This window comes from Brachyistius frenatus, unplaced genomic scaffold (genome assembly GCF_029030835.1).
Source record: "Brachyistius frenatus isolate BFR_SWC_R1_liver_20210118 unplaced genomic scaffold, ASM2903083v1 Contig_238, whole genome shotgun sequence".
In the NCBI taxonomy this organism is placed as follows: Eukaryota; Metazoa; Chordata; class Actinopteri; family Embiotocidae; genus Brachyistius; species Brachyistius frenatus.
Window position 1 is genome coordinate 35,746 of NW_027210837.1, and position 114,815 is coordinate 150,560.

Sequence of the window (114,815 nt, forward strand, 5' to 3'; positions counted from 1 at the left end):
GTTGGAGCATGTTCACGTTGAGGTAACAGTACCCTGTGTGGTCCAAGTCAGGTGGCTTATTTGTAGAGCGTCAAGGTCTGTGTAGGGTGAGGTTGGGACCGATGGATGGGTCAACTGAACACTGGACTTAAACACAGGAGACAGCTGTTTGTTTCTGGGTTCTTTGTTGTCATTTTGCATCTCTGTTTTCTTTTTTCATGTTTTTGTGGTCATTTCAAGTCTCGTGCCAATCATGTCAAATAATCTGACGAATGGCAGATCAGTGAAGACGAATACCGGACCGGCTTGAAAGGCGACGACACAAATCGCTTCGTGCTGACGACCTGTTGAACCAAACTTACTGCACACAGTTTCATGAGGAACTTCTTCGCCTGCCTCTGTGATCTCACGCAATAACAATGTGAGGATGCAAAGACGATGGCTTTCAAAACCCTGCGTCGTCCTCACATGGCGAGGCGGCCCAGGTTGTTAATGACAGCAGCCGAGGGGGAAGAGCTCTGACTAACCTGCCTTAAAAAGGAAAACTATCCCCTCCAGAGAGACAGAGGGACAATCTGTGCCTGCAGGCCCTCCCAGAGCAGGAGAAAGCCCACATTCACGAACAATATGTGCCATTAATAATGACATCATTAGGACATGTGACACTGAAATGGGTTCAAAGGGAGGTTTTCTTACACAGCATAAACACGGTCAACTCTTGAGTCACGTCAAACTGAACAAAAAAAACAAAAATCACAAACACCAACTGAAATCAGGAACTGCTAAAGAACGCATTATTTCTTCTTATTTAACCAGTTAAAAACAGTTGAGATGAAATCTCTTTCTTAATGGTGACCTCGCCAAGAAGGCAGCAAAGTGCACGTCAGTTAGTTTGAAACCTGTTTTGACAAATGTGATAAAAGCGAAGGAAAGGTTAGAGTCCTGATACTGTCCTCGTCCCTTTGAATCATAATAATTACATTCCCATATGATGCCGACATGTTCAACACATCCACTGCTCCTTCTTCTATTGATAGAATCTGAATTCTAACGTGAGTCTGTGTGTTTTCATCCCTCTGGGCTTCCTCAAGAGCAGGAGAGACGGTGTGAGCTGACAGCTGATATAAACACCTCTTCATCGGTTTCTCCACTCTGTCGTCCTCCCCCCCCCCCCGCACCCCCGCTGCATCCTCCCTCCCTCCACCTCCCTCTGTGTTCAGGACTATATAAGGCTGCTTCCCAGAGGTGACACAGTGATAAATGGCTGCATTGGGGGGAGATGGAGAAGAGGCTCAAATAGAAAATTATGGAGAGTTGCCTCAGTTATTGTGCTTAATTAAACATTTCTCATCATTGGTATTACAAAAATCTCAACATGGTAAAATGATCTGTTAACATTGCAAACAGTCCAAATAAGGTGCATATGGGCCTTTAGTTGAAGCTCTTCTCAATGACAGAATAATTTCTGGTTTAAAACACATCTCTCTGGATACTACTGCTTTTATGATACAAAAGTAATTCAATCCTGCCTCTAACAAGATGCTAAAACTGCAGCACTACACCTTTGCAAAAACACACGTGTGAAATATTGTGGGTTTTCTTTTTTCTTTTCTTGATGTACAGATTTATATGCTTCTTTTCCTGCTGCTGTCACCTAGTGATGGTGAGATGAAGCCTCATGAGGCATCAACCACTTCAGCCAACTGGTTCCAGAAAAGGTTCATTACTCGAAGCTTCATGTGAACACGAACCACCTGCTGGCCAAGTGTAGAATGACAGGCAGCTGGATCTGAACCACGTGATGCATTGAATGTTTGTGTCTGTTGTGGCTGTTGGGAATGACTATGAATTACTAAAATGTATGACCAAATAATTTCTGTACATAAATTATCACATATGTGCATAATAAAATAGTTTTTGAATGTATTCTGTGTGTGTACATTTTCCCAAAATGGTCGTATCATGTGATACGGCAGGTTGTGTAATCATGTTTTTCTGTCACTTTAGGAACATGTCATGGGCTTAAGCAGGCAGAGGACAGTGGAAGTGCTTGTGTAACTTGGACAATGATGTACAGGACAGGGGACATTTTATTCATTTTTATTCAGAAATAACAGTTTCTCAACAGTTTTTGGTTTTGTGGATGTCCACATGTCAGAAGTAAAGCTAACAGCAGCCACCTTTTCCACTTCAGCCTTCTCCTTCTCCTGAGCTGACTCCTACTTGGCCTCCACCATGGCCTTCAGAGCCTCAAGGAAAAAATACATAGTGCTGAACTGTGAGACACAATAAAGTACTCATTTGTTTCATGCATGCACCCATACATACCTGCCCTGTAGGGAGGACATAATTAGGATCCAGTTTGGACACAAATGCCCTGAATCCAACATCATCCACAATACTGAAGGGCTGAGTGTCCTTCACTATCATGGAGACGAGGGCTTCATCCAGCTCTGGTTTTCTGGTGGCTGGTTCAAAGAGAATAAACACAGTGTCTGTTATCTGTCTTTATTTACACAATAAACAAAAGTGAACAGGGATAAATTGTGATGGTGCATTTGTAATATTGTAATGACTTACCTTGGCTGGGTGAAGCTCCAGTTTCCTCCTTATTCTCATGCAAGGCCCGGTAACGACTCAGCATGGATCAGCTGTTGTTATTGTACCCCAACTCCTGGGAGGACGTCATCGTTTTTGGCTCCTCCCCTAAATGAAGCAAGCCTCGACACGCGCTTCGAGGCGTCGGCACATCTCGTGACTGTCACCTGATCTGTCCCTGTCTGTCTTTCCTGTCTCTGTGCGCTGGAGTTCAGACTTTGAAAGTCCAATTAATGCAGGTAAGCGCCATAAAATCGTCACTGTGGCCGGGTGGTGTGGAGGCGTCGCTCCCTCACAGAGGAGCCGCGAAGAAGAAAAGCTCGGCTCGTCCTAGTCCAAATTAACTAGCGAAGGTTGGCTAACTGTCAGTGCTTCCTCTATCGGACAAGACCGGATTCTTACGTGACAGTTTCGTGTTTACAGTCAGATTGAACACCAAAGTATTTATTGTAATATAATTACTTTTATTCTTTAGCTGGTGTGTTATTTGGTTTTTTTTAAGATCAGCGAAAACTGGAGTTTGTCAAGTACTGTCCGAAGTTGGAACTCGCCGCCGCTGGCGTTGCTGTCTCTTTCCTTGTGACGAGCTGCGCGCTTTATTTTTACACGTTTTGCTTTTCTTTTCTGCAGACTTTGATCATGAAGAGCTCCAAGGAAGCGGTGCAGTCAGCAGCCAAAGACTTCCTTCAGTTCGTGAACAGAGGAGTGTCTCCATATCACGGTAATTCAACAAACTGGGGCTTTATGCTTTAGATTAAAGTCTTCCACATCCGCCCTCATCATTGTTTTACATGTTATGCACCCTGGTGTATTTTTGTAAAGACATGTTTGGTGTCAACAGCATGGGAACATCTTTATCTTGTGGGATCAACCATCCTAAATCTAAAGTTACAAATAAAAACACATTTTTGAAATTTGTAAAAAAATAAATTGCCTTGTCATTTTATTTAACAATAAGTTTCTGTAGGATTTTAGATTAGACATGAAATGATCTCGCTCTGTAATCAGGAGATTCGGATGCTCAGCATTAACAAGATGCCAAATTGAGACAATTTAACAGCTGACTTTGAGCTTGAGATAAGATTAAGATGGAACAGATATTTATTTCATAATAGTTTACCTTTGCACTCTGACCTCTGACCTCCCCTAAAGCCTGCTTTGAACAAATAAAGATCATAAAAGTAATTACAAAAAAAACTTTGTAATCTGCTTATCTGTTACAAACTGCTATATACAACAATATATATATATATATATATATATATATGTATATTTCTTCTACTTCACAACAGAAGCTTTACAGCTAAAACAAAAGCAGCCTCTAAAATAAGACAACAAATATTGTCAGAGCTAAAAAATAGTTCCCCATGACTTTCCTGCCCTGCAGTGGTTGAAGAATGCAGGCGGCTTCTGCTGGAGGCCGGATTCATGGAGCTGAAGGAGGCGGACCAGTGGGACATCAAGCCAGCCAGCAAGGTGAGTCAGGTTAATGGTCCTCTGCAGGAGTCCAGGGGAGGAAAGAGGGGAAACGGGGTTCGTGACATTTTTGGATGTGTGGAGCTGACAGCTGGCTACTTTAAGACCCTCTTCAGGCATGTTGTAAAACAGAGAAGTAAAACTATAAATTGACTTCCTCTCTGCTCTCTGCAGTACTTCGTGACCAGGAACTTCTCCAGTCTCATCGCCTTCGCAGTGGGCGGACTCTACCTGCCGGGAAATGGCTTCTCCATGATCGGAGCCCACACAGACAGCCCCTGCCTCAGGGTGAGTGCCTGCCCAATTCCAGCTGTCAATCACAGCCTGCCGTTTGCTCTTTTGCATCCTTAATAAGCAGTCAGACCACGACAGATGTGAACTCCCCTACAGCCAGACGACAATAGAAGTGCACCGAGATGAGCTGAAATGTGAGGAGGCAGAGTAAAGCTACACGGGTGCCAAGAGTCACATGTTTTTTATGCCGAAGCAAACGCAGAGTCTGCTTTAAAACAACCGTGGTGCAAAATAAAAGAGAGAATATACGTTTGTGTGTACGTCACATTTAAGGGGAGTTAAATCAGGACATGTAGCTGCTTTTGTGAGAGATTATTGTGTGTTTGTGCTCTCAGGTGAAGCCGAGGTCTAAGAGGACGAAGCAGGGCTGTCTGCAGGTCGGGGTGGAGTGCTACGGCGGAGGAATCTGGAACACCTGGTTCGACCGTGACCTAACCATCGCCGGCCGTGTTATGGTCAAGGTACCTGGAGGATTATTAGTACCGTCAGGGCTTGTTCCCATAATTCTGTCCGGTTGCCGTTTGGCTGAGTCTTGAGGAAATGAAGGAAAGTGAATGTGATGTCCTCTTCCTGCAGAGTGGTGGCAAGCTGGTCAACCGGCTGCTGCACGTCTCCAGGCCTCTGCTCAGGATCCCTCACCTGGCCATCCACCTGCAGCGGGACATCAACGACTCCTTCGGCCCCAACAAGGAGAACCACATGTCCGTTTTATACCCGACATGTTCTGATGCAGGTGATGAGAGTTAAAACACAACAATTTTATCGTTTGTCTGTTTCTGTCCCAGTGTGCCCATCATCGCCACCGTCGTCCAGGAGGAGCTGGAGACGGGTTCTGCGTCCTCGGGAGACGCCTCCGATGCTGCCAACACGGTAAAACCCACAGTCACACACACGAGTGACGGTGTCTGGTGCTTTCTCGTCTTCTCTTCATGATGCTTTGCTTTGAGTTTGAAAGATGTTGTGTTGCACTACGTTCCCTCCTCAGGCGGAGAAACACCACCCGGCGCTGGTGAAGGTGCTGTGTTCGGAGCTGGGCGTCGAGCCGGAAGCTCTGCTGGACTTTGAGCTGTGTCTGGCTGATACTCAGCCTGCGGTGAGTCGACAAATACACCGCCGACTTCCTGTCACTTGTAAAAATCCATTTGAACCCCGTCTTCCTCTCGAACAAGGCTGAAGTCTAACAGCTGGACATTTACAGGTCAAACAAACTGGACTTAAACGCAGCTGAATTCCTAATTATTATAATGTGAAGTTTCATTTTAGAAACATTTTGATCTGTCGGAAACGAAAGATAAAATATAAAGCACCTTAATCTACCTGCATTATCAGTGATTAGATTTAGATTCATAAGGAATCCCAGGACTACAGTCAGATGTTTTCCTGACTCCTGTGTTCATATTTCTTCTTTTAGACGTTTCAACAATCCCCCAGTGGAAGAAAACAAAAAGAACTCGACATGTTTTATATTTCTCACCGTTATCTTCTCCTCCTCTCTCTGCAGGCTTTAGGAGGTGTGTACGAGGAGTTCATTTACTCTGGCCGTCTGGACAACCTGCACAGCTGCTACTGCGCCCTGCAGGTTAGACTTAACGCCAACACTTCTGAACATCACTCTTCATCACACATCACTTTCATCGCAGGAAGAATTTCATCGTTACTCCCGCAACACTGAGGTTCTGACGAGTAAAGGAATTGATGATTTTTCTTCCTCCTCTCCAGTCGTTCCTTAATGTCCTTGTCTTTTGTTTCATTCTGTCCGTCCACCTTCCGTGTGAACTTCAGAAAGTTGGACTCTTTTGTCTCAAGCTGCTGTCAGAAAGTGATTTCTACATTTTCAGTTTATTTACAGACACGTACTTCCCTTTTGAAGGCCTCATTTCTCCCTTTCTGTCGCTCTCGCTCAGGCACTGATAGAGTCCTGCTCTGGAGAATCTCTGGCCAAAGAACCCAACGTCCGCATGATCACTCTGTATGACAATGAAGAGGTGAGTGTTGATGACAGCAAGAAGCTGCCAGAGAAGAAAACAAGACAGTTTGGGATGTCTTAAATCAGCACACAACTATTTTCTTTATGTACTTGAAAATAAAATTATAAAATAAAAAAAACTAGTTACTCATTAATCATTCATGTATTCATTGCTACTTTTCCGTGTTATATCATTGTAAACTGAATATTTGTAGGTTTTGTTAGTTGGACTGAAGACTTGTGAGGCTCAAGTTTAAATCTGTTGTGATATTTATGATATGAGCTGTGTGTATTTTAATGTGCGATGAGTGTCAGCGCCTGTGTGTGGTGTCTCCTGTAGGTGGGATCAGAGAGCGCTCAGGGTGCTCAGTCCAACCTGACGGAGCTCATCCTCAGCCGCCTCGCCGCCTCCTCCTCCAACCTCACCGCCTTCCAGCAGGCGGTGCCGCTCTCCTTCATGATCAGCGCCGACATGGCTCACGCCGTGCACCCGAACTACCAGTCAGTGTCAACAACACATGGAACAAACAGGAACTGCAAGTTATTGTTTCATGTAATGATGAAGCAAAAACATCGTTTTTATTCACATAACATTTGTCTGATGTGTGAAGGAAAGTTTGAATTGTTGTGTCGTGAGCAGAGAAAGTCCAAACATGAGGAAAGCACAACATCTTTAACAATCAAATCTTCAGACCCTCGTTGTCTACATCAGAAATCACTGGAAATAAATATATATATATTCACAAATCAGAATAAATACTAATCTAAGCTAAACAACCTTTCCAGGATTTGATCCTCGAGGTTCCTGCTTTATTTGTCGAGTCATTTCACTGCAAATTATCGCTCATAAATCATCATAGTTTCTGCAGCACAAAAGAAAATGAAACTCTCGTCCCATTTTACTGAAATCACACTGCTCACAGTCACTTCTGCTCCTGAATATTATCGACTTAATAAGTCTCAGAATCCCAGCTCTCAGACGAGCAGATAAAGGTCTGACTTTTTAAACGCTGTCGCCCCTCAGTCGGAGCCTTCAAAGAAAGTTTGAAATAAGACCTCAAAAAAATAACTGACATTTAATTTTTCTAATGTGACAGTTCAAATATTTAGTCTTTATATTCAGAAATTTGCACTAAAATGTTATCCATAAAACACAAAAATCACCCCTCACACAAAGTGATGGAGCTTCTGAGAGCTTCAAAGATTGAAAAAATACATAAATGTACATAACATGGTGAGAGGATGCAGCCCGTCTCCTCGTTTAAATGTCTGTCTTTATATTCAATTTAAAGTTGGTTTATAATTTCTTCTCAGGGAGAAGCATGAAGAGAACCACCGACCAGCTTTCCACAAGGTGGAGATTTAAACCACTCACCTGTAGTATAACAACACACCGCACGTCTTCTGAGTGTGAATGTTTTTATTGTAACTTTTCCTTCAGGGCCCGGTGATCAAGTTCAACAGCAACCAGCGCTACGCCACCACGGCCGTCACCGCCTCCGTCGTTAGAGAGGTCGCCGGCCAGGTCGGCGTGCCGCTGCAGGTACAGTGTGTGATGCTGTTTGCACACTGAGGCGCAGCAGCTTTTTTCATTTCTCTTTGTGTCTCGAGTCACTCGACAGCGAGTGCAGATCTCCTGGCAACAAGCCGGGCCGATCCAAGACGACACGCAGATGAAAAGGAAAGAATCCACGTGTGAAATAAAGACGCAGTGACTGAAACAAGAATCGGTTATCAGCAGCAATTAGAAACAGTGAGATGGACACACATCATGGAGTATGAATCACCAGCTCCCATATCACCGGAGAACCAATTTATTTTACATGAGATGATCTGGAATGTAAGAAGGGAGATAAGAAGGTAGCGACGGGGGAACGGTTGCCTCGAGTGTTAAGCTCAGTGGTGGTTTAATAACAGCAGAGACACCGGAGGAGCTTCAGCAGCAAGTTCAACATTATATCTGAGCTGTCATACCTTGTTAAATGTTCAGTGTGAGTTAGTGTTCAGCAGATTTACGGCTGGACGTCAAGGTCAGACAGTCTTTGGTCCCTCGTCACTCTAAAAAAGACATTTTTTATTTTTCTTTAGAAGATGCAGAACCTTCAATACAACCTGACTTCAATGAATGAGTAAACTAAAATATCATTTTTACTTGTAGGTGAGCTTTCTGCGAGTTTAAAAAAAATATTTAAATGTTATCGTTATCCTGCAGATACCCTGAATCATATCTTCATTTCGAGGACTGCAGGTTCTTCTGCTGGTGTGTTCAGCAGCTTGTGTGATAAACTGTTTTGTCTGTTGTGTGAAAATTAGTTTTTATTTTACTTCAAAGTCTTAACTTGCAATGGGAAGATTTTCTTTTCTGTTTCTTCAACAAAATGAGAAAGATCTGCTTTACAATGTCAGATATCATCATAAATTATATTTTGAATCCTATAATCAATTCATACTTTTAATACCTATGTTTAATCATGACACTTATTATTATATTTTGTGGCATATTGAATCCCTCATTACATTATTTTTAAGACGGAGAAACACTCCAGTGTCCCTCAGGAAATCACAGTTCACTGTTTGCAGTTCCTCTTAATGGCCACTGGAGGGCCCACTGACTGACTGTTGCACAGTGAATGAGTGACCGGGTGAAATAACGTACTGCAGTTACCTGCGAGGGTGTTTTTGATCTTTTGATTCGTTGCTGTCCTCCTGCAGGATGTGATGGTCCGTAACGACAGCCCCTGTGGAACCACCATCGGACCCATCCTGGCCGCCCGTCTCGGCATCCCCGTGGTGGACATCGGAGCTCCGCAGCTCTCCATGCACTCCATCAGGGAGATGTGCTGCACCTCCAGTGTCCTGCAGAGCACCACCCTCTTTAAGGTAACACCTGTGAGCAAAACAAACACGCCTAGTTCTGAACTGTGCCATAAAATAGGAACAAAAGTAACTTCAGAGAGCAGACGGTGTTTGATGACCGTTTCTGACAGTCTCAACAAAACGCAGCATGCAGACTGGCAGCAGCCACGGTGTTTGTAGTCCTTGATATCTTTTGGTGACTGTTTTATGTCTCTGTTAGTTTTCCCTCTTGCTGGTCATTTTGAATCTATTTTGAGTCGGTACACATAAAGCTTTTGGCGCTCAGCCCCTGGAAAGCCTGGATAGTAATTCTTTCATGTGTGAATAACCGATATTTGCACCGCTAATCAGATGTTGTTTTTGAAACATCCAGCTGTCGTGTGAATATCAAAAGAAAAACATTTCTCATCCATATTTGTTCATCACGTGTTTTCAGCAGATCTACATTTTTTTTTCCACATATCTTTTACTTGACTTTGTTTAAGTGTTTTTAACCACTTCCTGTCTGCTTCCTCCTGCAGGGTTTCTTTGAGTTGTTCCCCACTGTGAGGAGCACGCTGGTCATCGACTAGAGCCAGAAGAATCACAACTGATGGAAAAACAGATGATACACGTCATTTTCAACACAACACAGCATTATTTTTAAACATCTGACACATCGAAATGCTGCGTTGTTTGGGATAAAAATGACAATTGGTGTTTAAACTCGTGATTTTTTTTACTGTGGATGATGCTATTCGCTATTCACATCAACATGCTTTGATTATTCCAATTAAGGAAAGACGTATTATACAAGTACTCATTTTCATTCTCATGAAATTGTTTACAAAATAATAAAATAAGTTTTCAAAGTTTTTGTGTTGCCTCCCTCTGTTGTTGAGTAAATCCACAGATACTGGTGGATGTGGAAGGTTTCTTTCTGAAGGAGAGGCTGCAGTAATTTAATTTCACCTCCTCAGTTTTAATAAAACGCCACGAGGAGTCAGATGTGCTGCTCTGCCAAGTGTCCTGACAGTGTTTTGGCAGGATGAGACGGGTTTCTGAGCCACATCGCGATGCAGTGAGGGAAGGAACTCTTCCACACTGCTTTTAGTTTCACCTCCTGATTTATCTCAAAATAGTAGACGATCCTCTCATGGTGAAATAATGGAGCTCGATGTTATCATGAAATAAATGTCCTGAAATGAAAAATGTATGAGCAAATCACCTTATAATTTAGCACAATAACCCTACAATAAATACATTCATGTGAGGGTCATAAGTGTTGAGACTGTCAGAGGAGTTGACAATAATGTAAAGTCAGTGTGGGCTTTTTGTTTGTCAAATGTTGACATGATTTCAGCACTTTTAATTTTAATATTATTGGTGCAAATGGATTACTGAGCCAGATACACACAAGGGCTGCATGTCAGTCACACATTAAAATATTTCATAATAGTAGGACCACTTTAACATATGCTTTCTTTGTTCTTATTAATATAGGCTACCTTTAATACAAGGCATGGACCTGTTAAGTGTAAACATCTTGAAAATAAACTAAAGGGCGCTGTTTGACTTATGTGGTGACCTTTGGAGGGTCTTGGACCCTATGTTGGCAACCACTGGAATAAACTAAGTCTCTGTATATGAAGTTGTTCAGCTGGACATCAAACAGCTGTTTACAGTTTAATATTTCACATGTAATAATAATATATCGGTTACATTGAGTTATTTCTCTGCAGACTTTTGATCCTTTGACTTTTCTGATCATTCTTCTGTATTTATAGAGTTCTGAGCTTTACCCGTAATGGAGTATGTATGCATTGAAGTATTTTCTTCTTTTGGCTGACCACTGACGCTTCTCGTGTGAATTCTTTATTTCTTGCTGTAGTTCTTGCAGTGCAGCGCCTCCAGTGGCCTGGGATCTCCAACCAGCCTTCCTCCCTCTCACTTCTTCTCCAGCAGCAGCGGCAGCGGCAGCGTCTCCTCAGACATGGAGAGCTGGTAGAAGTGCAGCACCACCGGCGGCTCTAACCCTCCTCGGTCCGGTGGGTGTTGGATGTACCATGAGGTCTCCGCGGTTCTGGGCAGCTCTGTGCCTCCTCCTCACCGCCTCCTGCCGGCTGTGCATGGCCGCCCGACACGGTGAGTCTCAGTCAGATCTGATCAGGCGCTTTCATGGAGAGGGACGCACTTTCCTTTGACTGGACTGGCTGCGTCCAGGCGGCAAGGCGCGGCGCGGCGCGGCGCGGCGCGTATATCACGACTTCACCGACGACAAGTCCCGGTTGTGGTGTTCCTACAGTAACTGGGAGACTTGGCAGCGAGTTTAGAGGGACCTTCCAGACTTTTATGGTCCTGCTTTATCTTCTTTAAGACATTTCTACACGATGTCACAACATTTACTATTTTCCGTGATATTTTAGTTTTATTTACTGCAGGATGGGTGTAAGTTGCTCATTTCCCCCTCATATTTCGTACAATGAAGTTGTTTGTTGAAGCTAAAAAATAATAGAAAAAATAGTTTTAATGTAATATTCCCGTTTTAATATGATAAGTGAGTTGCTGTGACATCCCTGCAAATGATCCATTTAGCTTTTTGTGCAGCAAATGAAGGGAAGTAATGAATCAAACCTGCCAGATTTCACCTTATGTTCTCTATACAGTTTTTTCTTCTTTTATTTATTTATTTTTTTGCATTTCCTGTTCGGCTCCGTTTATTCTGTGGTCTGTTCTCACCGGTGCCAAATTGCGTCACTGACGGCTCGGATGTGTCTGAGCGCCCGAATGAATCATTTTGTTGTTGATTCTGCAACGACAACAACAAACATCAGCAGGAGAGGGAGAGGGGGAGCCCGCTGAGATGTGCAGTCAGATGGAGAGAGATGGTCTGTTTGTTTTGGTTGAGTGTTAATCTGTGCCTCTATGGAGCCAATATGATCATCAAGCAGAAAGCAGAAGCAGCTGTGAGGACATGTATCCTTGTAGAAATCTGTAGGGCTTTGATACAAACACAGCAAAATATTAATTAATTAATAGGAACATGATAAATATTCCAGGGGAGGTAAATGTACCATAAAAGTACCGTATAAATGCCGGTAAAAACTGCACCTACATAAGAATATCAAATATAAAAAGTATAGAATATTAAAGGATTACTGAAACTGCTTCAAACAGTCTATCTGAAGATCAAACAAGTCAGTTCACTTTCCTTATTGCAGTAAAAAGACAGAAAACCATCAGAGCAGGTTATTTATTTTACCAAAGAGTCTACATTACTGAGCAACAGGTGTCCATTTTTTGTTGGGAAGTCAATGAAATGACCACAAATAGCAAAACAACAACAACAAATAAATCCAAAATGACTAATAAAAGCTAGAGACAAAATGAAAAACAATATTACTACAAAAAGCTGCTAAATGACAACAAAATTATACAAGCCAACAGCAAAGAAACTCTAAATGAGAAGATGCAGAAACCTGAAGAAAAACACCTGCACAAAAGGAGTTTCAGTATTTCCACCAGCAGTTGTGAGACCAATACTGCTGGTACAAACTAAACTGTACATAAAATCCCTGTAGGAATATGAAAGCGGTATTAAAGCACATCATACTCACTGTTATGACTCATATCTGTCTTCTCAGCTCCGTCTGTTGGCAATAATTACAATGGCTTCCTGTCGTCTTGTGGCACCGCAACCCTACTGTGTTTCAGCACCGCAGACAGAGTTTCAGCACCACAGACAGAGTTTCAGTATCACAGACAGAGTTTCAGCACCACAGACAGAGTTTCAGTATCACAGACACAGTTTCAGCACCACAGACAGAGTTTCAGTATCACAGACACAGTTTCAGCACCACAGACAGAGTTTCAGGACCACAGATAGAGTTTCAGTATCACAGACACAGTTTCAGCACCACAGATACAGTTTCAGCACCACAGACACAGTTTCAGCACCACAGATAGAGTTTCAGTATCACAGACACAGTTTCAGCACCACAGATAGAGTTTCAGTATCACAGACACAGTTTCAGCACCACAGATAGAGTTTCAGTATCACAGACACAGTTTCAGCACCACAGATACAGTTTCAGCACCACAGACACAGTTTCAGCACCACAGATACAGTTTCAGCACCACAGACAGAGTTTCAGCACCACAGACAGAGTTTCAGGACCACAGACAGAGTTTCAGGACCACAGACAGAGTTTCAGGACCACGGACAGCAAACCGCCGATCCCACCATTCTCCAGCTTGTTCTTAGAGAAATTATGATATAAAAGAAAAACATGATTCAGTTAGATTAGTTACAGATTTCTGCAGGGAACAACAATATCAACAGCTGTGGTGTTATTTTAATGCTGTGATCATTCAAAATATACTGTTGAGTTTAGGGATGACATTTATGGCATTTATTTTTATTTTTATTTTAGTTAGATTTACACCGCTCAATATTTCAATGTGTAAATGGCATTTAATATTCTTTACATTTTTGTCTTACTTTAAACTTTTTTTTTTTTTTTTTTTTTACATATTTCTGCGTAAAATTACATGGACAAAAAGACAATGCTTGGTTGTTATAAGGACTCATAAATGACTTTGTGGAACAGTGCATTGTATGGAAGACAGAGACTGAGATCAGGGCAGGTCAGAAAAAATAGAAAGACCAGGCTTGAATATTACAGTTCTGGTATGGAAGATATGGTAAAAATGTAATGTAAAAAAAATGTAAAATTGTAATTTAACAACCCTGTTTTCAGTTCGCCTCTTATTGTCAACCCCATGAAAAGAATAAAACCAACAGTGTGATAGTGCAGCTCTAAGTATTTCCTGTCTGTGGCTCTCTGGTTCCTACTGAATACTTAAATCTTTACCTCAGAAATATACAATTGGATGTTTTTAGCTGCAATATTTCCAAAAATTAGGAAAAGATTTTAATCAAACAAACCGGGGGAAGTGCATTTCTTGGGGACTACTTTCTACAGCGGATTAATTCAGTGTCTAAGTGAGTAATTGGAGCAGTAGGAAAGTGTTTGGAGGAGTAAGATCTGTCCGGCTTTGATACACACTTGTTTGGAGACATTCTTCATTGTTGGTTATCATGAGATTTTATTTAGAATATCAGCAGATTGAACTCCAATCAGAGCAATTAGTGTGAGCCGGTCTGAAGGTAAAAGTTCAAAGGTTAACTGAGCTGAGGAGGGGTTATATCTTGGCTGCCTTTACTGCCACTCAGCAGCACCATGCAAGTTTTATTCTGCTACGTCCAGGCTGACTCATTCCACCCTAGATTTCCCCTGTCAGCCTGCAGACCAGAGGACGAGCTCCCTCTCAGCCACAAATGCCAGAAGCACCATTATGAAAACGACACTGAACTCAGGCTGGCAGGCAGTTAATGGACAATAAAAGCAAAGTACACAGACACTGATGATGGTGATGATTAAAGGCTTGGGATCAGTTGTTCCAGTCTTTTCCATTGAGGACACCCTCGGCAAATATCAGATTGTTTTATTTCTATTATGAATTATTGACAGTGACGTACAAAACTACGGGCCACTTCCATGAAAAGCTCGAGGAGAAAGCGTAGATTATTTTGGTGATTGATTTATTGGTCTTTTCATCCAGCCTGGATGAGTGACTCATAGTTGAAGTTATTCTCTGGTTTCTCAGCTGTGAGGATTTCTTGCTTTTTTCTTATTAAAAACTGAATTTTTGTTTTACTGTTTTCTGACATTTCATACCATGTTTCTTTTTCATGCACATAAGCATAAACTGTAGTAAGAGGCTCATATGATAATAAATTAACTGCTCGGGATGAGAATTTTTCCCAGGGCATCTATCAGTCTGCTCATTACAGACTTAATTACACTGAAATTCTTCTAATTAGTCGTTAAGGTTGTGTATCAGAGGAGTTGATGGAGTGACAGTGATGGACGAGTTTAACAGCACTGAGATCTTCTAGAAACAGAGAGTTGAACAGAGATGAGGGAGGCAGGGACGAGTGGGCGGAGGAGAGAGAACAGAGCAGAGATTAGTCATCATGTGGAGTTTGGTCGGTCGGAGGGGGCGACGGACGGATGGAGGGATGGATGGATGGAGGGATGGATGGAGGGATGGATGGAGGGATGGATGGAGGGATGGATGGATGGATGGATGGATGGATGGATGGATGGATGGATGGATGGATGGATGGATGGATGGATGGATGGATGGATGGATGGAGGGAGGGAGGGAGGGAGGGAGGGAGGGAGGGAGGGAGGGAGGGAGGGAGGGAGGGATGGATGGATGGAGGGAGGGAGGGAGGGATGGAGGGAGGGAGGGAGGGAGGGAGGGAGGGAGGGAGGGAGGGAGGGATGTCATGTCCGTCATGTGGTCCATACTCAGTCTGACTTATTATAGATTGAAGGGGAAACAAAAGAACCACCAGTGAAGATGGCTTCAGGCATCAAGGGGGAGGCTGTAGTGGAGAAGGTGTTAACATCATCCAAAACTGACATTTACCTGAAGGATTTTCTTATCACATTATTTAAACTACTTTAATCTTTTCTTCTTTTATTGAAATTTGTCCTGCTGTGATAGGAGGCAGTGTAGGTAGTGATGTCATTCTATTCAGAATAATATAAATCCTTAATGAACATCCAACTCAAACATGCATAAGTAAACAGAATGAGCAGCTTTACATCTGCTGCTGTTTACTGCCTCGCAACCGATTAGGTCCTGAGAAAAGGTCAACTGTAACACACACATGCACACGTTTCCACCTGAAGACTCTTAGCAACACAATAGTGATGTCCACCGTAGCTGCCTGTCCTCCGGGTTTCCCCAACTCATTTCTGCCTTTACGTGAGGCCTATAATTACAGGAAAATAGAGTTTTTCTGTGGTGCAAAAGCAGACATTTTCTTCTGAAGTCAATATGAATGTTTGATTTCTATACCCTTTTCAAAGAGTTCAAGTTTAAAAAGTAGTGACCCATAAAGACTTCTGTATGTCCACACTGACGACCACCACCAGACTTAAAGTAAGAAACGGCTTTATTTAATCTGATCACAGTTTCACTTTTTTTTTTTAAGTTCATTTTTGCTGGTTTTATTTTGCAGGTTGTTTGTTTGAGAAGAAACTCTGTCCCAGAGATCAGCTTTGCAGCGATGGTGAGTATCACATTTAAATTCACTGCATGACACCCTGTTTTATGACATCGCACTAAAAAGATGAGACCTGTTTTTACAATCCTCACTTCAGTGTAAATGTTAATAAAATGGCTCCTATCAGGGCAGAAGGGGGAGTCTGACACCTTGTTGCATGCACATGTTGGATTAATGACACACTGAGTAATAATTAGTATGCCATGACCATATTAAACTGTTCTGATTGGCCGGAGGGCGTTCATGACTTCCACTAAGGCACTCAGCTCTGATGTAGCTCCTTCATTAACATTTTATTGCATCCACAGAGCTGAGAGGTGCTGTTTCTCTCGGATACAGATTGAACTAATTGAATGAGTAAAGTAACAGATGATTTCGACAGCTGTAGAGAAACAGACTGTGAGGTGCTGCTGTGCTTTCCGTTGAATGCTAATAAGGAACAAGGCGTGAAGTCCGTACAGCACTGTAGGACTGTCATTCGTTTTGCATCTCTTTGGTCGTTCAGCGTGGACAGAGTTAAGTTTAAGTTGGAGCTGAAACATCCCAGATATTGTCATCTGTGAGGCTGACGTCGACCCTCTCCTCCCCAGTATGAAGCTTGTATTTACGGTACCCTAAATGCAACATGATAAGAATAATACATTGACTGATAGTGATCAATCCCAGCAGGCTCCTGTTGTAGCAGCATGCTTCAGGAAGCTTTGACGTATCTTCTGTCCATCAGCCTGTCAGGGACTGATCAGCCATCACAGCATTAACGATAATCCCTCAGGGGGTTTCCTGCCTCCTTCCTGATCTTCAAACATGATGAGGATGTCATTGCAAGAGTGTACATGCGCTAGCCTGCACCTGTGTCTCAGGCTGTTAGAGACAGCTGCATTATTGATGGCAGTATGTTTCTGAGTCCACTCTGAGGATGTCTTGTTCCTTGTTTCTCGATGTGGGAACATTTAGGGAACATGAGAGGTCCTCAGATGAAGCTTTAGAGAATGTATTGAGGAGGAGGATGTGCTTAAATTTAAAAGTGAGTGAGTGAAAACTCATTCCAGTCTGCATTAAAAAAAAACATGTTGTGTCTTGAAACATCTGAAATCTGTGTTAAAGCAAAATACATACATTCCTAACTGCACTGAGAAAACGATCCTTTCTGTGCCCTTCAACAGACTGCATTGAAAAACAGCCCATTTTGTTCTGCAGACGTCACTACTACATTTCAGCTTGTGTTTATTCCAACACGTCACCGAAGTGACGTGTGTGAGCGAAATGCTAAAATGTGTGGGTGAAAGATGACGTGTTTGTGTATGAGATGAGAGAAGAAGGCGATCGGGTGAAGAGAGGAATGTGTACAGAGAGAGGGAGGAAGATGGAAGAGAGATGGAGTGAAAGAAACAAAGGAGAGCGAGAGTGCAACGTAAACAAGGTCTCCCTCCGTCAGCTGCTCTCGGCCAATCACAGTCTGTCCTGGTCGTCTCTATGACAACAGTGACATCACTTGCCTGACGACCGTGTGTCTCCCTCGTGTGTGTGTGTGTGTGTGTGTGTGTGTGTGTGTGTGTGTGTGTGTGTGTGTGTGTGTGTGTGTGTGTGTGTGTGTGTGTGTGTGTGTGTGTGTGTGTGTGTGTGTGTGTGTGTGTTTGATGATTGGATGGAGGGAGACAGAGGTGATGACTCACCACGGCCCACGCACAAGTGTACCACAACGTGTGTGTGTGTGTGTGTGTGTGTGTGTGTGTGTGTGTGTGTGTGTGTGTGTGTGTGTGTGTGTGTGTGTGTGTGTGTGTGTGTGTGTGTGTGTGTGTGTGTGTGTGTGTGTGTGTGTGTGTGTGTGTGGGTGTGTGTGTGTGTGTGTGTTTTTGTGCACATGTATAAATCTTTTCTGAGTGTATATTGATTATGTGCATGTGTGTGTATGTGCAGGGTGTGTTTCTAGTGTATTTGCATGCATCAGATTACACAGAGTGTGTCTGATCGTGGGTTGTGTACATGTGTGTGGATTGTGTGTCCGTGTTCTTGCACGTTCTGGTTGCAGATTTTGTGCGTTTTACTTTCTCAACACGACAAAACGTTTGTGATGCTGTTCTGATTGTGACTCTGAAACAAAAAGAGATTTCGATCTCAAAAGTACGGTGGCCCTGAGAGCTCAACACGCTGCAGCTGCAGAAAACACTCACAGACAGTTTGTCAGTAAATATCTGATTTCTTGTTTTCTGTCTAACAGCCAATCAATCCAGTTTATTTTTAGGATCTGCTTCTTGTTATTTATGAATTTCATCATAGAACAAAAGTGTCGAGCGACGAGCACGTTGAAAAATTGAACAACTTTACTCTGCATTTATGCTGATTTTAGTTTGATTAGAATCTGATTGATGCACATGTGTGAGTCAGTGTTGTGTGTCTCTGTCTGTGCAGACGGTTTGTTCGGACAATGCCAGGCTCCTCACCAGGAGCCCGTCCAGTACCAGGTGTCTGTACCCGTCCTGCACAAACTGCAGGAAGTCCTCAAAGACCTGACGGTGCAGGGTGAGTCTCAGTCTCTGAACGCAACAGGAGAATGAATCTTTAAATACTGTTTACTAGTGTTAGAATGAAGGTGATGATATTTCTGTCTGTGGCTGCACAGGTCTGACCTGGAGGGACGACGTGACCCAAGCGATCATCGGCCGAGAGTTGAGTCACGTTCCCGCCATCGGGCCCCGCTCCAAACTTTCTGAGAAGTCGCCAAAACAGTAAGAAAAGAAACTGCCTCATCATCATTTAAAAAAAAGATGATTTTGAGATGAATGAACTGTTTTATGTCCCAGGTCCTCCAGGCTGTTGGGGCCCGGTCCACCGAGGGTTCAGGGTCCTCAGGATCCAGCTGAACCCGGGATGATGCAGCAGTATGTGGACTACATGGTCCTCGACCCCTCCCGGTCCTCGGTGCACATGCAGACGCCCCTGCTGGACCCGTACACCTACCGCCAGGTAGGAGAAGAAAAAACACAAACACTTTAAACTAATTCTGAAACACTGCAGGAAAATGTGATCCTCAAATGGGTTATAAAACTTCTTTACACGTTCAAGATGTTTTTAATTAACTTTACAGGCATATTTAACTATTCATTTTAATGAATGGTACTCACAAAGAATGCATCGGCAGAACAGACAGATATTTGTCAGAGCTACAAAGACTGTGAATAACACCGCTCTAAAGGGATGAAGACGGCTTTTATTATTAGAGTTGTGTGTTTTTCTGTTGTTGCAGCAGCAGTATGGCTACCAGGAGGAAGAGGAACGCTCCCTCAACTCCCTGGATGATAATCCAGCCTTCCCGCTCCATCCCTCCCCCCGTCGCTCCAGAACTCGAGGAAACCCTCTGGACCGAGACCGGCAGCTCCTCCAGGACCTGGTGTCCTTTTACTTCACCTCTCCTTCCTCCTCTTCCTCATCCTCCTCTTCCTCACCTGTGCAGTCTCTGTCCCGCCACAGAGGGGCAATAGCAGAAGCTGCAGGCCTCCCCTCTTCGCTGTCCTCCTCGTCCTCCTCTTCCTCCTTCTTCCCGGAGCTGGACTTCCCGCTGGACTACGGCGAGGACTACATTTCCCAGGTCGCCCAGATGAGCAAGCAGCAGGAGCCGCAGCAGGAACAGACGGAGAAGAAGGCACAGACGGAGTACGACGCCCTGTCAGGACTGGACGGTGAGAGAAGATATCACCTTCACCTCTTATGTATATACCTTTATGGCCAGTTTTTGTCTCTGATCGTTTTACATCTTTCTGGGGTCATTGTGTGTCTCTGTTAGTGTTTTTTATTCATTTTTATTTGTGAGGTAATTTTTGTCAGTTCGTGGTGTTTCTGCATCTTTTCGTTGTCACTTCTGAGATCTCTTCATTTGTTGTGTTTTTGTGGACATTTTGCCTCTCTGTGGTTATTTGTTCTCTTATTGTTGAAATCGATCATTTTATCTTCAAACTGAGGCTCTTTATCTGGTTGGGTTATTCAGTAATCTCTCCCTGCAGGACAACATTTCACACTTCAGAAACTTAGTGGAGGAAACAAAATAAAAAGACTCTGCTGTAGCTGCAGACATCCACCAGTTGATCTCCTCTGTGCTGTGTTCTCAGAGCGCTCTCTGCAGAGACTGGCTCTGCTGCTCGATCACTACGGCCTCGACATGAAGGATTTGTCCCCTGAGCAGAAGGACAATCTGCCGGCCGCTCTGAAGCAGCTGCAGCTGGAGAGCTCGTACGGCCTGAAACAAGCCAAAGGTCGGTCTCCTCTCTTCACCGACAAACCTCATCTGGGCATCAGTCCTTCTGTGCTGCTGTCGTTCTCTGATTGCAAAATACGTAGCTGTTGTTGCCGTGGTATCAGGAACTTAAAATGGTTTACAGAGATTCATTTGGGCTTTTGAACACGTCGACACTGAGTTAGCTTTCAACCAGATGCATTTCAATTTTAGGTAACAAACGACAAACCTGTCTGCATGCCTCGAAAGGGTTAAAAAAAAAAAGGACACACAATATAAATATGATTTGTGTTGCATCATTAAAGACTATATTCTGCTTTTGTTTACTATCCAGATAAATACGGGAACAATGCTGGCACAGGGAAGAAGGTGAGTCTGCTTCTTTTGTTTAAAGTACAAGGACCTCAAATTCAAACCTGAGTGCAGTCAAGTAAATGAATGTGTCTATTTGTCTCTATCCATCAGGTCACAGAGGGTTCAATGGCCTATAAAACGGTCGTCCAGGAGGCGCCAACCTCCACCATCAAGTCCACGAAACCCGAAGGAGCCCAGAAGGAGATGACTCCGACTGCGGCAGCCGACCAGGACAAACCGGGGAAGAAGGAGCCGGCCGGCCAGAAGGAGGAGTTTGGCTACGTCGTCACCAACCAGAGGTACAGCAGGTTTTTTTTCCTGCCTGTTCAGGCAATCAGGATGACTGAAGGTGTGAGGGGATGGACGTGGCGTCACGTGACCCGATGTTTCATGCTGTGTATGTGGAGGTGGAAGGAGGCCTGACTGATGTGGAAGCAGCAGAAAAGCGGCACAGAAAATACTGTCCACGTTGATTATCATCACAAAATTTAAAAATTTAAAATATGTAATTAATAAAAAAAAAATACTCAGAGTCGAAGATAATGACTTCTTTCAGCTCATCTCCACCTCTGCTGTGTGAGCGCCTGAGTCTGTGTACATGTGAGTTCATGTGTGTGCATGTGTGACTGTGCGTGTGTGTGTTTTGTCACCGCAGCCCCCTCAGTCTGAACGACGGGGTGCGACTGCTGGAGCTGCTGTCAGAGAGGATCGGCCTCTCCACCAGCTCCTTCATCAACATCAGGTAGGACCGAGGAGTCAGGCGGTCATGAACCATCACAAAAACAGAGAGAAAAAGCTGAAGAAATCCCCGGCCGGCTCGCCTGATGCCTCTGGATCTTCCTCCTCTGAGCTCATTTGCTGGATCGCTGACTTTTATTTCATGGGATTAACCTGAACCTTCGCCTAAAGCTGTTCTTGGAAGGCCAAATGAGACGTAAAACGTGGTGAAGCCGAGGAGAGTGGATCTCTGATTCTCTGCATGTGGAAGTGATTCACTGAACTGTTTCTGCTCATCCTTCTTCCTGCTTACCTTCCAGCGACCCCTGACTTTTGTCCTTTAACCAAAAACATGCAAAAATCTCCTTATCAGGTCTTTTTTTTGTTTTTTTATCTCTGATTCCCTGGTTGGACCCACTTTCACTCATAAAAGTCCACGTTAAATAATCATAAAGATGAACTGCTAATTCTAATTCATACACATGTATTAAAAATAATTTAAGATGGGGTTTAATCTATTTGACAAAACAGTTGAAACATCAGAATATTTCTTTGACAGATATTATTTACACTTTATTTGATATTTTTGATTTTTGATTTTATACACTTTATTAATCCCCGAGGGGAAATTTCATGAAATTTATGAGAAAATAAACACAGTTACAGAAAAAATGACATGAAATAAGAAGATTTTTGCAGATTGTGTTTGAGAATGGAGAATGAAGACCGTCCTGATGGTTCCTCGTTTTACAAATGCTTCGAAATAAAGCATTTGTCAGAGAGTTCAGTGTTATTAACAACAGTGATGAGATGATTCACAGATTACTGTAATGTTATACTGCAGAATGTATTTTATTTCTCACCTTTAGCTCCTCCTCTGCTGTTTTCTCCTCCTCAGTGTGGTCGGACCTGCGATCACCTTCAGGATCAGACCCAACTCCAAGAACCTGACGGCCGGAGACGTAGCAGACAAAGCTGGTACGTCCAACTAAAGAAGTTCTTTTCATTTATCATTCTGGAAACCCTCCAGACTAACTGAAGCAAGCTGAGGGACCTCCGTCTAAAATGGGATTTGATTGGTTGAAATGTTTCACAGTGGCAGAGAAGAACTTCCTGGATGCTGAGACCGGCCTAAAGGTGCTCCAGAGCGGCGTTGGACAGGTGAGTGAGGAGCTTTCACACCTGAGTCCAGACTGACCAACCGCAGATGAACAAGAATCATCAACCATTCATTTCAATCATCAAACCATCTTTTAATTTTGATGATTTCATGCACGATTCTTTCTGCTAGATTTCTTAATTTACCTCCTTAACAAAAACAGTTATATCAATTGCAAACAAAACAAACTGCAAAATCTTTGATACTTAACATATTTTATTGATATATATATATATATATATATATATAAAAAGAGTTCTTCATACACTCAGAAAAGTTGAGTTGTAAACAAAAATAATTTATTTAAACGGCATTAAATCAGGTAACAAAAATCTCTTATTTTAACCTTTATTTTGAAATTCAGCGCCGGAAGGGTAGTTTGTTTAAGTGAATTCCAGCTTGACACTTGTTTTTCGGCTGTGAGTCCGTCGTGAGTGCAGCTGGACGTTAGAAGAGCTGCTCAGCGTCGTGCGTGGTGAGTGAAAACGTTCAATTTGCCAGAAGAGATGTTCTTAATAAGATTTTACACTATTTCGTTCATTAGAGGCGTTAAATTTGTTTAAAAAAAAATAAAATTCTCGTTTCTTTCTTTAATTAAAAAAAAAAGTACAATATCTTTACCAGACGTTCTCAAAAGGTTAGTTTGTCGAGACTTTTTGTGTTTAAAGTTCTTTTGATCATTTATAGGACACAACGGAAAGACTTTACATTCAATAGTCAAACGATTTGTACTGAATTAATTTGATGTCTTATGGTATTTGTATCCTATTAGCAAAAAAAAGAGCAATGTTTTTACTCAGTTTATAACATTTATTCATAACATTTATTCATGTTTTTGGTTCAGACAGTTATTTTATTCATCAGTTATTTGATCAATTATTCACCTTTCTTATCGATCGATCAAATATTCCTACAATATGAAACTAGTATAAGTACACTACATATTAAGATGATAGTGACATTTTTGTAACTAATATGTTTTTTAGGTGATATCTTCCTGATTGTTACATTTTCATCATACCTACAGGTTTGTTTTATGAGTGATAAATCATCTGTCTTGGAGGTGCTTGTACAAAAAACACAGGACAACTTGACTTGAAGATTAGTTGTGATAAATCTTGATCTATAAATGCAGTAGATCCTGTTCTGTCCTCAGACCACGTGCAGCCTGGTCATCCATTCACACACTAAACCCTGTGGGGCCCCTTTATAATAGCAGGTGAGGCACGCCCCCCCCCCCCCCCCCAACCCAACCCCACCAACTCAGCTCAAACTCTAATGTCTATCAGATACCAACACAGAGAGGAGACAGAGCCTCACATTCCTGAAGCCCACAGAGAGGAAGGAGGAGGTCTGAAAGGTCAGGAGACAATTCAGCCGAGGAGGAGGAGGAGGAGGAGGGATGATGAAAAGGAAAGGAGAAAGTGGTGGTTGACGAGAAGAAGAGAGGAGGGAAGAAAAGGCAGGACATAAAATGGAAGAAGAAAACAGAGCGATCACTTTATTAGGACCAGCAGAGAGGCTCTGAGTCGGGCCTCCCTCTGCTGTCTGCTCCTCTGAGGTTCTGCTCCATGCTGATTCAGCACATCATTTCTGCAGATGTACTTAGTTTCTAAAACTCACTCATTCACTTTTCCTCATTCTGATTTTTTAATCCACATGTTTTCAGTTCCTCACTGCAGCTGCTCCATAAATTCTCCCCTTTAACTGAGATACAGAGATTTTTTTCAACAGAAGACTGAAATGAATTTGTTTCTCCTTTTTTCTGCCCACTTGTCCCAGAGGAACGATGGGAAGTCATTGCCCCTGGCAACCAGAGTCCAGCCCAGCTCCCGCTGGGTGTTTGCGACGCTGGTGTCCATGGCCTGCATCGGCGGCATCCTGGTGGCGACCATGACCATCGCCTGCCTGCGTCACCACGCTCACCGGCTGGCGGCGAAGAAGCTGGGCCTGGAGGCGGGCACCTTCAGCCACCAGGAGTACCAGGTGAGGGGGGAGGGGGGGGTCTTTATACCTTCAAATATAAAGCAAAACCATGATTGAGAGAAGATTAGATCAGATTATACAGCAGTGATTGTGTGGTGTACGAAAAAAATCTGCTATGAGTCTACAAACAGCAGTGTAACAACACCATGCGTGCATAACTGGCTCACCAGGACCTGTGTCGCCAACACATGGCCTCCAAGGGCGCCTTCGGACGCCTGGAAGCTGCTGCCCTCGGCGCCGTGGGAGGAGCGAGCGGCGGAGGAGGAAGGGGAGGAGGAGGTGCTGGAGTCGGGGGAGGAGCGGCGGGAGGCGGAGGTGCCGACTCGAGGGTGAGCAGCGTGTCGTCCCAGTTCAGCGACGGAGCCCAGCCCAGTCCGAGCTCCCACAGCAGCACCCCGTCCTGGTGTGAGGAGCCAGCACAGGCCAACATGGACATCTCCACCGGGCACATGATCCTGGTCAGTACCTGTGAGGAAGCTGTCATGTGGCTCCGCTAGTGGGAGCAAACGTTGGGGTGGGACCCCTCAAAACTTCGAAAGATGCTTCGTAGGATGGAAAGCAGAAATCTGCATCAACATATTGTTTCACTTTATCTGTACTTTTGAAATAATGGATAATTTTGCGCAGTAGAGCAATTAATGTTGTCTAATGAGCTTCACTTCTAAAAAAGGCTTACATGGAGGACCACCTGAAGAACAAGGACCGTCTGATGAAGGAGTGGGAGGCCCTGTGTTCCTACCAGGCTGAGCCCAGTGTCGTCTCCGTGGCTCAGAGCGACGCCAACGTCAAGAAGAACCGCTGCCCGGACTCAGTGCCCTGTGAGTCCCAGCAGCCGCCTCACTCCCAGTGCAGCTCATCACAGTTAAAAGCTCAACTTCATGTGGAGACAATTTTGCATAATATATCAAATTATGTCAAAACAGATCCGTTAACAACAGAACTGAGGAACGTTCTTTAAACGTGTCACTCTACGAATTTAAGGGGAAAAGGGGAATTCAAAGGGTTAAATGTCACTGTTGTCCACAGATGACCACTCGAGGGTGAAGCTGAGAGCGGAGATCAACCCTTCACGCTCGGACTACATCAACGCCAGCACCATAGTAAGTCTTCAAGTGGTCACCATAGCAACAACGGTAAACGGAGCAAACCCGATCTGTGGTAGGACAACGAACGCTTATTAGTTCATGATCATTCAGAGATCAATAACGGTCTGAAACTAACTCAATTTGTCAAAATAAAAGTCTCAAAGGAATGCAGGATCTTTCCCATACGGCTTGTTTCCATGGTGATGGAGCTACATACACATAGATATTCATGCACACACACACACCTCTGTGTGACCTCTGACCCCTCTCACCCATTCTCCACCTCCCTGCAGATTGAGCACGACCCGCGGATGCCGGCCTACATCGCCACCCAGGGCCCGCTGTCACACACCATCTCTGACTTCTGGCAGGTCAGCGTGAGGCTGCTGGAGCTCTCTGCTTCTTCACTGGAGGAACGCCGGAAGCTTTAAGGTTCATCTGTGCTTGTTGTCGTCCTGCAGATGGTGTGGGAGAACGGCTGCACCGTGATCGTGATGATGACGGCTCTGGTGGAGGACGGGGAGAAACAGTGTGACCGCTACTGGCCTGATGAAGGCTCCTCCCTCTACCACATCTATGAGGTGTGTGTGTGTGTGTGTGTGTGTGTGTGTGTGTGTGTGTGTGTGTGTGTGTGTGTGTGTGTGTGTGTGTGTGTGTGTGGCCGGTGTGATCAGCTGGTCTGATCAGTCTTTCCCGTGCCTTCGTCCAGGTGAACTTGGTGTCGGAGCACATCTGGTGTAACGACTTCCTGGTGCGCAGCTTCTACCTGAAGAACGTGCAGACTCAGGAGACCCGGACTCTCACTCAGTTCCACTTCCTCAGCTGGCCGGCTCAGGGCATCCCCACCTCCACACGCCCCCTGCTGGACTTCCGCAGGTACTACTGCTGCTAATATTTACTTCCTTTGAAACACAAATCTGTCAACCTCAACTCCTGTTTAAAGCCGAAAGGGACCGAATCAAGCACAAACAGTGAAGTAAACTGTCATTCTGGCCGTGCTTTTATACTTTCAAACAGGTCAATCAAAGCAGTCACAGACTGTCTGTTCTGTGCAGCACCAACAGACATATCACCAGAAAAAGAAACAGTATAGTTCCCCTCCATTCTTCAGTCTTTCCATCATCACTTCCCTCCCCCCTGCTCTTCTGTCCCTCCTCTCCTCCCACCCTGTGCGATGGAGGTCAGCGGGGCCTTTGGTTTAAATTTGAACATGTCTGTCTATGTCATTCTTGTGGTTTGCAGCTAGTAGTCTGGGTCCAGTTGCATAGTCACAAAAATGATCATGGACTGATGTGGCTGCAGCAGGAGGTCCATCGCCGAAACACCCCTTTTATTCCCCTATTCATCCATCCATCCATCCATCCATCCATCCATCCATCTATCTATCTGTCATTCAATCTGTCTGTCTGTCTGTCTGTCTGTCTGAAGATTGTGTAGCCCAAGACCTCCTAAATGAGTAAATAAATATACGAGCAGTGATCACGACAGTGTGAAAGTGAGGTGGTGTGTTTTCTTACTTTTCTAACGTGTCATGTTTTGTTTCTCGTATCTCTCTCTCCTCAGGAAGGTGAATAAGTGCTACCGAGGACGATCCTGCCCCATCATCGTGCACTGCAGGTAGTAACACTTTTGGTTCAAGAACTGAATGCATTTTTTTTTTATATTAGTTATCATTCAAGGAAGAAAATGTTCCAGTTAATGATATTTTTTAATCTAATAGTAATGTGCAGCTAAAAATGAAGAGCAAGCTGTTTAGATAAAACATTCAAGTGATGGATACGCAAAAATGTAACTTCCACTTTGTAGCAGTACCGCAGGCGCCCACATGGTGGCAGACATTGCAATATTTCAGCAGTCAGCTTCCTCTGTTTTGAAACACAATACCACATAGATTTAATCATTCAGTTTGTGAGTCCAGTGTTTTGTTTTTTTAACCATTGTTTTTCATTTAGTCATTTATCATTTTAATTTATTGAACTTTGTCTTGTGTTTCCGTAGCGACGGCACAGGCCGGACTGGGACTTACATCTTGATTGACATGGTTCTGAATCGCATGGCTAAAGGTGAGGTATATGGTTGTGTATTAGTTCCTGTGGATTTGTGTTTTCTAATAATGCCATACATAAAGTATTAGAAAATAAATCATATATCTGTTAATGTGATGCAGGTGTAATCAGTCTGATTTCCCGCAGGTGTGAAAGAGATTGACATCGCTGCGACACTGGAGCACGTCCGAGACCAGAGGCTTGGGATGGTCCGCACGAAGGTGGGGCTCTCCAACTCGCTAACTTTAGTAATTCATTCTTCCAACATTTTCCAAGAAGTTTGCCATAACTTGAGACTTCAGTAAAATGTTTCCAACTCATAACGCCACGTTTCCTGCAATTAACCAACGTGCTCTCCAGTTTCTGATGACCAGTTAGATGCTTACAGCTCAGAAAGTTCAGTTCCTTAAATTAGGCCAATAAGGAAGAAAAGTAACAGTACATTTTTAAAAACTTAACTTTACCATTTTTAAAAATTATTATATAATGTTACAAGGAAAGAAATGTAACAATTAGCATTAATAGATAATAATTTCTGACATGGACAATATCTTTTTTTTTACAGGACCAGTTCGAGTTTGCGCTGACCGCAGTCGCTGAGGAGGTGAACGCCATACTCAAAGCTCTGCCGCAGTGAAACCAGTACGATCGAAACCAGCCTCCCGTCTGACGGACCGCCCCCGCCCCCCTCGACTCACACTCAAACTCACATCTTGCCTTTCCTATTGTATGTTGTATGTAATGAAGATGATGAAGAATGATGTCGTACTTCTTTCTACACGTCGGCGTGCGCCTCGAAACCCACGGTGATGTCATATTAAAAAACAAAAGTAAGGTTAGGAGGGATTCACGCAGGCATGTATCTGATTTAGAAATATTTGTAGCACAGTTATGATGTGTTCAGGGACCTTTAGAGGAAAAAAAATGGTTGTCTTAAATCATGAAATTAAACCAGGAACATGATACTATGATAGTCTGTGCTTTCAGCTATAACTCTATTTAAAAATATGAGAACATATTCATGCCTTTCCTGAACGATCTGACTGCATGTCAGTGCTCCACAAACTATTTAAACATCACATATTCCTCTACCTGTGGAAATTCAGCCTGAAGTTCTGCTCCAATTGAAACCAGACTATAGCAGAAACGTTCATTTTTCCTCGTCCTATGTGGTTGAAGTTTGTTGAAATTGTGCTGCTGTTTGGTCACCACGTTTGGCTTTAGACTCACTGAAGAAGCAAAATTTCAAATAGATTTGAAAGCATCAAAAGGCTCCAGACGTGTTGAAACGACGTGTGATGGATGACATTAAATTTCCACATCCTGCTGCATCCTCCTCCTCTCCTCACATGACCACCGCCTCCAGAAAGTCCTTCTCTCTGTGCCATTCAGATCATTTTATGTCTCTGGATATATTGTTGTTTACCTCGCGCAAGACAGAAAAAAAAAAAAAAAAAAGAAGTGCTATTAATGCTATTCTCTGAAAAAAATAAAAGCTATTTTGTATCTGTGAGACCTTAAATAAATCTTTTCGTGTTTAAGTGCTGCAACCACTCCCCGTGACCTCTGACTTTCTGTACTGATCCTTCACTACCGACATAAATGCACGGGTTGTTTTAGTTCAGTTTTTTCACCTTTTTATCGCAGCAATAGTGAACTAGAGTTACATCCATGCAGGATGGCACACACTGCTCATTTGAACATACTAACTGATTTCACTGTTTATACTTTACATTTCCCTGTGAAAAAGTGTAAAAAAAAAGACTCAGTGAGGCTTCATCTCAAACATGAAACATAGCCATAACAGGCATGCTTCAGTCTATGTGAATCTCAAGACATAAACTCTTATAAGCTCATCACTACATTTCACATTTTTAGTTCCACAGCTTGATTTCCCTTCATGTGGACATCAATCAGATTAATTCATTTTACAGTTGTAGTGTAAAAGTAGTGTTTAATGCACGTGAAGGCTGTCATCAAAACAACAACCCACAAGAAACTAATTGAACCGATGTGAGAATTTTTTTATTTGAACCTGTAATTTAACAAAACACAGGATACTCTGCGACACAGAACCGAATTACGATTGTATTTTTTTATTACAAGCGGAACCTTTGAAATGCGCTGTTGTTTGACGTCGGTGTCGGAATCCTGAACTCAACAGCAACCGGCGGCGGAGGGGCAGCTTCTCTTTGAACAAACGTTGGTACTTTTCAAGTACTTCGTCACTCATATTTCCTGTTGTCATGCTTCTACATGTGTTACGAGCTGTTAGAGCAAAGGCTGAGCGACATTCAACCATGTTTACAACAGCACAAAGGGAAACTCGAGCGAGCCGTGTTGCTATACCAGCTGGAAGCTAGCTGAAGATCGGTCATTTCAAACTAAAAGTTGTCATATTTGAATAAATGTGGTTGTTGTGCTAAACAGAAGGTCGCCGAATTAACTAATAGCCCCAAAAGATACCAATAGAGCTTAAATGTAAATAATGTCTTTGTTATATTTCACGAGAAACGAGGGAACTTGAAAAGTTGGAGGTTTTTAAGCGAAGCTTGGCGAGTTATTCCTGGTGCTACTTCGACAGTTCGTCTCAGTTGGTGCACAAATAAGGTTAAGTTCAAATTAACAGCTTGTGCAGGTCTTCTTTAGGCATTTCTCCCCCCGATAGGTGTTGATAGTACAGACTAGATGGTTCCGGAATTAAAGGATGACTTCCGCCGGTGTTGAAATGGTTTAAAATAACTCGGTGTCTGGTACCAATTCATGCAGAGAAGCACGAAATGAAATGTGGAGATTTGTGAATGGACTTTGGTGTCAGCCGACATCCTCCCCCTCTGACCGCTGCCAGCTGCGTCCAGCTCCGCATGTCGGTATATTGTCGTCATAAAGTTACTGATTTGGTATTTTTGTGATCTCCACATCGCCATGAGTCAACCTCTGTAACGTGAACTGTGTTTCTTTCCCCGAAAACAGGAGCTGCCGTTGCGGTCTCCTTCCTGCAAGCCGGTGATTATGCGGCCCCGACTCGGCGTCTGTAAAACGGGCTTTCACAGATCTCAGCAGCAGGACTTTGGGGGCGCATTCCTCGGAGGTGAGTGATACAAAACCAGGTTTGATCAAAAAGAAAATGACCCCCTGTATTTGTGGCCTGGGTGCTCTTTGGCATCCGCTTCCAGAAACAGCAGCTTCTGCCTGCTTTGAGCCACAAAGAAGGGCTGTTAAATGAGTCGAAATATCAGTGGGATTCTGAACTGTGATTAAATACAGTGCTTTTATTGTAGAAAAAAACGTCTGGGATTTAGCTCAGATAATCAAGTAATTTCCAATATTATGTTGCAGGGACGTATGTATATATTTATTATTACTTTTTAATGTATTTATGTCATTTAAAACCTCTTTTAAAGTTGTTTTGAAAGGAAATGTGCCATACACAACTGTTGAGTCATTTAAAGGTACTTTCCGAGAGTATTTTTGAACGTGGCCAAATGTCACAACAATTCTGAGGGAATATTGCATTTAGTGGCAGATTTTCTTTTAGAAGTCTTTATGACATGCGTGTAGCCTGATGTATTATCATCTTTTTACATGAGCGAGTGCAAAGACAAAGATTTTAGACAGAGAAAGTCTCCTCCTGACAGAAGCAGGCTCATTGCCCACTCACAATTTATTTTACAACCTAAAAAATAACTCAGCACTGAGAGCCTCCTCACTGACCTCTCCTCTTCCTCCTTTAAGTGTTTTTTTGTCCCGTCTGCCGTGATGGAGGCCGGCGGAGCTCCTGCTGAGGACGTCCTCCTTCAGCGCCCCTGGCTTCCTGTGAGCATCAGCGGCTGCCAGCTCCTCGCCAAGAGCTGGTTTGGTGAAACAGCGTACCGCGTCCTGCTGACTGACATGCACTGTGTGTGGGAGGAGAGGATGGACGCAGCAGCCATCCACAGCCGGGCGCAGGTACCGTCAGCTGATGGCGGTTACTGTGCTGCTGTGCAGCCTTTATTCAAGTCAAATCAAACTGTCCTTACCAGTCAGTTCAGTGGGATTTCCCTCCATGTTGTCAATAACTGTTCCCCCACCAGGAGCTGAACAGGCGCCTGCGCGCCCCGGTCAAAGCTTTCTTCTCCCACCTGCGTGAGGTGGCGCAGCCCTGCCTGTCGGGATGCGGCGGCCGAGCTCATAATGAGGCGCAGACCTCTCTGACACGACAGGACGATGGCAACATCAGCATGAGGCTGAAGAGTGAACTGGCGGGGCTGCCCTTCTACTGGGAGTTTCACTGCACCCCCGCCCCCGTCGCTTTGGTACGCTCCACGTTTCAGACGTGAACTTTTTTAGTCGGCGAATGGATGAGGCGTTTGTAGTCCTAAATGTGATCGCCCTGACAGTATTGTGTGCTTTTCAGGTGTGTGTCCAGCTGGTGCGCCCCCTGCTGGCGATGAGCCGCCTGCTGCAGCGGCAGGTGGAGGAGCTGGGAGGTCTGCTGGTCAGGAAGGACGCAGAGATCCAGGACTACAGAGAGAACGGAGCCACACTCAGCAGAGGTACACAACCAGGAGCACACACTATATGACAGGATGTTGTATGACACCACGTGACATCACATCACACAACATGACACAACTCAGTGTGAAGACCTCAAAGTCTGACCAGTTTCCATGTGCATGTAAAAACATCAACAGAAATGTTACGAGAAAAATGTTCGCTGTGAGAATACCAGAAATAAATTGTTGTCATCCCTTCAACGAACCCGTGAGTCCTCAGACCGATCACAAGCCTCAATTCACACGTTCTCTGTCTGAACCCAGAGCGCCTGCAGACGGACGCTTTTGAGGAACAAACTTACAGCGAGGACTTCATGACAAAGGTAAGAGGTCAGCGACACACACACACACACACACACACACACACACACACACACACACACACACACACACACACACCACTGTCGCTGCTGCCAGCTGTTTGGGCCTCCTACTGCCATCATCTCCGTTCCTCATGGTTAACGGGTTGTGGTGATCTCGGAGGGACCAGCGCTGTTTCACACGCCGCCGTGATGCAATTCAGAGTTGCTGCTGTCAGCCAATCGGGGTGAGGCAAGGGGCGGAGTTTATTCAGTGTCCTGTAAGTGTGTGTGTGTGTTTACAGAGTTCACATGTGGAATTTCTCATGTCCCATTGTGATGACCTCTGACTCCTTCTGATTGTGTGTGTGATTCCAGGCATTTCAGATGCACCCGTTGAATGTTTCGATGTTTCTGCTCCCTCCCTCTTTATTTTTACATGTTTATTTCATCAGCAGATGGTTTTCCTGTAGTTTTCCTTCAGTAAAGCTTATAGCTGTTGTTGTTCTGATTGCCACAAAAGGGAGAAATGATCTTTTCACTCCAACATCAAACATCAGCTGAACACCACTGTGTTCCCAAAAATGTGAACTGTGCTTTCATGTGATGCTCCTGACGTCGTGGAGCCTTTAGAGATGGTGGCGAAACGCATCGTGTGGTCATTTTCAGGGGGAGCGCTGCCTGTTTGTTGATGTGGTTTGTCTGAAAGGACAAACCAGGAAAGTATGAAATTTTTTAGGTGTTGGAAAAGCTCGGGTTCAGGTACGAGCAGCCATGGAAAGTTACATCAGGGTCACAGTGGGCGCTCTGTTTTCTGATTACGTCGTAGGAAGGGGAAGCGGACAGTTTGAGACCACAGAAGAAGAAGGAGAAGAAGTAGAAGAAGAGAAATCCTGCAGTGGATCAGTCTTCTCTCTCGTGGCAAATTCCACCGGGTTGCGAAGAGGCCGCCCTCAGACCAAAGTCCAAACTGAAATAAAACGTGTCTGAGAAAAATGTCACCAGGATGCGTCAAACGGAGAATTACACACTGGATGCACCGCTGTGTGTGTGTGTGTGTGTGTGTGTGTGTGTGTGTGTGTGTGTGTGTGTGTGTGTGTGTGTGTGTGTGTGTGTGTGTGTGTGTGTGTGTGTGTGTGTGTGTGTGTGTGTGTGTGTGTGTGTGTGTGTGTGTGTGTGTGTGTGTGTGTGTGTGTGTGTGTGTGTGTGTGTGTGTGTGTGTGTGTGTGTGAATCAGAGAGGCGTTTAGCGTGTGTGTGCAGTATTTATCTATCAGGGTAGGGCCCCTTCATGCCTGTGTGTGTGTGAGTGTGTGTGTGTGAGTGTGAGTGAGTTTGCTGTCTGTGCACCCACTGACTTGTGTTTGTGTGTCTGTCTGTGTCCATGACAACGATCAGGACAGGCCATCGTGCTCTGAGCTTGTGTATGATTTATGAACATATCTGCTCTGAATGTGCACCTGATTTGAGTTCAAATGCTTCCAGCTGATTGAGTGTCTCATGTTGCCTGCTGGTTAAAGTGTTGTTTGAGTTCAGGCCTGGAGATGCTTTAGATCTCTACGGTACCCAGAAAAGTCCTAAAAAGTCCTGCATTTCTGCTACAACGGTATGTTTCACATGAGTCTATGCGTCCCCTGTTCTTGTAAAAACACCCAGCTTCAGTTTCAGCTTCTCTTTTTCTTCCTTGAACTTGAACTTTGAAATTTACGCAGTTATTTACGTGCCGAGTGCCAACAGAGAGCAGAGAAGACAAATATCTTCAAAAATCTTCCACCTCATCACCCGCTCTTTCACAATTTCCACGTGTGTGTGTGTGTGTGTGTGTGTGTGTGTGTGTGTGTGTGTGTGTGTGTGTGTGTGTGTGTGTGTGTGTGTGCGCGCGCTTGTGCCATTTGTGGCCTCTGTTTCCCACACCAAGGGGAGTGCTGGGCAGAGGGACAGTGAAAGAGAGACGATGATGACAGGAGCAGCAGCTTTTATTTTCTACTGCAGCTTTCCATGCAAAGCCCCTCCCCAGCAGTCACCACACAAACACCCCACCCAGCTCAGGTCAACATTTACATGGGTGGAATTAGTCTGCACTTCCCACTGATAGACACACACACACACACACACACACACACACACACACACACACACACACACACACACACACACACACACACACACACACACACACACACACTGGAGCTGTAGGATGAAAGAAAAATGCTCAAATCCTTTTTGGATCACATCAGCTTCCCTTTCGGGCCTACATTTGGAGAGAGTGTGTGTGTGTGTGTGTGTGTACTTGTACATCTATCTTTGTGAGGACCAATTTGAGTTTTAGACCTCGGAAGTGAGGACATTTGTAGAAAGTGGGGACACTGGTTTTACCACAGCATTAAAACTACCCGTCTCATCTTGCGTACGTCGCAATCCTGCCGCCAAAACATCTGAGCCATCGAGGCCTGGACTCCACAGAGCTCCGAAGGTGTCCTGTGGTATCGGGCACCGGGACGTCTGCGGCACATCAAGCCCTGGATGCTGCGAGTTCTGATGCTCATGTCCCCATTGTGGGACCGTTGACAGTGGACAGTGGTCAGCTCTGAGCGGTCTGCAGCCACACGCTTGCTGTCCTTCCTTGGACGACTCATAGTAACCGCTGCACACCGGGAACATCCCACCAGACCTGCTGTGGTGGAGCTGCTCCGTCCCGGTCGTCACAGTTTGGCCCATTTTTTCCTGCTTCCAACACATCAGCTTCAAGAACTGACTGTTCACTCGCTGCCGAATGTGTCTGCCCTTTTACAGGAGTCGTTATAATGAGGTAATCCGTGTTATTCACTTCACCTGTCAGTGGTTTTAATGTTGAGGCTGAACGGTATGTTCTGGATGTGTTTGTGCTCCCTTTGAGGAAGACATTAGCTTGAAGCTGGGGTTGCTTGAAGGAGTCTGTGTCCTGAGGGTCCTCACAAAGATAGTCCAGACATGTGTGTGAGTGTGGTGGCAGCTGCTCCTGTCCTGGCAGAGGGGGAGTGTGTGCAGACTGTGACGCATGCTTTTGGTTTTCAGAGTTGAGCGTTGGTGTGTGTGCGTGTCACAGAGGTGGTTGTTTTAATCTTCATTTTTATGTGCATGAGTGTGTGTGTGTGTGTGTGTGTGTGTGTGTGTGTGTGTGTGTGTGTGTGTGTGTGTGTGTGTGTGTGTGTGTGTGTGTCGTGGTGACGCATGCCCTGCAGTTTTCTGCGCAGCGCTCGCAGCAGCAGCAGCAGCGTCACGGTTGTCAGCCCTGGACTGTCACCGTTTGGGAACGTCGCCCGCTTCCTGTTTCATGAGACAGCGGCTTCACAGCTCCACGGCAACCGCGCTGCAGTATAACAACATCTGACAATTAGTGGCCACTTGTGACCAAAGCACCTCATGAGCTGCACACAATCACAGAACTGGGCCAAAATGTTGCAGCTTCCAAAGTGGGCTCCAGATTTCCTCCTTTTCTTTCTGAACCTGAAGGTTTTTTCTGTTTGAGTGAACCTCAATCTGCTTAAAAACAATAGGAGCTGCTTTCTCTTTACAGTGTGATGTGCAGTTTTCCATCCCCAGTAAAAGCGCTGTAATGATTATGTGCTGAAATGGGTGAAGAAATTACCCTTAAATGCTACGTAGCTCTCCACGAGAAGCTCTGCGCCGGCACCACAGGAGGAGTCAAATCCTAATATCTGTGTGCTTCCACCAGAGGCTCTAAGTTAAGAGCAGGGCAGGAAATGTTTGCATCCGCCGACCACAGCAGCTGATGGACTCCAAAAATACATCCTGCGACGCTGAGAGAAAGAGGAGAAGCGGCAGATATTGATCAGCTTGAGATGAGATTTCTCAAAATCTGTTTTCGTACCAGTTTAAGATAACACCTCAGCTTCAGCGCCGTCAGCCTTCGTCCACAGAGGAGAAGCTGCATGAAACACTGCGTTTTCCATCGATGTAGAAAAACACACCAGCTGATCGAACACAGACTCGTGTTTGCATCTCTTCAGGTTCTTCCTGTGGAGGGAGACGAGCACTTTCAGGGATTATGTAATGTCACTTGTGAAGCCGTTTTAGAGCTTGGAAAAGAAAAGAAGGGGATGACTGAGGGAAGAGGAGGAAGGTGAGGAAGGTGAGGAAGGTTCTTCTCTCCCTCCCTCCCTCCTCAGTAAATCATTGACCGCTGTGCTGATAAACAGCAGCGAGCAGCTCTTTATCTCATGTACCTGAGGAATTCAGGGCCTGCGTGGTAAGTAGGCGAGGCTGGACTGAGTGAGGGGCGCACACATCAACAGGGAAGTGAGGAAGAACGTTGAGCTTCCTGGTCACAGTATTCAGCTGCTGGTCATCACATAAGAAAGAAGTTTGTCAATATTTAAAAAAAAACTAAATCCTGTCGGACAAAGTTGGTGTTCAAACTGGAGAGTAAACTCCTCATCAGTCTGCTGTGCTGAATCGTGAGTCGTGCACCTTCGGCCTGGTGTCGGCGAGGAAGCCTTCAGCTTTCTCCGGTGTTTGTTGTTGCTGTCTGCAGCTGTGAGAATGAGTGAACTCCTTGTCGTGTTGGGACTGTAGAGTTTAATGACATATATATCATAGATATCAGTGCGTGGCTGGTTTTGGGACATGCAGACCTGCAGCGTGTTGGGCCCGAGGTCTGGACTTCTTCCTCAGGTGTGTCCCAAACTTCAGATGCAACAGATGGGAAGAAGAATCCCATGTTTAACACTTAATGTGCAAATAACATTTTCAATTTCAGTGTCTTTAAAGATATTTTTAGATGGAGTAGAGACAGAAAAATAGCCTAAAAGAGATATCTCCTTCTCTTATTTTACAGACTTGTCTCAAATAATCATGATTTGCTGCCACAGTTTCTCTGCTGTTTGTAAAGAGTAAAAACAGCCAAACAAAACCACCTCCATCCAGGAGCCCCTCCTCCTCCTGTGCCCTCTGTCAGTTGCACACAGTTTCCACAGGGTTGTCCCTGGTATGGGTCTGTAATTAGGCCCTCTGTGGCCTGGCTGCTCCCCCTCTTCAGCTGCTGGCCTCTGGGCCGAGTCCCAACCTGGACCGGCCGAGCGCAGCGTCCCGCAAAGACATCACGAGCCTGTGAGCAGCAACACAAAACACGGCGGCGGCAGCGCTTGTCGACACGTGAACACGCCGGGCGCAGTTCACAAGATCCGCCTCCTGCAGTGCTGCACTTTATTTGAGACACTTAACACTTCCTGTTACAGCGAGCGTGCGGTGAACCAAACTGTGGACGGCTCCTCATCTGATGGAAGCTGGACCGTCAGAATCAGGAGTTTACAGAGAACAAAGCTGAGGGATGCTGCGTTCACGAGACCAGTACCAACACTGATGTTTGAGTGTTTTGGTTGTCGTGCAGATTAAACACGGTGTGAAGTTTCAGGGGTTCTCCGAGTGGATCTTGATGTCTGGACAGAACCAGGTGTGAAGGTTTCTCCCTGTTTCCCGTCTTTGTGCTTCCCCCTGAATGTTCGACTGTCATGAACAGCAGTTTTCTGACATCAGATTAATCTTTAAAGATGAGCATACGTCACAGTTGCACAGATAACTTTATTATCAGAGCCGTCTGCAGTTTTCCTTCTTTACATCAGAAGTGTCTTGACGAGCTTTAATTATCAGCAAGTCAAGATCCACCAAAGTTTTCTTTACCAAGTTTAAAGCATCTTTCCTGAGAGGTTCCCTGGATTGACACATGCTGGCCGCTGCACTTTCAACCAGTCAGTGGAGCTCGACCGTCATCAGCCACGTTTAACATTCAGATGGTGCTGCACTCACACGTCAAAAACACAACATGAAGCCTGTAAAAAAGATTTCTGTGCCGCAGTTTCTATTTCTTTTCTGAGATTTACCCAAAAAAGTCCAGTCGATGTATTGTTCAGGCTCTCGTAAACATTCGGCCGGTTGTCTAAAGTTTACAGCAGCTCTTTTCTCGATGGACAGAAGCCGTCCTGTGTTTTGCCTCGCGGTGACTTCATGAGTCACTTTAGCCTAAACTGAGATATTATTGTGACTCTTAACGGGACATCAGGCTCCGCGTGAACCTTCGGCTCACATTAGCAGCTCTCTGCGTGTCATCGTCGGCCTGAAGGGAGATGTGACGGCAGCGAGGGCACAGAGGTGAAAGGTAAATGAAGCGAAGGTGTGGATGATGTCAGAGCAGAGAGGATGCTGGGATTTATTTTCAGCCCTTATCCACTAAACCAGGTGGTGAGGACTTGGCCTCCCTCTGTTTGTTTTGTTTCGTACATCCGTGTGTCTTCCTACGTCACTCAGTGTTGTCTGCTCGTGTTAAATCACCGTCGTGACTGCAGGTGTGGGTCAGTAATCTGCTGCTGCTTTGAATTTCAAACGGTTTGGTCGTACGTTATGTTGCAGAAAGACACATTTGGTGTCCGCCAATCAGCTGCAATCTCTCGGACTCAGCCGACTGTGGAGTCGATCGTTGCTTCAACAGATGGACAGCTGAGAGCATCCGGAGGTTATAGTTGGAGCTTTTCGTTGTTTATTGCAGCTGATTATAAATCCATGTTATCGCTCCACATCTTGTCTCGGCCTCGTCCTTTCCCTGTTTGAACCGTTTGTTCCCTGAGCGGTTCCATCCTCCAGTTTTTTTCCAATGATGTGACCTTGAGTCCTCGGGGGTTCAAATGTAAGCCGGGCATCGCTCTGGGAGTCGGGACGGGAAGCTGAGGTCACGATGAGAGCAACAAGGTTGAGAGGAATGAGGGAGAGTAAACATGAGGTCAGCAACAGAGGCGAGGACGAGGGAGAGAGAGTGTGAGACTCTCCGGCACCAGACCCCCGCTCAAAAAACAACAGCAGCAGCTCGTCTAAAATCAGAGCTGTTTACCTGCTAATAATAGAGGAAGTACCAACACGCTGCCAGCTCTCCCTCCGTCCTCTCGTCACCTTCCCCACACATGATGCTTTACTGTGGGGAAGGGGGCGGGGCCTGGAGGCGTGGTTGCCAGGTGAGTGTTCTCGGTCCGGGTTGTTGGTGGACTTTGCTCCGTTACAAAAGCAGGAGGAACTTTCCAGAGCATTACTGAGCTCGACACAACGAGAGAGAGGTTATTGACCTGCTGTAATCACCTTTTTATTCCTCGTCTGGTGTTTCCTTTCAGGTCACCGGCAGCCGATAACAATCCTCTCCACACTGTTCTCGCACCCTGCGGCCACTTTTCTACCGTTCCTAAAATAGTATTCTCATCCTGCATAACTTCATCCACTTTCCACGGCCCCGGTGGGCTTCCATACGGAGGAGAGGGGGCTTCAAACTATCAAACAGACAGTTGATGTCAGCGCTTCAGGGCCGCCGGATCCAACAAATTGAGCTCAACATTTCAGATCAAATAATCTAAAGTGTGCTGGTTGGCAGCCGGGGGAGGTGGTGTGGGAGGGGGGTAGAGGAGGGGAGGGGGGGAGTGAATAAAAAGAGAGAATAAGGTCGGCTTTCTGCTGCTTTCTCTCCCCTCAGCACATTGGTTTCTCTGTGCCCAAAGCAGAACGAAGCCTCACCAGAGCATACATTTATTTTTACGATATTTAAACAAACAAATAACAAAAATAAATCAATGCGAAACCTCGAAACCTGACCAAAGTGTGTTTAGGAGCCCCTCTGCCCTGACAGCGAGCAGGAGACCACCAATTTCTCCCGGTCAATATTTGAGGAGCTAATTTGGAGAGTTTGTCCTCTCCATTGGGGAAAAAAAGAGGGATTTAGTGAATAGCTGGTGTTTTTCTACGCGTCGGCCGTGTGTTCGCATAATGTCGCAGGAGTTTACCCGCAGCCTTATCTGTCAGCCGGTCGGTTGACAGAGCTGCTGTGTGTCTTTCAGTTGTTCCTGCTCGCCGCTCGACCTGCGGTCAGCTGTGCCAATAATGCAGCTTTGATTTTGAGGCTTATCGCAGCCCCGGCACACCCTGCATCACACCTCGGACATGTGACTCCCACAGCGGGGCCATAAAACAAACAGAACCGAATGCACCGAGCTGCGCCTCGCAGGAACTGGAACTCAGCATTATTTTTAATGGATGTGCAGGCTTTAAAGAGTCGAACTCATGCAGGGAGGGAAATCACACCTGAAACATGCCGACTGGTCACGAGGTCTGAAAAGACAAAAAAGAAAAGTGAAATAAAAATGAATTAAAGTTCATTGTTTTGTGTTACCAGCCTCCTGAGTCCTCTGTACCGCTGCTTCTCTTCGCCTCAGGTTCTTCCTCTGCTGCGCTCTGAACAGCAGGACGCTTCGGGCTTCGACGCCGACCTCCAGCAGCTGTACGCCGCCATCGTCGCTCACGGAAATGCACGAAAACGCAAACTGTCAGTGGAGCGCTCCGTCGAGGAGCCCGCCGCCACAGAGGGAGCCGTCCCCTCCTCTCCAGGTGAGTTTGATCTTAGTTCCAGGACGCCCTCCCATTGTGCTATTTATAGAGGCAAACACTTTATATTTAGGATTCTGACCTACACATATGGGCCTGTGACTCATCATTACTTTGAATAATATGTCTATAAAATGTCCCATCACAGTCTGACCAACAGGTCCAAACCCCAAAACACTCAGTTTACAGTGATGTAAAGGATGGAAGGGCAACAAATTGTCCTCCTGAAGAGACGAGGACCAGAGAACGTGCTGAGAAATGACCTCAAGGGTTAATGACTTACCAAATTTATTGCGGATGACCTTCAAGTGAGACGTATAAAATAATAAAATCAAATATGACAGATACAGGATGCAAACGTTTCACAGTTGAAGGGACATGTGGGACAAATACACAGCAGCTATGTTTGTCTTTTAGAAACTGTCCACTGAAAATGTTGAGCCTGATTTGTTCTTGAAATGGAGGTGACTTCCTCTGCTGTCTCTTGTCTCTTCTCGTCAAACACATTCGATTAAAGGCACCAGCAGCTGGCGAACATCAAATAAGACGGAAGAAAGGTCTTTGTTTGTAACGTCAGACGTCGAGCAGACGCACAAACTCTGTTAGAAAGAAGATTGTACAATGAATGTCTGCTGAACCAAAAAACAAGAACGTTGCATTGAATCAGCTCGTCGGTGCGTTCTGGGTCTTTTCACTCCATCTTCTGATTGCTGATGTGAAGACGTTGGTTGGAGCTCGACTGTAGAACAACCAAAGATTCCACAGAATGTAAGTTTACAGAAGATTTTCCTGAGTGTTTGATCGTATTTGTGCTCGTCCTTCAGGTGGCGGGTCTATCAGCAGTGAACCGGCAGACAAGGACAGAAACCAGAGCCACGACGGGCAGGTGGACACACCTGGAGCCAAGATGGCCGACACACCCACAGGACAACAGGTACGTCGGGGAGAAGACGGGAGGAACCGAAGAACGCTCTCACATATCCACCTTTCGTGACTGAATCACTTTGTTCATGTTCGAATGAAATATTTGGAGTGATTTCTAAAATTCAGCAGTAACAGTGACAGAGAGTTTTTACATAAAGCAGAAGATTAACACAGATTTTTATTATTACCGTCATAAAATTATACCAACACTTAAATATAACAAATACTGAGACATTATGTCACTCAGTTTTTTTTAAGAGAAGATAAAAGAGAATGTTTAAAAACAAGAAATCAGAAATTGAAATTCTTATTTGAAAATCTTTTAAAAAAAATCAATCTTCCTCGTCTCCTCCTTTTTGTCTTCCTCAGTCTCTACCCGTCAGGTCTGACCCTTCAAAGCAACGCTCCTCCAAACCAAAGAAGAAGAAAGTGGGCCTGTTCAGATGAGCCCGAGCTGCAGGAGGCCCAAACAGTTCACAGTTTCTCCATCTGCCTTTTAAACCACTTCTTTTATTTTAAACTTTTACTCTGAAGAAGGACATTTTACAATTTTAATTAGTGTTGAGATTTTAGGTTAAACACACAATGAAATAAGTGTATGAACTATTTTTTAATAATTTTGTGATCTACAGCATCAGGCTTCATTTAGTTTCACTGACAGTAAGTCAATTAAAGAAACCAGACATTTCATTTCAATGATTGTTTTTGTTCATTATTTCCAAAACAACTTTTTTAAATGGTCACATTAGAGGAAGAAAGAGTAAATTGAACATCCTCTCTGAGGCTGAAGGAAAGCGATGACTTGTGGCTATTTAAACAGTAGTTGGGACTTCTGTCAAAAATGCTATTGTGGGGAAAATATATTTTTCTCTTTGTATGAAAGCTTCCTGTTTATTTACTGGAAGCAAAAAAAAAAATCCTGTGTTTTTGTCGGGAGATGCTTTTTGAAGTCGTCTGTTTCTTCCCGGGTCAGACAGACGGAGCATAATGGGTCGACGGCGGTCGATAGAGGGACCGCTCTCCTTTTTCAGAGCTCGGTGAGATGTTGACTCAAGGTGTTGCAGCATCTCGGGAATGCTATTGAAGTTTTAGTTGAGAAGTCACTGTTTGCCTGCATGGCTCCAAAGTGTTTGAAGTGTTTCTGTGTGACAAACATTACTGAGAAGTGGCTTTATTATAACCAGGACTGCAGCGTGTATTTTATTAGAGATCTACTGTAAGTGCTCCTGAAAAGTTCATTTGTAATAAGAGGGGAATGTTTTGTTTTTGAAGAAGAGGACATGATATTTTGGGGTTTTGAGGTCGTCTATTTCATATTAGCTGATCAGTCCTAAATTCTTGCTGCACAGTCGGAATTCATTTCGCCCAATCAGAGCTCAGCATCTTTCACAACTTCAGACAACAGACAGATGTTTCTGTATGTTATCAGGGTTTTTGTCCGTATCTGAGCTTGTTGTTATAAGTAATCAATCATTTTAACCATCATTTTTCAAGCCAAAAAAACACCCTTTCATGCCTGCATGTTCTCAGATGTGTGATTTTGCTCCTTGTAAACTCCGAATGCAAAACAAGAGCTTTGATGGCGTCACCTCGTTCTCTGGGATTTTGTGATGGGCAGGTTGTCTGATCAAACCAAACAATTCATCACAGAACCGACTGATCATTTGAGCAGCTCAGTTTCTGTACCTGCGTTTCCACCGGAGGAACCGGGGTCCAGATCAAGTTCCTAGTTGTTTTATCCTTCAAGTCCTTGCACGGGGGTCGTACTTTCTGAAGGACATTTTTCAGTGGGGCTTGAACTGCCATTTTTGGATCATTTGCTGCCAAAAACGACGGAGTTCAGGTCCCACTGAGCGTTTATGGAAGACATCCATCGGGAATACGAGACGAAGATCCACAAGGAAAAGGTCCAACTTTAAAATTTCATTCACACAAACGTGAAAATCAACTGATGTTTTGATACTTCAGACTGATTTGCTTCATCTTTAGAGGGCTTCATGCCAAACTGGAGGAACCTGAACTGAAGGAAGCTTTCCTCCCTCTGAAAGCTCCCGGATGTTAGTCAAACAACATGGATGTCTAATGTCAGCCGAAGGCGACTGCTGTAGGTAAAGAGACCCAAATTGAACCTTTCCTCACCTGGTGTGCGGGCAGCATTTAAACCCCATGAAGAGTACAGGCAGGATCAAAGAAGTGCCCACTGCAGCAGATTTTAAAAGTGTGTCACCTGTCTGATGATGGTGATGTCATGTCCTAACTGCTTTTCTTTGAGAGTGTGTTTAGAAATCAGGATCCTGGGCCCCTTAACTCGGGTTTTTGAGGGTTTTGCATGTGGTCCCTAAATGAGCTAGACTGATGCAGGGAGAAAACATAAAGCAGCACATTCTGGTCAGAGGTTTGTTCGCAGGCTGTTATGTCACTGTACTGAGTTCACATCTCAGAAAGGAGGGGTCAGAAGGTTTTGCAGGTCTCACTGCGCGCACCTGCGTCTTGACTTGAGGACATGGGTCCAAAGGACAATAAGAGCACGTGCGACCCGGCAGTGTCCTGGCTCGATGTTTGTCTGTATTCTTGGTTGAAGCTCCGGCTGACAATAAACAGATGAAGGCGGCTACGGGGCCTGTGCCACCCCGATGGGAGGAGAGGACGGAGCAGAGGGCAGGTCCAGCAGGGCGCGGTCTTCTTCTTCTCCCGCGGCACCTCATCTGTACTGTAGTAGGATCTCTTCCATTTCCATTTCTGCCAACAGCCCTGCGCCACAGGGACGCATTGAGAGCAAACCCGAGAGGCAGAAACCGCTGCGGGGACACCCTTTGACCGCCGTGCCCAACAGGCGCAGCCAGCCTACGCACCGCGCGCCTCCGTGTCTGTCTGTAGCCCGTTTCTCACAACTTCAACACAGAAGGACAGCTTTGAACCTGCCTGCCAAGATAAACTCCCCTCGCCTATTTATGCCCCTGCCTCCGCGTGCACTCGGGACAGAAGTGTGTCAGCTGCGCAGAGGACAGGTTCACGTCTCTCCAGCGGCGCACTGGCCACTTTTACGCGCTGGGAATGGCGACTTTTGGGGACTCTGGGATGAGTCCTGTATCGTTATCGCCACTCTAAGATTATAAAGGTGAACCCACGCGGGGGAAGACACTTCGAAAGAAATACAGCGGTGACATTTTGGCCTCCCGCCGGGGGGTGACACACCGGCTCGGGGCGGAATGCTGCTCCCGACGCTGGTGACGTGCCTCGCCGGGTGCGCCTTCCTTCTCTCGCCGGTCAGCGAGGGCTGCGGACCGGGTAGAGGCTATGGCAAGAGGCGGTCACCTCGGAAGCTGGCGCCGCTCGCCTACAAGCAGTTCAGTCCCAACGTGGCTGAGAAAACATTAGGGGCCAGCGGGAGATACGAAGGGAAAATAACCCGGAACTCTGAGCGCTTCAAGGAGCTCACCCCGAACTACAACCCCGATATCATCTTCAAGGATGAGGAGAACACAGGTGCAGACCGCATGATGACACAGGTAACCCTCCCGTCTGCAGAGTGCTCCTGGCCGGGTTCTGTCAGGACTTGGGTCCAGTTCTAGTGGAGGTATTCCGCTTTACTTGGTGCACTTTGCCCGGTCTTTAAGCGCGTGGAAGCTGTTATCTTTTCCTCATTTTTTGTTGACTCAAGGTTCCTCACTGCAAAAAAAACAACAACTTTCTGATAGCCTCATTTTTTTTTTAAGACTACAAATATGAGTGCTATTTAAATAAGCTGTTTCAGATGGCCAGATTTAAATCACAGCAGCAACATCAGAAGATGATTTTCCTTTTTTTCTAAATGAAACAGGTTTAGCACTTGTCCTTAAAAGAAATTGGTTTTAAGGTGGATTCTTTTTTTTCTTGCAGTTTGGCTCTTTGGGAAACACTGATTACAAAATCTGTCTGTGTGCACAACTCATTCTGCAGTCAATTCTGAACACCCCACGGCTTGTTGACACGGTGGAGTCTGAATTGTGAAGGTGAACAGTTTGAGTCAGAGTCCTCCTCTTCTGCTTCACATGAAGTTTCAGAGGTTCACTGTGGGCAGCTCATGCGTAAAAGAGGGCAACCCCGTCTAAAAATGTACGGAAAAGTGGTCGCTCTTAATTAAAACACTATGTCCTCTGTTTTACATCATGTTTTTTGGTGGAAAAACAGCCAAATGTCGTATTTGGTTAGAGCCCGGGTCAAGCGTGTACTGATGTTTACCGTTTTCGTTTTTAGCCCGACTGGCCAGAGTTAACAGTCGCCTTTTGGACTGTCAAAAGATTTTACGACACCGTCATTGATGTGGCCCCGGGTGGAATTTATTTGACTCCCAATTTCCCCAGGAATAAAGTATTTATATCTGGCTCTTGTGACCGCGGGCTTCCTCCCGAGCGGCAGCGTTTATGTCCACAGACCCACGTGGGGAATGAAAGCGCGCACTCCAGTCTGGAGCTGTCACCGAGCTGCGCGCACTGCAAGAAATATCCAGCGGAGAGAATCACTGCAGCGGAGATGCAGTGATAAAGTCATGGGTCAAATCTGCACGTGTGGATGAGTCCCTTCAATTTTTTTTGGTGGTGCAAGTAAACCGGATTTAGAAGCTTAATTTGAGTTTTATATTCCAAATTCAATAGACATGGTTGGATTGTTCTCTCGTGCTGTGGCCAATTTGACCAGGAAATGAGTCCAAATCGCAATAAACGTAAAATTCGACAACTTGAGGCTTGTAATGAATTAAATAGTTCAGATAAGTCTTAAGGCGAAACGACGTCTCACATTTTTTGCAGCGCGCACCCCGAGCCTCTGCGCGTCAACGGCGCTGACCTGCACACAATTTATGGGCTCCAAGCCGCAGGAGACAGCCTCCTGTTTGTCTTTTACTATTCCGTGTTACTTTTTGTTTGTTTTCGCAGCGCACATGTGCAAAAATAGCCCACTTCACTTGTGCTAAAGCCTTAATTATACGGATTTTTTTCGCCTCTTTAGGTTTTATTCGCTTTTCCTGGGCGCTTGTGCTGCATATACAGACGCGACTGTTCAGGGGCAAAGCCACGCTGCAAAAAGTGGCACCTTTCACCTTTAATGCTCTTTCAGTGCATGGGTTTATTTGTATATATGCAGAGAAAAGCAGACGTGCCACATTACTTTACTCTTGCACAATATATCTTCATTAATTTGGGGGATTTCTGGGACACGTCACGCGTAAAATTTGCTCCTGAAAAGGCAGATTATTTCACTTTCAGCAAACCATAAGGATATCATGAAGATAGTCTAATTGCATTGAGATCAAGTGAAGAGACCGCTGTTTTTTGCAGATTTTGAAAACAGTCTTTTAGACGCCACAAGAGACACAACGACTTGTTCAGAAGGACACTTTTTGCAGCGCAAAGGTGTGCATATAGGCGCATGTTGTCAGCCTGTGCGTCCAATGTTTGTGCAGCCAGCGGTTTAGTGCTAAAACCGCTCCTACAGAAACCCCCGTCGATCTGTATACCTTGAAAGGAAAACCAACAAAAATCTATCGTCTGATTTATGAAGTCCAGCTCGTTGCTCTGACCGCACAGAGAAAACATAAGACGTTAAAATCCACACTGAACACCGTGAAAAGGCATCTGTGGCCACCGAGCCACGAGCTATTCTTATCACAGCCAACATGGAAAAAGACATTTATAGGGTTTAATCCCAGTTTGCAGTCGTAATAGGCCGAGATTCATGAAACGCTGCATCACTGAGAAAAGCTTTCAGAGGCTGCAGGGACGTGACAAGACGGCCTGCACTCACGCAGAGTTGATTTAATAAGACTGGAGTCACCGGATTCTGATCTCTTTCATTACATCTGCCACTCAGACGGAATAAAAGCAACAAAACCTCAATTCAGCTTCAATCCAAATCAGAAACGCTTCAGAGTTTACCTTCATCTGGAGGCTGAAACCTATTAAACTCTTTTAATGAACAATTTACACACTGCACTCCAAAGTACATCGTACCTGCACGTTTTACCAAGACATTGTGTTTAATTGTCGAAACAACCAAAACGCATAAATGAAATCGTGTTTTACAAATCTTAAAGTTTTCCCCACGTTTGTCAAATTCAAACTGTCAGCAGACTTTTTCGACAGCCCCACTTCAATCAACTTCTTTCTACTTTTATTAAGTGCACCTCGTGTACAAATTTCAGTATTTATCAAGCTGAAATTTGTTAAACTCGTGGACAAAATAAGTTAATAATTCAGTCATATTTTAATAGGATCACTATGAAACAAAACTATTTAAACATTCATGTTTTCTGAAAATGATTATTTCATCTCTTATATTTTCCTAAAATCAGAGTTTTAAAAGAAGTCGGTCCTATTTGCACCTCTTTTAAAATGACTTCTCCTCACATGTTCTGTGAATGTCAGACCGGGTGTGTCTGAGAGGTCACCTGAGATGTTACGGTGTTGCTCTGACAATGCAGCCGGAGTCCTGATGAGATAAATGGGAGGATTATTAGCGTGAGCTGGAGCAGGAGGGAGTTGATCCAGTCCTTCAATGGGCCCTCTCACCTTCTGTTTGCTCACCCTGACCAGACTCCAGGTTTAGAGGGACGCTGAGGACCTCTTGTTCCTGCAGCGGCCACCCCCGTCACCCCCACCCACCCGCTCTCCCCTCCATCCATCCCTAACATAGCCTCCCGGCTCCCTTCACTCACCACAGAGAGCAAACAGCCTGAGCCGGGACAGCAGGGGTGCATTTTGGGAAGGCTGGAGCCACAGACAAGGAGGGTGGGGGTGTGTGGGGAGTGGGGGGCGGAGGGGTGGTGTGGGTCCGGTGGAGTCCACGGATGCAGGTAGAATGGGTCTTTGTTAGGTGTCCCGACTTTTCTGATTAATTCCAACCTGCAGGAGCAGAGGTCCGGGGTCACATACTTTTGGTCATGTTGTGTACGTTTACATGGTTCTGTGTTAGTTTCTAGATCTGTGCAGACAGATTTGTGCGTGCAGGATCATATTTATGCAGACAAAAATAAGAATTAGTGTGCTGCGTTCCTTCTGCTGCAGCGCTGCAAAGACAAGCTCAACTCTCTGGCCATCTCGGTGATGAACCTCTGGCCCGGGGTCCGGCTGCGGGTCACCGAGGGCTGGGACGAGGACGGCCACCACTCGGAGGAGTCGCTGCACTACGAGGGCCGGGCGGTGGACATCACCACCTCGGACCGGGACAGGAACAAGTACGCCATGCTGGCGCGGCTGGCGGTGGAGGCCGGATTCGACTGGGTCTACTACGAGTCCAAAGCCCACATCCACTGCAGCGTCAAGTCAGGTGAGCAGCCGCGGGACCGCGCTGGGAGAAAGCTTCTTCCAAATCACAAGCAGAACGTGTTCCAGGGCGCATGAAGATGAGCTGGTGAGAGGTGTTTACAGCTGCTCCGCCTCCATCACAGACTTCTGTTTCACGTCACTGAAGCCTTTCCACTTTAAATTCAAACTAAAGAAACCGTACAGGAGGACAGAAAGCTGCAGGCTTTTGTTTTCGAATCGAACTGACGACAATCTGAATGGAAGCTTTACAGCCTCGAACATTTCAGCTTTTCAGGTGCCTCGTCCATGTTCCCGCCTCGTGGCTCAGCCTCAGGATCACGTTTACATTCCTCAAAGTACGGCATCACAAAGGTCATAATGGTGTCAAAACTCACGAGTCGTAGTTTCAAAAACTGTCAAAGATGAAACCGATATGTCGCTGACACGTTGAGCTTTGTTTTGTAGAAATAGACACAAAACTTGAAAAGCTCAACAGAAAGCGGTTTCCTGTTGAAGGCAGACAAACGGACAGAAACTCAACAGCAGCTGCTTTCCTTTGCTTTCCTTTCTAACTCTCTCTGTCTCTGATCACTAACCCTCATCTTGCTTGCCTCTGAAGTAACCGGGCACTCGTCAGCTCTGAAATCCTCCTTCTTCCTCTTCTCCCTCGTCATCCTCTCCCCTCGTGTTCCCTCAGAGCAGACGTCACATCTAAAGGTCAGCTTCTGTGAGCTGTTGGTGGCTTTCTTGCTTTCTTCACACCGAACCTTCAACAGACACATCTGGATGATTTCAGAGGATTCAGGTTCATCAAATCAGGCCGTAGGCTAACAGTTCTTAGCATGTGTTTTAAATGAGCGACTTCTCTTATTCACAACCACAAATTCAGAGATGAGCTGTGGAAAACTTGGTCAGACTGGATAGAAGTAATCCTGAAGTGGTTCCTCCTGAAGAGTTGTTGCTGGATGACTCTCGGCTCGTCTTGTTAAAGAACTTCACCTGTGTTCACACCGGAGGAGAAGGTCCACCTTAAAATCTTGTTAAAGTCGTCTCTGTTTTGTTTCGTGGCTTTTTGAAACACCAGCTGACTAAATCAGCTGATCTCCACCGGGCTTTAGACCGTTGGAAAGTTCCTGAAAAAGTTCCACCTCCAAACCGGGTCAGGATGAGACGTACAGATTCTCATCACGGTTCAACATACTCAACAGTTCATGGGGTGTGTGGATTGAGAAAATGTGCAGTTAGCATGAAAAGTAACACAGACGTGTGATCCAGAAGTGGACGCACACATGTGCTGAATGTTGCAGCCTCTTGTTAAAATGCATCAGAATCAAACAGCCGCTTCAACATCAGCTGACACATTTACACTGAGTGGTAACGGACATTTTCCTTTTCTTTCTCCCTTCTCCTGCGTCATCTCTCTTTTCCCTTCCTCCTCCTCCTCCTCCTCCTCCTCCTCTCTTCTTCCCTCCCAGATCGGGTTGCGAGGGCCCAGTCCTTGACTTGATCAGAAGGGCAACCAATCAAGTTGGTATTTTTCTTTTTCATGTTTTTGATTTCTCCTTTTTTTTTCTACTGTTTTCCCTCAAAATTTCCTCAAAAATGACGTTGTTAGGAAGTAAAAGCAGCCAGCTGAGGAAACGTTTCCCAACAAATCCCTGAAACGGGGGACAGCTGGACTTTAGTCAGAAAGAGGAGATAACCACTAGGGGGCAGCACAGCACGGGGACGGCGAGATGAAGGACTGGACCGGCAAAAAGGGGGAGATCCTGTATGAGGAGGAAACACTGGGATTAATGGTGCGTTTCACCTCCGACCAACACATTTCATCCAGGAAGACAGTTAGGAAGGTCATCGGGGAAATACAAATATTTCTATTTCTTTTATTCAAAAACTGAAACTAGTTCTGGCAGGTTTTGTTTGGTAATGAAGAGCTGTGTCGATATGATGAAGTGGGATGAGGATGATTTACAGTAGACACTTTCAGAGGATTCCTTTTTATTTATTTAAAGTTTTATCACCATATAAAGAGGCAGACGTGTTCCTGTTATCCAGCGGATCCCCACCTGGATGCTGGGAGTATTTATTTATTTCAGCCATTTATCCATTACTTTCAGCTTTTTCAGCCTGTCATCCCTTACGTTGAACTTTTAGTAGGATGTGTATTTAGTGTAAGTCAAAATAACTATGTAGTAATTCAAAAATATCATAAATTAGCTCATAAATGTGACTTTATTTAAAATTATTTGATTATAAGGCAAAATTATTACTTTCAAAGTCATTGTAATGGTATAAAAAGTCATGCAAATAAAATAACATGACAATGATTTAAAAAAAAAAAGATAGAAACTGCAATATAAGAACAAGAATAAGAAATTAATTTGACTCATTAAACCAGAATTGTGAGATTTCAAGTCAACATTTGAACTTTCATACAAAACTGAACACCAACAGTTTATTTGACATATTTGAGCTCTTTTGTTGTCATATGATAAAGTATTATCTTATTTATTTATTTTTCAAAGGAAAAAAAAAAGTATTGTTCCCCTTAATAAGTTTTCGTTGAGTGTCTGATGAAACAAGATGATGATCAGCAGCATGAAACTCCTAAAATCACAACAAACGGTGAATTCACGTTCCCAGAAACCCTCGAGACCCGTCGACATACTTCTAAACGTGGAGTCATGCGACGTTTGTCCGATGATTAACCCGCTGGCTCCTTTTCCTGCTCTGCTCCTTCCTCCTTCAGGTGACTTATCTTATCACCTGGCCTTGGCTTTCCTGCCCTCCCCAAATATTTATCCCCAGATAGACTTGAGACTGTCCTCAAGTGTCACTTTCAAGTCCTTGGACTCATTGTCACGAACACAGTCATGCCTGAACACGCGTGTAGAAACACACACACACATTCAGTCAGGGCTGCAAACAGCAGCTTTTATCTGGCAGCTCGGTTATTCTTCTTTTATGTCCAGCCGAGGAAAGAAAGAAGTCAATATTTAGCTAAAAGGAGCTGGAAAGATTTACTGTTGGCTCTTTAGTTTGGGAGCTCATTTCTGCCAAGAAAACCAGATGAAATGTTAAGAATGAGAAATAAAACAATATAAAAGATGAAACTTTTTTTCAAAAATGATGAAGTATTTAGTGAAAATTGTGCCATTTAACTAAAAACAGGAGATTTTACTTTTTCTTTTTATTGCGTGTGATAGAACAGCATCGTACCTCATCATTAAAGTCTTACGGTCATCATTTTTGACTTGGTGTCCCGCAGCTGTAACTTTTCTATCGTTCCTAAGTTATTGTTCCTCCATATCTGAAGACTCTTCTTTACCCTCCTGTCTCTCTCTCTGTCTGTCTTCAGACCACTCTGTGGCGGCGAAGTCTGGAGGTTGTTTCCCCGGCGAGGCCTTGGTCTGGTTGGAGAGCGGCGGTCTGAAGTCTATCAGTGACCTGCGACCCGGTGAGCGAGTCCTGACCTCGTCGGGCAGCGACGGCCGCGGGGAGCTGCTGTACAGCGAAGTCCTGACCTTCCTGGACCGGGACCCCGGGACCCGCAGGCTCTTCTACACCCTGCAGACAGAAGCCGGGGCGCAGCTCTCGCTCACCGCCGCCCACCTCATATTTGTGTCTGAGGGGAACTGCTCAGAGGGGGCGATGCCTGCCCGCGGCGCCCTCAGGACTGTGTACGCCAGCGACGCCCAGCCGGGACAGTGTGTGCTGGTGTCGGAGGGTAAAGCGGGACAGAGCCACAGAGAGGGCCGTCTGTCCCGGATCAACCGGGTCAGCCTGAGGGAGGGGAGGGGGGCGTTCGCGCCGCTGACCCAGCAGGGGACGCTGGTGGTGGACGGCGTGGTGGCGTCCTGCTACGCAGTGGTGGACCAGCACTCTCTGGCTCACTGGGCCTTCGCCCCACTGAGGCGGATGCACATCTGGACCGGGGCCACTGGGGGCCACAGTGACGGGATCCACTGGTACTCACAGCTTTTACACTGGCTGGGGAGGAAGCTGCTGGACTCAGGACGCCTCCACCCGCTGGGGGTAGCTCAGGACGGCAGGTGAGGAAGGAAAAAGCTCAAAATGAACAAAAATGAACCTGAACCCCAAACCCAAGCTGGAGAGCTGAACAGGACTGTGATGAACTTCCTGCCCAGACACAGAGGCCTGATGGGAGTTTTTCAGCAGGAAGAACAAACTGTGAAGTGACACAGTTGAACGACGACCAAAAAAAACGTGCGCACACAGATGTTTTTATGACTTTTGGTGACATTTGTGTCCTTAAAACACTATGAAGCAATAATCCCTTAAAATACCTTTAATTCAGTCTGAAAACACCTTAATTTAGTCTTTAAGGTTAATGACTTTTCTTTAAGTTTACACACTAATTATCAATTTAAGTGTTTTTAAGGCCGATATCATGGTCTTAATGGATTATAAGATATAAAGGGGTTTGAATACTTTTTCTTAATGTGTTAAAGGGGATTTAAGAGATAAAAATGCTCCAAAATTGAACAGGTAACATGGAAGGTTTCATTTTTAATATATACTGTAAATTAAGGGGCGTTTTAGTTGCCTTTAAAATCTCTTACAATCCATTTTTGTATCTCTTAATTTCCCTTAGTCTGACGTAACCCTTTTAAATACCTGAATACTGAGGGAGAATCCTTTTAAATTTAATTTATTAAATTGATAATTGATGAATTTGTCTGACATTAAAACGCACATTAAACTTACTGTTTTTTGAAAACCCTTCGAACCGTGCAGGTGATTCCAACATACCATCATATATTACATTCCATTCAGAGTACATCATTAAATACTTCGTTTTAAGGTCTAATTTAAGGGATTTAGTTTCATAGTAAAGGCCGCAGGGATGTTGTGCTCTTTTTCTTCCAAAAAATGTATGTAACTTTAATACAGAGACTTTAGCATAAATGATAGAGTGTATTTAAGTATCGTTTGTTTACAGAAAAATCCAATAATGTTTATGAAGCTATTGTTATGGGTGAAGAGATATTAAAAAGATTTATTTTTGAAATTAAAAGGAGCTGTGTCGCTGCTTTATATTTTTAAACGTGGATTAGCCCGCTGTACGAGGCGATAGGTCAGCAGGCCGCACCAGGAAAAAAAAATCCCAGGAAGAAACGTGATGACTAAAACAACTACAAAGACAAAAGTGAAATTGAATAAAATCAGCTTTACAAAGAGAAGCAACGTCGCACAAAACACCTGAGAGATTCACAGTCGGAGACTCAAAACAGCTACAAATGACTCGTTTTGTGCGTCTTTCAGTTTGAGGGGTCTTGTTCCTTCATACAAGAATCAGGGGGCCTGTTAGATGTGTGGATGCCCAGGGCCCCGTTGCTTCTTCATCCGTCCAAGCTTCCTGTGAAGGTGTGGCCGATTTACCTGACGTGAACGGGCCTTTACTGACACCTGCAGGTGACTTCTGCTCCATGGCTGTCCGCGTATTCCTGCGGCTCATGACTGCGTCTCTCGGGGAGTTTCAGGACTGATTTGGGTCTCACATCTGACAGGAAGCTGCTCTGTGCTCAGAAATAGGGCCGTGAGCAACGGCAGCAGCAACACACCAGTTGCATGTATGCAACAGTTGTGTGCTAATAATAACAACCTGCTGCGCCTTTAAGAGAATGGCCGAGAAGGAAACCTAATATCTCTCCATATCGAGCTCAAGTCTCATCAATTAACAGTAAGAGCCGAGAACGGGCCGATATCTGAATCTGTCCCTCTGCTCTGTTCTCCACACTCCACCTGTTTTCTGTTGGGTTTTCTTTTGTCTCACACTAACCGGATTCAATTCCGCATTGCACCTTTAAGGAACTGTCACCAGGATTAGAGTTACGCACAGCGAGCCAAATCGAGGGCTTTTACGCACCGTCGGTATCCAGAGGAGGCTTTCCTTCAGCGACACTTCTCCCTCTGCCTCTCCTCTCCTTCTTCTTCGCTGGTTCTCACACCGCCAGGGAGCGACATGGCCGAGATGGGGAAAGGGGTCACCGCCGGGAAACTGGCCATCAACGTCCAGAAGAGACTCACCAGGGCGCAGGAGAAGGTAAGAGAGTTTAACTTTTCATTCAGCCGAGCAACAGAGGCTCGCATGGCCGCGGGACACAGTGTCCTGCTGTGAAACTGGATCCCCTAACTTTGTACCTTCAAATACCTGCAGGTCGCCCATGAAAGCTGCTGTGACTGAGGCAGGTAACAGCAGTCAGCGGACTGTACAACAGGGAGTCTAATGGGGCTTCTAGGCACCTTATCTAAAAGGGGCTGTTGAATTTAAGGGTGTTTACAGCTTTAAAATCGTGCAGGTAACTCGTGAAATCGCCTGGAGTTAAAGGTTAAGAGTTCCACTGTCACTAAACCAGGCTTCACCCTGCAATGCTGTTGCTGTAATTGGATTGGGATGAGTTAATTGATTAATTGCAGCGTGCATTTCAATTGGTTTTCTGCAGGATTTACGGGTGAATCTCAGAGCATGAAAGCCACTCATGACTTCTACAGTAAAAATGAGTTAAATGAGGTTTTAAGGGGTTTAAGGCCAAATTCAGGGCTGCCTATTGTGAGTTTGGGGGTATTCTCTTGATCCTGTCAAACTCCTCAAAATGCATATTGAGGCACGTGTCAATTAATGAATCATTCATCCGTTATCTACACCTGCTTTATCCTGAACAGGGTCACAGGGCGAGGGGGAGGGGCCTATCCCAGCTCACTTTGGGTGAAGGCAGGGTTCACCTGGACAGGTGGCCAGTGCATCACAGGGCCACATAGAGACAGACAGAAACAAAGACCATTCACACCTAAAGGACATTTGTAGAACCACCAATTAACTTCAGGTGCATGTTTTTGGATGGTGGGAGGAAGCCGGAGAACCCTGAGAGAACCCAGGCAGGCACAGGGAGAACATGCGAACTCCACACAGGAAGGCCCGGATTCAAACCCAGAACCTTTTCGCAGTGAGGCGACAATGCTAACCACTGTGCCATAAAATTTGTCAAACAAAATTGTTTTTAATCACACAGCTTTTCTAATTAATACCTTTTCAAATCTTTTACCAAACATATTTAAATACATTAGTTTTTTTTTTTTTTTTACATCTATTAAGATTAAATATTGTTACTTTTCGACTTTTGTTCCTTAATCCATCCAAATGCTGAATTTCAAATTCATATCATTCATTTAAAAACGTCATCTTAATTTGTAACATCTACTGATTTAGCTGAAGTGAAAGCAGGTTAATGATCATGAACTCTTTTCATAGTTTGAGTGAATGTTTATGCTTTCAGAAGAATTCAAGAAACCACACAGGGGAGTTGCAGAAGCCAGAAAATAGCTGTAAACGTGTCCAAATGAAACCTGATCAACAGTCTGTGTGCAGCTCTGAGTTATTATTGTCTGTCCTAATCACTCCTGTTTAAGCCTGCTGAGGTTTTACACTCTAATCACTTCAGTACCGCACCAGTCTGCCGCACCAGGACCGCAGTCAGTCAGAAAGATTTCACATTTAAAACACTTGTGAATTATTCAGAAGGGGGCCGTCGTGTTTTACATAGCATGGTTATTATAGCTTAGCATAACAACAGGAAACAGCTAATCTGGCTCTTCCTAAAGTTCAACATGACCTGGAGTCTGCAGGAATGCCAGCAGCTCTGTGAATCTTCTCTGTGTCTTCATGTGGAACCTTCTTCATGAACAGTGGACAAAAATGACTTTAAGAACCAAATTAAACAAGAACCATGTATGATATGGAAGAGCCCATAAACAAGGACAGAATCTACTACAGAGCTCATGCAAAGTTCGTCCAGAGAGGAGCGTCCACTCAATGAGCTCTTATACTTCACATCTAGTGTTTATTAAGGTGCATTCTGATCATTTCAGGCTGAATGTGACAGTTTTTAGACAAAAAAAAAACAACAAAAAAACGGCATACAAACCAGAGTGTTTTATAATACTTTGAAAATCGTAGAGTTTGGCTGGTGGATTGTCAAAAATGCCCAAATTTTAGCAGTAAACTACAAGAATATTTCCAAGAAAGGCGTCGTTATAAGGGGAGTAGAGACTGGACAAATATTTTATAAAGTGGTGATAGAAATTGGGTCGCACTGTATTTGCTGTCCGACCTGAGAAAATGAAACAAATCCGTTTATAAATAAATAAATAAAGTGATATCTGATGTGTGGCAGCTGAAAGTTGACGATGTAAATTAAGAGTATTTTTAGTCTTAGGAAATGTCAATTTATAGACCATTTATCACTTTTTTCTTAAGACCTTGATATATAACAACACTTTCTCTCCTTTCCTTTATAATTACTGCCAAATTGCACAGGTCTTGTAACTATCCCTGTAATTTACAGCTTAATAGCAGCTAATTTTGGAAGATTATTGATCATTAATTGGGTCATCAAAATGTTTTGGGTTGTTTGTCAGAATTTAGAGTTATGACATCATTATTTCTAAACATTAAAAGACACTGAAATGTATCTCAAAGCTTTGAAATCCAGGATGAGAACTCAAGGTTTCTCTTCTTTCATGGATGTTTATCTTGAAAATTAAGTCAAGCAGCAGAATGCAGAGATGCAAGTCAGAGTGTAAGCAGTCGGTGTAACGAGCTTTCAGGCGAGCCCTCGAGCTGGAGAGTAAAGAGGAAGGTCAGAGTATCATCTTCCCTCCGAAGGCCGGCGGAGGTGGAGGAGGAGGGGTGGTGAGTCGGCTTCAGCTGTCTGTCTGCTGGCACGCTGCCCTCCACCCCTCACCTCATCCAGCTCCACACTCAGTCCGACGTTGGTCCGGTCCACTGAGTAACCACAAGTTTCTCTACAACAATGACCAGTTCTGAAGTGTAAGGACGTGTTGGTCCTATAGGGGGCGTTTAATGTTGTTTTATTATGAGGACATGTTGGTCCTATAGGGGCGTTTAATGTTGTTTTATTATGAGGACGTGTTGGTCCTATAGGGGGCGTTTAATGTTGTTTTATTATGAGGACATGTTGGTCCTATAGGGGCGTTTAATGTTGTTTTATTATGAGGACATGTTGGTCCTATAGGGGGCGTTTCATGTTGTTTTGTTATGAGGACGTGTTGGTCCTATAGAGGGCGTTTAATGTTGTTTTATTATGAGGACATGTTGGTCCTATAGGGGCGTTTAATGTTGTTTTATTATGAGGACGTGTTTGTACTTTAGGGGGCGTTTAATGTTGTTTTATTATGAGGACATGTTGGTCCTATAGGGGCGTTTAATGTTGTTTTATTATGAGGACGTGTTGGTCCTATAGGGGCGTTTAATGTTGGTTTGTTATGAGGACGTGTTGGTCCTATAGGGGGCGTTTAATGTTGTTTTATTATGAGGACGTGTTTGTACTTTAGGGGGCGTTTAATGTTGTTTTATTATGAGCAGGTGTTGGTCCTATAGGGGGCGTTTCATGTTGTTTTGTTATGAGGACGTGTTGGTCCTATAGAGGGCGTTTAATGTTGTTTTATTATGAGGACGTGTTGGTCCTATAGGGGGCGTTTAATGTTGTTTTATTATGAGGACGTGTTGGTCCTATAGGGGGCGTTTAATGTTGTTTTATTATGAGGACGTGTTGGTCCTATAGGGGGCGTTTAATGTTGTTTTATTATGAGGACGTGTTGGTCCTTTAGGGGGCGTTTAATGTTGTTTTATTATGAGGACGTGTTGGTCCTATAGGGGGCGTTTAATGTTGTTTTATTATGAGGACGTGTTGGTCCTATAGGGGCGTTTAATGTTGTTTTGTTATGAGGACGTGTTGGTCCTATAGGGGGCGTTTAATGTTGTTTTATTATGAGGACGTGTTGGTCCTATAGGGGGCGTTTAATGTTGTTTTATTATGAGGAAGTGTTGGTCCTATAGGGGGCGTTTAATGTTGTTTTATTATGAGGACGTGTTGGTCCTATAGGGGGCGTTTAATGTTGTTTTATTATGAGCAGGTGTTGGTCCTATAGGGGGCGTTTAATGTTGTTTTATTATGAGGACGTGTTGGTCCTATAGGGGGCGTTTAATGTTGTTTTATTATGAGGACGTGTTGGTCCTATAGGGGGCGTTTAATGTTGTTTTATTATGAGGAAGTGTTGGTCCTATAGGGGGCGTTTAATGTTGTTTTATTATGAGCAGGTGTTGGTCCTATAGGGGCGTTTAATGTTGTTTTATTATGAGGACGTGTTGGTCCTATAGGGGGCGTTTAATGTTGTTTTATTATGAGGACGTGTTGGTCCTATAGGGGGCGTTTAATGTTGTTTTATTATGAGGACATGTTGGTCCTATAGGGGGCGTTTAATCTTGTTTTATTATGAGGACGTGCTGCTGTTATTACACCTGTGTTTAACTCTATTATCATTAATACTCTACAGTATATTTAAACACATAACTGCTTAAAACTACATTATTGTCCATTAATAATCTTTTTACTCCTCATAAATGCTAAACAAGAGGCTCAAAGTAACGTATTGCTAAGAAATGTAATAAAACACATGGACAACATCAAGTAAACATTTTTTTTTTTTAAAAGGTCAAAGTTGAAGTAATTAGGTGTTTTGATATAATGGTATAAACCAGATTGAATACTGAGTCTCCTGTTACAATTAATTCACAAAAATAAAACCAGTAAAATTAGTAATTTTGAGTCCAAACTTATCAAACCCTGCTGGAACACCTGTCCCTCCCTCCCAGGACTCCCAGCATGCCTCACTGTTGTGGGTGGGGCACAAGGGAGGGTGCATCTATATTTAGACCTCCCAGACCTTCTCATCATCTCTTTTAATACCCCACAACCTGCCTGTGTGTGAGCTGCTGGTGTATTTTTGGGGGTTGAAACTGAACACCCACGGGTGGTGGACGGCTACAACACTCGTTTGTACTTCCATCTTTGTGGGGACGTGATGCTTTCTAACCTGAACCCAAAAACAAAGCCCTCGAGCAGCAGGTTGTCCTCAAAAGGTCCAGAACTCACTCAGGTCCTCACAAAGACAGACGAGCCAACTATTGTCTCATTAGACCCGACTTAACAGTCTTTACCACCTCTTTTCAAAGACGTCACCTGAACGCACCGTGACACATTTGAGTGACGAGTCCACAGACTGACAGACACTGAGAGCTGTAACAGATACAGCAGTTGTGTCATCCAAAAATAACTCTGGACTCAATTAAATTCTCTAAATTCTTCATTTCGCTGCCTGAATAATGATCTTTATTTACAACGCAGCACATTTACAAAGTGAAAGAAACCTCTTTGTACTAAATGTCTTCCAGATGAAACAGGTGTTTCTCTGAGGTGTGAATTTGATGCATTTCCTTGGATGTGCTGCAGCAGTGGGGAAGTCCCCTCCGTCGTGCTGACGGTGGGTTGTGTATCCGTCACAGGATTAGGACGGCAGGTGGTGGAGGCGATGATGGTGGTGAAGGCGCGTCTGTGTGCTCACAGCCAGTCATCTGATCAGATTAGCTGCTGACCTTCTTCGAAAAACAATAAAAGAAACCACACGGTGAAAATACTACAAGTCCTGCATTTAAAACCTCACTTATGTAAAAACTGTCATCAAACAATATATCGTAAGATTTACCTCTGAGATTTAGTGAAGCACAAATATGAAGTTGCATAAAATGGAAATAATTAGATTTGTGTGGCAGTCTTTTAGCTCCTATCTGGGTGTTTTCTATGCTTTCAGATATGCTGCACTTGTATTATATTCTTCTGTAAATTGATTGTGGTTGTGCAACAGTGTGGAGTCTTAAAAAGACTTCATGCGTGAGTCATCATCAGGTCACACAGGCTTTGAACTTTGACCTCCTCTGCTGTAGTGAGGGAGGAGCTGTATTGAACAGGCCTGACTTCTAAAGGTGTCTCAAATAAAACACCTTGCAGACTGTGTCATGCATTCCTGAGCTCCTCACCAGCTTTAACCATCTCATGCATGGACGCATGATGAGACGTGGATTTATCTTCCCGTTGGGTCTCTTCTTCGTCACCTGGTTATTTTGACTCCTTGCTGCTGTTTCGTCTCTATTTTCAGTGGGTTTAGATGTAGACTTACACACACACACACAGCTGGTGTTGGAGGAGACATGGCTTTGACAGGCGGCCTGAAAATAGACAGATGCATGCCTCCAGTTATAGTGAACAAAGTAGCAGGACTGATACGAGACAGAGCGACGGACGGATGGATGATGGACGTCTCTCGTCTTCTCTGCAGGTCCTGCAGAAGCTCGGCAAAGCAGACGAGACCCGAGACGCTGCCTTCGAGGAGATGGTGGCCAACTTCAACAAGCAGATGGTCAGGATTCATCTTTCTGATCTTTTATTGACGCAATGAATTCAAGAGATCAGATATAAGATGGATTCAACTTTAAGTCTCATCTTAAGTAGTAAATGTCATGTTTTAGTTTGGCCCTTGAATGTTTGAATAAAGCCTTGTTGCCGTGTTCCTCACCTTCCTCGCTCGCTGTGTTTGCTGTTTCAGGGAGAAGGCACCAAACTGCAGAAAGACTTGAAAACCTACCTGGTAGCGGTGAAGAGTACGTGTGTCTGATTGGATTCGAGGCAGCAGGCTGTGATTTAACACTGTGTCCATTAACAGCTGATCTGGTGGAATTAGTTAGGGTCATAGGATCATGGCTGTTGCTGCAGACAGTGATATCTTATTGTCTTGTGCTGCATACATCAGGGATTTTACTGACCTACAAGTAAAACTTGCTCACTGTGGTCAATTGATGTTCCTGTTTGTGTCTTAGCGATGCACGATGCGTCGCGGCGGCTGCAGGACTGTCTGGCTGAGATGTACGAACCCGAATGGTTTGGCAAAGAGGAAATGGACGCGATGGCTGAGGTGAGACAGGAAGTGGTTTATTGAAGTAAAAGTATCAGTAACTGCTTCAGCCACAGCTGTTCTCTATATCTATAAATATCTACACAGAAAATATCTTCCACAGCTTACGTGAACAGATGTAAATGATTACTTTTACATCCTGAATTCAGCACTATTCATGCATGATGCAGGCACTCCTTTCACATCACACATTACCGTGTGTGAAAAATCTTTGTGGCTCATTCTCCACTGTGTCTTCCCTTCTTTTCTACCTGCTAACACACTTTGTTTTTCCTGAACTGCATGCTTCTCTCCTTCCACCCTGAAGGAGATGATAGAGAAGGAGTTGGACAATAACTTGGAGGTAAAATGCAGAAAGCTTCCAGAGTTTCCCACAAAACTGATGCAGTACAAAAGAACAGAAGTTGTTTTTACTTTTAGCAGAAAAGTCAAATACAAACTTCAGATTTACTGTTCAATAACGAAGACACAAAGAATGTAAAAAAACCTCCTATGAAAGCTTCCATCTGCTGCTGGTCTGTACAGCTGTTATTCCTGTGTGGGACACACTGGTGCTGCTCTGCAGACTCTTTAACTGTAGAACTGTCAGTAGACAAAGAAATCAGGACGTTTTCACTCTGCCAGACTGGACTGAGACAACAGGAGCATCACTTTATTTAAACAGGAAAACCTCGTGCACTTGCAGATCCGAGAAGGGCGCAGACGGACAGATGATCTTTTAGTCTTCATATCTTTTCTATGCACTGAAGAGTACACACAAATACATCCAACATCGCCACCAAGAAACAAACACAGCCATAAATAAACCAAAAAAAAGATCATTTATTGTCACAGGTGATGCTAAAGAGAAGCCGATCTTTCAGATTGTAACTTTAAAGCATTTTTAAAAAAGGAAACATTCATGTAGAAATTAAAAGAATAGAAACAGGAAATCGAAATGTTAAGAACAGACACGTGAACACGGGAGAGGAGGTCAGGATGGCTGAAGAAATGAGCTAAATGAAAAGGGCAGACGTCGCGTGGAAGCAGCCTGGCAGCGTGGAAACAGTGATTTTAGCGGTATGAATGAGTTCAGATGTGAGTGTTATGATGACGTGAATGTGCTGCGTGTTTCAGGACTCGGACACGCTGTGGTTGGACTACCACCAGAGCGTCACGGACAAATCGCTGCTCTCCATGGAGACCTACCTGGCTCAGTTTCCTGACATCAAGGTGTGTTTCTGTGTTTCAGAATGAAGGATGTTCAGCATCCAGAGCTGAAATTATCAGTAGATTTCATATTTATTCAAATGACAAAAAATGTATTGGCAAGATTTTGGATAAATGATTTATTCTGCAAGCAGCTTCTCAGATATGAATATTTGTTATGTTCCTTCTTTTTTTACTTAAAAATAAAGAACCTCAACTTAACTTTAATGTCCATCCATCATATGTACAAGACAGAGAGATTGAAATAGTTTCTCACAGTCCCACGGTGTGCAAAATACAAAGATAGAAAAGATGATGTCTGCTTCAGCATCAAGGATTAACAATGAGACTCTTTCTGCCATTTGCTACCTAAAAATATTGATTCATTACCAGCAAAAATAACTGAAAGTTTTTTCTTTCATTTGAAACTTGTGTTTTAAAAACTGCTGTATAAATAAATCTGTATTCATACATTACACTTTAATAAGAGTGTTGCCGTCCTGCAGGCTCGTATCGCGAAGCGCGACAGGAAGATGGTGGACTTCGACAGCGCCCGGCATCACTTCGGCTCCTTACAGAAAGGCAAGAAGAAGGATGAGGCCAAGATCGCCAAGGTAACCACGTGTGTGTGCGTACGTGTGTGTCGTCAGCTTGTGTGTTTGAGCGTGCTCAGATTAGAGTTTAAAGGAATAGTTCAGAGTTTTTGACTTCAGGTGGTGTCAGGACATGAATATTCCAGTTTATACTTCTGCACGTGGAACTACATATGTAGTTAGAATATTTAAATATCTTACAGCAAGAGAGACTCATCTGCCTGCTCTACATTAATTAAGATTTTATGGAGCTCCATATAAAATCTCTTCTGTTTTCATTTCCTTTCATGTGTTTTAAAAAGCTGCAGTTTGAAGCCGTCAGTGTTTCTCACTGCTGATATTTTCTGGTTTGAATTTAAACTGTTTCCTGACAGAGATTATCATGAATTTCCAGAATGGTTTTAGTAAAATAAAACCTCTCAGTAGAACTGTGTCTGTTTGCTGTTCAGACATTCATACCACCTCAACTCAACCAATCAAAACAGTTTAATTTGCAGCTAATTATTCTTCATTAAAACTGTTTTCTCTCACTCACCAAATGCTAATTAACATGTTTGCATTTTTCTTGAATTGTTGTTGTTTGCTTTTTGTCTTTTCTGTCTTTCTCCGCTCCTTTCCACCCTCTCCTCCACCTCTTCCTCTCCATCTTCCTCCTCCCTCTTCCTCTCCCTCTTCGTCTTCCTCTCTTGCATGGTGTGTGCGGTTAGCAAGCAGCCCTGTTGGAGATGGCGGCTCCCAGCTGGGCTCAGGGTTTGATATCAGCTCACCAGGTGGCTCAGACTAACCTCTGCTTCAACCAGGTGAAACTCTGGTTGATCACTGACTCCCCCTTCCGACCAGGTCCTCCTCGGCCTCTCACGTGATCAGCACTGTGAGGTGGACCGTTACCGGAAGCACCGATGCAGCTTATTAAGTTCATTTTTGTACCATTTGGCTAAAAAATGTAGAATTATCCAAAAGACTTGTGTGTTGCAGTTCCTTTAGTTTCATCTAAACCTTTAAAGAGAAAGATCTATCAGTATTATTCAGTTAGCCTTGGTGAAGGTAGCAGGCTATAATATTTTTTTACTGGCTAATATGTTGGATAACATCCTATGTGAAGGTTATACATGTCATCATGTGTTTGTAGGAAGTGGGGACTTTTATAGTGAAGACCGAGGAAGTGCTTTATTATTTTCCTGGCTCTGATTGATGAGTCATCTTCATCGGTTGCTTATTGAAACCTCACTTCTCACTCGGGAGTCTTTCCAAACCGCTCACACTGCTGATCACGTCTGCAGAGCCTCGTTATAATTTGAACCCGATCTAAACTATTGTTTCCCTCCTTCTTGTGTCGCACATGATTTAGTCTCATCATGATGTTCCTGCAGCTCCTGTATGAAACCCTGTATGTTTGTCTGCATGCTCGTGTGCTCATGGACAGCTGTTGGACATTTTGTGGTACAGACACAGATATATTCAGTGTGTGTGTGTGTGTGTGTGTGTGTGTGTGTGTGTGTGTGTGTGTGTGTGTGTGTGTGTGTGTGTAGGCTGAGGAGGAGCTGGGCCGAGCTCAGAAGATCTTTGAGGAGCTGAACGTGGAGTTACAGGACGAGCTTCCAGTTCTGTGGGACAAGTGAGGAACTTCTTCTTCGTCACCATCTTTTCTGAAGACTCAGCTCAAATCTTTAAAAACTTGTGTGTGTGTGTGTGTGTGTGTGTGTGTGTGTGTGTGTGTGTGTGTGTGTGTGTGTGTGTGTGTGTGTGTGTGTGTGTGTGTGTGTGTGTGTGTGTGTGTGTGTGTGTGTGTGTGTGTGTGTGTGTGTAGTCGTGTTGGCGTCTATGTTAACACATTCCAGAGCCTGGCAGGTCAGCAGGAGAAGTTCCACAGAGAAATGGGGAAGGCGAGTCAAACTGATCACTTGTATTGATCCCATTCATGGCCGCATCGATCGGTCTGTATACAGTTATATATTCAGTCTACGGTCTGTCATCTAAACTCGCTCTGTGCGTCTCCACAGCTCAGCCAAGACCTGAACGACATCATGACCAAACTGGAGGAGCAGCGGGACATCAAGTGAGTTCATTCAGACACTTTGGATTAAAAAATGTGTCCACACATAGAAGGAGTGAGAATAACGTTCCTCATGACGCCTCCTGCTGCAGAAAAGGTGCTACTGCAGTGACAAAGACAAGCGACGGTGCAAAGAGGTAAAACCGGCAGCACTTTAAACCTGCATCAGGTGCTGATGAGTGGCCATGTTTGTCACCAGACATAATGCTTCCTGTTCTTCACTGCACGTGTGTTTGCTTGGTTTTGGCTGAAGGTGAATTTTACGTACAGGAAATGACGTGAGCCTGCTGCTCTGTGACCAATCACAGCTCTCCGTTCCAGCTCCCCATCAGACGATCGTTTATCTTCCCTGAACTCTGGAACAGTTTCTAAATTTTCCTCCATTGATATTTTTAGGACAGGTCTAAAGACGCATCTGTCTTCTTTAGCCTTCTAATGAAGACACAACTCATCACTCTTTAATTTGTTTTTATTTGTTTCAATCAAATAATCCCATAAATTAGATCCTTTAAAGAAGCATTGATTGTTTTTGTAGACTTTATCAAAAAGGAAAGTTCGAAGCTGCACGTTAACCTCCGGACTGACCAACTGACTGATTTGTGTCTCAGGACTAAACGTTTAAATCATGTGCTTAAGAGCAGCTCTGCAGGTCTGGAGTTAAACCTGTGACACTTCCTGTCTACTTCCTGGTTGGTTGTTGATACCTGAAAATAACTAACGTCTGTGGATCTGTTCAAGTGCACGTCTATTTTGCGTTGTGACGTTGGTGACCCATTTCACCTGTTAACACTCGAGACGTTTGTTTGAAGCTCGTTGTCGCCCTCTCATGGACAGTTGTGATTTGCACATGGGATGACTTGGAGTCTGTATTTCTCTTTAATTTCTTGATTTTTGTTTTTAATGTCCTTCCTCTTTTCTCCTTGTCTTCCTCGTTTTGCTCTCCCATCTCAGTGAGGAAGCCAACCACAGCGAATCTGCCAGCTCAGCACCAAAGGTAACAAAGCACATCAACACAATGATCTCCATTAAAAACATGAAACACTTCAGTTTGACCTGCACAGAATACTTCAAATGATCTCAAATGTGAATCCTGTCATGCAGGTAAATGATTGTGAAGTGAAAGAATTTTGTGGTGAACCTTTGTACTTTCACAACACATCCACACTTCATTATGAGTCACTTGTAGGAAACAGCTGCTTGTGGCAGCTGCTGTAAAAACTATAAATATTCCAAATACTTGTGGGATTTCAAAAAGTTTCTGAAGCATCTAGAGCTCCAGAGTTTGAGAGAGGACGTTAAACTCCCTGTATACTAACATGCATCCGTGTCCCCCGCTCTTCTTGCATGCGTGCACATGTGTGCTGTGTGGTTGTGATTTAACCCCTGCTGGTGGTGCAGAAGCCCGGTCCTCCTCCCGGCCGGCCTCCGCCCAGACTGACGCCGTCCCCGGACCCGAGGCAGCAGCAAAGCAGCGAGCTGGAGGACGAGGCCTCGGTGGCCGACACGAACGCAGACTCCCCCACCACAACGCCACAGGTCAGGCTGACTACCTCGACATCCTGGCTGCTCAGGAAAAGATCCCCAGATAATAAACCCTCCTACCCTGATCATATGTATGTATGTGTGGATGTGTGTGTGTGTGAAGCAGTGTGAGCCCGGGTCAGGGCTGAACCTGCTGGACTGGGATGTGGAGGTATTACAGCCCATTCCATTTCCAGCTCCCAAGGTGGGTGTGCTTTGAAAAGGTCAAAGGTTGCTGGAGTTCTGTCAGAGGCTTAAAGACTGTGTTTACATGCAGTTAAATAAACCAGTCATTTCATTTTAGCCAGTTAAACACACAGTGGCTCTGTTCTGAGGGGCTGCAGCTCCAACCAAAGACACATAAATAGTCCACAAAAGTGTCACTCGTGTTCTGTTTTCATTTACAATTAAAAAGTTTTTAAATGTGACTGTTTTAAGCCAAGAAAAAAAAGAAAAAAGAATGTGTGTTTGGTCAAAAAGATGAAAGCCAGTTTTATGTGTCATTCACAGAGTGAAAGTCACATCTCTGACTGCATGTAAACACAGTGAGTGTGTGTGACAGCAGGAAATCAGCCTCTCACTGAACGTGTGCTCACTCTGTCTCCCTCTGCATGTGAATGCTTGATATTAACAGGCTGATCAGACTGACTGCTGATGGTGATTGATCAACTGTGCCTTCATTATTTTAAATGCATTTACCTGCCTCTCCTTTTGGTCTCTGTTTTAAATTTAAAATTGATAAACTCTGTCTCTCCAGCTTCATCCTACAAATATAAAATAAATGAATCCGCAAATAAGATGAATAAACACCTGAATAACTGATTAGTGCATCAACAACTTCAATCATCCTTTAAATTCCTGTGTTTTTAAAGACTGACTGAACTTTGGATTTTAAAAACACACTTCATGTTCACGTTTGTTGGTTGAATATTATGACAAAGATGTTTTTCCAACCTCACTAGTTGTGTTGTTTCTCACTGCTGCACACAAGGCGCCATCATGGGACTCATGGGTAAGCATGGGGTCATCTTTAGAAAACCACATCTCCTCTGCTCTCTCTTCATGGACTGAAATAAACTCTCCAATTCGTCCTTTTATCCATCAAACCTCCTTCCTTTGGCCTCTTAAATCCCTTCGTCACCTTCCATTATCCACCCTCCACAACCCAAATGCTCCTCCGGCATCTCCTTTACGTTCTTCATCCTCCTCTCATCCGCCCACCTACTCTTCCTCCTGCTTCCAAACCGACCGCGATGCTCCACTGCCCCTGACCTTGTAGCAAGAACAGACGGCCACGGAGCAGGTACCCCAGCAGGAGGATGACCCGGAGGAGGCCCAGGGTGGCTGGGATTCAAACGACAGCAACACCCAGAGCTACACTCAGCCCAGCTGGGACGGCACGGAGACAGCTGAGGGTCAGGAGAGCTCGGACGACGACGGAGGCTCCGCAGCGCAGCCGTACACCGAGCCCAGCTGGGACGACGGCGGTGGCGCTGCGGGACAGGGCGGCTGGGGGGAGGATGAAGGCGGCCAGGTAGAATGGGACCTCAGTGGGATCTTCGATAGTCCAGGATCCCTCAAGTCACAACAAGACCATCTTTCCTGATCTTCTCTTCTTGTTTCCCCACATCAAGCCCTTCTTTCATTGTCATTAATCATTCCTTCGACTGTGAATGACACACCTGAACTTTTCTGCCTGTGTTTTGGTCCAGAGTGAAGTGACCAACGGCTCCGATGGTGAACTCCCTCCAGGATTCATCTACAAGGTGAGTGGACCTCATGTTTCTCCTCCACACCAGTTCTGAGTCACGTCATGCACTTCCTCAGGAGAGGGGTTTATACACAGAGCAGATATGGATGAAATCGTTTACCTTGGCTGTGCTTTGACTCCAGGTAAATGCGGTACACGACTATGCTGCCACCGACGGCGACGAGCTGGAACTGAAGACCGGAGACGTTGTGCTGGTTTTGGCCTTTGACAACCCGGACGAGCAGGTCAGCTGACCTTGGTCCACTCTGAATGTGCACAGTATAAACAGGATGTGTAAAACTGCAAAGAAGAATTGTGCTGACGTAACGTGCAATGCTAGATGTTAGACGAGTTCAGAGATGTGCAGTATAAGATGATAGATTTCACGGGCAGTCTCTGTCAGTGGTACGTGTTTTTACCTTCAATTTAGCAACCAGTCATCACTGATTCATGCTTAGTAGACACAAATAGTAGTAACAGTTCTAATAAATAATCTTCTTTACTTATTGGTCACGCTTGTATCTTGAATGCAGTTGACTCTTTTTGCTGTGAAACTGAGTTTTCGTTCTGTGTGTCTGCAGGACGACGGCTGGCTCCTGGGCGTGCAGGAGTCTCAGTGGGCGCAGAAGAAAGATATTTCAGCCAAAGGTGTTTTCCCTGAGAACTTCACTCAGAAGGTTTGAGGTTTACACAACATGAGATTCTGCTCCAAACCCGTCTCATATCTTACCTGAGACAGACATATTATCATTAAAGGTCGACCCACACACCCAAATTTATGATTAGGATCCAAAAAGTGCACTGACATACAAAGATATCTCATATATATGCTGCACAATGATTTGTCTGTGCAGGTGAGAACAGTGGCTGATAGTATGTTATGATAAAGAATGAGGTTATACCCTGACTTCCAACGCTGTGGTAAATGATCTCCATTCATTTCAAATATTTCATCAATCTGTGCACCCAAAATGAAACTTATCTCGATGTTTTTGTTTTTATTTATTCCTGAAATTGCTTACATTTCTGCTGAACTCAAAGAAAACACAGACCGTATGTTAGTAATATTGAAACAGGATAAATAAGTCATGGATGAACTGTATGAATGTCAAAATGATTTATGTTTTTGAGAACCTTCACAGTTCCTTGCATGAAACATTTCATTGTATCGTCATTTACTTTGTAACATAAACTCTGTGACACTCGGTGAGGTCGCTCTGGGAAATATGAATGAGAAATGCAGGTGTCCTTGAACAGAGCCCTGGAGAACGCCACAAAGGCTTTGCCTTGCATTATCTAAATCTGTTAGAGTTTCTTTGATTTGTAGGATTTTCAAAGGGAACAGTAGTTTTTCATTTATATTATTGGCCATTTTGAGGACATGACTTGATGTGTGGCTTACATTTTCTAATGAACATATGGTTTTATTTTGATTATTTTCATCTTTTCATTCATGGATGAAATGCTAAACATCACCATCAAACTCAGCTGCTGATTTCTCTCCTTCATCTTTTTACTCACCGACATTTATGACACATTTTGAAACACTTTTCATATGAGTTTGATTCTGTGCTGACTGGACCTTCAGTCTGCTGCTGCATAAAGGACAACACATTTTCTTTCGTGTTTTTTCCAGTAGAAATCAGGTTTTGGCTGCAGACTTTGAGTCCATGAGTGCAGCTAAATGGGAGACTGAGGGTAAAGCATTTTAAATGTTTGGTTCAAACAGATGCACCTGTCATTATGTTAAATCCATGCAAGAGACATTTCTATACTGTGCAATAGATGAAGAAGGAATCAGTCCATGTGTTAACGAATGCACCGTCTCATGGATCAAATCATTAAAGATGAATGAAACATGTTTCCTGTCATTGTGTCATATTTTTTACTTTTTACTTTATCCTGAGCCTGATGAGTTTTTCAGAAGACTTTTTCTTTGAGGTTATAAAACAGTAGGGAGGCAGACACCCTCTCAATTTTTCAGAGTGAAACACCCGCAGCCAGTTTCAGAGTGAAATACAACATGTATTTTTTTTTTTACTCACCTACTTCTCCTGATCTTTGTTCATTTATGAATTTATGTGAGATGATATGTCTGCACACTGCCTGTCCACAGGCATTGTTGCCACTGGCATTTTGAGCTTTATAACAACAGCAGCAGCATGACCTTCCATGTTTCTGTGACAACAGGACATCCAACCATGTGGAAACACAACAGAGCAGCCCGGCCCGGGCCTCATGGACGGGGAAGGGGGTGAAGGTGGAGTGCTTACTCTTCTCCAACTGAATCAAACAGCAGTGAGGTTTTCAACTTCAGACATCCAGTGGTTTTAGTTCACTTTTGCACACGATGAAAATCACAAAGCAGAATCTCGACACAAAAAATGGCATCGGACTAACCACGAGTTACGCATTATTTCCATTTTAAGAGCAGACTGGATGTTTTTTTTACCATATGAAAATAAATTAAAACCAATGGTTTCACATTCAATAGTGCTCAGCAAAAATGGGAAATATGCACGACTTTTTTTTAAATGAAACCCAATGGCCAAACACAGGCAACATTTCCCATAACTACTGTAATTTACAGAATAGTATTGAGCTGCATAAAACATAATCCCTTATATGTACCAGCAGGGAAGGATTTAAATGTTTAGGTACCTTTTCATTATTTAAAATATCTGCTCCCATGACAGAACAGACCTGCTCCTACTCACAGTTTCTCTGTGTGCTTTTCTGTCATCATACTGATAGTGAAGCACATCATTCCTAGAAGGTTTTGCTATTTTAAATATTTTGTGCACTCACAGTATTCTCTATATATTAAAATGAACTGCTCATCTTCCTGACAGTTTATTTTACTGCTGCACCCATAAACCTAACTTCTAAAAACAGGGTTGTTGTTTTTTTTAAATGATTCTGGGTGCAAATATTTTGGGAATTCACTGACTTTTCTTGACTGACTCACTCGTGGATCTCCATGGAGATCTCAGGCCACCTCAGAGCCTTGAGTTCATTCATCTCAGTGTGCTTCACAAACATGAAAACAATGCACTATTTGCTTTGTCACTTGGGCTCGGGGTTATATATTATCTCTGCAGGGCCAGGGGTTATTGATGTGTGGCGGGGCATGTCAGCACAGTGTATTGGATTTTCCCCTCTGTTAAACACAGTTAACCCATATTTATTAACAACAGAGCTTGTTACTATGGAGATTGAAGGCAGTATAAGAAACACAGAAATCTTCACACTCACACCAACAGCTGGTTTCCCCTGCAGATCCTTAACATCAGCAGCAGGAATTCATAATCATGGTAAGTTTCTGCAGTTTCATTCCTTTCTACCTCTTGATTCTTTCTCTCATACTAACTGTAATGTGCAATTTCAAAGTTGGTGTTGCATATTTAATCCTAAAAGTCAATTCAAGAGCTGACCAATTTATTTGTTGTGCTTCTCCAGAGGGAATGCCTCTCAATTCACGTTGGCCAGGCAGGCGTCCAGATGGGCAATGCATGCTGGGAGCTCTACTGCCTGGAGCACGGCATCCAGCCGGACGGTCAGATGCCCAGCGACAAGACCATCGGAGGTGGAGACGACTCCTTCAACACCTTCTTCAGCGAGACTGGAGCTGGAAAACATGTTCCCAGAGCCGTCTTTGTGGACCTGGAGCCGACCGTCATCGGTAAGATCATGTTTTCTTGGCTCCGGACACATTTAGTGCTTTTCAACACTGAATTAGATTTGTAAATGTTTGATTGAACTGTCAATGTTTTCCAATTACAGATGAAGTCCGTACAGGAACCTACCGCCAGCTCTTCCATCCTGAGCAGCTGATCACCGGAAAGGAAGACGCAGCCAACAACTACGCCCGCGGTCACTACACCATCGGCAAGGAGATCATCGACCTGGTTCTTGACAGGATTCGTAAACTGGTGAGTTTGTATCTGCGATACCGTCCTCACTTCAGCTCAGAGCGTAATCAGTTTCAGAGGAAAGATTCTTTTTCTTCCTGCAGGCTGACCAGTGCACAGGGCTGCAGGGCTTCCTCATCTTCCACTCCTTTGGAGGAGGAACCGGCTCTGGCTTCACCTCTCTGCTGATGGAGCGTCTCTCCGTCGACTACGGCAAGAAGTCCAAGCTGGAGTTTGCGGTTTATCCTGCTCCTCAGGTGTCCACAGCTGTGGTGGAGCCCTACAACTCCATCCTGACCACCCACACCACCCTGGAGCACTCTGACTGCGCCTTCATGGTGGACAACGAAGCCATCTACGACATCTGCCGCAGGAACCTGGACATCGAACGCCCCAGCTACACCAACCTCAATAGGCTGATCGGACAGATCGTCTCCTCCATCACCGCCTCTCTGCGCTTCGACGGAGCCTTGAACGTGGACCTGACGGAGTTCCAGACCAACCTGGTGCCCTACCCTCGTATCCACTTCCCTCTGGTCACTTACGCCCCAGTTATCTCAGCAGAGAAGGCCTATCACGAGCAGCTATCGGTGGCAGAGATCACCAACGCCTGCTTTGAGCCGGCCAATCAGATGGTGAAATGTGACCCTCGTCACGGCAAGTACATGGCCTGCTGCCTCTTGTACCGTGGTGACGTGGTGCCCAAAGAAGTCAACTCTGCCATCGCCACCATCAAAACCAAGCGTACCATCCAGTTTGTGGACTGGTGCCCTACAGGCTTCAAGGTGGGCATCAACTACCAGCCTCCCACTGTGGTTCCTGGAGGAGACCTGGCCAAGGTGCAGAGGGCCGTGTGCATGTTGAGCAACACCACCGCCATCGCCGAGGCCTGGGCCCGACTGGACCACAAGTTTGACCTGATGTACGCCAAGAGGGCCTTCGTCCACTGGTACGTCGGGGAGGGGATGGAGGAGGGAGAGTTCTCAGAGGCCAGAGAGGACATGGCCGCCCTGGAGAAGGATTACGAAGAGGTGGGAACTGACAGCATCGGTGATGAAGGAGAGGAAGAGGGGGAGGAATATTAAGAGCTTAACACAAGGTAGTAATTCACATAACTAAGCCACAATTGTATTTCACCCACCATAAAACTGCTACAATATCCTGTATTGATCTTACACTTTACACAAAACAAGAATGCGACATAGAAAATAAAGCAAAACTATTTGTCTGTTTTATTGGTAATAAATTCTGTCAAGAACACAGAAACCGCCTCCTCCCCACTGTGTGCTGATGATTACTTTCCGCCACCAGCTCTTCGTGTACTCCACGAATGAGAGTGTTTACTTTTGAACCACTGCTTCAGCTGTTAGTGTCAACTGATATCTGAAGGCAAACAAAGCCAGAGAAAAGAGTAACTAGGGAAACTAAATGGGAGTTTGTTCGGGCAATCCTCAGTTGGCAGTTGCAAACAGTTTATCATTACGTCTCTCGGGTTACCTTCAGATGCAGAGAGGAAACATTTAAAAGCCATTTCAGTGCAAACAATAGAGCACATTGATAGTAGAACAATAATTATTTTGCCATGAAGTCTGATTTCCCAAAGAGTTTCTTGCATTTCAGGAAGGAATAGGTTCATCACTGGACACTAAATCTTTCCTTTAAAATATTTATTTTAGGTTTACCAGCTTTCTAAAGAAGCCATACCCAGTCAGTAACAGGGGCAAGTCTGTCAAACACAACACCCTGAATCTCTTATTGGAAATTCCTTAGGAGAACTAATAATCTGTTGCTAATCTTTTATAGCTTTGAGCACTGCATGCATCCAACTAACTCAATATGACCACCCTGGTCTGTCTTTCTTCTGTGGTGAACATGCAATGATGCTCTGCAACCTGCTGGAAAAGAACCATTGATTTCAAATGTCACCTGTGTTTGAGAGACGTGTGCACTAATGTCCCCCTTTGCATTGCAAATTAATCTCAACCAAAGTGATGATGTAACAGTGATCTGTAACAAAAGCCCTTTGCGACTCCAGGGAGGTATCTGTTTTCTCTGCTGTGCAAGATTGGAAAGCTCAGGCCCCAAACGTGCCGTGTTGACACAACCGAGTTTTAACTTGAACAGCTCTTCATTAGATAAGTTATTCCTTCGTGCACGCAGCCTGTTTTAACTGAAGGGTCATGAGTTTCATCGATCAGCAATCTAATGTTTTCAACAGCCAGCTGAAGTAACTAAAACAGATTTGAACCCCTTCCTCTCCGATGCACAGTCAAAGCAACCAACATGGCTTTAATATAACATGTGAAAACTGAGCAGAGGGCACGCAGGTGTGGGTCATATTTCACAGCTGTTCTGGTCACTGATGAAGGTTACTCATCTGTTTAACAACAGCCGTCGTTCCTTACATCTGTTCAGGAAAGCACAACCGTAGATTTCCTTTTTTGTGCTCATCCTCCTCATGTTTCCTCAAAGGAGCTGGTGTTTGCTCCTCCAACTCCTCCAGTTACCACAACATGCCAGGCTGTTGCCTGGTGATGCTGCACTATAAAGCAGCCTCCTGCACTCGTACCTGACACAACCTCCCCAGACACTCATCTCAGGTGAACCAGGGACCGCTTCGAGCTACAGAAACATGGTGAGGACCTCTTTATTTTAATGTTTCCTTCCTTACACAAACGACTTTACATGACTTATGAGAAACAAAAACTCTCAGAAAGACAATGTAGTTTTATGTTGATATACAGTGTTGTGTGTTAAACCATGTTTGGACAAAAAAGCTGATCAGGCAATTTGTGACAAAGGAAATAAAACTTTGCTATAAATATTGGGGACTGTGGGAGAGCAATCTGTGTTTAGTGCAAAAAAACAAACAGGTGTTAGTGTGTTGGGTTTTGGAGCTATTTGTGATTTACAACACCATCCTGTAGTACAATTTAATCCCCTCATTACATTGTTGAATTTTCTGAAGTTTTGATGATTTCTCATGCTGACCGTTCAGAAATGCATTTTTAAAATGTTACTGAAACCCAACTTGATTGTACTTCCTGTTAAATTGTTGATTCACTCTAGCTTGGCTCAGGTGTGAACGGGATCAAGTAACAGCTCCTCACTCAGGGAAATCCCCCCGAACACACCTGGTGTTAATTACTCTTTTCTGGTCATTATTGGTTTCTTTAGTTTTGGAGTTATCTGATATTTTGTTGTAGTCGTTCTTGACATCTGAACCACTCATTCTTGCAGCGTGAATGTATCTCTGTCCACGTTGGCCAAGCTGGAACCCAGATAGGCAATGCATGCTGGGAGCTCTACTGCCTGGAGCACGGCATCCAGCCGGACGGTCAGATGCCCAGCGACAAGACCATCGGAGGTGGAGACGACTCCTTCAACACCTTCTTCAGCGAGACTGGAGCTGGAAAACATGTTCCCAGAGCCGTCTTTGTGGACCTGGAGCCGACCGTCATCGGTAAGATCATGTTTTCTTGGCTCCGGACACATTTAGTGCTTTTCAACACTGAATTAGATTTGTAAATGTTTGATTGAACTGTCAATGTTTTCCAATTACAGATGAAGTCCGTACAGGAACCTACCGCCAGCTCTTCCATCCTGAGCAGCTGATCACCGGAAAGGAAGACGCAGCCAACAACTACGCCCGCGGTCACTACACCATCGGCAAGGAGATCATCGACCTGGTTCTTGACAGGATTCGTAAACTGGTGAGTTTGTATCTGCGATACCGTCCTCACTTCAGCTCAGAGCGTAATCAGTTTCAGAGGAAAGATTCTTTTTCTTCCTGCAGGCTGACCAGTGCACAGGGCTGCAGGGCTTCCTCATCTTCCACTCCTTTGGAGGAGGAACCGGCTCTGGCTTCACCTCTCTGCTGATGGAGCGTCTCTCCGTCGACTACGGCAAGAAGTCCAAGCTGGAGTTTGCCATCTATCCTGCTCCTCAGGTGTCCACAGCTGTGGTGGAGCCCTACAACTCCATCCTGACCACCCACACCACCCTGGAGCACTCTGACTGCGCCTTCATGGTGGACAACGAAGCCATCTACGACATCTGCCGCAGGAACCTGGACATCGAACGCCCCACCTACACCAACCTCAATAGGCTGATCGGACAGATCGTCTCCTCCATCACCGCCTCTCTGCGCTTCGACGGAGCCTTGAACGTGGACCTGACGGAGTTCCAGACCAACCTGGTGCCCTACCCTCGTATCCACTTCCCTCTGGCCACCTACGCCCCAGTTATCTCAGCAGAGAAGGCCTATCACGAGCAGCTATCGGTGGCAGAGATCACCAACGCCTGCTTTGAGCCGGCCAATCAGATGGTGAAATGTGACCCTCGTCACGGCAAGTACATGGCCTGCTGCCTCTTGTACCGTGGTGACGTGGTGCCCAAAGATGTCAACTCTGCCATCGCCACCATCAAAACCAAGCGTACCATCCAGTTTGTGGACTGGTGCCCTACAGGCTTCAAGGTGGGCATCAACTACCAGCCTCCCACTGTGGTTCCTGGAGGAGACCTGGCCAAGGTGCAGAGGGCCGTGTGCATGTTGAGCAACACCACCGCCATCGCCGAGGCCTGGGCCCGACTGGACCACAAGTTTGACCTGATGTACGCCAAGAGGGCCTTCGTCCACTGGTACGTCGGGGAGGGGATGGAGGAGGGAGAGTTCTCAGAGGCCAGAGAGGACATGGCCGCCCTGGAGAAGGATTACGAAGAGGTGGGAACTGACAGCATCGGTGATGAAGGAGAGGAAGAGGGGGAGGAATATTAAACCCAAATTAAACAAACAAAACCACCGCTGACTGGGTTCTTTGAAGGTGTCAGTATGCTTCAAATAAACTCAGCTACACAAAGTGTCCTCTGACCCCAACTAAAGGCAAAGAGCTAATTTTGCCATCATACAGCGGGACGACACATAAAAGCATTGTGAAAGAAGGTTTCCGATTATTTTACAGCACTTTGTTTGAAGCATGCTGAATACTTTTGTCACTGCTTGTGTTCTAGTTTGTGAAAAAATTCTCCTGAAGTTCTCCTCAACTTTTAAAGGTAACGTTTTCAGGAACTTTCATTTGAACATTCGTTGGTCAAATTAATCTATTATGCCCTTCACTCTTCAGTCAGCTCCAGTGTCAACAAATCACTTTGTCTATGAGTCTTTGTCCTGAAACAATAAACTGATGCAATCTTCCATTGATTTTTTTTTTTGTGATTTTTGTGATTTTTTTTATTTTATACACTTTATTAATCCCGAGGGGAAATTTCTTCACTACAGCAGGGGGGCTCTCAGGGGGGAGATGCTGCAGCAGGCTGCCACTAGCGCAGCACCAGGTAACCTGACCTCAGGTGCATGTTTTTGGATGATGGGAGGAAGCCGGAGAACCCGGAGAGAACCCACGCAAGCACAGGGAGAACATGCAAACTCCGCACAGAAAGGCCCAGGACCGGATTCAAACCCAGAACCTTTTTGCTGTGAGGTGACAGTGCTAACCACTGCACCACTGTGACGCCCTTTTTAAAAAAAAAATTAATTAAAAAAAAAAAAAATTATTTTACTTTTTTATTTAACTTTTTTTTTTTTTTTTTTTTTTTTTTGGTGTACTTGGTTGTCATTGTTGGATCAGGCTGCACAGCTCATGCTTCATTAACTCACCTCACCTCCATGATAGGTCCTGAATATTCAAGTCTTACGTCATAAAAATAACTCAGGATTAGACCTGGATTTTACTGTGGTGTTCAGTTTTCATTACTGAGGAATAAATGAGAGACGATAGTGTATTGCCGGTGTCTTTTTGCACAAACATGTTTATTATGCCTTTTTAATGAGAATAACTTCACTCAGTCACAATTTATAAATGAATGTGTTGTTCCTGTTTGAGTGAGAGTTAGAGCCTCAAAACAGTGGAGCCACTGTATATCCTCATTGAGATGCTGCTTTTAAGTGCTTCTCCATAGATAGATGGATAGATGGATGTAAAATGGCAGTGTCCGCGATATTTTGGTTTAACATTTGCACTGTAAGAAGAAGTGGAGACATGTGGTCCATCTTTGTATGCAGTCTCAAGTTATTTTAGATTTAAAAACAGCCAACAGAAAACAAAGTAGTTAAAACTACCACAGTGTACATTAAAGTAACACTAATATCAATCCACAGGCATCACATATAAATATAAAACACTAAGAAGGACCTTTTTTTACACAATGACTATTACTATTCATAACTTTTGCTGACATACGTACTTTGACGAAAATAAAATGAATGCCGGACTTTGAGGCGACTTGTTTTTACAATGTTCTACTTAAGAATCTAAATACTTCTCAACCTGGATAAGAGACCTGACTCTAATAAAAGACAGATTATTCAAATTGTCTTTATGAAATTGTAGTTATCTGAATATTTTGGGCTGCACATGAACGCAGCACCGTGTAACGTTCGCTCCCGCCACCAGGACATTCAAACCGCCGCTTAGGCCCCGCCTCCTCGGGACCGTATAAATACCGAGAGCTGCGCTTCCGCCCTCCAGTACGCCTTCAGCACCCGATACTTCAACGTCGGCAAGAAGGAGAAAACAGCTCAAAATGGTGAGTAATGACAGTGAAGCAGCAGAACATTTCTGAGCTTGTTTTTGTTTGAAACATGCGGTTAAATCGTAGATTATCGTCGCTGTGTGAACAAAAGGAACAGGGTTTTTTTTTTTTTTTTTTGTTAATCGGAAAACATTTTGTACGATGAAATATGAAGCATTAATAATCCTCGGTGTACATGTTTTTTTTAAATTGTTTTTATGTAATTTAAAAGCCGCGATTATTCCATTTGCAGTAACTGCGACATGGCGGTTCTACATTCGGTACCGCATGTGGCGGGTTCACGTAACGGGGATCCGGGCCAGACTCATGGCGCAGTTTCAATTGAAAACGAGCACAAATTCAACATAAATGGCCTCAGCCTCCGTCCCGCATCTTGCATATTAATATAAATATGTATAGCAGACCAAGTGTTGGTGTGCTGGTCGTGGTTGGACTGGGATTTTAGACGGGCAGATTTTTCTGTAAGTCTGAGCCGGTCGGCGCCATCGGATAACGCCCTGTCCGTGAATGCTACACAAAGGCTGCAGTAGGGAGGAGGAGGAGGAGAGGAGGAGGGGGGGGCTGCTTCCGGTTTAACTCCTGCATGGTGTGTTTTTTTTTTTTTCCACTGCTGTGCAGTGGGGAGGGGCAGTCTGCCATTTTCCCCAGCGTACATGAGATCCCAGTTCAGTTTAACACGCCTGAAAGATCTCCTTTTATAAACGACCTGCTGCCGTTAGAAGTTTTAATATGAAGGATTTTAAGCACAGATTTTTGAATGTGACTCAAAAGGACCTATTGACTGATCTTTGTCTCTTTGTCTCTTTGTCTGTCTTCTGCAGCGCGAGTGTATTTCAATGCATGTTGGCCAGGCAGGTGCCCAGATGGGCAATGCCTGCTGGGAGCTCTACTGCCTGGAGCACGGCATCCAGCCGGACGGTCAGATGCCCAGCGGCAAGACCATCGGAGGTGGAGACGACTCCTTCAACACCTTCTTCAGCGAGACTGGAGCTGGAAAACATGTTCCCAGAGCCGTCTTTGTGGACCTGGAGCCGACCGTCATCGGTAAATCTCCATCAGTACATGAATAAAGGAGCTCCTGTAATTTTATTGTTTGGGCCAAAATGGCAGATGGTTAGTTTTTTTTTATTATTATTATTTTTTTTTATTTGGATGAGAAATCACCCACAGTTGAATTTTTTTAAATTTTTTTTTGCTACTGCAGCACACAAATGAAGTTAAATACAGCTGTTTGTAGCTTTATAGTTTTCTGTTGGTTAATGTCTGTGTAAAGTGAAACGACGTTACAAGCCTGTTTTTTATTTTTATTTTTTTCCTGTTCATCAGACGAGGTTCGTACAGGAACCTACCGACAGCTGTTCCACCCCGAGCAGCTGATCACTGGCAAAGAGGACGCAGCCAACAACTACGCCCGTGGCCACTACACAGTCGGCAAGGAGATCATTGACCTGGTTCTTGACAGGACTCGTAAACTGGTGAGCTCCAGTTCCAAAATATTTAGAAATTGAGAAACTATGTCGAAGTGAGACATTTAACATTTTCGTCCCTGTAATGTTTCAGGCTGACCAGTGCACAGGGCTGCAGGGCTTCCTCATCTTCCACTCCTTTGGAGGAGGAACCGGCTCTGGCTTCACCTCTCTGCTGATGGAGCGTCTCTCCGTCGACTACGGCAAGAAGTCCAAGCTGGAGTTTGCGGTTTATCCTGCTCCTCAGGTGTCCACAGCTGTGGTGGAGCCCTACAACTCCATCCTGACCACCCACACCACCCTGGAGCACTCTGACTGCGCCTTCATGGTGGACAACGAAGCCATCTACGACATCTGCCGCAGGAACCTGGACATCGAACGCCCCAGCTACACCAACCTCAATAGGCTGATCGGACAGATCGTCTCCTCCATCACCGCCTCTCTGCGCTTCGACGGAGCCTTGAACGTGGACCTGACGGAGTTCCAGACCAACCTGGTGCCCTACCCTCGTATCCACTTCCCTCTGGCCACCTACGCCCCAGTTATCTCAGCAGAGAAGGCCTATCACGAGCAGCTATCGGTGGCAGACATCACCAACGCCTGCTTTGAGCCGGCCAATCAGATGGTGAAATGTGACCCTCGTCACGGCAAGTACATGGCCTGCTGCCTCTTGTACCGTGGTGACGTGGTGCCCAAAGATGTCAACTCTGCCATCGCCACCATCAAAACCAAGCGTACCATCCAGTTTGTGGACTGGTGCCCTACAGGCTTCAAGGTGGGCATCAACTACCAGCCTCCCACTGTGGTTCCTGGAGGAGACCTGGCCAAGGTGCAGAGGGCCGTGTGCATGTTGAGCAACACCACCGCCATCGCCGAGGCCTGGGCCCGACTGGACCACAAGTTCGACCTGATGTACGCCAAGAGGGCCTTCGTCCACTGGTACGTCGGGGAGGGGATGGAGGAGGGAGAGTTCTCAGAGGCCAGAGAGGACATGGCCGCCCTGGAGAAGGATTACGAAGAGGTGGGAACTGACAGCGTCAATGAAGAGGATGAAGGCGAGGAGTACTAGGTCGCTGGAACATCAGGCTGCAGCTTCCGGTGGCTCCAATCAGGATGCAAATCGCTGAAATAAAAGCTGAACACAAATGTGTTGTATTGCCTCGTTCCTTTAATTCTGCACATTCCAGTGAGCAACATGTTTTGTTTTATTGTGCAAAACTAATAAATGAACAAACCGATTATTTCTGTTTCCCTCTTGATTTATTTAGATAGTGAAACTGAACATATGCAGGAATCTCCAGTTGCATGATGGTTGACAGTTTCACATGATTAAATGTCTGCTAGGTAAAATGGTCTAAACTTTGTTCACCATAGCAAGACAAAGAAAACCTGTACATAGCCAAATTTTCAGCAGGTTCAAAATATAAGAACTGAACTCCCGATTGTTACAGCGCTGCATAAGTCAGGTGATGGCATGCAGCTGTTGTCTTCAATCTGGAAATGTAATAATTTACATTATTTGATCTAAGACAGATTTAAGAGGTTTGAACCATATTTCTTTTCCCCTAATAAAGTTCAGGAACTTCATTTTAAATTCACTTCTAACATCTATATTTGGTTATGTTAACAATTAAATTAAAGAAATGTCTCCTGAAAATTGGTAAAGAAGATTTACATAAATTAGACGTCAAAATTTACATAAAATTATATCATTAAAAGTTAGAACCGGATATTGATTCAATATAACAGCATCTTAGTGACGTAAACTATTTATATGAACTTTCACCTGCCAGTTATATAATAAAAATACATCTTAAAACATCACCTGTGAATTCAGACGTGTCCCTTTAAGAGTCACGTGGTCCGCCTCGTAGCCTAGGAGAAGTTTTGTTTACTTCCGGGTTGTTGAAATTTAAGACGGACAGCAGCACGCCCACAACGGCGAGCAAAGCGGATTAAAGTGTGGCAGAGATGGCAGGAGAGTCTGAGGACGAGATACCGGGTAAATAACCGTCGTTTTCTCCACGTTTTACCGCCGCTGGGTTTTTATTTTCGACACGTTGTTTGCCTCCATCCGGCTCGTCAGCGGAGCTCCTGCTAGCTGCGCTTTAGCTTGCAGGCTAACGGAAAACAAACCTCCGAGTTCACCTGATTATTCTTCACTTATTCTGGTTGTTTTGTTCTCAGAAATGCTTCCGTTTTGTTGATTTTTTGGTCGCTTTCATCAGCCTGTTCGCTCCTCTGCATGGACACTCATAAAACCTCCGGTTGACTTGAAACCATCCAAACAGAAAAATTAATCTGAATAAACTTGCTGAACACTTCTGCTTTATTTTTGTCATATATCACTGAAAATATAGATATTTGGGGATATTTGGACTTTAAGTTTGAAGACGTCACATTTGGCTTTTAAAAATGTAACAACAAACTAATCTATAATAAAAAAAATATTGCAGTTGTATCATGAAACGATGTTAAATTAGTTTTAGGAGTCCAGTTAAATTTGTAAAGATTTAAAATGATTAATAATCAATAATCAGAGGATTAAGCAGCAAAGTTTCCACGTTGGATAAATCACTGAATTTACTGCTTGTTTTTGTCTTTGTGTTTTTTTTCTCTTCTTACAGAGTCAGGAGCCGTTTTCACTTTTGGAAAGAGCAAGTTTTCCGACAACATCCCCAGTAAATTTTGGCTCAAGAATGATGTCCCACTCAAAATATGTTGCGGGGACGAGCACACGGCCTTAATAACCGGTACGAGCCTCTCTTCACATGTTGTATGAGCAGAAGCAGGTCACCGTTCACTGAGAGGTCACACGTGATGTCTGTAAGAGTACGGTTGGATCAGAGAACAAATCTGATTTGTTTTTTTATCCAAATTTATATTTTCATATCTGTCTCCACAGAAAATGGAAAACTCTTCATGTTCGGCAGCAACAACTGGGGCCAGCTCGGCCTCGGCTCCAAACTCACCGTCAATAAGCCCACTTGTGTCAAAGGTCGGTCAATAAACCCTCGTCTTCCTCACGGTTTTAGTTCAGAGAGAGAGAGATGTTGTCACTGACAGCTGACAGCCTTCAGCCTCTTTAAATCACAGCCGAGAGGGAGTTTCTGAGGAGGAGGAGGAGGAGGAGGCGGCAGCGCCTCCTTCAGCCAAACTGCTTCTGGAGCCGTGCATTTGTAGAGGAAACCTGCAGATTTGTTCACAGTGTAATCCCAATCTGGATGGGTCCATAATCCGCTTTAATCTGCAGAGACACAGAGAGTTCATTTAAAACCATACAGACTGAAGGAAGCTTGTATTTGTTTGATATGTTGAATTTAATCAGAGAAGCTTCAACTACAGAGAATACAGAGCTGTGAAAACTGAATTCTGCTAAAGGTCACACAACAGGTCATCAAATTCAGGACGGCAATGACTTTTTTTCACATCTTATGGTTTCCCACAGGCTGCCTGTGTTTCATGGTGGACTTGACACACTTCAGAGATTTGTTTCACAGAACGGTTGAATCCAACTCAAGTCTACTTCTGAGTGTTTTCTCATGGTGCTCATCCTCTGATGAAGAACTTGTTGGATGGTTGAAAGCTCAGAAAGCCCTTTTTTTTCTTCTTCTTCTTTTTTTTTTTTTTCCTTGTGATATTTCAGCTCTGAAGTCAGAGAAAGTCCAGCTCGTGGCCTGTGGAAGAAACCACACACTTATCTGCACAGGTGAGCGTCTGACCCTCCGAACATTCATTCAGTCAACCGGTCAAATATGAAACTCATCCAGTTTGTGTCCGGCTCTGTTTGCAGCTCAGGGGAAAGTGTACGCCTCGGGTGGGAACAGCGAGGGCCAGCTGGGGCTCAGAGACTGCGAGGAGAGGACCACCTTCCACAGAGTCGGCTTCTTCGATTCCCACGGACCAATCAGGATGCTCGCTGCCGGTTCGAACACCTCCGCTGCTCTCACAGGTGACATTCGCACACGGCAGCGTGTGTGACGTGTAGAATCGTTTTCTGTCTCTCATCAGCTGAGCATTACAGGGGCTTTTTTTTTTTTTTTTTTTTTATAACTTAAAGTAGAATAAAATAAAAGAATAAAGCTGTACAGCAGGAAGAATGAAAGGAAATTAAGTTGTTTTAGTGTTGCAGTTAAAAGATGAATCTACTTTTTTGTGTGCCGCCTGTTGCAGCGAGCGGTAAACTGTTCATGTGGGGCGACAACACCGAGGGTCAGATCGGTCTGGGGAACAAGAGCCAGACCTCGACGCCGCAGGAAGTCCGCGTGGGGCGAGCCGTCAGCTGGGTGTCCTGTGGATACTACCACTCTGCTCTAGTGACAGGTCAGCAGATTTTAATTCTAAATCATTTCTTTTGTCCCCCAAAAAATTATAAAAATTTTAAAAACTCCAGGGGCTTCAAAGGAAGATGCAGGAGTTGCCATGGAGACAGTTTACCTGTGATCATGTGACAAAGCTAACTGAAATGTAGCCAATCATGAAACATGATAATACCAACAAATAATCATTGATAAAACAAACTGGATCCCGCCTGATGAAGGCCATGAGGTGTGGATGAGAGCCCCAGAAGAAACTCAGTAAGTGGACCCTGAGTGGTTCTGTTGGTTCTGTTGGTTCTGGTTGTTCAGGTAAGGACAGAGCTGTCTGAGCTTCTGGGTGAATTAAATTAAGATTGAATGTGGGTAAATTGTGACGAGTAAACACCAGATTCACCCGGATCTGTCACCATGGTTACACTTCCTGTCCCTGTGTTTGTCCCGTGTCCCTCAGTGGACGGAGCTCTGTACACGTTCGGGGAGCGGGACAGCGGGAAACTGGGTCTGGGTACCGAGCAGCTGCCGGGGCACCGAGCGCCTCAGCGGGTGAAGAGCATCAAGGAGGCGGTGACGCAGGTGACCTGCGGGGGAGGACACACGGTGGTGCTGACAGGTAAACATGGAGGTCCACAAACACAGCAGGTCTGCAGACAAACAGATGCGGGCACACGTCTTTTTTAGCAGATATCTCTCTGGCCGTACGTCGGGGGCTGGATGATCGTCACCGACCACGACCAACAAAAACGTTCTGTACGTCCTTTGTTTAAGAGACAGACCCTCAGTATGGACGTAAACTCCAACAGAGACAAACAACCGGTCCATGGAGGAGACGGGAGCAGCACTCTGATCTGATGATGGTTGGTTGAAGTAAACAGTGATGTAAAGACGTGTCTCAGTCCGTAGTCTGTGGAAGAGCAAATAGATTATCAGAAGGTCCGTTAGTTGAACCGACTGCGAGCCGTCACTAGTGCCAGCCCAGAACCAGAACCAGAACCAGAACTAGAAGTGAGGTATCGGTCTGTGTTCTCTTTCAGAGGACGACGTGTACACTTTCGGCCTCGGTCAGTTCGGACAGCTCGGTCACGGGACGTTCATCTTCGAGTCCCGACTGCCGCGATTGGTGGAGCACTTCAAGAAGGGGCGGGTCTGTCAGGTGGCCTGTGGAGAAAACCACACGGCCGTCATCACAGGTGAGTTTAATCAGCAGCAGCAGCGTCTGTAAGTCTCCTCACTGCTGCGGTGACACAACATGTGGACGTGTTTCAGACGGCGGCCTGCTGTACACGTTTGGAGACGGAAGACACGGTAAACTGGGGCTCGGAGAGGAAAACTTCACCAACCAGTTCAAACCGAATCTGTGTCCGCGGTTCCTCAAGTACGACGTCCAGGCAGTACGTGTATCACATGCGCACGGTCACGCTTTCACTTCAGTTCATTCACTTACATGTTGGAAAAGATATTGAGGTATAATGCAATCAGGTTCACAGGTAACATTTTTTTAAATCCTGGATTTATTTCTGTCCAGGCGACGTGCGGCGGCTGTCACATGGTGGTGTTGGCCCGGCCGAGGGTCCGGGGCCGCGGCACTGTGACTCTGGAGGAGGACGACGTGATGGAGGATTTCCTGGAGAAACCGTACGTGGAGCTGCTGGGGGACACAGCCGACTCCTCCACCCTGCAGAGGAGCCTGTCGGCCCGGGTTCGCAGGAGGGAAAGGGTAGGTGTGCTGCACGGAGGAGCCACCAGATACTGATGCATGACTCCTTTGATACAATCAGTGATTTATACTGCATTATTATTGGCTAGTCTGACGGTCTGTTACCCCCCCCCCCCACCCCCACCCCTTCCTTTAGGAACGGTCTCCGGACCAGTTTGGCACCTTGTTCTGCACGCTGCCCTCCATGACGCCCGGCTTCCTCCACCCACCGCTGCCCGTCTCCAGCCAGACCATCCCACCCCGCCTGCCCCCGCCTGAGCTGACCCACAGAAAGGTGCTCAACGGCACTCACCAACACAGGAGCACAGGGTCACTCCAGCAGGGTACCTACCTCTCCTCCTCCTCCTCCTCCTCCTTCTCCTCCTTCTCCTCCTCCTCTTCTGGCAGTCGACTACACAAAAATTACTTAAACTTCAAGTACTAGATTATCACATTCAAGACTGACAGATCAAGTGTGGGCAGATTTAAGAATTTCTCTCCTTAGATTAAGACTTTCTTGAACTTCCTTTTCATGCCGTGTTAAAAACATGTTGACTGTCAGCTGGTGGACGCTGCAGACTCATGCTGTCCTGTTTTCAGAGCAGGCCGAGGCCGAGGCCGAAGCAGACAGCGTTGTGGAGAGCCTGACGGATACCGACAGCGTTAGAGGCCTCGGAGAAACCACCGACTTCCTCAACATGGTGAGAGAGCGCTGAAGCGATCCTGCATGTTTCTGCTCCGACACCGAGAAGAAAAACCTGCATCTCATCTGCTGCCTGTTCCCTCCCGACAGACACACATGATGAAGATGGACCCAAGCGACAAAACGCTCACTCTGTCTCCGGTCCAGAAGGTAACTCACTCTTTATGTCTTCACATTTTTCAGATAAGGTTCTACTTGTGTCCAGAAACAACCTCAGACGCCACCTGGATTAATTCAGAGAAAGTCTTGATCGTCTTCATCCATCATCTGTCTTTTTTTCTGCCTGTCTCTATTCCTCTCTAATGCATGCCTCTTTCCATCCTCCTTCTGCTCTCTCGTGCCGGGATAGAGGAAGGGTAAGAGTGGTAAGGCTGTGAAAGAACAGAGTCCAAGAAAGGAGAGAACAGTCTCACATCAGAGCAGCTTCTCTTCGACCTCGCCGTCTCGTAAGAGCGAGAACGCCTCTCCCCACCGAGCGCTGCCCACCGAGCTCCTGAGGGGCCCCGGCGCTCGGTCTGGGGCCCCTGAAGGCCAGCAGAGACGGAGCAAAGAGAGTCTGATCATGGCTGTGGAGGAGCTGCAGAGGACACCCATTAAAAACAGACCTCTGAATGTCGGGGACATCAGAAAGGCAGCGTCCAAACAGTGTCCCAGGCCCGTCCAGGGTAAAGGCCCAATGATCGGAGTGGGCAGAAAGCTGCAATACTCCAAAGGAAGCCCACAAACCAGAAAGACAGCTGTCGGCTCTGAGTCTGTGAAGCAAGCACAGTCCAAGAGGGTTACAAGCAGACCTATAGTCGTGCAAAGTTCCCGTGCAGCGCTGAGCTCTCCAGGTAAACACGGTCTCACAGACTCACCTGCCTTCCGCCTGAGTGACGCCGTGCATGAGGAGAGTAACCGCAAACCTACAGAGAAGCCAGATGTGTCTAAAAAATCCAAGAATGAAAAGAACAGGAAAGAGGCTGAGATCAAAAGAGAGTCAGAGAGACAGAAGAAGTCGTCGGGTCTCAGCCGGCTCGCCGGAGCTGCCTCCCTCGCAGCGGGAGCTGTTTTAATCCAAGGAATGTCAACTGGAGGTCGTCTCAGCTCCACATCGCCGTCAGAGAGCAGCCGCCGCAAACACAGCGGGACCGAATCACGGAGCGAGGAATCCCTGTCCTATTTCAGCAAGAAATCTGACGTCAGCATCAACATAATACCTGCACCTGAGAGTCCCGGAGGGGGGACGAGTCAGGACGAAGACGATGAGGCAGTCAGACAGGAGGAGGAGGAGGAGGAGGAGGAGGAGGAGGAGGAGGAGGAGAAGGAAGGCCAGAAAACGAGTGCAGATGTAAGCGAAGAAGAGGAGGAGGTTAGTCACAGTGTAGAGGACGAAGAAGAAGAGGACCAAGACAGTGACACTCTACAACCAGAAGATCACTCTGAAACTGATGCAGAGGAGAAGGGAAGCAGGGAGGACGACGAAGATGAGGGTAATACTGAGGAGGAGGAGGAGGAGGAGGAAGAGGAGAGAACAAGTGGGGTGACAGGAAGTGAAGACGAGACTGAAGAGAAGGAAAGCAAAGATGAAGATATGGAGGAGGAGGAAAGGGAAGAAGAAGAGAGCGGGGAAGGGTCGAATCCTGACACAGAGAGCAAGGGCAGGAGGACGGAAAGTGAGGAAGAGGAGGAAGGCGAGGAAGAAGAGGGGAGTCTAGAGGGTGAGGAAGAGGAAGGTGAAAGTCAGTCTTTAAAGTCTTCGGAAGAAAGAGAAGAGAGTGATGTAAAGAGTGAGACGGAAGAGGAGGAGGGGGAGGAGGAAGAAAAAGAGACTAGTGCTGAGGAGGAAGAGGAGGAGAGCAGTGAGGAAGAAGAGAATGAAAAGGGGGAGGAGGAGACTGAAGCAGAGGAGGAAAAGGCAGAGGAGGAGAAGGATGGTGAAAGTGAAGAAGAAGAGGAAGAAGATCAAGACGAACAAAACAGCGAGGAAGAGGTTGATAATGAAGATGAGGAGAAGGAGGAAGAGGAAGAGGTTGATAATGAAGTTGAGGAGGAGGAAGAAGGAGAGGAAGAGGTTGATAATGAAGTTGAGGAGGAAGAAGAAGAGGAAGAGGTTGATAATGAAGTTGAGGAGGAAGAAGAAGAGGAAGAGGTTGATAATGAAGTTGAGGAGGAAGAAGAAGAGGAAGAGGTTGATAATGAAGATGAGGAGGAGGAGGAGGAAGAAGAGGAGGAAGAGGAGGAGGAGGAGGAGTTCAAAAAGAGAAAGTCTGCTGGAGTCAAGCGACCGAGTGCTAAATCTTCAACCAGAAGCAAATTAAAGTCAGGGGTCAAAGGTCAGCCTGCAGACGAGCCAGAGGAGTTTTGGGATGACGTTTTACCACAATACCTCAATCTGAAGTAAAACTCCAGGGATTGGTGATGATGGAAAAATACATAATTAAGTTTAATCTATTTTTATGTCCACTGACTGATCGATTAGCTCGCTGAGATTTTTTTTTGTCCCGTTTCATCTTTTTTTTTCTCTGGAAAATGAAGTCGTGTCACCTGCAAAGAAAACCTCCAAACATTGCAACACCAGCAGCCGTGGAACAATACGATCCCGCGTGGTGTTTCTGAAGGCCGAGCGGACTCTGAAACACGGATGTGATTGGACGTCGGCGGTAAACAGATGATGATGCCAAGCAGTTCATTCACATTTATCGAGTTTTATTTGGACTTTCGGTCTCCCTGCTTTTACATTTTGTAGCCGTGTTTTAATGTCCGACATTAATCCCCCTGGTAATCTTCAGGCCTCCTATTTCCCACATTTCCTGTCACGCTGTGTTTGCCCGAACGTTTCAGAGTTGGAAGCTCTGTTTATTTCCTGCAGCAGCGTCTGTTTTTAATCACGCCGCCTCAGTCGTTTCGTGTTCTCAGTTCGTCAGCTGTTTCTCTCATCGTGCTTCGCTCAGGTCTGATTTGTGTTTCCAGCCAGACTTTGTCTCTCAGTCTTTGCTGCCCATCGATGGCGGTTTATTTCTAAACATCTTAAATCTGTCTTTTTGATTTTAAAGGATTTTGTTTGCGTCTTTTTCCTTTTTGGTTTCCATATTTATCTGGTTTTAACTATACGGGATGTTTCTGTTTTTATTCACTTCTGTGTTTGTAATAAATAATCTTTGTTTTTTTTCATTAACTTGTTTTTTTGTGTTTTTAAAATATGAAATTATTTTTAACGTGCTTAAAGGGGAAAAATGTCCTCGTTGTTGTTTTATTCTTCTGCTGCAACATCTTTGTTTGTGCCCTTTCTGACATGTTTATATCCTCGAAAGGGGACCGAACAAGTGGCTGCAGTCGTATTTGCAGTTCCTCTCAGTCTTAATGTGACTTAACGATCACTGCAAAGTCCTTCTGATGAACACTGGTACAAATATTGGGGCCACTTTCTGAGATTTGAAGAAAAAAAGTGGCTTTTGATTGACGTTAACTGTTTTTTGTTAAAACAAATCATCATGTGATGTTGGATAAAACAAGACAAGGTTGCAGTGCAAACTTTTCTGTTGTTGCACAAAGCAGCTGATGCTCCAGTTTATTTTATCCGATGATCTGACCCTCCGAGAGGAGCTCCTCCCCTCCGACAGGCTGATTTCTCACTTTCAGGATCAGGTTTGGTTCATTTTTTTCCTCCAGTCACGTTGTTGTCTTTGTCCTTGTAATCCCTGCTGCAGTCCCTTCCCATCATCCCCTTTTCTGTCTGCTTTCCTTTTCCTTCCTTTTTATGCTAAACCTCAATCCTTTTATGAAGATCTGCCTCCACTAGTCGATAGTCTGACAGTTAAACGGGTTTCTTCCTGCATATTGCAAAAACAAGTCCCTCGTCCCAAATTAGACGAACCCAGTTCCTTATCTGAAGTCCAGGTTTTACGTCTTTAACTTGATCTTTTTGTCAGGATTCAACAAAAGGAAGTACTGAGACATGGAGCAAAGGCGAGGAGGAAGAAGAAGAAGAGAAGGAGGAGGAGGAGGCCAAGGCTGATGATGATGACGATGAAGAGGCAGAAAATGAAGAGACTGACGCATCAACATCCTCAACGGCGAAACCAGCAGAGGAGCCTGAGAGTCCTGTAAATATGCAGCACTGAATAAATATGTGGACGATGGTTTCCTCCTGGTTAAACGTGTTGGTTCTGACATGTAACATGTGATCTTCCCTGAAGCCAGAGGAGCTGAAAGAAGAATCTGCACCTGATGGAGAGCAGAAAGGTGACCTCTTTGATTCTCAATGCAGGAAGTGGAAAACGGATAAAAGCTGCAACGAATGCACTGACGGAATAATGATGTCTGATATCAACAGCAGCTGAAATCAGGGAGCAGCCCGCCGCTGCAGCTGGAGAGAAGACAGACGACGACGCCAAACCAGCCAACGGGGCGGCAGACGGCAACGGCAAGAGCCAATCAGGCTCCAACAAAAAGGTCAGAGAAATTTGAATGAATGAATTACTCCAGATAATTGTATGATCATGAGGTAAGAAAGCTGCAGGTTTAAACACGGAGATGAAATGAGAGTGTCTCCTCTGTCCTCTCAGCTGTCTCTCTTCAGACGACTGTCCTCCTCCTGGTCGAAGCAGGCGGACGACGGGGACCACGCCGCCGCTGAGGGCCCCGTCGGCGGGGACGCAGCCGTCCAGGGACAGCCTCCGTCCCCGGCCACCGGCGGGACTCACCGCGATGGAGCCCTGCAGCGACCCGGAGCCCGAGGACCTCGCTCTGGAGCCTGCACCGTCCTGTAAACCAGGATCCAGACTCTCAGGGGGACTCGCTCCGGTCTCTGCAGACGTCCGACCAAAGAGTGAAGAGGCTCGTTAGCGGGAGAGCGGCGTGGAGCACAGCGTCACCCGGCTCCACGTGTTAGCGTCAAGACTCCCTTCGTGTCGGCCTGAATCACAACCAACGCAACTGATTTCTGATAATGAGAGGACTGCTGTCTCTGTCTGCGATCGTCCTCCCTCTGAGACGTCTCTCACCCGAAGTGAACTGCAGTGTGTCAGTACATGATGACATCACTGCAGGGGGTGTGGTTACAGGCTCGAAGGAGACCAGGGGCTGTTTCACAAACTTTATAATTCAATAATTAATAATTGTATGAATTTTCTTGGATTTTCATCAGTAGGAGCAGCTGTGAACGAGGAAGCTTTAACGAGGAACCTGATTTTAACTACTTTGAACTGAAAGTCCGTCTTTAAACCTTTGAAGGTGGCTCTGAAAGGTTCATCATTTCTCTAAACGATATCCTGTCATGAGCCTGACGAATCTGTTCCCAAAGGGAGCAACCGTTCCTTCCTTCCCTTTCCTGTATTTCCTTTTTCCTGGAACCACCAGCACGCCTTCTCAGAGGGTTTTAACCACTACCAGCTGAGCCTGCTCCTCCTCCAGCCGGACCAGTACCGCTGTTTCTGGGCCCATTTGTAACCGTCAATGTGTTGTTGTTGTTGTTGTTGTTTGGCACATTTTTTACTCCAGCAGCTGAGCCTCAAGGTGTGTGTGTGTGTGTGTGTGTGTGTGTGTGTGTGTGTGTGTGTGTGTGTGTGTGTGTGTGTGTGTGTGTGTGTGTGTGTGTGTGTGTGTGTGTGTGTGTTTTCAAACTGTGAGGATGTAAATAGGATAATTTATTGTGACATGGTCCTGGAGCACATTTGCACTTTTTGACGTGATCTTCTTCCATTTCTTTGAAATGCTTTGGTTTTATATTCAATCATGATAATCTCTTTTAATATTATGATATTTGTGATAATAAAAAAAAAAGTGATATAAAGCTGAAAATTAAGCTTTTTTTGTTTGTTTTAACGTGAAAACTTGTTGATAACAAGTAAATAAGTGTAATCAGTGTTATAACACTTTGACAAAAAACATCTGCTGTGATGAGAACAGAGACTTTACAGAAATCACTTCTGATTTTGTTTTAAGACATGTCAAAGGGGGCTCAAACTCTGATTCGGGGTCCAGTACAGGGAACATGGTTCACGGAGAGCGAGTCCCTCTAAAGGTAAGCCACGCAGGTTCGGGTTTGTACGTGCAGTCATACTAATACCAATCCAAAGGTCAACAACAATACTGAACGCAAACAAATAAAAAAGTCCAAAAGGGACTTTTTTATTTGTTTTGCAGTGAGAAGTAACTTCATGGTTGACGGAGGGCGAGTCCCATGACATGAACGTCAGTTCAGAAAAAGTCATACAAAAGTCTTCCAAAATATTCTAAGAAAAGTCGTCCAAAAAGTGACCCAAAAGTCATTTTTATATTGTATATATTATATAGTATATTGTATATAATATACAGTATATTATATATTGTATATATTATATTGTATATTGTATATATTATATAGTATATAATATATAGTATATATTATACAGTATATATATTATATATAGTATATATTATAAATAGTATATATTATATATATATATATATTATATAGCATATAATATATAGTATATATTATATATATATATTATATATAGTATATATTATAAATAGTATCTAGTATATATTATATAGTATATTGTATATAATATACAGTATATATATATATATATATTATATTGTATATATTATATAGTATATATTATATAGTATATTGTATATATTATATAGCATATAATATATAGTATATATTATACAGTATATATATTATATATAGTATATATTATAAATAGTATATAGTATATATTATATAGTATATTGTATATAATATATAGTATATATTATATAGTATATAATATATAGTATATATTATACAGTATATATATTATATATAGTATATATTATATAGTATATATTATATAGTATATATTATATATTATATAGTATATAATATATAGTATATATTATACAGTATATATATTATATATAGTATATATTATAAATAGTATCTAGTATATATTATATAGTATATTGTATATATTATACAGTATATATATTATATATAGTATATATGATAAATAGTATCTAGTATATATTATATAGTATATTATATATAGTATATAGACAGGTACAGTTCGTGTATCCACGGAGCTTCCGGCTGGTAGCCTCTCTTCCGGCTTTGTGACGCTGTTTCCGGGGGGCGGGGACTGTTGACAGCTGGCAGGAAGTCCCGGGCGCCTCCCGTTTTCTCTGGGAGCAGATCGTCTGTTCATTTTTCGTCCCGTAAACAAAGACACGAAGCGGTTTGACCGGCGCCAGATGACGGGGATGGAGGAGTTTCATAACGGCAACGAGGTTTGTTCCCAAATCAACTTTATTGCTCGATTTGTGGCGGTAGAAGGCGGCTAGCTCCAAAGCTAGCTCATTAGCTCCGAGCTCGCTAACATTACTAGCATTTGTATTAGCATTAGCATTAGCATTGATTTTTTTTTTGACGCGTTTTCGGTGTGAAACTGTTAAATAAAGATATTTATAATATTCAGAATGAGCTCGTGTTTGACATGTGTCATCCTCCGTACCGTGTTTGAGAAGCTGTGTTCATCTGATTGATCTGTTTCACTTTCAGAGCTCATTTAATTCAGAAGAAGCTGAAAACATCGTCAAAGAGGTATTTAACAGCTTTTATAAACATGTTACATTATTCCACATAAAAACAACTTATTCGTGTTTTTAATGTCAAACTGCAGGATGCATAATTAAGGAAGAGGATAATTGTAATAACTGCTTTTAGATCCATGTTTGCAACAGGAATTATAAGTATTATTATTATTATTATTATTATTATTATTATTATTTTGGGGTTTTTGTGGCAGAAAATTATCAATGAAAAATAAAATAACAAAAGATCCAATGAAAGCTGCTTTTTGTTGTTGTTTTGTTTGTTTGTCCTGAACTGAAGTAGCTTTTGGAAAGATGTGCTGCTGGATGCTGAATAATTTCAGGAGTAAAAGTCTTCCAAACATTGAAACCCTTCAGGAACTCTTTCTGAAGCTCCTGCTCGGTCCGCCGGTCTTCGGCTCAGTGATGGATGTGTGGTTGTGGTTTGTTTCGCTCCCCTCTGGTCAAACAGCACCCGGTGACTTCCACATGATGCTCTGTGTTTGTCTCAGTGTATTGAGAAGGTGGTCGGCGCTGACGACTACAGCCAGACTCAGGTGAACAAATGGACGGCCGGCATCGTGGAGCGCTGCCTCACACAGCTGGTCAAACAGGGCAAACCCTACAAGTACATCGGTACGTGTTGGACACCGATTTTACTGTGAAATTCACTCATTACGTTTCTGTTTTGCACCTGCAGAGGTCAGTAAAGGCTCGTTCGTTCTGACGTGTTGCGTCGACACGCTGTTAACCTGTGAAGAGATGTGATGCTGTGAGCAGAAGACGATACGGGACAAAGTCATGATTGTAGGTTTTGTATCTGCAGTGACGTGTGCTGTGATGCAGAAAACAGGAGCTGGCCTCCACTCAGCTAACTCCTGCTACTGGGACACTACCATGGATGGTGAGTGTTGTACTGTGTTGGGAAATGAAGCGCAGATATGAAGCAGCCCGGTGTCGTCGGCTCCATCAACCTTTATTTGTAAAGGACCTTTCGTTCATGTCGGTGTTGTCTGTCCTGCAGGAAGCTGCACCGTGAGATGGGAAAACCGCACCATGTACTGTGTGGTCAGCGTGTTCGCGGTGGCCATCGCATAGGACACAAATAAACTCCAACCACCACAGGACGAGTGCAGTTTGCTCCTCTGAACAGCAGGGGGCCATCAAGTGCCACAGAACCCTCACCCATTCTTGACCTTTAACCTCTGAGGAGCAGCTGCAGAGGCTCACTCAGCTGTATTGTTTCAGATTCCAGCCTTCAGTTGCATGTGACGCCATCATCTTAATGTATTTATCTTCTCATGCTGCTGCAGGGCTTTAATAGCTTCACATTGAGCTGCATTTATCAATGACGCCTGACCGCACGCCGCAGCTGGAAACATGTTGAAGGAGAGTTTCGTGTTTGTTACGTGTATCATGAGAGGAAGGAGACTTTTTGTACTCTGAGCTGCAGGATAATAAACATGAAGAGATTTATGAACAAACTGAAGTGTTCAATCGGGTTGTTTTTTTTAATTCATCAAGGCAACATTCCCACGGATTTGTTTTTAATTGAATTGAACTCAACACGTGCTTTCACTTATTGATCCCAAATTTCACAATAAAAGTAAAAAGATAATGTAACTTTTCTTTTACAGAACTCCGTTTTTTTTCTTGTTTTTTCTTCTGTTGATTATCTCACCACATCTCATGTTTATCTTGTGACTCTTTGTACAGACCTGCTTGTGATGTAGGCAGCCACTTGATTCAACTAATTATACAATGATTCGTTAAAAATAGCTCCTGCAAAATGCTGAAGCACTGATGCATCAGGATCAACAGAATAAGGTCAGACTCACATAGTGCCCTCCAAAAGTGTTTGACATGTATAACTCAAATACATATGTGAAAATATATATTTATATGCAGTTTGTATATAAATAGTATGAAATAAAATGCTTAGTAGGATTGAGACACTACAACTAAAATCTTGGTGCTCCTCTCCAGAAGTAGTTTAATACAAAATGAGAAAACATGTCACTGTTTGAAACCCCAACAGAAACCTTCGTGCAATGACCAGTTGTATTGTGCAAAAACATTTCATATGTAATCAGTGAGCCATTATGAGCTTTCTGCGTGGGATTTAAAGAGCATGACCTTGAAGTTAAAGAGCTGTGTTCATCTTAGATGCACGAGAATATCAGAAATGTCTTCAAATCCATGAACAGAGTGATAGAACGTCTTCTGCAGCGTCCTTAATGTTAAGATTGAATTGGATGAAGCTGCTTTTGTCAACAAAAGACGAGGACCATGGTGGAAATCTGCTGCTGTGTCCTCTCACTGATAAAGTCACACAAAATCCCAATGAAGTTCTGTATTGTGGGAGATGCACAAAGTCTGGTAACTCACGTAGACAGATACGTCTCAGGCAGTTTTAAACCTGCTACTTTCGGTTCCTTTTTTTGAATTACAAATCAGTCGTTACAACATGCTTTAAGCAGATTTCTCTAAAAGTTCAAGCTTATTATCCAACAAAGCTAATGAAGTTGGTTGTAAGTGCAACAATAACACAAAATAAATGCATGATTGGCTGAGTAAATGGAGGGTACTAAACAACAGCAACAAACAAACTAGCATTAACTGTTTTTTTTTCTTTTTACTTTAAAAATAATAATAAAAAAAGAAAACGATTGAACTACTTTTCTCCTTCGAGGATTTTTTTTGACCATCGCTGATAGATGTAGTTTAATTTTCTATAGAAATCAAAACATACTGGGGCATTAATATCTGTGTGGTTTCAGCCGTTTCAGGTGTTTAAACTTGAAGCCTCATCTTATTTGCCTTCATTAGATGGAGGTTCATTAGTTGCCATGGAGATGACAGCCTAACAATGGAACCGTCTCCATGACAACCGAGAAAACTCCATCCAAGGATGAAGGCCATGAAATGTGAAGTTCTGTAAACTTTGCAATAAGTGCATGGACCTCGGAGGCTCTCGCTTACTGAGGACTATTTTCATTATTGATAAATCTATTTGTTCTTATGACCTGGAAAATAATAAGAATAATAATGAATATATATATTTAGATTACACCGATATTAAATAAAGCAGTAAATTCCCACATTTGACTGGATGGAGGCAGAGAATATTTTTGATTTGATGCAACAAACTCCATTTCTAGGTTTTCTAACTAAATTCATTTTTGAATCCATGAAAGGCTCATCTGGGATTGTACACGTTCACTAACTCTGTGACTGGCTCCTGTAAAAACACATGGCTGATATTTTTTTCTGAGAAGATGCTTGCTGTTTTTAAAATAGTTTTAATCACAGTCACACCCTGGAAGTTACTCAACAACCCCCCTGTAGCAGCCAAATGCCTTGCTCAAGGGCGATGCAGCAGTTAGCTTTCTGTATTTTCCATCACCTTTTTTCTTGGGTCTTTGTACCATCTGATATGAATCCTTCTTCTCAGAAAAGGCAACTGGATTCATAAAAAAAAGAAATGAAAAAAAAAAAAAAAAAAAGGAAGAAAAAAGTTTTGAAAGCAGCGATTTCACTCACTGATGTAACACAAAAAGAGAAGAAGGGGATGTGGAAAACACGGCAGCGTTATTTCCTCGCCTTTTGACCAAGAATACCGTCTTTACCAAACGTCTGCAGTGTGAAGCGAAGTGGAGGAGCTCGGCTTCGTCGCCGATGAGCTGCCACTTGTCACGGATGTAAATACAGTCAGTAACTGGTGGTGTAAAATGTGGAGGAATCCAGGCGGACAGACCCCGTCTACTAATCAGAGAGTTTCCTCTCTTGTCGCTGCAGATGTTTTCTTAAAAGTTTTCTTTGTTGAAGATGAACTTGACGTCGGCCTCTGAGTGGGTCAGACACTGCGTCTCCAGAGATTTCCCCAGCTGAGGCGGACCGCACAGGAACACACCAATTTTAGTTCTGCAGACATAAAAGCACAACATCATTGATGATAATTATAGTTACTACTAGTACTGCAACTACACCGCTTTAAATGAACTGCTGCTTAGCAAACATGAAGTTTTCATATATTAGCGTTGAGTCAGTGGTGTAACAGTGATTTTCTGCATTAAACGCTGAATTTAACAAGAATTTAGTTAGATTTGATCATTTATTTGTGCCAGAGAATACCTTCATTTGTATACTGGGATGTCTATTCCTGTTCTTCAAGAACTTAAAAACACAGCGGTGGAAGAAGTATTTCAGCCTTTACTAAAGTAAAAGTACCAACATGACATGCATTAAAAAAAACTAAAGATAAATGTACCTGAAAGTAAAAGTAATCAATGCAGAAAGTAACTTTGCCGTTGGAGCAGTCATTCTATTATTACTTCAAAGTGTTGAGATGAAATGATTTTATTGCACAACATTGATCAGATAAACCTTTTCCCCGAACTAAAAAAATCGATTCCACATAGAAATTCCCGGTGTGTTATTTCTGGGTATCAGATGGGAGGTGACAAGATAATGAACCGTCTTTGTGTGATAATCGTCTCACCCTGGGTGCCTTGACGCGATGTTGGTGAACTCGTTGTCCCAGTTAGGTTTCCCATAATGAGTCTTCTGTTTGAGGCCGGTGATTGGATCATTCTCGGCTTCGTGGTGAACACGGAAATGAGCCGCCTGACGAGGGAAAAGACACAGGAGATCGCTTTAAAGGCGTTTGTGGGAGGAGATCTGACCATTTTATATCGTGGTCATCGGATGAAGCTGACTTTTCACTACAATGAACACCATTGATCTTCGTTTTGCAACCAGCTTGACCTCTAACTGTTTCATAACTTTACAAGATTTCCTCAGCACTGATCTGGTTTCTCTTCAGCTTGTAGATTCATACAGGTTATGACATAAAGTTAAAAACATCTTTTAGGCACGAGGACAGGAAGCGACCATGTCAACCAAAACACCAACAACATAAAACACGATGTGTTGATTATCATGTCAAGGTTCCAGCACATCTCCTGCGGTTTGGGCGATGTGTGGAACAAGTGTTATCTAGATCAGTTCATCTTGGTGTTTGAGGTCTTGTAAGGGACCAGCAGCATTTGGGTCATGATGTTTCGATAAAGCTCGGACACCCTCCCGCCCCTTCGTACCTCGGCCTCCTTCCAGCGGGTGAGGTAGATGTTGTAGCTGAGGAAGTCGGTCATGCCCTTCTCCGTCATCTGGTCCTCCAGAGACTGCAGCAGGTCTGTGAACCACTCGAAGGCCTGCGTCTCCGGACACAGCCAGTAGAAGTAGATCTGGGATGCAGGGAGGATTTTATCGATACCAAAGTCTAGATTCATCCCCAGTAGAAGGAAACCCACCCAATCTTTGGGTAGCACTTTATTTTACCTCCCCCTTAGTGATGACCATGTAATAAGGTTAAAAAAAAAGCTGGTAACTGAGCCCTGACTTTAGTCGAAGTGAAATTCTCTCTCACCTTCTTGGTAAAGACCTCCTGGTTGTTCTGGATGTGTTTGTACCACACGGACTTGAGGATGGAGGCGAAAGGAGTCACTCCAATTCCCGCGCCGACCAACATGACCACTTCGTATCCAAACACGTCCTCGCTGGCGGTACCAAACGGGCCGTCTATGGCAACCCTGATGACGACATAAACAGTGAGAGGGAAGCTGGTTACGGTACCAGACAAAGATAGTAAACATTTTAAACCATCTTTTGAGATACAGCCGTAAATATTTCATGTTTTTCCTGCTTTTTCTTGTATATCCAGCATAAATGCTGCTCTGAACTGTTAAGTGAAGATTGATTAATGCCACCAGAATCACAAATCACAAGTCTACTTTAATTGTGGACATTTGTTTCTTATAGACTGACTTGCTCCCTCTGGGAAATGTTAAAGCCATCATAATGTCAACGTTTACGCAGACAACACACCACTGTATATCTCACCTGCACTGGTGTACTTTACAGGTATTTGTATGGTGTATTTTAATATTGCAGTCAGACTGACATTTTGCTTCTCAATGGAGGATTGAGAGTAGAAAGTTTGGCTGTCTGTCCAAACAGATGAAGAGGAAAATCTGAAATTGTTTCAGACACCAAATCATCTTTTTCTTATTTTAGAAACATCTCCAAATTTAGACTAACATTTTTTAACTATTCATGGTTGTTTGTTTTTCTGGCATTTTTGGTTTTAAATGCTTCAGGGTACTGTCACTGATTTGTTTTAGTCCATTCCAGTTCCCATCTAAACATCACTTTTCATCCTGATTTAGCTGAATGCATTGGGTTGCATCTGTGCATGATGGGTGCTATAAAAATAAAGTTATCATCATTATTAACTACGGATTTCTGCAGCTCTATCCAACATGCATAATATCCACATTTAAATTGCCTGCTTGTTTTGTCTTTGAGCAACTCACAAAGAATATTTCTGTTGCACCATTTCTGAAGCATCTTTTAAGACTCAATCAGCTGTTGTCGAACAAGTAGAGTCAAAGTGCATCCAAGCAAGTAGCAAGCTGCCCTGAAGGTAAGTTCATCACAGGAAGCAGCTCTGAATAAAGGCCTCATTCTTTGATTTTCTTGTCTAAAGAGAACAGAAAATGCTCCAACTTTCCAAACAGGACCATTGGGAAGAAAACAAATTTGATGCCTCGAAGATGGTATTGTTAATATTGTATGATTTCTACAGTTTCTCTGAGGGAAGAGTGACAGACGCACAATAAACCACTCAGGGGTCTAAATGTTCCTCCTCTTGCCAGCTTTTCACAGGAGTGCTGGATCGGGGAGGCAGCAATCAAATGTAATCACAAGCAGTTTCAGTCACGATTTTCCGCCTTTATCCACCCATTTTCCCGTTGTCATACTTGGGCAGTTTCCAGGCCTCCTGAGTTTCGGTTTTGTCTCCTCCGCAGGCCTTGTACAGCGCCTGAGTCCAGTCCCCGACGATACGGATGTGGGCGCTGAAGTAGTCCTCCTCTGGAGCTGAGGTCAGGGTGAAGGGGTGCCACTCCAGCCTGGAGACAGACGGACACTGGATGAAGACGTACTGTCCCACCTCCATGTGGAAGCCTTTCCTCTTCATCTGCAGCTCCAGAGTCTTGGAGGGGTGCATCACCACCTGTGGACCAGGTACAAAATATTCAGTTTACCATCATTTTTTAACTAATTTGACAAATTATTTCAGACCCAGAAATAATTAGAAGATAATGAGGACTGTGTCGTTGTCTAGATTTGTTGTCTTATTACTTCAGTATGGATTTTAATCTGGACCTGCCTCATAGGAGATTGTGATTGACTTTGGTTTAATTATCTAAATGTGGCATTGAAGTACTTTGACTCGGTATAAAGTGATAGAAAGTGAGATATTTTCATTGGGTAATGGATGCTTTTGTTCAATGTGTTTAAAATAGGGAAGAATTCGCCAAATAGATATAGAAAAATGGTAAATAAATCACAATTTTAATACATATAGTTACGTCAAGTTATGACTTTTGTTACTCGATGATAAAGAACATGCACACCTTGGTGATGACCACTTTTTGATGGGACCGATAGAAACGAACAAGCCTCTCACACACATAGAGGATCATGGGGCCCAACACCCACTTCCATGTCTGGAGAAAGAGAAAATATTGGAAAATGTAAATCATTACTGATTATTTGTACAAACACTATCAGCAGCTTGAGAAGAGATACAACTTCCAAAAAAATTCCCAACTTGGTTATTATAACAGATTTTGTGGCTCACCATCGGTGGATTTCCGGCAAACACCGGCACAGCACAGTTGGACCCATTTTTTCCCCAGTCTTCAAACCTGTCGGCACAATCTTCAGGTTTGTTTGAACCCAGGCTCTTGTCCGTCTGTCCTCGCACGATGCGCCTGCAGTCACAAACACATAAAGAAAGGATGAACAGTTAGATTATGAACCCGAGGGGATGTGTGTTTTCTAACAGTCCTAAACATCATTACTGGTGAGTCGTATAGTTAAACAAGTTACCATTAGTCTGGTGGTGCTTAAATGCAAACGTGTTGCAAATGTCCAAAGCCAACCCATAAACAATAAAATAGAGTGAGAGGCAAGTCCAAGTCTGAGCAGTTTGGAGACCAAGTCCAGCCTAGATCAAAACCCGGTTCAACGGAGGCTGAGCCAATGCTGAGTCCAAATTGTATAGAGGTCGATCCAAGACCGTCCAAATGGGGTCATATGTGAGTCCAGACAGTCCAATAGGAGCTTCCCACTGGTATTGCTGGAAAGAAATTTACGGGGCTTTTGTGTCATCTTACCCGAAGCCGTGGAGCACCAGGCCGATGAAGAAGATGATGAAGAGATGGTGTGTGTACCAGAACACCTCGAAGTACGACCTGCGGATGACCTCCATGGATGAAGTGATGATGAGGATGAGTGCCAGCGTGATGGCCACGCCCGTCAACCCCGCGATGGTGGTGAACATGACGATGGTAGGGTTCTGCACCAAAACACAGCGTGCTGATGATGTCATTTTCCCCTCTAAAAGATGATTAGTGTGGTGTGGGTCACGGTCATGGGTCATCACCTTGGTTCCTCAGTTGTTTCCATTTTAATCATACACCTCTAAAGGTCATTTTATTGGCTAACTTCCTTCATGCACCAATCACAGAAATCAGAAAAACTCTCAGTTATAAAATATGAGAATTATTCGTTTTCATTTTTGAAGAGCAGGCTATGAAAGCAGTTGAAATGTGAGATGAACAGTCAGCGAAGTCAAAGTGCCAGTTGCAATAACACTGTTGAAACATTTATATAAACTGAAAAGAAACAAAGTGCCGGCTAAAGTGTAAGCGCAAACAGCAAAACTGAAGTGCCCCTTCAAGTGTATAAACTGAAAAGAGATGAAGCGTTAATATTAAGAATATTATAGAGTTTCATATGGGTTTAAAACTGCAGAAAGGTCTTGAAGCTGAGTCGTTAAATATTAAACTTCATGTGTGGAAGAAGTATCTGCATATTTTATGGCCTGATGACAGAGGGTTCATCTCTGCTCTTTGTTACGGCTTTTGAAGAAATAGATTTGAAAGCTTCACACTGTAAGAGGAAGGTCTTTAAGGACACAGACAAATATCGCCACAGAGGAAGTTTGTGAGATGAAGCAATGCTTTTTTTTTTTTTCTCATTTACCTCAAAATTTAGCAATGAAGCAGTGGGGATTTCACCACCTTTAGCAATCTAAGAAACTTGCAACCAAACACGCTCCGTGTTTTTTCTACTGCACTGAAGGTGATGATATGAATACGAGCTCGTATAGTGCGGCGCCACAACTCACCGTCTCGTTGGACCTGATGGGGTTCAGGAAGGAGGCGTTGTCCCCGGTGCCGATTTCAGACAGGATGAAGGGAAGCAGGCTGCTGTTACGATTCAGCTGGGCGTCCATGAAATACTCAAAGTTAAACAAGTGTGCAACAATGTGCACAGCTACGGGAGGGACAGGAAGAGCAGGTTCAATTTAAAAGTTTACCAAAGCTGACAAATGTCTCTCATAACAATTAAAATATAATTTAAAAAAGTGGTGTAAATAGATAACATGCCCAGAAAAATGGAAAACAGCTCCATATCTGCACATTTAAAGCCCTTCATTTGTAAACTGATATTTGTATATTTACATTTACGGATTTGCATGATAAAACTGCACCCATAAATGTTTTGGAGGCATCTTTTTTTAGGTCTGTTGAACCTTTTTATTAAATCCTTAGTCAGTAAAAACCAGCTCATCTTTTATTTCATATCTTCATGCTCCCACTTGGCCAATTAATGATATAACGAAATAATAACATTTCTTTTTAGTACTAAATCTCTCTGAATGCTTGGCGTTGTACAACTTCTGAAATGGCCTCTTTTGGCTCATCATATTTAAATGACCATGAAGCCACACAGCCAGAAAATTCTTAAGTTCTAGAGTAGTCCTGTTTTCATCAACCTCAAACTGTTTCAAAATGTCAACATGCTTTCACGCTTCCCCAACCTGAATATTGTAAAAACCAGAGTAGTACCTGTATGGAAGGCGATCATGTACGCCACCAGTTTGTGAAAAGTGATGTTTCGATCTAGTTGACGAGCTGCTGTGCGGCTGCAGCACTGAACGCAAACAAGAAGGAGAAATGAAATGAGTCTATAATTGGTGAGCAATGATAAATCAATCCTCTATTAGTTACGTGGAGATAAATGAATGTTTTCTGGAGTAAAACTAAAACCTGGATGGAGCCTCGAAGGAAGGAGAGCAGGTTCCTGCAGACTGGCAGCAGAATGAGCATGCAGTTGAAGTTGAGGCAGGCGGCGGGAGCTCTGGCCCAGGGCAGGGCGTGCTGCAGGGTTCACGGAGAGAGTTATGAATTCATACATTTCACCAAGAATTCATAGAAATCACCTCAAGCTGAAATTCAGTTTCTATAAACCTGAAGCTTAACTGGTGAAAGTTTTAAACAGAAGTAGAAGTGAAGGGAAAAATACAAACTCTGAATGGAAATAACTTGTGATTAAATTCGAATATCTTTATTTATCATCATTTTAATGCAATGACTGTTTTTATCAGAATATTGCACTCTAAATGTGACCCAGACTCTCAGCTCTACCTCACCTCACCGGTGAAGTTGGTCTGACCCTGATCTCCAGATCATGCTAAATTATTCATTCTCTGAACCTCATCTCCTTCATGCTCACAGTTTTCTTTCTGGAGTAAAATCTCTGTAAAGTTAGAAGTTATGAAGCAACAGCTGCTGCTCTTCTCATGAGAAAGTGAAAGCCTCAGTGTTTCACTTCTGCTGGCTGTGCAGCCGGCGTTCCTGAGCCAGTGAGCCATGAAGCCAGCTGTGAGCGCAGAGCAAACATGAACCGTCGTGTCCAACCTACTGACCCTCGCTACCTGAAAGTGTGTTTGTGGAGTCGGTGTAGATAAGGAGTAATTAGCTTGGGTGTGTTTATCGGAGCTGCCTGTCGATTTATGGTTTAGTGTGGCTCTTTTCAAAGAAACCTAACATGTCAGGTAAATGAACGAATGACAGTTTAGTGTCAAACAAGCAGTTGTTTATTATATTCGTGTTTTGTGAATATGGAGGAGAAATCTGTAAAAAGTCAATTAAAAGTGAAACAAATCAGGAACCGATCAGCAGCGTTTCTCCATCCCAGCCATAAACATGAGCTCGTGTCTCTCTGTGGGAGTCAGGAGCAGGATTATCAGGAAACAATCTCAGAAGAGTCAACAAACTGGAGCCAAAATGGCTGCAGACTGTCGACTGCGTTTACACTGACATACTGTGATTGTTGCAGGTATTTATATAAGATGTGGTCCATCTTTTATTGTGTATTATGAGGCAATTCATTTCTCCAAAATAGTCACAAACCCCAAATATATTCTGATCAATATCACAGAATCCAAAGATAATCTTCATATTTTAGAAGCTGGAACCAGAAAACTTTTGTTATTTTGGCCTAAAAAGTTGTTTATAATTGACTGAACTAAATGTCGTGGCTCTACCACCACAGACCTACAGTACAGTGTGATATAAAGGAAGAGGACTGGGGGAGCTGCAGTGTCTGATATGACTAATGTTGGGGATTTCTAGCAGCCGCAGCAGTTTAAATTGAGGAAATTCTCTCTGAGGAAGTTAAAAAAAAAAGATCACGGTGCAGGACCAGCTCTTTATAAATCTACACACTAAATAATGTTAGTCTAAACATCCATCAGAGGTGAAGCTGCAGGTCGAACTCACCCCAAGCAGGACCCGGGTGTAGAACCACTTCTCGACCAGGAATCTCATGTAGAAATGGACGAACAGGAAGGCGTTGATGCCCAGCCATACCAGCTGTAAAACACAAGCAGGTTTACATCCACAGGTTTGACGCTGCACAGACAGAAATATCTTAAAAATACGAGATAGATGTCGCGGACACCGATAACATTCCTGAGTTTCAGAACCAAAAGCAAAATGAACCTTTGTTTAATGCCTCAGTTTGAGGATTATAAACATGTTTTACCAAATTAAAAAGTTATTTTCCTGAGTGTAGTATGTCAACCAGTTTCAACCAAAGTCTGTTTTGTTTTGTTGACCAGAGAAAATGCTTAGAAAAACATAATACACTTGTAAATGAGAGGCATTATTTTTCCTTTTTTCTTGATTGATGATATTGACTCAGGACGAGAGTTATTAATGAGAATAAAACTTTGAAAACATGCAGTACAATCAGTGGCATGTCTAAAGCGTGACTTTCTCTGGGGGACTTGCCCCTCAGATTGGACACCACTGAGAGGAGGTTTGTATTTATATATAAGTTTGTATTTAAATCAGGAACTATCTGATCAATGAAGAAAAGGACCGATACTCACAATAACAAAGATGGAGAGTCCCTCGTTGACAACAAAGTTCCCCATGATGATGAGAAGTGCTTCTGAAAGCAGTGTGTGGAGGCGTGTGATTGTACAGGAGGAAGCAGGAGAGTAAAAAGCGCAGTGGACTGATTGCTCACTTTATAGCCTTTACCAAATCCTCATAAGGAAATGGACTTCATTGTGTCATCAGAAAAAAAGTTCCTGGTTTCCTCAGTAACCAGTAACTTTTTGTGCAAATAACAGTTACTCAAAAGCCAAAGGAAGAATAATAATGAACCCTGAAAACAACACAGTGAGCTAGTTTTCACTTTTCTGGATAGATTTTTACTTTTTTTAATTGATTGTTTTCTTGCAGACATTTTCAGTCCAGGGCTGCAACTAACAATCATTTTTCTTTCTGGCTATTCTCGATTGATCAGTTAATTGTTTAGCCCATGCAATGTCTCCAAGACAACATTTTCAGGTGCCTTCTTTTGTCCAAAACCCAAACGTAATCAGTTTAAAATGCGATACAATCCTCACAGTGGAGCTGCAGACGAGATTTGCCATTTTCACCACTCATTTTAGTTGAATAAAAATATAACGTTTCTGCGCCTAAAGCTGCCATAACGGATTTCTGTGCCACTTTGGGGGGAAGCAGAAAAAAGTTATAAACACAAGATTGACATATTATCATCTTCTAAGCTGTTAACTTGTTAGCCAACAGTTGTTTATGCTCTAAAATGTGTAAAATGATTTAAGTATTATCAGCCAAATGTACTTCAAGTGAAAGAAACCACTGCAGGACATTGAAATGCTGCTAGCAAATCAGCATCATAATAATAATTTGAGGATATAGTAGAACAGTTAGTATTTTGCTGAATATGTAGGCTACTTTTACTTAATGAGTAAAGGATTTGAGTACCTCCTGTACCACAGTTCAGACCAATGTGTATATAGCTCGTGTAAAATAACCCTAACTCCTCCAGAAAATGTTCAGAAAATAAATTTAGGGCCTTTAAATTGCACATCAGAAAGAAAAGCATTGCTTTTAGTTAGACTCGGGGGCTTCATGAGCAGCGATGTAGGAGTTTGTGTCTTTATCTACCTGCTTCCTAGAACGTTTTAGTGTAAAATCCAACATGCTCTCAAGAAGACCGCAGACACCATTTTCCACAGTTAAACCTACTTACAAATGTGAGGCGTAAGGAGGCGGACGGTGATGACACCCTCCAGTCGAGAGTCATGGATGTGTTAACCAGGTGACCGTTCAGTAGGATCTCCATACTCGATGGCAACACTTAAATTTAGATGGAGGAAGTAGAAGATTTCTAAACTTGAAGTAAAACAGAAGATCAATTGCCAAACTTCCTGTTTCAAGATAGACCAGGAAACACCTGAACCAAAAGCTAATTCTGGTTCACATCATAGAAGTACAACAGAACAGAAAAGCACAGAGAATATCACACTGAGTACAGTCGAATCTACATCACAGGAGAGCAAAGCTGAGCTGCAGCCTTTCAGTCTGTGTGAGTGGTGACGAGCGTTCAGCTGACTTACGAGAGGGTTGCAGAGGTTGTGAGGCAGTTCGAGAGCGGGTTCAAGTCCCAGAGGTCTGTTCGGTGATTCCGGCCGCACTTAAGGTGGGATTTTTGGAGGCCAATAAAATGTTCTCTATGAAGTCATGTGATACAGAAAATCATAAACATATATTGGAGGGAATCATTTTCAAGTTTGACCAGGGTTTAAGAAGACCCCCAGCACTTTAGCGCTGGTGCTTTCAGCACAATTGCATGAATGGAAATCTGACTTTCACGCGGGATTATTGTCAATCAGATCATTGCTGACCGGAGATTTAACAATTAGAATTCAATCTTAAAGTGGACTGAAGAGCTCAAAAAGCTCTCTTGAGGGCAGAGCTTCCTGGGAGCAAGGCATCTGTCACGGTGTTAAAAATCTTTCTGCAGCTCAGGGACTTCCAGGATTTATCATTTGTTTAATTCACTTATATTTATTCTGTGTATCAAAATGGTCTGTAAGGCTTAAATAGCTTTAAAAGTGCTTTACTAATGATGTTTAAAAGCTTTTAAATCATAAACATGAGCGAAACCGGGGTCACCAAACCACAAACGGCTCCACAGACTACATTCATCTCTGCATCATCCCACTGACGAGGATTAAAACATCTTGATTATTGTCTTCTAATGCAACAGATCATCAAAATGCAAATTGGAAAAACAATATTGGTGCGTTACTGCCACCTAGCAGGAAACAATACAGAGTGACACATGACTGATACGATGCAGGAAGATGACAAGTCCACTAGTGAACGTTTGGGTGAAAAAGGGAAAATAAAAGACAGGATAGACGGATATGAGAAGTACAGTATGTTAACAAACAAAGGTTTTTGGGGGAAGCACCTGCACAACATATTTTGTAGTAAAAGTGGATCAACTTTATTTTAAAGATGCATGAATATGTTAATTTCAAACAGACATTTGACCATTTGGTTCAAGAAACGACAGAAACTTTATATTTTTGATGAGTAATACCAACAAATTGTCAAGTTATTCAGCCTGAGAGCTTCATGTGAACTCAAAAACATATAAAACCCTCAAGCATCACAGTTGAATTGTTTATTGTTTACAGGGTTAAATCTCTGCTTTGGATGTTGTTGATGGCACTTACTTTTGAATTTACCATGAAAAAAAACAGTTAATCGCTGCTTACACTGAAAATCACATTTAATTTATAGATAGGGAACTTATTGAAAAGTTAAATATGAAAAGAGAAATGCAAACGCTTCAAGCTCAAAAAGTACGCTTGAAAATGAAAATGTGATTATGAGGAAGCGGCGCAGCATTTATTCAGTGTATTAACCTGCTGACTTTAGCTCGAAGGGCAAACATCCTCAACTGCTTAGTTACCAAAATGCACTGTGGCGCTGCCGTATGAATCTTTGGTCGTATTTCTGTTGCATTTTTCTTCACATGAAGATTCAGAAGAATCTCTGAGGTACTTCACAGCACAGTAACACCGGCGATGAAGGGAATCAAAAAAGTCAGCAAGGACGTGTTCAATGAAGCAACTGTGCAGCCTTGTTGCAGCTGTAAATACACGTGTGGAATAATGAGTGTGTGTGTGTGTGTGTGTGTGTGTGTGTGTGTGTGTGTGTGTGTGTGTGTGTGTGTGTGTGTGTGTGTGTGTGTGTGTGTGTGTGTGTGTGTGTGTGTGTGTGTGTGTGTGTGTGTGTGTCAGACCGCACACAGTTGAAGTTTAATGGCAGAGCGACACACATGAGATGTGACAGAATGAGTCCAATACCACACACACACACACACACACACACACACACACACACACACACACACACACACACACACACACACACACACACACACACACACACACACACACACACACACACACACACACACACACACACACACACACACACACACACACACACACACACAGAGTACAGGTACAGGTGTACCGTCTGTGTATTCCTGGATAGCTGCTGAAACATGCAGCAGGAGTTGTAAGACATCGTAGATCTGGTTATACACATGTCCTGTCTCCGCTCCGACGTAGTTTTCCTGGAGGTGATATTTGGAGCAATGTTTTTACACCACCAGTGTTGGTCTACGTCCTGATGACTCAGCAGTATTTGATCATTTCTCCAGGCCAGTTATTCAATGTAAATACAAGACTGCTTTCATGTAACACCATCTTAAAATGTTGTTAAATATGCAGAATTTAAGGGCAACAATCCAAATCTAATATTAATGTAGTTGTAACATTTGACTCAAACATGAGAATTTGGCTGCTTTTATGACAAATTATTAAGTTTAGGCTTCAATTTACACCATTTATTTTTTAACATCCATAAAATAGAAGTGTCTTTTTCCCTTTCAGAGTATGTGTCTTGAACTTTTCTGTACAGTATTTGTATTAATATTCATGATTTATGTGAGACATGTGATGGCTCTGCTGCTGTAGGTTTCAGGACAGATTAGATGTTGATGTGATTTATCATGATTATCTTATTCGATATTATATTTACTTTAAACCCTCAGCTCTTCATATTGCAGGTGTCTTTTTTTAAATTTTTTTTTATCTTGGATTAAAGGTCAAACTCAAATCAACTGTGCATAATGTGCATGTGCAGTTAAACTGCTGAAATCAGCTCCCCACAGACATCAGGACAGCAGAAAGTCTGAACATCTTCCGCCGCAAACTAAAAACACACCTCTTCAGACTTTACCTTGAATAGGAGCACTTTAGTAGCACTTAAAATAGCACTTTGAAGTTTGGCTTTCTTGAAGAAAATTACACTTTCTTGATTGTTGTTGTTCTGAATTTGTACCCTCATGGTTGAAATGTATTTATTGGAAGTTGCTTTGGATAAAAGCATCAGCTAAATGGAATGTAATAATGTCATGTAAAAATCATGCTGTACATGTTGCTCCAGTTGTTGGTAAAATTGGAGATTTTCCAGGTGAAGTCTGGTGTCGTTCGCACCCCAAACAGAGAGAAGTGGCTGTGCAGCATCCGTTTTGTGATGCAGCTTAAATCCTGTTCACGTCCATGTTGGAGCAGTTTGCTGACTCCTCAGTGACATAAATAATAATGAACTGCAGGGTTACTGGTTTGATGGGAGTTTGTTTGAACTGGGGGTTATTTTAAACAATCCTGTCAAGTAAATCATTCACTCTCCTGCTGGTCTGCTGCTGCTTCACACGTGTACTTTCTTTAACTGTAAAGTAGCCGGCAGTGAAGCCTCCGTAAGAGGTCGGAGGTTGGCCCGGGTGGAGCGCTGCAGCACATAAGAAAGAATGAAACCTGGTGCAGCAGGTGAAGGTTAAAGAAACACTCACATGGTGTGTAATTTAGACAAAAGGCCCTCTAGTGATTTTCCCTCCTAATCTGAAGGAAGAGGATTACATTAAATCTGTTGCGTAGCGACTGTGACATCACCACCGACCCATTTCACAATGCATAATCACAAAGCGCTGCGGTCGCTCCTCTACGAGGGCGAGGCTCTGCAGCCGAGACCTTTGTGGGAGCAGGACCGGGGTCGGCAGGTGTCTGGACTTCTAGAAGTCCTTCTGAAAGGCACCCGAGGGTTTTTCTCTGAGACTTTGATTGATAACTTTTATATATCCGGAGCTCAGAGCCGACGGATGGTTGACCCCGTTGCTCTCATGTTGCATGAACTCACCCACTGTCGCTTCACAGTGGTTCCAGAAGGACTTCCCCTGGGAGGCGACCTGACTCTCTGTTCTCACCCTCCAGTAGGACATGGAGACTTTTCCCCATTGAACCATCAACAAAGTCCGTCACTCGCTTGTGATCTAAATAAATCTGCAGCTGTTCTGATGTTGGATTCTGGTCTTTTCCAGCAGCTACACAGTCAAACCGTCCACAAGAGGGTTTTCTGAATCAATTCAAACCCTCCAATCAATCCAATAATCACAGCTTTGTAGTTGGAAAGTTGTGCTGAGTTTTATTTCACCGCGCAGAGAAATGTTGCATCCTGGAGAGTTATTGTTTGATCCGGAGGATCCCTCTCTGATGTGTCTGTCATAAATAACCAGAGCAGTCACAAGGTGTTAATCAGTGTTTCTGAACTCTGGACAGAGCAGGTGAGCTGCTGCTTCCACTCTTTAATATTTAGCAGGCAGACATGGGAGCGGTGTCCAGGTCCCAGCAACAAAGAGGACGTCCAGCTTTTAAACTTTGACTTTGGCTCTTGAATTTTCAGTGTGTGTTAATCTGTGTTTGTCTGTGTGAGTGGAAACGTTCGTGGATAGTTTACAGGACAACCGGCTCTGTAATGTGTAGCATGTCTGTCTTGCAGCAGGAAGAGGGATGTGTTTGACCCCCCCCTCCCCCCTCAGTCACATCAGCTTGCATTTAGCCGCCTGGTCGCCTCCGTCGCTGCACCTCGGGATCTGGATCTGTTCGATGAATCATTCAGACGAGGATGAACTTGCACTAATTTGAGTCATGCATTGTATCTCCGGGGAGCAGTCATGCTCTTCTCATTGGTTAAACATCGGCAAGGAGACAGTAAACGAACAGAGCAACAAACACTGGAGGCCTCGCGACCAAACAAGCTGCTCCTGAGAATAATCTGGTTATTTTTGTCTCCATGGGGCAAAGCGAATCGTGATCGGAGGTGACTGCTCCTTCACACATTGAAAGACTGCCAGCGCTGCTGCAGGGTCCAGCTTTTCCTGAAAACATCACAAAGAGCTGGAGTTTTGTTACTTAAGTCTGCCTCACTGTGTTAAAGTTCATATCTCACATTTCACGTGAATATTTTACATTTAAAAAGACCTGATGTGTGTATAAAATGCACATTATTAAAATGAAACCAGTTTCCAAACATTTGTCTGCGTAACTTTTAACAATCGATTTGAACTTAAGTGATGACTGTCATTTTATTCTTATGACTTTTATTTGGTCTATCTCTTGCAGCAGAAAAACAGGACTGAATGTACACAGCTGAGCTGTTTTACACGTGATATAACCACGTGTCACCAACAGGGGGCGCTGAACACCACTGCAGCTCAGTTCAAACCTGTTAAAGCAAAAAGAGTTCACCGATCAGTCAAGTGTGTTTGTTATCAACAACATTAGTTCTGTGGAGATAAAAGTTCATTTTCTTTCATATTGTCGGCTCCACAAACCGGAAACTCAACATGTCTCTCGTGTCAGGACAACCAATCAGAGAGCAGACTCAGGTCACATGCTCTGTGAGCTACTATTTCTAATAAATGCTGACATGCTAGCAGGCACACCCTGGGAATAAACTTTTATCTCACAATTATTTTTGCAATACATAATAAATATAACATTTGCCTTTTAAATTCTTGATATTTGGCATTGACCTACCATCATTTTGATTTGGTAAACTTATATTTTGTAAAACACAACCTGTATAAGACAGTTTTTCTTTGATAGTGCCAGCATGTTTGTTTCTTATTATTTTGACCTCATTGAGAATGAATTTCTTTA

At 44.0% G+C, this 114,815-nt stretch overlaps 11 protein-coding genes across 18 annotated transcripts; 10 read left to right on the forward strand and 1 right to left on the reverse strand.

Moving 5' to 3' along the window:
• The first annotated feature begins 2,743 nt into the window (after positions 1–2,743).
• dnpep (aspartyl aminopeptidase) lies at positions 2,744–10,011 on the forward strand. Its single transcript, XM_069720317.1, has 15 exons — positions 2,744–2,816; positions 3,208–3,298; positions 3,965–4,053; positions 4,228–4,341; positions 4,683–4,808; positions 4,924–5,048; positions 5,133–5,217; positions 5,333–5,440; positions 5,849–5,926; positions 6,252–6,332; positions 6,654–6,814; positions 7,628–7,667; positions 7,755–7,856; positions 9,026–9,193; positions 9,691–10,011. Exons 1-15 carry the CDS (start codon positions 2,811–2,813, stop codon positions 9,739–9,741), a joined length of 1,425 nt encoding a protein of 474 aa, XP_069576418.1. The 5' UTR covers positions 2,744–2,810; the 3' UTR covers positions 9,742–10,011.
• Positions 10,012–11,083: 1,072 nt separating this feature from the next.
• On the forward strand, positions 11,084–29,419 carry ptprnb (protein tyrosine phosphatase receptor type Nb). 4 transcript variants are annotated; one of them, XM_069720307.1, is made up of 23 exons: positions 11,084–11,293; positions 16,248–16,298; positions 18,702–18,812; positions 18,913–19,018; positions 19,094–19,256; positions 19,540–19,969; positions 20,396–20,539; positions 20,855–20,889; positions 20,986–21,173; positions 21,530–21,616; positions 22,490–22,569; positions 22,688–22,752; positions 24,533–24,736; positions 24,907–25,194; positions 25,407–25,554; positions 25,763–25,836; positions 26,115–26,192; positions 26,283–26,402; positions 26,531–26,697; positions 27,385–27,438; positions 27,820–27,884; positions 28,014–28,087; positions 28,432–29,419. In XM_069720307.1, the coding sequence occupies exons 1-23, from the start codon at positions 11,215–11,217 to the stop codon at positions 28,501–28,503; spliced, it is 2,883 nt and encodes a 960-aa protein (XP_069576408.1). In that variant the 5' UTR covers positions 11,084–11,214; the 3' UTR covers positions 28,504–29,419. The 4 variants fall into 4 exon arrangements, with proteins under 4 accessions (XP_069576408.1, XP_069576409.1, XP_069576407.1 ...); XM_069720308.1 differs by having other exon boundaries at positions 19,103–19,256; positions 19,537–19,969; XM_069720306.1 differs by having other exon boundaries at positions 11,085–11,293; positions 19,537–19,969.
• Positions 29,420–30,001: 582 nt separating this feature from the next.
• Positions 30,002–42,731, forward strand: nhej1 (nonhomologous end-joining factor 1). Of its 2 annotated transcripts, none has more exons than XM_069720322.1 (9): positions 30,002–30,068; positions 30,840–30,957; positions 31,602–31,814; positions 31,940–32,161; positions 32,263–32,401; positions 32,666–32,724; positions 40,943–41,114; positions 41,936–42,045; positions 42,405–42,731. In XM_069720322.1, exons 3-9 carry the CDS (start codon positions 31,626–31,628, stop codon positions 42,480–42,482), a joined length of 969 nt encoding a protein of 322 aa, XP_069576423.1. In that variant the 5' UTR covers positions 30,002–30,068; positions 30,840–30,957; positions 31,602–31,625; the 3' UTR covers positions 42,483–42,731. The 2 variants fall into 2 exon arrangements, with proteins under 2 accessions (XP_069576423.1, XP_069576424.1); XM_069720323.1 differs by lacking the exon at positions 30,002–30,068 and adding an exon at positions 30,637–30,732.
• A 2,513-nt stretch (positions 42,732–45,244) lies between these two features.
• Positions 45,245–53,405, forward strand: LOC138633852 (indian hedgehog B protein-like). The gene is made up of 3 exons (XM_069720321.1): positions 45,245–45,544; positions 49,076–49,337; positions 52,674–53,405. The coding sequence occupies exons 1-3, from the start codon at positions 45,245–45,247 to the stop codon at positions 53,369–53,371; spliced, it is 1,260 nt and encodes a 419-aa protein (XP_069576422.1). The 3' UTR covers positions 53,372–53,405.
• A 1,595-nt stretch (positions 53,406–55,000) lies between these two features.
• bin1b (bridging integrator 1b) lies at positions 55,001–71,130 on the forward strand. Of its 2 annotated transcripts, XM_069720325.1 has the most exons (15): positions 55,001–55,382; positions 61,532–61,612; positions 61,799–61,853; positions 62,070–62,164; positions 63,281–63,376; positions 63,859–63,966; positions 65,475–65,560; positions 65,753–65,828; positions 65,946–66,001; positions 66,091–66,135; positions 66,950–66,992; positions 67,397–67,534; positions 69,232–69,285; positions 69,413–69,514; positions 69,851–71,130. In XM_069720325.1, the coding sequence occupies exons 1-15, from the start codon at positions 55,302–55,304 to the stop codon at positions 69,950–69,952; spliced, it is 1,218 nt and encodes a 405-aa protein (XP_069576426.1). In that variant the 5' UTR covers positions 55,001–55,301; the 3' UTR covers positions 69,953–71,130. The 2 variants fall into 2 exon arrangements, with proteins under 2 accessions (XP_069576426.1, XP_069576425.1); XM_069720324.1 differs by lacking the exon at positions 67,397–67,534 and having other exon boundaries at positions 55,004–55,382.
• A 1,604-nt stretch (positions 71,131–72,734) lies between these two features.
• Positions 72,735–74,280, forward strand: LOC138633848 (tubulin alpha-1A chain-like). Its single transcript, XM_069720316.1, has 3 exons — positions 72,735–72,951; positions 73,053–73,201; positions 73,285–74,280. The coding sequence occupies exons 1-3, from the start codon at positions 72,771–72,773 to the stop codon at positions 74,263–74,265; spliced, it is 1,311 nt and encodes a 436-aa protein (XP_069576417.1). The 5' UTR covers positions 72,735–72,770; the 3' UTR covers positions 74,266–74,280.
• A 1,517-nt stretch (positions 74,281–75,797) lies between these two features.
• Positions 75,798–77,972, forward strand: LOC138633845 (tubulin alpha-1A chain-like). Its single transcript, XM_069720313.1, has 4 exons — positions 75,798–75,815; positions 76,421–76,643; positions 76,745–76,893; positions 76,977–77,972. The coding sequence occupies exons 1-4, from the start codon at positions 75,813–75,815 to the stop codon at positions 77,955–77,957; spliced, it is 1,356 nt and encodes a 451-aa protein (XP_069576414.1). The 5' UTR covers positions 75,798–75,812; the 3' UTR covers positions 77,958–77,972.
• Positions 77,973–79,674: 1,702 nt separating this feature from the next.
• On the forward strand, positions 79,675–82,478 carry LOC138633865 (tubulin alpha chain-like). Its single transcript, XM_069720371.1, has 4 exons — positions 79,675–79,765; positions 80,593–80,815; positions 81,098–81,246; positions 81,332–82,478. The coding sequence occupies exons 1-4, from the start codon at positions 79,763–79,765 to the stop codon at positions 82,304–82,306; spliced, it is 1,350 nt and encodes a 449-aa protein (XP_069576472.1). The 5' UTR covers positions 79,675–79,762; the 3' UTR covers positions 82,307–82,478.
• A 626-nt stretch (positions 82,479–83,104) lies between these two features.
• Positions 83,105–93,709, forward strand: rpgrb (retinitis pigmentosa GTPase regulator b). 3 transcript variants are annotated; one of them, XM_069720370.1, is made up of 17 exons: positions 83,105–83,239; positions 83,865–83,990; positions 84,143–84,235; positions 84,884–84,946; positions 85,031–85,189; positions 85,411–85,560; positions 86,008–86,166; positions 86,588–86,743; positions 86,820–86,944; positions 87,079–87,270; positions 87,407–87,593; positions 87,850–87,950; positions 88,043–88,102; positions 91,864–92,037; positions 92,131–92,176; positions 92,268–92,386; positions 92,500–93,709. In XM_069720370.1, the coding sequence occupies exons 1-17, from the start codon at positions 83,209–83,211 to the stop codon at positions 92,701–92,703; spliced, it is 2,145 nt and encodes a 714-aa protein (XP_069576471.1). In that variant the 5' UTR covers positions 83,105–83,208; the 3' UTR covers positions 92,704–93,709. The 3 variants fall into 3 exon arrangements, with proteins under 3 accessions (XP_069576471.1, XP_069576469.1, XP_069576470.1); XM_069720368.1 differs by lacking the exons at positions 92,131–92,176; positions 92,268–92,386; positions 92,500–93,709 and having other exon boundaries at positions 88,302–91,961; XM_069720369.1 differs by lacking the exons at positions 92,131–92,176; positions 92,268–92,386; positions 92,500–93,709 and having other exon boundaries at positions 87,407–87,544; positions 87,855–87,950; positions 88,302–91,961.
• Positions 93,710–95,043: 1,334 nt separating this feature from the next.
• LOC138633847 (dynein light chain Tctex-type 1-like) lies at positions 95,044–96,978 on the forward strand. The gene is made up of 5 exons (XM_069720315.1): positions 95,044–95,191; positions 95,463–95,504; positions 96,007–96,130; positions 96,321–96,398; positions 96,519–96,978. Exons 1-5 carry the CDS (start codon positions 95,156–95,158, stop codon positions 96,590–96,592), a joined length of 354 nt encoding a protein of 117 aa, XP_069576416.1. The 5' UTR covers positions 95,044–95,155; the 3' UTR covers positions 96,593–96,978.
• Positions 96,979–96,996: 18 nt separating this feature from the next.
• cybb (cytochrome b-245, beta polypeptide (chronic granulomatous disease)) lies at positions 96,997–107,892 on the reverse strand. Its single transcript, XM_069720314.1, has 13 exons — positions 107,808–107,892; positions 107,194–107,286; positions 105,679–105,789; positions 105,478–105,562; positions 104,754–104,902; positions 103,738–103,919; positions 103,200–103,332; positions 102,973–103,065; positions 102,316–102,569; positions 100,923–101,085; positions 100,594–100,740; positions 99,996–100,120; positions 96,997–99,418 (listed from the first exon to the last, which is right to left on the reverse strand). Exons 1-13 carry the CDS (start codon positions 107,850–107,852, stop codon positions 99,301–99,303), a joined length of 1,698 nt encoding a protein of 565 aa, XP_069576415.1. The 5' UTR covers positions 107,853–107,892; the 3' UTR covers positions 96,997–99,300.
• Between the last annotated feature and the right edge of the window lie 6,923 nt (positions 107,893–114,815).

Bases quoted from the DNA above. Each gene is read 5' to 3' on its own strand.
- LOC138633852 (XM_069720321.1), top strand. From the start codon at position 45,245: ATGCTGCTCCCGACGCTGGTGACGTGCCTCGCCGGGTGCGCCTTCCTT. The intron at 45,545-49,075 runs GTAACCCTCCCG...CTTCTGCTGCAG, and splicing joins CAGACCGCATGATGACACAG to CGCTGCAAAGACAAGCTCAA. The intron at 49,338-52,673 runs GTGAGCAGCCGC...GTCTGTCTTCAG, and splicing joins CCACTGCAGCGTCAAGTCAG to ACCACTCTGTGGCGGCGAAG.
- cybb (XM_069720314.1), bottom strand. From the start codon at position 107,852: ATGGGGAACTTTGTTGTCAACGAGGGACTCTCCATCTTTGTTATT. The intron at 105,563-105,678 runs GTTTTAGTTTTA...GTTTGCGTTCAG, and splicing joins TCCTTCGAGGCTCCATCCAG to TGCTGCAGCCGCACAGCAGC. The intron at 102,570-102,972 runs GTGTGCATGTTC...CCTGGTCCACAG, and splicing joins AAAAAGTGGTCATCACCAAG to GTGGTGATGCACCCCTCCAA.
- LOC138633845 (XM_069720313.1), top strand. The intron at 76,644-76,744 runs GTAAGATCATGT...TTCCAATTACAG, and splicing joins CCTGGAGCCGACCGTCATCG to ATGAAGTCCGTACAGGAACC. The intron at 76,894-76,976 runs GTGAGTTTGTAT...TTCTTCCTGCAG, and splicing joins TTGACAGGATTCGTAAACTG to GCTGACCAGTGCACAGGGCT.
- LOC138633865 (XM_069720371.1), top strand. The intron at 80,816-81,097 runs GTAAATCTCCAT...CCTGTTCATCAG, and splicing joins CCTGGAGCCGACCGTCATCG to ACGAGGTTCGTACAGGAACC. The intron at 81,247-81,331 runs GTGAGCTCCAGT...GTAATGTTTCAG, and splicing joins TTGACAGGACTCGTAAACTG to GCTGACCAGTGCACAGGGCT.
- LOC138633848 (XM_069720316.1), top strand. From the start codon at position 72,771: ATGGGCAATGCATGCTGGGAGCTCTACTGCCTGGAGCACGGCATCCAG. The intron at 72,952-73,052 runs GTAAGATCATGT...TTCCAATTACAG, and splicing joins CCTGGAGCCGACCGTCATCG to ATGAAGTCCGTACAGGAACC. The intron at 73,202-73,284 runs GTGAGTTTGTAT...TTCTTCCTGCAG, and splicing joins TTGACAGGATTCGTAAACTG to GCTGACCAGTGCACAGGGCT.
- LOC138633847 (XM_069720315.1), top strand. From the start codon at position 95,156: ATGACGGGGATGGAGGAGTTTCATAACGGCAACGAG. The intron at 95,505-96,006 runs GTATTTAACAGC...TGTTTGTCTCAG, and splicing joins CTGAAAACATCGTCAAAGAG to TGTATTGAGAAGGTGGTCGG. The intron at 96,399-96,518 runs GTGAGTGTTGTA...TCTGTCCTGCAG, and splicing joins CTGGGACACTACCATGGATG to GAAGCTGCACCGTGAGATGG.
- nhej1 (XM_069720322.1), top strand. From the start codon at position 31,626: ATGGAGGCCGGCGGAGCTCCTGCTGAGGACGTCCTCCTTCAGCGCCCC. The intron at 32,162-32,262 runs GTACGCTCCACG...TGTGCTTTTCAG, and splicing joins CCCCCGCCCCCGTCGCTTTG to GTGTGTGTCCAGCTGGTGCG. The intron at 32,402-32,665 runs GTACACAACCAG...GTCTGAACCCAG, and splicing joins CGGAGCCACACTCAGCAGAG to AGCGCCTGCAGACGGACGCT.
- rpgrb (XM_069720368.1), top strand. From the start codon at position 83,209: ATGGCAGGAGAGTCTGAGGACGAGATACCGG. The intron at 83,991-84,142 runs GTACGAGCCTCT...CTGTCTCCACAG, and splicing joins GCACACGGCCTTAATAACCG to AAAATGGAAAACTCTTCATG. The intron at 84,236-84,883 runs GTCGGTCAATAA...GTGATATTTCAG, and splicing joins TAAGCCCACTTGTGTCAAAG to CTCTGAAGTCAGAGAAAGTC.
- ptprnb (XM_069720306.1), top strand. From the start codon at position 11,215: ATGAGGTCTCCGCGGTTCTGGGCAGCTCTGTGCCTCCTCCTCACCGCC. The intron at 22,753-24,532 runs GTGAGTGAGGAG...CACTTGTCCCAG, and splicing joins TCCAGAGCGGCGTTGGACAG to AGGAACGATGGGAAGTCATT. The intron at 28,088-28,431 runs GTGGGGCTCTCC...TTTTTTTTACAG, and splicing joins TTGGGATGGTCCGCACGAAG to GACCAGTTCGAGTTTGCGCT.
- bin1b (XM_069720325.1), top strand. From the start codon at position 55,302: ATGGCCGAGATGGGGAAAGGGGTCACCGCCGGGAAACTGGCCATCAAC. The intron at 61,854-62,069 runs GTACGTGTGTCT...TTTGTGTCTTAG, and splicing joins CTACCTGGTAGCGGTGAAGA to CGATGCACGATGCGTCGCGG. The intron at 66,002-66,090 runs GTGAGTTCATTC...CTCCTGCTGCAG, and splicing joins GAGGAGCAGCGGGACATCAA to AAAAGGTGCTACTGCAGTGA.
- dnpep (XM_069720317.1), top strand. The intron at 3,299-3,964 runs GTAATTCAACAA...CCTGCCCTGCAG, and splicing joins AGGAGTGTCTCCATATCACG to TGGTTGAAGAATGCAGGCGG. The intron at 5,049-5,132 runs GTCCGTTTTATA...TTTCTGTCCCAG, and splicing joins CCCAACAAGGAGAACCACAT to TGTGCCCATCATCGCCACCG.